At 38.6% G+C, this 109,816-nt stretch overlaps 7 protein-coding genes and 1 long non-coding RNA gene across 10 annotated transcripts; 2 read left to right on the forward strand and 6 right to left on the reverse strand.

Moving 5' to 3' along the window:
• Positions 1-8,584: 8,584 nt before the first annotated feature.
• LOC127378471 (lymphocyte antigen 6D-like) lies at positions 8,585-11,497 on the reverse strand. The gene is made up of 4 exons (XM_051427324.1): positions 11,348-11,497; positions 10,675-10,732; positions 10,151-10,273; positions 8,585-8,842 (listed from the first exon to the last, which is right to left on the reverse strand). The coding sequence occupies exons 1-4, from the start codon at positions 11,351-11,353 to the stop codon at positions 8,742-8,744; spliced, it is 288 nt and encodes a 95-aa protein (XP_051283284.1). The 5' UTR covers positions 11,354-11,497; the 3' UTR covers positions 8,585-8,741.
• A 7,876-nt stretch (positions 11,498-19,373) lies between these two features.
• Positions 19,374-23,506, reverse strand: LOC127378472 (uncharacterized). The gene is made up of 4 exons (XR_007888053.1): positions 23,430-23,506; positions 23,240-23,308; positions 22,802-22,927; positions 19,374-19,546 (listed from the first exon to the last, which is right to left on the reverse strand). It is a non-coding gene; the product is annotated as an uncharacterized LOC127378472 (long non-coding RNA).
• A 2,116-nt stretch (positions 23,507-25,622) lies between these two features.
• On the reverse strand, positions 25,623-46,898 carry arhgap1 (Rho GTPase activating protein 1). The gene is made up of 13 exons (XM_051427290.1): positions 46,766-46,898; positions 40,224-40,449; positions 39,857-39,955; positions 39,526-39,613; positions 37,323-37,454; positions 37,143-37,229; positions 35,788-35,886; positions 34,878-34,985; positions 34,483-34,559; positions 34,288-34,365; positions 32,898-33,026; positions 32,382-32,485; positions 25,623-32,285 (listed from the first exon to the last, which is right to left on the reverse strand). The coding sequence occupies exons 2-13, from the start codon at positions 40,345-40,347 to the stop codon at positions 32,118-32,120; spliced, it is 1,293 nt and encodes a 430-aa protein (XP_051283250.1). The 5' UTR covers positions 40,348-40,449; positions 46,766-46,898; the 3' UTR covers positions 25,623-32,117.
• Positions 46,899-49,565: 2,667 nt separating this feature from the next.
• Positions 49,566-53,831, forward strand: arl6ip6 (ADP-ribosylation factor-like 6 interacting protein 6). 2 transcript variants are annotated; one of them, XM_051427321.1, is made up of 5 exons: positions 49,566-49,994; positions 51,030-51,083; positions 52,603-52,726; positions 52,834-52,958; positions 53,135-53,831. In XM_051427321.1, exons 1-4 carry the CDS (start codon positions 49,745-49,747, stop codon positions 52,913-52,915), a joined length of 510 nt encoding a protein of 169 aa, XP_051283281.1. In that variant the 5' UTR covers positions 49,566-49,744; the 3' UTR covers positions 52,916-52,958; positions 53,135-53,831. The 2 variants fall into 2 exon arrangements, with proteins under 2 accessions (XP_051283281.1, XP_051283282.1); XM_051427322.1 differs by having other exon boundaries at positions 52,834-53,831.
• A 965-nt stretch (positions 53,832-54,796) lies between these two features.
• On the reverse strand, positions 54,797-64,407 carry slc19a2 (solute carrier family 19 member 2). The gene is made up of 6 exons (XM_051427289.1): positions 64,221-64,407; positions 60,766-61,326; positions 60,399-60,645; positions 60,022-60,214; positions 58,902-59,043; positions 54,797-58,805 (listed from the first exon to the last, which is right to left on the reverse strand). Exons 1-6 carry the CDS (start codon positions 64,359-64,361, stop codon positions 58,644-58,646), a joined length of 1,446 nt encoding a protein of 481 aa, XP_051283249.1. The 5' UTR covers positions 64,362-64,407; the 3' UTR covers positions 54,797-58,643.
• Positions 64,408-65,380: 973 nt separating this feature from the next.
• Positions 65,381-76,207, reverse strand: atg3 (autophagy related 3). Of its 2 annotated transcripts, none has more exons than XM_051427302.1 (12): positions 76,016-76,207; positions 75,701-75,742; positions 75,533-75,582; positions 74,170-74,240; positions 72,716-72,823; positions 71,928-71,980; positions 70,715-70,802; positions 70,591-70,625; positions 70,338-70,490; positions 69,566-69,693; positions 68,638-68,706; positions 65,381-67,574 (listed from the first exon to the last, which is right to left on the reverse strand). In XM_051427302.1, exons 1-12 carry the CDS (start codon positions 76,085-76,087, stop codon positions 67,493-67,495), a joined length of 951 nt encoding a protein of 316 aa, XP_051283262.1. In that variant the 5' UTR covers positions 76,088-76,207; the 3' UTR covers positions 65,381-67,492. The 2 variants fall into 2 exon arrangements, with proteins under 2 accessions (XP_051283262.1, XP_051283261.1); XM_051427301.1 differs by having other exon boundaries at positions 71,928-71,983.
• Positions 76,208-76,220: 13 nt separating this feature from the next.
• On the forward strand, positions 76,221-84,561 carry cars2 (cysteinyl-tRNA synthetase 2, mitochondrial). The gene is made up of 15 exons (XM_051427283.1): positions 76,221-76,661; positions 76,748-76,798; positions 76,876-76,993; positions 77,659-77,730; positions 77,860-77,965; positions 78,065-78,145; positions 79,110-79,239; positions 79,909-80,042; positions 81,470-81,537; positions 81,637-81,703; positions 81,977-82,115; positions 83,170-83,293; positions 83,493-83,591; positions 83,707-83,922; positions 84,041-84,561. The coding sequence occupies exons 1-15, from the start codon at positions 76,441-76,443 to the stop codon at positions 84,119-84,121; spliced, it is 1,707 nt and encodes a 568-aa protein (XP_051283243.1). The 5' UTR covers positions 76,221-76,440; the 3' UTR covers positions 84,122-84,561.
• Positions 84,562-85,275: 714 nt separating this feature from the next.
• Positions 85,276-90,690, reverse strand: LOC127378461 (DDRGK domain-containing protein 1). The gene is made up of 8 exons (XM_051427305.1): positions 90,491-90,690; positions 89,189-89,332; positions 88,841-88,959; positions 86,997-87,098; positions 86,732-86,854; positions 86,599-86,637; positions 86,411-86,516; positions 85,276-85,689 (listed from the first exon to the last, which is right to left on the reverse strand). Exons 1-8 carry the CDS (start codon positions 90,576-90,578, stop codon positions 85,529-85,531), a joined length of 882 nt encoding a protein of 293 aa, XP_051283265.1. The 5' UTR covers positions 90,579-90,690; the 3' UTR covers positions 85,276-85,528.
• Between the last annotated feature and the right edge of the window lie 19,126 nt (positions 90,691-109,816).

Below are 109,816 nucleotides of genomic sequence, written 5' to 3' on the forward strand. Positions count from 1 at the left end.
CGAGATTGCATTTTGTCCACCTCTTGCTCTCCATCTGCGGGTAACTAAAGCCCGCTTAAATGTGCCTGGCTCATCTCGAACAAGCCTGATCTCATCATTATTGCAATACGTTTCGTTTTGTACAAGCGTTTCCTCACCAAAGACCATGCTTAAAATCAAGACGGAAGTTCCAATATTTCCTCACATGTGACCACTGAAGTTCCACAATTAGATCATGTGATGATACCTGAATCAGCTACTGTACATTCACTGATGAAGACCATGAGATGTGATTGAAAGCTCCATGTATGGTTGGACCATGTATGGGCAACAGTAGTGTCTATAATGTAAATACCTGCATATTGAATGTTCATTTACAGTTTTTTGTAGTGGTCCCAGTAATATTTTTCCTAAGGTGTACTGAAGGAGCATATAACATAAAATAGTTAATAAATGTTACAAATGCAGTTGCAAGAACATTATGGTAAATGGTAAATGGACCTGTCTAGTCTTCCGACCACTCAAAGCGCTTTTACACTACATGCCACATTCGCCCTTTCACACACATTCACTGAGTGATGGTAAACAGCAGAAACTAACTCATTCATACACATTCACACACCGATGCACAGCATCAGGAGCAATTCGGGGTTCAGTATCTTGCTCAGGGAAACTTCGACAAGTCGACAATGCTTTCCGCTTTTCCAAATGTTTGATTTGAAAGAGAACAATCTTATTATAATTAGTCTAATTATCTATTAACTCCCTCTGCTGCTCTTTCATTTGTTTTTATCAGCGGGATGTTTCTGTTTTTCTATGACTCACCCTGTATTGAGTGTTTCGTCAGACTGATTAGTATTTGCAGTGCTTTAACTGTGTGCTCTCCCTCATGCCTCTGGGTGCACGGAGAGCTGTTTTCTCTCCTACTCTATTCTCTGCTGGACTGTTACAGTGCGTAACCATAGTGACAGCAGTAACTTTACTGTCTGTGCCATATGTGCACAAATGATGTACTGGGATGCACTATTGCACTGTGACAAATTGGCGGGATATGGATTAGTTATTTATTTGTCTTGAAGTGGGTGTGTTTGAGCTTGATGGTAGCGATATGTCTACTATAGAGATAGCCTCAGTAGGTAGAGTAGAGTAACTCCAGGTTCAATGAGTATAACTTAATCCATCTAAGCTGTAGGATCCACTGGTTCCTTTAGGTCTATTGGTAGAATTTGAATATAATATTATTATTATTTTTGGGGATTGTGCCAACCTTAATTGACCTCATGGCCGTTTAAAAAAAAAAATGCAATTTACGCTAATCTGGAGTTAGGGTACATAACTGATGTTCACCCCTATTCATTTTGAAAGAGCAACAGCCAATGGTGAACGCCAACACTCAACTGACTAATGTCGTAACTTCATCAGTTATTTACTGACTTTTGTGTCTATAGGGCTGGGATCTCAAACCTCCTTTTGGTCTGTGACATGTTATCAATAGGATTTTTTTGTAGTTGTTTCACATCAAATGAAACTATCTTCTCATATACAATTGAAATATTGGTAATATAATAGTAATATAATATTGGCTTTCCCCCACTTTGCTTCTAGCCAACAATAAATGTCTGTGCTCACAAGTGTGGAAATTGGATATTACCATAGATCTGATAAATTGTTAAACTACAACGCCAACTGCAGTGTATGAATATATATGTAATAGTGCTTCCACAATATTAGCAGTACTTGTTATGTTATAATTTTTCATAAGCTTTATAGCATCTTTCCAGTGGTTTTGTCTAAGGCCAGATGTGAGCGCACAAAGGCAAATCTTCTCACACCTTTTACTGTTCAATTATTGCAGAGGAAACAGTTTTGTTGGTGAATCTGTGATTTTAAACACACAGGTGGAACTTTTTCCTGGAGAGTGAGAGTGTTTTCCCTTCAGTGCAACCAATTTCAGGAGGACAAAGGCAATGTATTTTCCAGGGAATCCTAGCTGTAATCTTCACTGGTAGCTGCAAAACAACAACATTTTTATGGACTCCTCTATTAAAGTAACCACAAACATATCTCTCATAAGCAGGCTGGGCACTGCTGGTTTCCTTGCCCAGGGAAAGGAGAAAACATGACGTGTCGGAAACTCTGAAGAGATCCTCCTTGGGTTGTCGGTTCTATCATGCCTGGCACAAGGGGCCCCACTTGCGCTGTTGGAGCATCCTGCAGTGTTAACGAGATTCCTATTTTTCCCGGCCGCATTGCATTTACAAACACACACTCATACTGTGGTGCTCTCTCTCAGGTTTTATAGTACTATGTCTTTGGCCTAATGAGCCTTCACAGCTGAGAGTTTTTACCTCTCTGATTCAGAGACAGTCAGGTTCATTACACCTCTACATGTACAATCTCATAGACTTGAAGGCAATGAGGTGTTCTCATAAGTCAATCAAATTTCATGTCTTTGACCCAACTGACTGAATCTTTCTCAGTATACCCACTGGGGAAATTGACATGTAGCCCACAACCAAATCTCTGTCTCTTTCTGTTTAGTTTTGCATCTGTTAGGGGTATTCCTAAAATAGGGTGTTAATGAAGTCAGTGTCTCCAGATCTATGTGGAGCTGATGCTCTGGTGGTCCACCCACAACAGGAAGGAGAAAATCCCTGCGAGCGCCCTGCTGAGGGCTTGACTTACTGTTTCACAAATAAAAGCAACACACTAAGACAGTGTAATTGACTCATTGTGTGTGCAGCTGTATGTGCCAGTTAACTGAGGTTAATATTGGCCTTTTTTTCAAAATGTCAAATACAGTTGAATCAGGAAAGACACGTGGATTACATAGATCTGAAGGGATAGAGCCCTATAACAGCCAATCGGATATGAACGGGCCCTTGACACTGATGGTGATGGAGGGGCAAAGTAGCTGGGACTGTAATGATAGCAGAGAGAGACAAAACAGGTGAGGTGGTTAAAATATTCTTCCCCTGTGATGATCATTGGATGACAGGAAAGCCTGTGAACAGATCCAAGTGACATCATTGGTTATAAGTTGAGAGTTGCACCTTAGTGTGATCATGAAATGGGATGATGAACTTGCGCTCAAACCTAATTATAATCAGAGCTCCCTTCTCTTCACTGTAGTAACTAATTCAAGTTAAAGGGAAAACCTTGAATATAAGTGTAGAAACACAACAAATATAGATTCCCTCATCTTAATCCTTTTTGAAGACCTTTGACCCCTTCCAGTTGATGCTGCGAGCCCTCGTGACTGCTTACTGAACAGTTTGATGTGTATGAACATTGATGAATAACAACAAGAAATCACGTGAGAATCCATCTTGCCAGGCTTCAAACTATGCAACTGTGTCCAACCACAGTGATTGGACAAATCAGCATCCTGTGAGGAACTACTGGCAGCTACGGCATGAGCTGCAGGTCTGGTTTAATGCTAAGTGTGTGTGATAACGTGTGAACCAGTTTCTGTTTGCTCTAAAGCCACGGCAGCCCCTTAGGAGATTAGCGTAGATGCTGCTAGCATCAGAACTGGAGAGTATTTCTTCATTGAAAGAAGAGCAAAGAAAATAATAATATTATTATCTAGTTTCAAAAGTCCAATGTGTAAAATTTAGGCAGATCTATTGGCAGAAATGAAATATAAAATTCGTAGGTATGTTTTAATTAGTGTATAATCACCTGAAAATAAGAATGTTTTCGTTACTTTGGAGTGAGCTGTTTTTATCTACACAGGGAGCGGGTCCACCATGTTCAATCACCATGTTTCTACAGTAGCCAGAACAGACAAACCAAACACTGGCTCTAGATAGGACCTTTAGGTATTTTCATGAGTTTTGCGGCCACCACTTTCTCCTGCACACTTTAAAGGGGAGGGCGAGGCGACAGCCTTACTCATGACAATAAAAAGAAAACCATTATTCATCTCACCCAACTGTCAGAGGAGTCCATATTAAGACCTTTTGTCGTAAGTGTTTGTAAAATACAGAATCCTTACTCTAGATCTACTCTCCTAGGTGGACAGATAACTTTGTCAACGCCAGGAAATTCTAAAACAGGTCTAAATGACCTGTCCGCCATTGTTAAAGTAAACAGCAACAGGATTGTCTGACATATTGCCTGTGGTTCAGGAAGTAGAGCGGGTCGTCCACTTATCAGAAAGTTGGCAGTTCAATCCCCAGCTCCTCCCGCTGCATGTCAAAGTATCCTTGAGCAAGATACTGAACCCCAAATTGTTACAAATGCTATGCATTAGTGAGTGAATGGGTGGGTATGGGTGAATGTGGCATATACAGTAGTGTAAAGAGCTTTGATTAGTCGGAAGGCTAGAGAGGCGCTGTATAACTACAGTCCATATAGACATCCTTTCTTTGAGGTGTGGCAGGATATGCTCACTGATGGTCTAAATGCTTGTGTGAAACCTTTTCAACCAAGACCAAAAGAAAATTAAGACTAACTGTGAAGGATAATTCTGCTTTATTACTTATGTTATATTAAAGTCATGCATATTCCTGGCATCATGACATCATTAGCACTCATAATGTACAAATCAAGTTAATTGCTAAAAACCAAGAACATTGTGACATCTTAAAAAAAAAGTCTTGCATGTCAAGAATAATGAACTGTTATCAGGTTATTGAAGAGGTGAACAATAAATAAGGAATTATCTGCAACATTTCAGGTGTGCTCACATTTGTTTTTCCCTCTGAATAAAGTGATTTAGACAAACTGTTGGTCTGTTTACAACCTGTCTGAACATCAGTCTTCATTGTGGCAGTGTCACAATGTTCCTACATCTCAGCAATTCACTTGAGTGAGTGAGTGCAACGTTATCATAACTAACAGAAATGATGGACAAAGCTATTAAAATACGGTCCCTTGTTATAAATTTACCTTTAATGATACATGAATGTCAGAAGGTTTCAATCCACTGAAATATCTGTGTTGGTATCTGCCCAAAAAACCCTCCGGGATCCAACTGTGTTGCAGATTTCCCATCATGTGTTTTCCATTGCTTCAGTCAGTGCTTGAGTGTGTGCGCGTGTCTTCCACTCTGCATGTGTGCTGGTGGAATCCCAGTATTCGTTGTGGGGTCCTTCAGGCTCCACATGGACAGCTGAATGGTATTTCCACACTGCTCCCAGGCACTTGTTACAGAAGGGAACCCCACTTAATGGGGTACACCTCATAAAGGAAGAGGTTGGTCATTTCCCTGTGGTTTACTGAGTGTGTGGTGGGGAGGAGGGAGTCCACTTTCTGGGGTTTCTCACCAGCAACAGTCCTGATGGAAGTTTGTTTGTGTACTGAACAATTACATGATTATCTGCTCAGATAGTTGCACTTGAAGAAATAGCTTCAGGTTATTGTTTAATATTAAATTATAGGTAAGTTGTCCAAGGTTCTTTGGTTCATTTTCCTGCTTTAACGTCAAGGTGGAGAAAGTGTTCATATCCTTCACTTGAGTAAAGAAGTAATACCCCACTTTAGGAGCCATGTCTAAGTGTATGTAGGACCAAATTGGTCAGTAGGTGTCACCTTCGTGCTTCAGATCACTTTCAGTTTAGGCAGGAACCTTCACTTAAGGAACAGTGTTGTTGGATGGAGGAGCACAAATAGCTTTTTGACCGCTACACTAGACCATGCTGCAGGGTAACACTGGGTCGTTGGTGAAAAGTGTGAATGTATGGAGATTTATGGAAAATGGTTATGGATTGTTGACACATGGAAGACCTTTAATTGTGATATGCAAAATAAATATTCCATAAACTCAAAAGCATAAGTTGGACTATTCACTTTAAGGCTTTAAGTTTAGGCTTAGCCGCTACAACCCTCTGTAAAATTACTCTGAAATCATATTGTTACCATAGGAATGTGAAAGTGCTGCCAGTATTTGATCCAGACCTTGCTGAAGGAAAGAAAGTGTGTAAGCGTTTGCACACATAGTCGTGAGCACATATGTATACCCCTCAGCAAAAATATATTCCAGCACGCATTACCATGACCAACCCCATCTTTTTAAAGTGTGTAACATATAGGAGGGTCTATGATAGAAATGGAATATAATATGTTATCAGTGTATAATGACCTGAAAATAAGAATTGTGTTTTTGTTACCTTAGAATGAGTTGCCTTTATTAACAGAAGCCGTGAAATTTTTCATGGAGTCCTCCATGTTGAACTGCCATGTTTCTACAGTAGCCCAGAAGGGACAAACCAAACATTAGTGGTTGTGAAACATACAATAGTGTCTGCAGTGTATTCACAGTGTCACATTGTCATTATGTAGTAGATAATGGAAGGACGCTCCAGGTTACATCAAAAAACTGTACTCTAACATCTTTGCTGTCAAACCTTTCACTATGCTAGTGCTATCTCTCACTCCTTGAATTGAAAAGTTTGCTCTGTGCAAGAGGTTTTAGATTTTTTTGTCGTCTGCATTTCCTAGATAGCAGTTTCCCAAATCTGGCTTGCCTGGGCTGTGTTTGAATCTCAGATTTTGTTTTGTGTACCATAGGGGAATGTGAAAACACCTATCAAGTGACAAACACAGATACAAGTCAGTAAATTCAAGGTCTGACATTTTATTACCCAGTTAGCACCAACCAGGAATTCAACGTTGATTTCTAGCTGAAAACTAGGAGATATTTGGTCTGAACATCCAAGACCTCTTTCCACCCTCTTTTCAATCAGATAAAATCCAGTTAAAACATCAGCAACAGTTGTAGGTTGACAGAGACACAATATTGATTAGTATGAAGGTATTTCTCCAAAGTCATATTGCACCGGTAGGTGAAATGTGGTCTACATGAAGATATAATTTCATTCATTTCATAATGTTTCATTTAAAATTTCATAAATATGTAATTATATAGGCTGTGTATATAGAAAAGAAGCTTCCAGGATATTTTAATAGGAGAAGTTCTGTACATTTATGTAAAATAAGAAAGCATGTGGAGGTACTACTTATTGGTTACAGCTTCGACCAGTACTAGGTATATATATCAGGACCAAGACTTGTGGCATGGCAAGTACATAGCCCTCAGCCTTTTGGCTTTAGGAAGCAAAAGTATAGATTATCGGGCGCCTGGTTAGCTCAGTTGGTAGAGCTGGCAACCCATGTACAGAGTTTCTGCAGCGGCCCAGGGTTCGAACCGGACCTGCAACCCAACCTGCGGCCCTTTGCTGCGTGCCATCCCCCCTCTCTCTGCCCCCTTTCCTGCCTGTCTGTCTTCGGCTGTAACTATCCAATAAAGTCAATAAAGGGCCCCCAAATTTTTATTAGTATATATTATAGATGTATAGAAGAAAGCAACCAAGTCCCTTTTAGCAGCAAGATGCTGTGGTTGAGTGGGTTAAGTAAAGGTCTCATACACTGGAGGCTGTGGTTTAACTCCTGTATGTGAAATTTATATTTATAGTGTCTTTCAATTGACAAATTTGGATGCGGTTTCAGACTCCAAAGTCATAACAGCACTTTGTTTGGATGTAAAATGTCACTATTTTAAATCCTGGTGAAATATGGTCAAAATGTAAGTGTCAATCAATGTCTTCAGATAGTCTGTGAAAAAACATTCACTTTCGAACCAACTTGAACCGGTTACTATAGATGTTGTTTGAACTTCTTTTCAACTGCAAAATGTTCACTGGGTTCACATAAACATAAGTAAAACATATTTTTGAGTGGAGGAGATATTTAAACATATCAGTGAGGTATTTTGTTAATGGCTGGTATGTGCCAGAACGGACAAAACTGCTGCCAAAGTGAGCCCTCCTCCATTTCAAAGTCAAACATCTGTAGCCAGACGAAGTAATGTGAAGAGTAGATTGCGTATACCCTTTAAATATATATTTTTTAACTTTTATATTATGCCTAATTATAAAGTGCTTTCCCCATTTACACTGAGAGTGTGTAGTTGTTTATCATATTATATCTAATTAGTCTGTTCATTGTTAGTCTAAGACCTTATATACTTAAACATTTCTGTTTCCATTCATGTGTTGATAAAAAGTTAATTATTGCTTAAATTCACAGTATGACTCTTTCATTGATTTTGTAGAACTTTTTGCAGCACAAAGCCTTTTTCCCACATTAACTCTGTCTGGCACTGTATCTGCTTTACAGACTGATTAATGTACAATGGTTCTGAATCTTAAATTACTCTTACAAGTGACAAGCCGAGCCATCAGCTCATAAGGCGTGCAGGCTGAGAGCTGCAGCCCACACAAAGGAGAACGCATCTGTCTCTATTTCCGCTGATCTTTGCCTGTGTGAAAAATGTATTGAATTTGCGTGTGTTCTGCTCTATAGATAATCTATTATTAAACTGTAGGTTAGGTGAAATGACTTGGCTTTAATAAATGATAAGCCTCACCACTTGTCATTCAAATTAATCATATGAAGAAGAAAGATATCAAAACTCAGATATCAAAATGTCAGTTTCATTATTTGTCTTTCAGTGATTCTCTTTAAAAAACACACACACAGTGGTGTTAATGCTCATTGTTCTGCATGGTGCTCTACTGCCGCCTAGTGTCATTAAGCAGTACTGATCCTAACAGGTCTAAATTTGACCTCACACAATATGATTACAGCTGCAAACAAATACCATTCAACCTTTTAATTTTATTGAAACAATTCAGACAGACTTAGATTTGTGTGCAGCAGAATAACAGCAATATGAAGCCAACAGAGTGCAGTCTGAACAGGAGAAATCTATGATCAAAGACCATGCATGTGGTCACAGGCTAAGGAGAAGAGACTCAGTTGCAGAGGTCAGTGCTGCAGCAGCTGGCGATCACACCGGGTGTTGTGATGTAGCCCTGACACACTGCCATGTTAATGCACTGACGGAACGAAGAGTCTGGAATCATAAAACAAAAGGGATCCAATTAAACCATCTATTACATACAAACACATCCATAGTGGGTGGGTTGGATATAAAGATAGGTTGAAATTTTTCTCTATTAAAACAACAATAAGTTGCAAATATGTATTATTAAGATTGTGAAATGGTCGCAGTTTGGTTTTCGTTAAGGAAAAGATTGCAAGTTAGGTTACGTACATGATGTAACTTAAAGGGCCAGTATGTAACATATAGGAGGATCTATTGGCAGAAATGGAATATAAAATGCATAACTGTGTTTTTATTAGTGTATAATCACCTGAATATAGGAAACCTTAGAGTGAGCCCTTTACATCAAAAGACACCACAGGTCGCTGTCCATGAAGTCCGCCCTGTTGAACTTCCATGTTTCTACAGTGGCCCAGAAGGGACGAACCAACCCTGGGTCTAGAGGGCGCAACTACACTGCTAGATACCACTAAATCCTACATACTGGAACTTTAACCTGCTTGTGTGCCCTAGTGCAAAAAATTACTGTAAGCCCTTACTGATGAACAAGAGAATAGAATAAATATGCAATGTCCGGTTAGACTTTCAAAATAAAGCATGTGTTAACATTTCAGTTTGGTTAGGTTTAGGCAAAGATCGTAAGTATGTAATGCACCTGAAGCATGTTAACTTATGTAACTTAAGTAAATTAACTAACATACATTACTTCAAAGATATTGTTAACTTTTGGTTTAATGTGCACTTTGGCCCAGCTGTTGCTCAGGAGGTTGTCCATGAATCAAAAGTTGGTGAGTTTGATCCCCAGCTTCTCCCTCTGCATGTCAAAGTGTCTTTGGGCAAAAATACTGAAACCAAAATTGCTACCAATGCCATGCTAACTGGTGTGCGGTTAGCACTTTGCATGGCAGCCTCTGCTATAAGTGTGTAAATGTGTGTGAATGGGTGAATGTGACATGTTGTGTAGAGAACTTTCAGTGTTTGGAAGACTAGAAAGATGCTATATAAGTGCAGTCCATGTACAATTTTCTTTCTAGCTCTTTATACTATGTCACCTGACTCGGATGTTGGCATATCCAGAAATAACACTAGAGGGACACCTAAAGCATCATGTTTTGAAGAAGCGACCGCTGGCCAAGCTGCAGTATTTGATGACTTGGGAGAGTTGTTGCATGATGTATTTTGCCTTCCATCTTTTTAATGTTAAGTTTTTATTTAGTTAATGTTAATAAATTAAGACAGCACTGGAAAGCTAATTAATACCAGAAAGGAGTAATTAACATTCTAGTGGCACATTGCAGCCTCCACTGAAGGACTTACTCAGTGGGTCTTGGAATATGACAGCACCACAAGCATTAGCTGATCCTGAACAGGTCTGGATGCTGGTCGGGGTGCAGAGACTACCCCCCTTTGAGAAACAGTAGTTACACTTTAGTGCCTCGCCTGCATAACACACACAAATAACAAATAAATGACAAATGAAGATATACAACTGTGGAACATATTGAATCAAACAAGGAAATTAAGAAAAATAAATATAGAAAGGAAGAGGTTGTCTGTACACTCACATTTGCAAGCCTTCAAAACTTTTTGTTTATGCAACATTTCAACCTACCAGGTCTTTGTCTGACTAATGTAATAGATTTAAATATGATATATGCGGCTAAAAACATTAAGAGATACAAATTTTCAAACTAAAGCTCCAGTGTGCAGTGGCACAATTGTGGTGAAACAGTTTAGGATTAGCACCCTACAGGGAACTTTGTCATGTTTTGTCCACTCATGTTTATCTACCATAGGGTCATTGAGCAACAGCTAAACAACAAGAATAAAAACACACATACCTTGATATAGGCTCAGCAAGAGAAAGATGGTACACACTGCAGTTCTCATTTTTTCAGTCTAGAATTTTAAAGAAAACATACTTTTAAGGAAAAAATGTTTTTGGTTGCAACAGTTGTGATCTCATCTGTTAAATGATAAAGACAAAGACTCCTCCTTGTGGTCTGTAAGATCATCAATCAATCAGTCAGTCAGTTTTTTGTAGAGTGGTAAAAGCTCATTTCACTGTTAATCACTGTCAATGACCATTTATATTATTGAGCATTCATTGTTTCTCAATATAGGATATTAAGTAAGGCACCTAACAGCAAGGACACAATTATATTTCCGGTTTTAGGTTTAGGGAAGCAGGTAACGCTTGGCTTACATTGGCCATTCATTTTTCAAGAGCACATAAGCATTGATGAAAGAAAGCAATGTATATATTGATATATTGATATCCAGCATACACCATAATGCTACCAGTAATACTCATTAGAGCACCAAATGTGGTTTAATCTGCCACTGAAAGTAGTCCCTGACAAATGCATCATTGACTACTGAAAGGAGTCATTAACTTCAGCATTCAATATAAGCACACAAAGTCCCTTTTTACATGAAATACACGTCAGACATTTGTACAGACTATTAAGATAGCATTTACAAAACATATATAACATAACAAAGCCTCCTTACCACCATAAAGTCTGCAGCCAAAGAACTAATCTACCTGTAAAGTACAGAGATGGGCTGTTACCTTGTGCTCAGTTCTCAGTGAACTGTGTTTCTGTGTTCACGGGAGAAGTACTAACTTTACACTCGGCTCTGTCTTTTAACACAGTTGTGTATTGTGTAATCAACCACAAGAACTTGATTCTCTGCTGACTGGCTGTGAGTTGTTAGGACTGACTGCAACATAACTGACTTTCCAGTGTTGCAAAAGAGGAATATACAAGGAATGTACCAACTGACTAGCTGATCACCTGATCACATCAGCTGAAAATCTGTTGATTTCAATGTATTTATTGAAGTGATTTATGATTATGATATAATAAAAGAGACAAAGTGCAGCTTAAATACTTATTGTGTATAAATACCAACAGACAGGCTACTTAATATTAAGATTCAATTAAATCAGAGGGTCAAATCTAAGTAGTTTTTTCTACACGCTTGGAATGGGAGGTTAAGGCCAGAGGGATGCAATCTGCAGCTACACAGTTATGCCAAATCCTACACACTGGTCCTTTAAGAAAAAAAAATGCTGACACAAACAAAGTGTCTCCCATTTATAACCAAAGCAATGAAATATTCATTCAACCTTCTACACACAAGAGACACAGGTCATCTGCTTATATTGTCTCTGTCTCTTATATTGTGTTTGGTCGAGCATTTCAGTGCTGAAACCATAAAATCGCAGTTAATCATGTTCCTGTTTGGGTCTTATTTTTTCCATAGAAACTTGCAGCTATTGTTCTGCCTTGGTTGAGTTTAGCAGAAGAGATGTAAGATGCCTTCAGAAGTGTACAAATATCTAAACCACTTTAATGTTATTTTATGGTGTGGGATTGCAGCATTGCAACAGGAGCTGTCTCAGCAGTAACAGCAGTGTAATGCACCAACATGACATGAGAATAATTTTCTATACAGTAACTCACTGTGCTTTATACAAAGACCCACATCTTGCCTAAAGTTAAAAACTGTAAAAGTCTATTTTTATGGCAGAAAATCCAAAAGCAAGCATAGCTTCAATTCACAGTGATATCATTATTTCTTTATGGATATTGGCACACAGAGCTCTCTTCATCCTGAGTCACAGCACTGTGAAAAGAACCTAGTTAAACGGATTAATACACTTCAGAAAAGGTTTGCTTTCCCCAGTGGATGTCAGGAGGTCTGCTAATTTTCCCTGGTTTCATATAAATACATATAAACACTGTTCATTCATTTCTTAATTAAAACTGGGGCAGTCTGTTTTAGGGTGTGGGATTTAGTGGCAGCAGTGTAGTTACAGATTGCAACTCCTTTGTTTCACCCTCCCGTTTCAAGCGCAAAGGAGAAACTACAGTAGATGCAAAATGGTGACACCCCTATCTAGAGCCAGTGTTTGGTTTTTCCCTTCTGGGCTACTGTAGAAACATAGCTAATTAACATGGCAGACTCCAGGGAAGGTGACCCACAGTGTCTGTAGATTAAAAACAGCTCATTAAAGTAACAAAAACATAACGATTCTTATTTTCAGGTGATTGAATGAAAACATACCTATATTCTGTATCTGTATAGATTCACCTAAATGTTTGACACTGGACCTTTAAGTGCCTGTTGTAATATTGTAAACAAAGCCCACAAGGTAACACTGTGGTTCACCGGGTATGTGAAGTACTTTGTTAGACAAATACTAAGTGATTTTTATTAAAATGTGGACAACCTTCAGAAAAGGCATGCTGTAATGCTTCTTTTATAATCATCACTGTGAAAGCCCCTTGTTGATCTTCCTTTTTTCCATCTGTGGGCAGTAAATAGTTAGGGCTCATTACTAGTAATAATATTACAGTATTATTATTACTTTCCCCAGTAACTAGTAGTGTAACTAATTACTAATACATTTCAGTAATAATATTACAGTTACACCCACAGTTGGGATCTGCCGCGGGCATGGGCCCTGGACCAGCTGCTAATTCTATATCTGCATTTGTAAAGATTACTGTCTTTACAAATGCACTTGTACTTGTGCTGTAAGCCATATTTTTATGTTAAAATGTTTAATAGCTCTACATTCCAAGAGCCATCACTGATGCTGTCCTTCAAATGAAACTTGGTGCAGTGTTTTTTTCAATGAATCTCTAAAGACTGTCTGAATTATCTTTTGCATTAATTAGTTTATTTGTTTATTTATTTTGCAGCCAATTCGCATAACTTGATTAATGTCCTTAATTGTGTAGGATTTAGTTGCATCTAGCAGTAAAGTTGCAGAACCAACTCGCCACACCCTCCTCTTCCAAGTGTTAGAGGCCCTATTTAGAGCCAGCGTTAGGTTTGTCCTTTTTGGGTGACTGTAAAACATGGCAGACTCCGCAGGACCCACACCCTCTGTAGATAAAAATGTTTCATTCTGAGGTACTGAAAACACAAAAGTTCTTATTTTCAAGTGATTATACACTTATGTAAACACACCTTTGATTATTATATTCCATTTCTCCCAATAGATCCTCCTAAACATTACACACTGGCCCTTTAAAATACTCTCTATCAGTTTCCCAACAAGCAATATCAAACAAAGAACACAGCCACAAACAATTTTAAACATTTAATTATTTCCCAACAAATGGACAGAAATAGTGACCATGACTGCACACACTGTCAAGAACAACTGCTGTATACAGAACAATATATTTCTATGTCCACTGTAACTGGGTAAAATGTGTCAGTTGTCACACATGCAAATACATGTTTCTCTATGGACTAATAATAATAAAATAAAAATGATGGTTAGTGTTAACTGTCCTGTCTTTCAGGCATGAAAATCATCACATTGGGAAGTTTGGGACCATCATCTCAGTTGCACTGGTCAGTGGTACATGTGAAGACTGTACAGTGGGGGTCGGCTTGTAAAATAAAGGTGTCCGACATCTTCATGCACCTCTTGAAATGTAAGGTCCCTGCAGTGAACAGAAGGACAATATGTGCTGTAAAACTACAAAAGATGTACAAAATGTCCCACTGACTTGGAATATTTAAAAATTCCTGTAAAGAATAGTAAATTATTACAAACACATTCAATTAGCCTGATTTAACAAGGAGGGACACTTTATTAATGCCTCTAGGGTAAGTAAAAAAATATTTCTGTGCTGTTATTTTACACACATAGGCCCAAAATTCACAGCATTAATGTATGGAGAGAGATGTCAGAGCCAAGTACACAGATTTTTTAAACGAGCCACCCTCTGGTCCCCACTGATTCAAGCACCTAGTTTTGAACTAATCAGGTGCATTTTACATTATATTCTATAAAGTGAATTGTTTAATGCTCTCGCCTGTGAGATGTATTTGATGAAAAACTTGTAGACCTACCGATTTTTTCATTATTATTACTCTGTTTCATTGTCCAATGATGTAGCCTATAAAACTTCGTCAGTGTAAATGTGTCATTTACCCTCAGTCTCTCTGAGAAAAAGTTATATTACTGGGGAAACACTGCCATCTATTACAGTATTATACCATGGAGCAGGTTTGTCAGCTAAACATTAATTCTAAAGCCCGACCGATATGGGACTTTTGAGACCATACTGATATTAGAGGAAAATAATTACCATAATTAATTACCAATATTGAGGCCAGATAATTTTTTAGCTGAATTGTGCAGTGATATGACTCTGCATAAGTGCATAAGGCTGCTTTCTTAAGCAAATAGCTTTATTACAGAATATCTAAGATAAATATTCTTATTCTTATTCTTAACATATTAAACAATTTAACACAGACATTATCAAGAAGCTGACATTTCTGAGCTGCTTCTTCTCTCTTACTCTGTGCTGCTTGCCACAGTATTGTAAATCGTCATGCACTCTGCTGGATAAAAAGACCATATCGGTTCCTGTTACAATACCAATGTGTCTGTGATATGCCAGTATTGGCCGATAATATAAGCTGACGATCAGTCGGGCTCTAATTAATTCTGTAAACTCTACTCCAACATAGTTTTATTATTTTATTATGATGCTGGTTATGATACCAAATTCCTACCCTATGTTATGTAAGTTAACAATATTTTTTAGGGGGCAACAGTGGAAATTAGTATAATTCAACATATGTTGTGTTCTGGTTTGAAACTGATAAAGACAGTTAGAACAATTGGATACTAAATCAGATGTAGGCTCCTCAGGATGATTTTTGTGTGGGTCTGAATATTTACAACGTCCTGCTCTACCCAGGTTGCAAAAACAACTATGTCACTTACGGATGCTATATGCGCAGGTGACAGATGCACAGACATCCTCTTGTCTCTGGCAGGTTTCCACTGTGGTGGTGCATGGTGCACTAGACCGTGGGACACAGCGTTTGCATTTCAGAGCCAATGCTGCAGAACAAATGTATATTTACATGAATATATATTAATATACATATTCATTCATACAACTGTTAAGTAGTTAGGCATTTACCATTATGAAAAACTAAGGACCAGATTTCCTGGCAAACAAATTAAATACCATCTGTATTTATAATATATAATAATATATTTATAATTCCTGATGAAGGACACCTACTAAACAGTTCCAGTGAAACTGTCTGTTCACAGTTCTTGATATTATAATTGTGGAAATGTGGAGGACTTGTTGAGACTGGTTTATGTTGTAGCAAAGTAAATGAATGTCACCTTTGACCTATGTCGTTGTATCTCTTGTGGCTTTAACCTCATAAGACTTTAAGCAATTAAAAAATTAGAAAGTAGATTTACCACTGCTGATGCAGACGATCAAGAGGACAACAGCAAGCTGGACTGCTTTCATTTTTGACTCTTCCTGGCGAGTTGATCGTTGTTTAAGGGACTGTAAATATTTAAAAATGTAATTTAGTTCAAGTGCTGTTTGTAGAATGTTATAGTGAACATGAATCCAAACTGTTACACCCAGGATACACCTTTACACTGTGTTGTAGATCAGTGCAGATGTGAGTTAAGATCTGAGGGTGAATCTAACGAGAGATTTAATAAATATCAAATGCTAAACATTTTAAAGCTTATTAGGAATAATAGCTAATTTTTTATCAAATTTCTTTCCTTTGTTAATTTTTCCTTCTTCCTCCCTTTTACATTGTTCCCTTGTTCCCTTTCTACTGCCTGGTCAGTTTTTGTAAACAAATCTATAAACAAACCATTTTACTAACCCAGAAAAGTAATATAACACATATTTCTTTTTTATATTTATAGTGGATGGATTTGTTGTCATAGCAGCAAAAGACAGATATAGTTAATAATATGGATGGCTCCATTCATTTGGATGTCATAACAACAGAGTCCTGGAACTGATGCACCTAAATGGAATCCATTTGTCATTACTGTGAATCTTCACGTCTTTCCTCCTTTCTTCTTCCTCTTCTGTTCTTGCTCCTCTCACATTTCTTTCAACATATTTTAAATACTCTTTCTCAGCTTCCTACCCCCCTACTGTTACAGCTTAACCACCAATAAACCTGGGACCTCATACACATTTTCTCAACAAATGACCTTTGTAGATAAAGACTTCTTCAATAAAAAATAAAGCAGTATAAAATAATTACCTGCTTGTGTTTCCTGCAGGATGAAACTCCTCTAGCAGTGAGGGTTCTTGCAGACCAATTTATAGCCTGGTGAGTCCGAATGTTGAACAAACAGTGGAAATCCCATTCTTACTACACACAGCTAAAGTAGCTTGGAACATGTTGTTAATGTACTACCACTGGTTGTGCAAGAGGTTGCCCAAAAGCAGCTACAATGACACATCTGATCCAGACAAACTTTCCCTGTTAATTCCCTGGGGGATTTTGGACCTCTTATGTCATATAGTGCATTTAAAAGCCATGCACACCAATTTCGCTAGCTGGTCAAACTTTACTCTTGAATGACATATACAATCAGGGGGAACCTTTGTTTTACCCCTGCCCTTCAGACAGCCTGAGTCTGCCGCTGGTTCAGCATGTGACTGGGTATAGGACCCTACTGTGACACTATTTAGAGAACACTTTTTAATACTTGCTGCAGGGGTTGCTGGTTTCAGGTGCCAACCATCTAACCTTCTGCCTAGGAAAGAAAATGTGCCCCAGGGTGGTTTGTTTATGTCCCACAAGCACATCTGTGTGCCTCTCTCTCTCTCTCTCTGGTTTTCCTCCTCCTTATCCTCTTTTTACTCAACCACAACTCCTTCTGTTCCCCCACAGGACCCAGGTAAAATGACTCAAAAGATTTATTACAAAAGTAAATGTTAAGCAGGCTTACAGGAATGATGAGGCAGGCAAAGGTCAATATTGGGAAATCAGTCCAACCAAAGTAAACAAATCCAAGCAAAAAGAATCCAAAGTCTATAAAACAGGCGATATCCAAGAATACAAAATTAGTCCATACAACACTGGGAAACACTATGAAATGGCTTTCTTGAGACACGCCTCCTGAAATATGACTAGGCTGCAGAGAAGAACAATAAAATATATTGTAAAACACATAAATATAAAATCTCACAGTATATTAAATGAAAGACATGTAACACAACAGTGTAACATACACATGTATGTTACACATGTATGTTACACATGTGTTCAAATGTGTAACAAAAATTCAGTTTTCACTTGATGAATGTTGAACCTCCAACCTGAAAACTACAAATATTTTTTTATTTGTAGTTTTCAGGTTGGTGGTTCAACATTTTTACAGAGCAAGGCACAAAGACATTTAAGATATCAGATTTCTTTCACATTTCAATTTATTTTGCGTCACATTCATGCATACTTGTGTTATATCCATCTAGTAAAAAACATGTTACATGAAGTTTTTCATATCATGTTTGACTTTCTGATACTGTCTATGTTGCAGCAAGTACATCTCACATTTTACTCTTTTTAAGGCATTTTTAGATTTCAGCTCTAGATCATTTTTGCGGTATTAACAAAACCATGGATGTATACCATTGCTGATGTAGACTATCAGAAGGACCAGCTGTGCTGTCTTCATTTCTTGGTCATTACTGAGACACTTTTAAGATGAAAAAATATGTTTGCAAAATGATCAGTTTTATAAAAAATATTCACATTGGCATTTTCCAGAGGTTTGGAGTCACATGACTTGGGCTTGAGTCACAGATTTGATAACAGAAGATTCGACTTGACAAAATCAGAAAAGACTTGCAACTTGACTTGGACTTTAACACCAATGACTGATGACTTTACTTGGACATTCCCCCAAGCCCAAAGATTAAAAATGCTTAATTCCTGAGATAACCTATGTAACTACATCTCAGTCTCATTGTTGAGTAGCAAACAACTGAAAGCCTATTTTAACTACAACCAATAGGCTGCAACTACCTTAAGTGGAGCCTATTGGCTGTTTGGCAAACAGTTAGGGTTTAAGTTTGTGCATTTTTGGCTGCAAATAAAGGCAGCTTAGACTTAGAAACTAAAACTCTTTCCTGGTGCTGGTCTGGACAGTCAGGCTGATACAGTATATAACTTATAAATAATTTAAAGTCCGGTTGCTGTAACTCTATCTCAGTTTGATTGTTGAGTAGCCTATCAAACACCTCAGCAAGATATAGATTGCAAACAATGGCTTTGAACTTAAACACTGAATTGCATCAAAACAAACTGTCTTGGTGCACATCTAGACAATCATGCTGGATCAAATATATTATAAGGATGAAGTAATCCTGAATTATAAGGATAACTTGATTGTTGTTGAGTTCCCGCTGTTGTTCTGGCTGTACAAATGATTCTATAAAAATATGCTTTCTTTAATAGCCACATAGTGTAGCCCTGTGATAGACCATATACAGTAAATGGCACATTCAGGCACTCCCATTGTGGCTCCCATATGAACTTATTTGAACTATGCTTAAATCTTGGTGCATGTATAACTTTTAAAAACTAATGGACCAAACCTTAAAAAAGTATCACCAGTTTCTAGCTTCATCTCTGGTATAGGAAGTTATTTATATTCTATTTTTATTAGTTTTTCTTGGAAGAATACAGCTGAACAAAGATGCACGCTTTAAGTTTTTATTGTGCTTTTAACTGGGTACATGAAGTATTTCATAGTCCAGCTGGAGTCTTATTCATTGCAGCCGTCCCAGTTGCAGCAGCTGACCTTCAGTCCCTGAGTGAATGCCAGCTTCAGACACTCGGCCATCTTGAAGCAGGACTTGTGGAAAGTGTTCTCTGTGGAGAGAAATTAGAAAATCTATAATTAATTGCACTTTACTCCTCCTTTTGCTTTTTATCTGTTCAAATGAATTACAATGAATTAAACTAAAATGCTTTTAATAGAAAGTATTTCACCAAAACCTTTCTTGGTTTGATTTATATTTAAAGGGATTAATAACATAAAGTCTGGTTTTTACTAAATTCAATTCAATTCAATTCAATTCAATTTTATTTGTATAGCGCCAATTCATAACAGAAGTTATCTCAGGACACTTTTCAAATAGAGCAGGTCTAGACCGAACTCTTTAACATTAATTACAGAGACCCAACAGTACCACCATGAGCAAGCACTTGGCGACAAGGGCAAGGAAAAACTGCCTGTTAAAAGGCAGAAACCTAGGACAGATCCTCCGGCTCTAGGTGGGTGGTCGTCTGTCTCGACCAGTTGGGGTGAGAGAGAGAGAGAGAGAGAGAGAGAGAGAGAGAGAGAGAGAGAGAGAGAGAGAGCGACAGACAGACAGACAGGTGCACAGCAACAACAGTATTGGCAATGGCAGTCAAGCAGGACCATGGCAGGAGGCTCCACCAGGATCCATGAGAACCTGCGAGACGAAAGCACAAGAACTCCGGGGAAGAAGTGGAGTTAGTAACATGCATTAAAGGGACATGAATGAGTGCAGCAAGAGAGAGGAAGAGAGTAGCTCAGTGCACCATGGGAAATCCCCGATAGTCTAGGCCTATAGCAGCATAACTAAGGGATGGTTCAGGACTCACCTGATCCAGCCCTAACTATAAACTTTATCAAAGAGGAATGTCTTAAGCCTACTCTTGAATGTGGTGAGGGTGTCTGCCTCCCGAACCACAACTGGAAGCTGGTTCCACAGGAGAGGAGCTTGGTAACTGAAGGCTCTGGCTCCTGTTCTACTTTTAGAGACTATAGGAACCACAAGTAGCCCAGCATTCAGAGAACGTAGTGTTCTAGTGGGGTAATAGGGTACTATGAGCTCTTTAAGATATGAAGGGGCCTGACCATGAAGAGCTTTATAGGTGAGGAGGAGGATTTTAAATTCAATTCTACATTTTATAGGGAGCCAATGCAGAGTAGCTAGTACAGGAGAGATGTGATCTCTTTTTCTAGTTCCTGTCAGTACTCGTGCTGCAGCGTTCTGAATAAATTGGAGCGTTTTAATGGACTTATTGGGGCAACCTGATAATAAAGAGTTGCAGTAATCCAGCCTTGAAGTAACAAATGCATGGATTAGTTTTTCTGCATCTGTCTGTGATAGTATGTGTCTAATTTTTCTAATATTACGTAAATGAAAGAAGGCAGTCCTAGAGGTCTGCTTTATGTGGGAGTTAAATGACAAATCCTGATCAAAGATAACTCCAAGATTCCTGACAGTGGTGCTAGAGGCCAAGTTAATGCCATCTAGAGTGACTATATCTTTAGACAATGAGTCTCTAAGGTTTTTGGGGCCAAGAACAAGAATTTCGTTTTTTCTGAGTTTAACATCAGAAAATTGCAGGTCATCCAGGATTTTATGTCCTTAAGACATGTTTGTAATTTAGATAATTGATTAATTTCATTGGGTTTGATTGATAGATATAACTGCGTATCATCTGCATAACAGTGAAAGTTAATGGAGTGATTCCTAATAATGTTGCCTAAAGGGAGCATATATAAAGTAAATAGTATTGGTCCAAGTACAGAACCTTGTGGAACTCCATGACTAACTTTAGTATTTATGGAGGATTCATCGTTAACATGTACAAACTGAGAACGATCTGATAAGTATGACTTAAACCAGGTTAGGGCAGTTCCTTTAATGCCAATTTGATGCTCAAGTCTCAGTAAAAGAATATCATGGTCAATGGTGTCAAATGCAGCACTAAGATCTAATAATACAAGTACAGAGACAAGTCCATTGTCAGAAGCAATCAGAAGGTCATTATTAACTTTAACCAGAGCTGTCTCTGTGCTATGATGAACTCTAAATCCTGACTGAAAATCCTCAAATAAACTATTGTTATGTAGAAAGTCACACAACTCTTTGGCGACTACTTTCTCCAGAATCTTAGAGAGGAAGGGGAGGTTAGAAATCGGTCTATAGTTGGCTAAAACCCTGGGTCAAGAGTGGACTTTTAAGAAGGGGTTTAATTACAGCTACTTTAAAGGACTGTGGTACATATCCTGATAATAAAGAAAGATTAATCATATCCAGTAAAGAAGTGCCAATTAAGGGAACAACTTCTTTAAGCAGCCTAGTTGGGATCGGGTCTAACAGACAGGTTGATGGCTTCGATGAAGAAATGATTGAAGTTAACTGATGAAGATCGATAGCAGAAAAACAGTCTAAATATACATCTAAGTTTACATTGACAGAAGTCCCTGAACTTGGAGAGCCACTGATAACTGTTGATGGCAGTTGGTGATTAATTTTTCTCTAATAGTAATAATTTTATTATAGAAGAAGCTCATGAAGTCATTGCTACTTAAGTTTATGGGGATATGTGGCTCGATAGAGCTGTGACTCTCTGTCAGCCTGGCTACAGTGCTGAAGAGGAACCTAGGGTTGTTCTTATTTTCTTCTATTAGTGCTGAGTAAAAGGCTCCTCTGGCATTACGGAGGGCCTTTCTATAAATCTTAAGATCATCTTGCCAATTTGAGCGATATTCTGATAATTTGGAAGAGCGCCATTTCCTTTCAGATTTCCTAGCTATTTGTTTTAACTGGCGGGTTTGGTGGTTATACCAATGTGCTAGTCTCCTATGTTTTAATAATTTCCTTTTTATAGGAGCGATAGAGTCTAATGTTGATCGTAGTGAGCCTGTAGCACTATCGACAAGATTATCAATTTCAGAGGGACTAAAGTTGTTATAGGACTCTGTTAAATTCAGACATGGCATTGAATTAAACACTGAAGGAATCTCCTCCTTAAATTTAGCTACAGCACTGTCAGATAGACATCTGCTGTAGGAAGTTTTGCCTAATGGCTTATAATCTAATAGTATGAATTCAAAAGTTACTAAATAATAATTGAAACAGGAATCCCCCAAGGAACTGTCCTGGGTCCTATCTTTTTTACTTTGTATAACAACTTTCCATATATATGCCCAGGTATAGGTCAAATGTATGCTGACGACACAGTCGTCCATGTATCTGGCAAAACCTGTGGCGCTGTTTGCAGAAAAGCTAACCAAAGTCCATCTGCTTCTCCATTACAAACCTGTCCAAGGAGAATGACAGTAGGACGTCTCATAGTACTCACCATGAGGGGCAGGGTAGGTAATTTTGGCGCAGGCATCCATTTCTGGAGGACAGGTGTCCACAGTCTCCACACAGTTTCCAGAGTCAGGGGCCTCACGGACACAGTTGTTACACTGCAGGGCATCACCTAGCATGCATAAAGACAGGCTAAGGCATCACCCTGAGAAACACCAATTTTTTTTTAAATTTTACATATTTATTATGCCATAATTGGTAGGCAAAGTTGATTTTCTTTTAAAAATGCAAAAACACAAGTTTAATTTGATTTGACATGTTAAATATTAATTTTCACATTTATTGAAACTGAAGTTGGTCTTGTGCAATGGTAGCCTTATGTAGGCTTTAAGCTACAGCTAGTACTTCAAATGTAAATTCCACTGTGGACATTCATGTGTTAAGATGATCATCTGCAGGATTCCTTCAGTAAGTCAGTATTTACCGTAGGTGACGGCCACCAGGAGCAAGAGAGCGAAAGCAAAGACCTTCATTTTCTATTTTTCTGCTGCGTCTGCAGGGAAAATTAAATAAATCAAGTTAAAGGAAGTTACAGTTACCACTTTGTGATTTTATTTTAAAATAATTATTACTTCATGTAGAAAGTCCTGGTCAATTGTGGAAGTGACACTTACCGTCTGGACCTGTGCAGGTTGCTGTGTACCTCTCCTCTGCCTCCTCTCTCCTTTTATACCACTTCATTTAACTGGCACATCACTGATAATGCTCACTGCCGTGGGAAAGAGTCCATATAGCTGGAAACGGTTCAAGTTTTTCCTCCCAAATGTTTTTTTTGAAAGCAGTCTCAAGTGAAAGCAACTTATACTTACTTACTACCAGTATTACAATATATTAATACAACTGTAGAATACGTAGCATGCGTTTTTGTGTATTTTACAGCCACCATAGTTTCTCTTTCGTGCTTGGAAGGGGAGGGTGAAGTGAGGGAGTTACAATCTGCAACTACACCTCTAAAAGTCTGAAATCCTACACACTGGACCTTTAATAGATAGAACTATTTATTGAGTTAATGTTTCAGTACATTTGTGCCACAGGTTCTTTAAGGTATCACACAGTACTGAAGGGGGGGTTCTGCGAGTCATTCTTAAGGAGACACACAGATTTCCTCTCATGCTCTGTCTATTTTAGTCTTTTTTTTTTAGTTGTCCTTGTATGTTAAATATGTTGGTAGGATGAGGGTTAAACAAGGTAATAGATAAATGTGGTGTGAATATTAACTCCAGCTGGCAATTTGCTGTGTGCAGCAACTCGACATTTGGATTAGAAAAGTGTGTCAGGAGTCTTTTTTCCCATGGATCAGTCTGTGAAAGAGAGTGGCTGAGCTCAGCACATGAACTGAGTATTTCCTTCTTTTTTTTCTACATTTTTTTGCCTTGTCCCACAGATTGCTCATTTATGCGCTACTTTCTGTATTTTCTGTATTGATTGACTGTTTTGTCTCTATATATTCCCAGGAATTACAAAAGCTAACTGATGCCACTATACTTGTAATATTAATTACTAGCACTACCACAAACTAAAAGACTGAGAAGAATGACATTTTGCATATATTACACTCACATGTGGCCAAGATCATTCCCTCAGTATTTTTTCTGGGAATTTGAGAATTTTTTAATCTGATTTTAGTATGTTCAGACCATTAACATATAAAAATTGGACCAACTCAATCACTAACAGAGCTCAGCTATCATATTATGACATGAAATACCCTTTTTATAGTTTCAAATAACTAATTAAAGCCAAACTGATTTTATAACATTGTTTTTGAAAGGCATTATATAAATAAAGTTATTATTAATTCAGTTCCCTGATGTTATGTTCTGAAGCAGATTTCTTGGAAAATCCCATGATATTTTACAATTATATGTAGCTTGTTCATTCGACACCATGAAGAAGCAGCTAATGAGCCCTGGGTTGTCATCACCTCACACGAACAATACTGGATCAAACGGGGACACAGCAGAACACTGCTGAGTCAACAGCTCCTACTAAGGCTGTGAATGCAGCAGGTGCACTTCAGGTCAGTAGGTACATTGATAACTCGTTAAATATTACCTGAGGTGAATATTTATGTACAGTTGCTTAGGAGACTAAGGTAAAAATATGAGATTGTTGGTGTGTCAGGTTAAATTCCTAACATCAGTCCAAAGACACTTCTCACACAGGTGAATCAGAAGGTGTTAGCGAGGCTCTGATTGGTTGACTGTCTGAAAGTTCAATGCTGATGATGAAGAGGCAGACCAAGCTGGGATTCTTTAAGTGCATCATTTCAGCCAGCAGATGCTCTCTATGAAACAAACTGAACAAATACAGAGAATTGTACCTGTATGATTATCAGTGTGAGGCAGTTCCACATTACTAGTAATAATATTACAGTAATAATATTACTTTTCCCAATAACTACTAGTATAACTAATTACTAATAGATTAATAGAGGGAAAGGAGACATAAAAAGATAACTGTAATGGACATACTCATTAGGCTCTCTAATGTGGCTTAAAAGGTCCAGTGTATATTTAAGAGGTTGTATTGGCTGAAATGGAATATTCATAGGTATGTTGTCATTAATGTACATCACCTGAATAAAGGAATATGTTTTTATTCAAATTACCCTTTTATATCTATGATCCGATGGCGCTACAATCTTCAATTACATCGCTAGATTGATTTAATCTAGATTTATGATTCATGCTCGTGTGGGACTGAAGTGTGTAAAGTTGTATGCATGTGTCACGTGGACAGAAATGCTTTTCTTTTTGTGTGTATGTATGTATGTGCACAGTCATCATGTTAACAATAGTAAATCATTCATTCACTATTTGTTTATTTTTTGCACACATTGATATTACAGTATATCACCATTATATCATATACATATATAAGACTAAGATCCACAACATATCAAAAGTAAAGGATGAAAAAGAAGAGTTAAGAAAATAAGATCACTGAGTATCAATAAATCAGCATGAAAAACCAAATAATTTCTCCCACAGAGAAATATTGTTCACTGTCACCACAGTTACAGTACACATATCCATAGATTAGACAGGGCTGTAATTGATCAGCAGAGTTGAGGAGAAACAGTGTTACAGAAATTAAATAAATTGTACTTGGTCGAAATTACTGTGAAAATTAAACATACAGTGAAATAAATGGCTGACATCTAGTCATATTATAAAGTGGAGAGAGAATTTGGTTGTGCAACATTTTTATATATCTGAAACAACAACTGATCGTAGGATGGTAATAATCTGAACACATTTGTAAATTATAAATGATTATTTGGTTGACTCGATATTAGAGAAATTCTGAACAAATGTAACCTTAAAATAAAAACCAAACACAAATATTAGTTATTAGTCATGGAGTTTTCTCATCGGTAAATTATAATGCATTGATTTGAGAATCCTGAGAGATGTGTGATTTTAAAAAGTCAAGGCTCAAAGTAGATATTCTGACTTTAATACTCATTTAAATCTTTTGTACTTAATTTCAGAATTCAGATTTTAATCTTTGAGATTTTATTTAATCTCAGTTTATTAAAATTAATTACAGAACTAATGTTTTAATTAAGCTTTAATCCTCTTCGGCAGGCTAATTATGGATTTATGAGGTTACATTTCTCAAGCCTGTGATCATCCATTACAGCTGAGCTGTGTTCAACAAGCCCAGTTTGGACAGGAGCTCTGTTCTCTGCTTTGTGTTTTCTGTTCAAGACATTTTCTGTTTCTTAACATACAAACGCCAAAGCTTTGTTGAACGCACCTCACGTCATTTTTAATCTATGGCAGAACGGGCACACTGGCACTTTGATGGCTAATCACATGATCACTTAGGGAAAACAAATAAGGCACGAGCATGCACCCATACGCGCGCACACATACACTAACATACATATTACTGTTGTCAAAGGAAGATTTCATGACCTAAGAAAAACTGTATTGGATCTTATTTTTGTTTTTTTGTTAAGAGGTTTTGAATGCCTTTTCAGAGAATGGTTGTACAGCTTTGTCAATCTAAAGAGATCATTTTTCTCATTAAATAAAGGTCATGAAAAATAACCAAAACTGAAGTTACCATGTTTTCACCTGACAACAATAATAAACACACACACACACACACACACACACACACCACACACAGACAAATCTCAACTGACAGGAGCCCTAGTTTTAAATTTTCAACTATATATTTAAACCCCAACAGACATATTTTGTCTGTGCTGGGTCCAGCTGAGTTAGCACTTACACTCAAACACACTTACACACACCCATATATACACTTATAGCATGCCAATTACCGTGGTATTGGCATGACTGGGAGTTACAACAGGTAAACAGATAAAGATTTTTTTTCTTTCAGCTTCAGTCAAACTAAATCTCTGATCTTCTGGTGCTTTTCAGTCACATATTAAGAATCATAGCAACATTACAACACTAATAATTACCTACTGATAATATTTTGGCCATTAACAAATTAAAAGACAACTGATTAAGTAGCACAGTTTGGCCAGGAGTCTTTAAAAAGAGACTACAGAAAAGAGACACATCCAATCAGGGTCACAAAGGGCAAACAAGTATCTCTGCTTTGTTCTTGTGACTTCCAGCCAAACATTTCATACCTGTTAACAACTATTGGTCAAAAGTATACTGAGCTGCTTAATTTTTTTAAAGAACGGAATGCTTTAGATGAGCTGAATTTGCAGACAGGTGCCAAAAAATGAGAAATTTAGAAACTTTAAATCTAGGCTTTGGGAACTGAGTGGAATTGAAAGTTCAAAATAAAACCTGAGGATGCACCACAGACAATGATTCAGAAATACTACTTGGCCTGGGAATTACAAGTGAAATCCAACATGTTGGCTGAGTCTATTTACCATTAGGATGCTATTAGTGTGGACAGATGCAGTTCAGCTACACTTGGTCTAAATTAAGATTTGACAACGGCGACACAAAACCTTCTACCAGAAACGGCCTACTTGCTGCCCAGAAAACTGTCCTGTGTATCAACTTTCACCATATCCTGACAGTAGTACATGATACAGAAAATCTGTGAAAAAAATCAGGTTCCTCCTCCTAGTGCTCCGGACCGCATTTCCAAGAATTCACCGTACCTAAATTAAAACAACCAATCAGAGGCAAGAATATAGATAGTTGAGTTTAATTCCCAGGTTGTCAAAAAACTGACGCTTGAAATGAGACTCAACAATCATCTGTCTTCAAGTCTTCAACCCAAAGCATCTTTCTGTCTTTCTCGGCTCTGACTGGTTGTTTTTAGTCAGGCCTGGTGGATTCCTGCAAATGCTAATAGGAGCAATAGGAGGAGCCAGAGGAACCTGATTTTTTCACAGATTATTTGTCTCAGATACTGCCTGTCAGGATATAGTGAAAGTTTCAGCTAGTGATTTTCATAAAAGTTACCTACTGCAGCTTAAAGCTACATTTACACAGAGGCATGCAGTAAATATACTGAGTTAAGTCAAAACCAACAAGTCATGTCAAGTCTTGAATTTTGTGTTTTGAGTCTTAAACACACATTGTCTGCCTGCTGATCTGCAATGACATATTTTCTCTCCTGTTCAAGCAACCTGATAGGCTGCTCTCTTACTGATTATGTGTGCATCAGTTGGCAGGAAATTAAGAGTTGATTGGATGGCACTATTTCATCACATAATGTTTAATCTTTGGCCTTAGGGAGGATGACAATTCATTCCAAGCCAAAAGGCTACATCCCAAGTCACAAGTCAAAGGGCTGTAGTGCCCTTCAGTTGAGACTGTTTTTCTTCACCAGTAATTATGGCAGATTAAAAGACCTGATTCTAATCCTGTAACTTTTTGAGAACTGCACAGCTTGTTGCAGATTATCCTTCACTAACAGACCACAAAGACAGGGCAGACACCCAGAAACCACAATACAACTTGGACAAACTCCATTAGTGATGTAAGTCAACTAAAGATATGAATAACACTCATGTCACACTAGTATCAATACTTGTTCATCAAAGGGATATTGTGTGCTTTATGTGGGATGAATCTAAATAAATAAATTGGCATAGTGGCAGAGGGAGAACAGTTCAGGTTGGTTTTGGTGAGGAAGTCAAAAAAGCTATATACAAAAGTAAAAAAAAGAACTTAGAAAAACATAAGGAAATCCGTCAACATAAAATATACCAAAGGCTAGAACAGAACCAATTTACAACTCCAACATCTCTCCCTTGAGGAGCCTCTACTTCTTGCTTTTAAACATGTAAGAACAATAAAAATAACTTCAAATCAATATTTGAACTGTCCTGACAAAATGTATTAACAATATAGGTTGTTTAGGGTACTTTAAAAGGACAATGAAAACCCTTTTCCATACTTAACATGGTACAGTCTGTATCCCTTCTACGATAAAGCCTATTGGATGCTCTTGTTTCCTGTTTGGCAGGCAACACTGGTTCACTGAAGTTGAATATAACCAATAAATGAATTTGTACTGAATATATTAATAAATTATTGAATTGTTATTTCAATAATGACAGTATACATACTGAAATTACCCAAAATTACTTTTGTTAGTGGGTTAGCGTGCTATACCCACATGATCCATATGCCAACTTAACTGAGCTATACAACTAGGACCACAGCTCTATTGTGCTGGCAGGAGAAAATAAATATAAAACTGCCAGAAGTCGAATGTGTTTTACAGGGCAGGGATTAGCACTGTGACACAAACTGACTGATCCAGAATTCACACCGAGGTGATGCCACGTAGGTAAATGAATGGCAACAAATTGTAAGTACCAAACACAAAGACTACAACAGACCACAACCCGAAGTGCTAATGCTGCAGTGGGAAACATTGGTTGTGTGGCAGCTTATAGGGTCATGATTATAAAATGCTTTACTTCAAAACCCAGAAAGCCATAGGACTAGCAGCCAGTAACATGTACAATGAATACTAACCAGGCCAAAGATCTACTGTTGAGGCAATCCATTTTGTCATGTACACCAATTGACCCTTCCTATGTCCCGCCCGTTTTTGCTATGTGCTAGGTTTCTCTATGTTGAGAAAACCCATTTTGAAGATGGTTAAAAGACAAAAGTGACATATACAGACATAGTCACATCTTAAGTTAGCTAGCTAATGTCAGCAAAACACTAGTTAACTAGCTAGTTAATTTACATATAATTTATTAGCTAGTTAGCTAATGTTTTGCTTATGTTAGCTAACTTAAGTTGTGACTGTGACTTAACCATCTTAATAATTTGGTTGTTTAGCCTAGCCCACAGCATATCTAAGTATAGGGTTTCGCTGGCTACCAAGCTTTCTTAACTGTAATTGTAGCACACAGCGAAAGGAACTTTGGAAGAGTCAATTAGAGAGTCAAATTTTTACATTAAAATCCTGCCAATGTCACTAAACACAATGACCTTACAGACATGATATACTCACCACTTTACTGCTCTAACACCAAACTACTTTCATGCACCAATGAAGTCCAATCTTTCCACTTTGCTGTTTTGTATTTAACGCCCACCAATATTGGAAACACTGGACAACTTTTACTGTAAAGATTTTGCAAAAACGTTTCATTAATAGAAAAGGAGGCAAAGGGGAAGGACTGGAATACATTAGTGATAAAACCATATGACTGAGCGGTGAGTATGACATGTCTATTATTGGTCGATACACTTGAGTATCGCAATATTTTGTTTTGTGATATTGTATCTATTCTCAAAGATACCGTATCAATTAATTAATAGTTTACATGCAAACATTTGTGGCAGGAGCATATATAGTACAATGTTTTTGTATTACTGATTATTAGACTTAAATGTATGGAGTTGTGTCAGCTGTTTATCCCGTACCATTAAAATCCATCTATTCTGATGAGCTACAATGCCAAAATCACACTTACTAAAATGACAACAGAGTTTAGTCAAATATAATGTTGTGACAGGGGAAAACGTCTGGAAGTCCTGAGGTATTATTAATACATTAAAGTCAAATATAGTAAGGAGTAAGCTATAAAGAATCATACATAAGCTATCAGGATATAGCACAATGTATTACAGAGCTGTGAGTCCTAAACCAGGTCCAGGTCCAGCACTCGTTTCATCCGCATGCACAGCTGTGTTTGGGTTCTAACACTGAATGATCTGCTAGTAGAACCACACAGCTCCGTTTCTACTGCTTACTTTAATTACAGCATGTCATAGATTGTCAACATTTGGTACCAAGTTAACCGTTTAGAAATGAACCTGAGACTTTCACTGAGATGCAAATTCACACCTCCATTCTCTTCATCTCGCCTCTTTTTCGTTTGGGATCATAATTCTAGGGGGGGCATTTGGTAACTGTACTGCTTCCTTTTCTGTACTTATTATTCATAATCACCCTTCTCTTTGTGTGTCTTCCTGTCAAAGCTGGAGGCCAGTTTCTTTTCTTTGTTTTTTGGCACTATATAGAGACAGACTGACAACAGCACAATACAGATATACAGAGAAAAACTGTGGACGTCTAAGTCCAACTGCTATTAATCTCCCTATAGAGATAAAAGATGATAGCCAAACTGTGTTCAGGCAGGGCCTGAGACACACTTATTTCAGGTATAAACACATGCAGTTAGGACTTTTTGCTGGGTTTGGTTGGGTGTAATGGGGTGGAGGAAGAGTCAGAAATGTACTGCAGTTTGCCTGTATTGCAGTGGTTGTGTGAGACTAACCCTGCATTCACACTGGGACTAACTTAATCAATAAATATTTCACTTGAGTGCATTTATGTCCTGAATGATACACTCCCTGGTTATAATAGAGCGCTTTATAGAGCAAAAAAGGCAGCACCAAAGCCGAAGAAGTACATGACTTGCTGGACTGACTTTGCCACTACAGGGGTTAAATGGGTCTCCACAGTCCTACCAAAGGGACCCAGGGTGAATGGATGGTAAGTCACATACTTGTTGTACTTACTCTTTTGTGCTGTAAGTTGTTTATAGAGGGGCTGTATGTATGATGTATGTACCATTTCCACTTTACACATGGAAATGGAAACTCAGCAGCTGTCTAGGCTGTCTTGTTGTTAGGACATAACAACAAGACACAGGCCAATCAGAATGTAAAGACTGGTGGGAGGCAACATGAAATGTAATTGGTCCACAGGATCTTTTAAACTCTATGGTGTTTTAATGGAAAAGCAGATGAAGCTGGTGGAGTACCCTGATGAAGCTCCTGACTGTCAGGAGCACGGATCAGCTAAAGACTAAGTGCTGTGGGTAAAGGGAGGGGGCTTAGTGGTGTTTCTGGGTGAAGGGGTGGGATTTAGGTAAAGACCAGATGCTGCTGGTCCAACAGGGTTCTGGCAAAGTTGTTGATTGGCCCAATGGCGCTGAGTGACATGGCGTTGTCCCGCCCCCAGAGCAGGTTAGGACCAAACACCACAGCCAGGTTACTGTTGGTCATCTTATTCACTTCACTGTTGGCTGATACCTAAACACATTCACACACACAGACACACACAGAGGTTATTGATGGTACCAGACAGACTGTATGAAGGTTCTGGGAGGTAACTGGTGGGAAGTGTACCTGAGCCAAGAATGTGATGAGGTATCGCAGTGATGCATAGTTCTCCTCTGGCAGCGACTCTACCAAAGTCTTCATAACGGTCACCTGACTTTCACTGGACACAGCTGGAAATCACCAAACACAAAAACCATCATGAATTAGAACTTAGTTAGGATATAGATGCTGTGGGTGTAGTAGTCAACCAGTACATTTACATGTGCACAACAACCAACGTTACTAGGAGAGATCAGGTTACACAGGAATTCAGACAGGTTTACATGGATATTTCAATTCAGATCAGATTTTAAGTGCATTTAAGTGATATACAACTTCTTGATTTTCTTTTCCCGTCTGTGTGTGTGTGTGTGTGTGTGTGTGTGTGTGTGTAAATTCAGTAATCACATTACAGTTACCAGTCAAACAATGACGGCGTTAGTAAGTTCTTCAATTATCTGCATAATGGGCCGATAGAAATGAATTAAACAGTTCTTCTCGTAAAAAAAAAATAAAAATAAAAATAACACTGTTTGAACATACAGGTGAAGTTGACAATTTCATTGTAGAGCTGGTAGGTCAGCAGAGGCTCAGGTAGTTCCCTCAAGAACGTCTTCAGAATCACGGCAGCCAAGTGGACATCTTCCATCTCTCTAAAATTCACTGTCGTGCCTACAAAACACACAAACACACGCAATAAGAAAAAAAACTCCATCTACATGTTAAACACCACATACTAAATCTAACACAGTGTTGCTGTTAGTTATTAACATTATTTGCATTCTTCACAAATAATTAGGGGAACTGGAATTCAGTAGTGAAATAGTGAGATGGTAGTAAGTTAGTGTAAAAAAATATCGATACACTTGAGTATTGCAATATTTTGTTTTGTGATATTGTATCTATTCTCAAAGACACTTTAGATAGTTTACATGCAAACAATCGTGGCTGGAGCATTTATATAAATCTAACATATAGAATATATAGTACAATGTTTTTGTACTACAGTATATTAGACTTCAGCATATGGAGCCGTTTATCCTGTGCCATTAAAATCCATCTATTCTGATGAGCTACAATGCCAAAATCACATTTACTCTAATAACAACAGAGTTTAGTCAATTATAATGTTGTGACAGAGGAAAACGTCTGGAAGTCCCAAGGTATTATTAATACAATATTTAAGTAAATATAGTAAGGAGTAAGCTATAAAAAAAATCATACATAAGCTATCAGGATATAGCACAATATATTACATAGCTGTGAGTCCTAAACCAGGTCCAGGTCCAGCACTTGTTTCATCTGCATGGATAGCTGTGTTTGGGTTCTAACACTGAATGATCTGCTAGTAGAACCACACAGCTCCTATTTACAGCATGTCAACATCTGGTACCAAGATCACCTTTAAAAGTTAAACTGAAATTTCCATGGAGATGCAAAATCACACCTCTCTTTCATTTTGGATCATAATTCTAGAGAGGACATTTGTTAACTGCTCTGCTTCTTTATCTGTAGTTGTTATTCATGATCAGCCTTCTCTCTCTGTGTCTTTCTGTCAGACACACTGATAACAGCACAATACAGATATACAGAGAAAGACTGCTGACGTCTAAGTCCAACTACTATTAATCTCCCTATAGAGATAAAATATAACAGACAAACTGTGTTCAGGCAGGGCCTGAGACACACTTAATACAGGTAAACACATGCAGTTGTTTTTCATGAGTTAGATGTAAGATCAGCAAGATGAGCAGCTGATCTCAAAAATATCTTTTTATCCATGGGTGTGATTGAATGGAATAAACCTCCCCTATCTCTGAAAATCACTGCAGCAGAGAGAAACTTCAAGCAGGCTATGAAGAAATGTCTAGCAAATAATGTTGCTAAAACTCAAAAGGTCAATAGAGTGGTTAAACAGGCCTTTGGATCCTACCTGAATTGTATCTGAGCTGGACTTCCTTCACCAGAGTCACATTGGCAGACCGTCTAAAGATCCCCTCGATTTCCAAGCCTGACACACAGACAAAAGAACAAAATGGCAGTTTTTACTGAAAGAAATTAGAGTGAACTAGTCAATTAGTGCATTATGTCTATGGTTGCGTTTGTACCACCACAAGAAAAGACTTACCTTGGTCTGAAAGGAAACCAATGGTGTCTCTCATCACCACAGGAACACAGTCCCCATCTGGACTCCTCTGTCTGAGCCTGACACACACACACACACACACACACACACACACACACACACACACACACACACACACACACACACACACACACACACACACACACACACACACACACACACACACACACACACACACACACACACACACACACACACACACACACAGTGGTTAGGATAACAAGGTTTCCAATACAGCAAGCATTAATATAAGCTGAGTAGAGCTTTAATGACTCTAACCTTCATCCCTTTAACATTTAGAGCAAATGTTTCTGCTGAAGGCACAATCTGCCAAAGCATAGCATAGCGGACAGCCCAGCATTGATTTAGGGACTTACAATGCAAGTGGCACCCCAAAGACTTGGTTGGGGAGGGGAGGGCTGCGAGGAGGAGACATGGGAGGCTGAGCAGTCGGTTTCAGAGATGCCCTCAACTTGTTGTCGTACCTGCCACAGAAACAATGTTAGATTATCAAATGCTATAGATTATAAAACATGTCAAAGTTTAAGTTAAGTCCCACCCCTTTTTGCTCTGTGCTCCAATAACAGTTAAGCAAGTCCACTTTCTCCTTTCCTGTATTTTAGATATGCTATGTGCTAGGCTAATCTATGTTGAGAAAACTACCAAATTTTGAAGATAGTTAAAAGATTAAAGCCACATCTTAAATTGGTTAGCTAAAGTTAGCAAAAACTTACTAGCCAGGTTATCTACATCCAGTCTTAGATAGTTAGCTAACTTACATCAATTAGCTAGCTAGTTACATCTGAGGGCTAATATTAGCAACAGCTAGCTAATTTAAATCAATTATTAGTAAGCTAGTTAGCTAATGTTTTCCTAACTTAAGCCCTTTTTTAATCATTCAATCATTTCTCATCATCAAAATTTGATTCTCTTTTTAACATAGACGAGCCTCACACATAGCATATCTAAGTCAGGAAAGGATAAAGATTATACAAAATAACTTCATGATTATAAAGGCTTCTTTTTGCTCTGTGCACCAATAACAACTGTTATTGGAACACAGAAATAAGAGCAGGACTTAGGAAGGGTCAATTGTGCATGAAGAAGACTAAATATGTTTAGGTTCAGATGACTTCCTTGTGGAAATTATAAAAATACTATTATAACAGTATACCAGAGAAGATGATGACAGTAGAATGCAGTAAGGAAATCAAACGCAAATATCCACTGTGTCTAATTTCAATGTGGATTTTGAGAACAAAACTGCAGTGTGACACCAGCTCTTACTCTTTGACACGGGCAGGAATGATCAGCTGATCACACTTTACCACATCCTCCAGCTCACTCAGATAGCTCACATAGTTGATCTTCCTGCCAAACTTAAAACTTCAAAGAGAGAGAGAGAGAGAGAGAGAGAGAAAAAATCAGCTTCAAATGACTATGATAAATGATCCATCATTTACACTCTGCAAGCAGTTGCCGTAAACTAGTTAGTTTTAAATGGAGAATGATGATAATATTGCCAAATGCTGGGTCGAAAATGGGTTGAATTTTCCTTCTCTCAATAGTGCTGGTTAAACCTCATCAGATCTGTTTTAATGTTTTGACATAAAACATGGCAAATGTTCTCTGTAATACTACTGGGTGGATATTTAGATTTGTTTAAAAAAGAGACACATCTACCTGTGTTGTTGTAGTTTTCTACAACTGCCACTAGATGTTACTAGAGCCACGTCTTCACCACTTGTGTGACCCCAAATCCATACAGAATAAATGTGTTCCTTAATTAAAGCATTGCTTTAAGGCTTACTTAGATAGATGGTACATTTTTCTTGGAAACCACAGGAACTCATGTAAAAGTAAAAATATTCACACCACTGTGCTATTTTAAGGTTTTGTTGGTTTAGTTTTTTATCACTGAAACAGTCACTCTCTCTGAGACAGTGAAACCATACCAGTGATTGTTAAACAGCAGGATTTCACCACAGTAGAAGCACATGAGGACTAATCTGACCACAGTAATACTGTACTGTACGTCTCTAACTGTGACTAGCAATCTGACAAACATGTTTTTAATATAGTTGTAGTCAGATAGCATCCAAATATTTAAAATCATCTAAGTGTCCTGCCTATTAAGGAGATTTTATTATAATAAGGTGTTATGTTAAAAGATAAGGGGCTTGAAGAGGTACCAAGTATTACCAGGGCCAGACGCAAACAGTATCCATATTTTTATTAATAAAAGCAGCTGGTGTACTTCAATTTTTTTTGTTTTATGAGTTCAATCCATCATTTAGGCTTCTTTGCCAAGATTTTTATTTCTACTACTCTCTGTTATTTACTGAATCACAGGTAATCAGTTTTTAATGGTTAAATGTGTCCAGGATGTGATCTAACGTTAGACCATCCATTCACTTTGTGTATCGATCTTATCAAAATCTTATCTTAGCCAAGTTGGACTTTTGCATTGTGTGAATAAAGATGAAAGAATTTACATTAAATGGTGGAAGATGTGTGTTGAATGTTTGAAAGATCAACAAAAATCTGAGTTTAGCAAAACTAGACTTAAAATGAGATCATTAAATTGTAGCTAAATGAGGTGTAGCATGACCCTACATGTACAGTAATTTCTAAACAAGAACCTGATGATTGGTTTGAAGAGGATCAGCAGGGTCTTGATAAACATGGTGGGATGGACGATATACAGAGCCTTGATGTTCTTCTTATACCTGAAATCACAAACACATGAAAATAAAAAAAACCATAAAACTGTACTGTACAGATGACATGGATAAGATCTCTAGAGATGTTACTGTGCTTACTTTCTGTCAAACTCCCTGTATGCGTCACGTAGCCAGCTGAGAGATGGTTTGTTTTCACTGGTCAGCCCATGATGGAAGTAGATCAGAGTGTAGTCACTTTCAACATACTGATCCAGTGTTCCTTTAAGATACCTGCAGAAAATAAAACACATTCATTGTTACTACTTACTTACTAAGGAACCACATCTTTACCAACCATCCTAGTGTTTCAGCATGTTACAGAAGCGGTCAGGTCATATCATGCAATAAACACCATTATGGGGAGAGAAAATGTGAAGTAGCATTTGTTTCCCTTCACAGAAGTTATTGAGACACTTCCCCTTTAAAAACTTCATGTTTTTTAAAACATGTCCTGGTTCATAATGGGTCATATGGATGTGTTCGATGAGCCAGCAGCTACTATGTGCCCACAATATCCCTGGTGTGATTTCAACCAAGGACCTTTACTGCAAATGATCTCCCTCCCTCTACTCAAGTTTCCTGCCACCCTCTATAGTCAGACAGCTGATAAATGCAGAAATGCCTTTGTAGAGAAGCAGAATTGGGGACGACTCATGGCCAAAATGTCAAACAGCTGTAAAAGATATATTCAGATACAGAATTTTGACTTCCCGGTTGCTCCTGCAATGATGCTAGTGCTGGGGAATCACAAACATTTTTAGCTCTTTCTTTGGCCTTAAACTGGTTGTGCAGTTGCCTTTAAACACCACTGAATTTCCCACTGGATGACTTTTTACTAGCCACAGGGCCATCAACACACAAGCAGGGACATTTATACATCACACAATAGATGCACAAGACAGTATAGTGTATAGTGTTATAGCATGTAATAGAAATGTCATTCCAGTGTCCTGCTGTACAGGACAGGTAATGAAATGCGATCTATCTGGACACGTTATCCAGATAAGGAAAAATACATGTGTAAATGCATCATGACAGAAATGTGATCGGAGCTGCTTGACCACATCCGCAGCTGATCTGATAACCAATACAAATATTTGTGGATTTTTGTGTACCCTTATTTATTTCAATACTCTTAATAACATTGTATATCAAGTATTACAATTAAGAGATAAGAAAGTATCGTGATTTGACAACTGTGGCAGATAGCAAAATATTCACACTCTCTCTTAGACACACAACTTAAACCATACGAGCCTATGCTGGTTACTGGGAGCAGCTTAGAGTTTAACAATTCCAACAGAATGTGGAATATTTCTATTTCTACAAGTCATTTCTTATTTCACCATTTTAATTATGCTAAATTCTCCACTTTATTTTCGTTTTTTAGTTTACTCCACTGTCACTACTTTAATCTATATATTCTAATTATCTATTATATACTGTATAACATAACTTTCCTGTGGAATAAATGTAATTCAATTAAACTGGTCAACTCTTCTGATCGCCGTTTATAGAAACCGCCAATCAAACTATTTAGAGTGAATATGGGCCGATAATGATCTATGGCCGATCAATCGGAGCACCCTTAAAAGAAATCCTCAACAGACCATGAACCAAATGTTTTATCCAATTTAGTCAGCAGTTGTAATAACTACCAGCTCACCGCTTGTGAGACAAAAGGAATTGCAACGGCTCTGTAGTCTATCCAACCAAAGTGGACACTTCTGTAGCAATAGAAAATTAGTGAACTTTGTGAGGTGAGGTGGCCAACAACAGCAACAACAACATGAAGACTTATTCTACCCAAATCCTTGATCTTCCCTTTGGTAGTCACCAAGCATTGTTCTGTACAGAAATAATCCTGGGCTCAAGCAGTACCTCAGCATAACTAAAATATAGAAATGTAAATATGCCACAGGTGGGGCGGCTATGGCTCAGGGGCAGAGCGGGTCGTTCCTTAATCGGACCGGCTCCTGGTGCCACATGACGAAGTATCCTTGAGCAAGATACTGAACCCCAAATTGCTCCCGATGCCATGTGAGTGTGTATGAATGTTAGTTTCTGTTCGATGGCCATCACTGAGTGAATGTGTGTGAAAGGGTGAATGTGGCACGTAGTGTAAAAGCACTTTGAGTGGTCAGAAGGCTAGAAAGGCGCTATACAAGTACAGGTCCATTTACCATTTACCATTTGAATGAGGAACCGCTCTATGTAGTGTTATTCTATTCTAAATAAAGGAGAAAAAGTTGCCGTCTCATTAATCTCACTTCCCACTACTCCTTAAATCACCAGTACTTACATCAGCAGCTTGTGATGGTCCAGTTGGTGCTGTGGAGGCATCCTGCAGGCATTAAACACTATCACCTTCCTGCCAAAGTTATCATCACCTACAGACAGACAGACAGACAGACAGACAGACACACAGGGATTTAACATTAATGATCAATAATAAAACAGATTACTTTCGCTGTATCAAACTGTTCCTAGTCGTAAAATCTCCTAATTAAACTGGAAATGTCACTCTAAAGAAATATTGGTAAAAGATAAGAGCAATACATTCATTGCTAAATTTAACTATTAATGTGACAGTCAAGATGGGAGAAACAGACGTCTGTGATTGGAGGACTGACCTGCTACTTCAATGATCTGATGCCTGGCAATGTCATAGAAGGGATGGTCCCAGGGCAGGTGGGGAGAGTCAGCATCGAAGCGCTGGGAGATGTCTGTCTCTGAAACACACACACAATACATAAATACCTGAAACAGAAACTAGAATGACTGCCCTGTGGTTAAAATTCACCCTTGACTCCTCATGTCTGCCAGCTCTGTCTCTGACAGATATATTGGCTAAACAGGTACAAGTGCTTGATTAGTATGTAAAGATGGAGTCATATAGAGTACATCTATTCTAATTGTGGTCCCTTGTTTTCTGAGTCAAGAGCGCATAGGTTTTTTTTGCTTGTTTGCAGTTGTAATAAAAAATTAAAAAAAACTCACCTGATTTGCTGAGAGTAGACTCATCAGCGGGCCACTGCTGGTCCTCTATCGTGGCCAGCTTCAGCTGCCCTAACTGTGCAGTCGCAGGGTCATCACCCAAGTCTACCAGCAGCTCTGACGACATCACACACACACTGCACAATGGCGCTATACGCACCCACTGATACACATACACACAAACGCAAACACACAAAGCTGAAACTTCCACAGAGTAGCAGTCAGAGTCCTGCAAGAGAGAGACAGCTCAGGTCAGCTGGGTTTGAAAACATTTCAACTCAACAATCATTGAACAATAATATTTATTTATAATTAATGAGAGAAAACCTTGACCTAGCATGTTGCATCATATAATAATGCATTGACGATTATTCATTTATTGATATTGCTCTACTTATTGACAAGACAGCACACTGAGGAACCTCTGGATCCTCCAGTTGAGCCACTACAAGAAGAGCTAAGAACAGTACTATGGATATAGTAAAATAGAAGAGTATAAAGGAATGCAAAAACCCCCTCAGTCTCCAGGTGAACACTTCCCACAGCAAAATGTAAGCTGCTCAGTTTGTTACATAAACACAAAGCTTGTTCAAATTTGTCAGTCAGACAAAGCTGAAACGAGAGAGCAAAAGGGAGTGAGGCACACCAGGAAATAACCTGAATGTCATTGGGAATTTATAAAACTAATTAGCTTAATTGTTTACAGCAAAGAAAAAAGCAGTGCAAATGACACAGGGGGGTCAGGGCATGCTCAAACAGAGAGGGTTTGCATGAAACAGCCACACTCAAAGGTGAAAAGCTGCAGCACTGAGAGGAAGAAAATATATGGAGATAATGAGGATACGGTCACATTTTTACGCTACGCGTTCTACAAGGGTGCCTCTAGAATGAGATTTCTAAGATCTACCTTGGGTCACTTGTCAACCTGTAAGTTGCAATGTTACAATTTCACCTTTTAGGTAAGAAAGTGTGATACTGGATTAGCCTGGTTCCACACCTCTGGATCACTCCAACAGCAAAAATGTGTGTAAATGTCAGCAGGCGTGGATGATGACACAGCTGTTATGAGTCAGCTAATAGAAATAACAACGCCTAACCTAGCTCTGGTTTGACTGATGTGACAAACTCCCAAAGTGACAGCTACCACAGCTTCTGTGTCGACTGAAGACAGTGGCAGCGGGACGAATACATCAGTTGCTACTGATGCAGTAGAGCACAACAAACAGTAGGAGTACAATGTATATAGTGCTGTAGTGAGGGATGATAATACAGCTCTCCTCTGCTGCTGAGATGACTAGTTTACATTCAAATACTGCCTCCAGCAGCTCCAACAACAAACTCTGTGAGCTTGAGCCAGTAGCATAATATAACTGCTTCAAATTAATGAGTGCTTGTCTCTTCCTCTTCTCGCACATTAACTCCCTCCCTGTTTTCTATACTCTCCCAACCCCCACTTATGTATTTACCCAGCTTTCTCTCTCTCACTCTCTCACACACACAAACACACACGCCTCTGTTCTCTCTCTACTATGTGATGTTATGCTGGCTGACAGCATGTTGCTTTAAATAAATATTGCTACTAACCAACAGACGCAGCCAGGCTATTGCTGCTGACCAACCACACACACACACACACACACACACACACACACACACACACACACACACACACACACACACACACACACACACAGATAGTGACAAACTGTGTTAGCACACAGTCGGCCTGATTTTTAGTAAGCAAGAAGCAGCCAGGGAGGACACTGGGTTGGACTTTGGATGATGTGAACAGCGACAGGTTCCTCTTTTCTTGCTGTGTGTGTTCCTAAACACAATGCCATTGTGCTCACACAGCAGGTCAGCCAGTATAGGTCACACCAGAAGGCCGAGGAGACACCACCTGACTGTGGTCACTGAGGTCATCTGTAGACATGATTTACTGTTCAAAACTGAAACCAGGAAGAACCAGTAGCACACTTAAAACACATTCCATTTTAAACAAATTATGCTGGACGAGACTGTATAACTGGTGTGTATGTTTGTATGAAGGACAACAAGTTTTTTCATTAACAATAACACTGACTTTATTAGATGATTAAAAACGCAACAAACTAGGTTTTCATTTCACTCACATGTTACGGTCTTCATCTTTGAATGAAGCTGGCTGAGGTCATTATGTGACCTAGGGGGTAAGCTGTCTGTGAACATCAGACCAAAACACAGCATCCACTGGGAAGAAGTCATTAAAATGATGATGTGACATTTCCCTGGGTCTGTACCAAACAGGCATGTTTTCTTACATCTAGAGAACAAGGCATCTCTTCAGTACTTCATTATATTGTTCTGCCACACATTTTACTATTTTTTTTTTTTTTAAATGCAGGTTCTGCTATTTGGATACTGCACTTGGCTAAATTGCAATTTCGATAATATTTCAATAATGCTGCAGCCCTAAAATCCAGGTTTATGACCACAGCTGTGCAGTATCATCAGCTACATAAACATCTAAAGCTATAACATGTCATAATTAAAATGTGTATAGAACACTAGACCTATGTTCTATATTTTGTTGTGTTGTGTACTTACATTATGCTCATAGGCCAACTTAACTACTGAAATCATAAGGCTCACCTTTCCTATTTTTCATCGTGGCATAAAACTGAGACTGGTTTAGCTCAGTTTTGGTGATTGTTTTAAAATCAATAGAAAGATCTTTCTTGGCACACCAGGTCTGAAAACAGTGACTGGACCACATCTGTTTTTAACAGTGTCGGCTTCATTTCGTGACTCATCCAACTCTTCAGTTTCTGTGCCATTATTTTCACTGTGTATCATTTACTTTTTATCTTCCTCCTCCATCCTGTCCATCTCTTTCAGCCACTCATCAATGCTCTGCCCACCCAGTAAAACAAAATCTGAAATTTTGCAACAGTTTGTTTTGTGCAGTAATACTGATGTGATGTAATGCAATCACAGGTGTGTGTTTACAGAGGATTTTACAATAGCTTCAAACATCCTAACACGTCATAATTAAGGAACTGAATTATGCTTTTTATAACTCCAATTTAACATTCACAGTAGACAATGAAGCAGGCAGTCAGCTCATCAGTAAGACAGTAAAGCAGTCTATTTGCTGCCTGGTTTACAGCAGTGGAGCAGTGCAGCATCTGGTGTTCTGTCCCTGTCCAGCTCCGCCCAGCCACAACACCTGTCTGCAGGTGTCAATGTTGGGGGTCATCCAGCAATACAGTTCTGCGCACACACACGCACACACACACAGTGTGTACATATAAGCAGTTTACAGAAGGATCCAGCAGCACCCTGCCCCAGTCATTTCTCCTCTCTATGACAGCACTGCAGAGCAGCAGCGGAAAGCAGCTTAATCAAATTGTCCTCCAGGGTGTTGGGAAGTGGTTCCCCAGGAAAAAAAAAAAAAGGCATGAAAACTACACTGCTGACAAAAACCCTCAGATTTATTCTGTTCCTGTTACCACAGATAAAAAAAAACAAGCAAGAGAAATGCACTTTCTAGACATCTTTACAGCACTGCTGCTTCAATAGCCAAGGATAGAAGCTGCGGTTCCCACAAACAGTGAGAGAAGTGCAGGCCAAATAAAGCACGTTATAACCCGGCACACAAAAAGGTGAAGGGGCAAGCTTCCTCTCACCAGGAGATGGAGTCTTTAAGAGTTGAAATAGTGCAGCTTAAAGCATTGATGCAGGCGCCATCTTACCCACCCAGCCCAGTAGTAGGTTCCGGGGAAGGATGGGGATGATGCAATTCCTTTGCGCTGCTTTTAATGGCCAAGCATATCAGTTTGCCATCCTTTCATTCGGTCTGTCCCCGTCTTGGGGGGGGGGTGAAGATTCTCCAATACCATGACAACTGGATCCACATCGTTAGCTATGCAGCGGAGTTAGATTAACAGACTCAGCCAAGGGATGCCAAGACAACTACCTTGGTACGGTTCAGTCCCAATCTGGTTTCAATAGAACTCCCAGTCTGAGAACTGTCAGCAAACATGACCGTTATTCAGTCAGTGGGAGTGCTTTTGCATTGCAGACATTTCTTCGATACTGCCTAAAATGCTGCAATTAGGTATTGGCAATAATGCATGTCTGCAATGTCTCCAATAATATGTAATTTACTATCCCCAAAATGGGACCCTGCTTCTTCCCAGCAGCCTCCTGTTTGCAATTTTGTTCCCGAGGATAGCAAAGTCATGACGTGCCCTACTATGACTGTCACAAAAGGTTTACCCTGAGCCAGGCCATACAACAAGGATAACAATCGTACAGACTGAGTAGTACACACTTGTTCAATATACATATAGTATATTTTATGTGACAAAAACACCAGAGAAGGACCAGGGCTGCATCTAGCTACCATTAAGGACACTGAGTGTGAATAAGATGGATGCAGCTGTAAAGCTTGTTTAAATAAATTGACATACAGAAATAACAACTTTGTCGATCTTCACAACAAAATGTTCAGTAAACTGCCCCTTGCAACCACTACCACACTGCATCCGTTTCTATGGAAAATTAGGGTTTATCACCTGCATCTTTTAGTGGATGTTTTTCTAGGCTGCTTTCAGCATATTTTAGAATCAAAATGTTTAAACTTTACTACTTTAAAGCTACGCATACACTGCATGATTTTAGAAATGTTGTTTAACAACAACACCTACTGTACAAGTAAATCATTTGCAATGTAAACCAAAAGCTAATTATCTGTCCAATCGTCAAGCAGTGACCAGACGACAATCAACCAACAACAGCCCCTGCAGACTGTTCTGACAACCGACAATTGTCCATTTGAAATCTCTGAGGCAGGTAGAATTGGTTTGCAAACAAGGTAGAAACATGCTGCTTTGATCATCTGTGCCATCCTATGTGCCGATAGTCTAATCTTCTAAATAAAGAGGCACCAGCATATATGGACGTTCACATCAGTCGTGATAGAAGGAGGAGGAAACATCAAACAGACTTCAACAGCCTCATCTGTCCACATGACACGTCATGTCGCCATGGCACTTTCAGACTGAACGCGACTTGGCACAGTGAGAAAATTGTACTGTGTATGCTCAGCTTAAGGCCCATTAATAAATTCCCCACCAGATCTTTATTTCTGGTGTGTACATGGGTGTGAAGCTGCTTTTAAAACATTTTATTTATAATATAATTAGTTCAATGAAAAATCAAAACACAAAATTGGTTTGGTGTATAGTCAAATTTTTAGGGAAGAGGGTACTTTAACTGCTGACTCGTCTACAGCTCTGAGAGGAACCAATCGAAAGATTTAAACACAGGGATGGTTTTATATGATGGAAAGGGAATGGATTTATCTTTTAATCCTTTATCTAAGCACAGTAGTTTTAAAATCAGTGTTCCCTATTCACAATCGCATCTGGAAGCTGCCCAGTACAACCTCAGTCTGATTTGTTGGCCAGTGAGCACATTGGGGTTAAGGGCTGTCTGAGGGACTTGCTCAAGGACACCATTCTATCACGAGCCTGCTTCACTAATCTTTAGGTCACTACAGCCTTCCTGTTATGATTTACGGTCACAATTTTCATGCATTTCTGCATTTTATGTATATGTTTCATTGTGACTTTGATGGCACCAGAGGAAAATGAATGAAATGAAAGCAGACTGACATGTGTCTGGAGCCCAAGTTAGCTCACTAAGATACTGTGTTTTTGTTTTTTTTATTCTAAACTAAATCATTATCTACATCCCTCTTATATTGTCCAGTGCTACACAGAGTCAAACGTGAAGTAACTAAAGACCACTGCCAGTAAAATTATTAAGGTGTATATCAGAAAATATGTACAGGCTTTAATGTATGCAGAAATTTCAAGTGGAACCTTATAAGGGGAAATTCGAGCAATTATGATTTTGTTCGGTTTTTTTAATGAAAAGACCAAGACACATTAAACTGACAGATATTTAAGTAGAGTTTGGCACATCGCTCTCTCCGTACAGGAGGGGCAGTACTGGAGCTAACAATCTAACGTAGCTATTGATAAGTCCGCTGATAAAAGCAACAAGTGAGCCGTCAGGTATCTGGGCTACTTTACTTTAACCCACAAAGTCAGCTTAAGAAACACATTTAAGTCATCTTAGCTGTTTCTTTAAAAAAAGCTAAACGGGCTAACTTAGCAACATTAACGTAACGTTAGCTGACAAATATTACAAAGCTAAAACACATTAGCAAACTGCCTTAGCAAGCTAGAGTATATATGTGATGTATATATGCTTAGTATGAATCATTTAGCAGTATATCTGTCGGAGACACAGACATTTTATACAAACGCTTCCTGCGCTGTGTGGAAATTCATTCATGTAGATAAATACTAAAATCAAGCCTAGCTAAACCATATCACCGCAGTAAAACAAAGCAATGTTACCACAACAAATTAGCCCATGGTACTGTACGACTACACGAGCACAAAAGCCTCACGCCATTGTTGTCCGTTTGCCTTAATAGTTGAGTTTTATATAAATTCACAAAAGTCAGCACAGTGAAACGTTTTATTTACCGTAATTGTATAGTTGCTTTATAATCACCCGATGGGTTGTGTGGCGTCTGTAGTCGCCGTAGACTTGATCAGTGCTGTTGACAGCAGCAATCTGCGGCAACACCTCTTCCGGTTAATTATTTTCAAAATAAAAGTTGCATTCCTGTTTATAACGTACTGAAGATATCAAAATAAAACTACACCTAATCTGTGCGCATTCTCGTGACCATGTAGTTAAATTACAATCGCACAATGGGAACGGGAACAGGAACAGACTACAGCCGACAGTCAGGACTGCAGAGAGGATCTTTGGTGCCAACCCGCTCTCCATTCAGGACCTATACTTCTCCAGAGTCAGGAAACGGGCAGGAAATATCACCGCAGAACCATCTCACTGTGGACCCAACCTGTGGTAGCGATACAGACCACTGTACACCAAAACAAACTCAGGAACAGTTTCTACCCACATGCCATCACTCTGACTACCAGTTAACTGCCCTGTGCAATAACGATATGACTCTTAATAGCCACTGAACCTGGAAACCATTCACTTATTTTTCCATTGTTGAAATTTAGTTTCTTTTTTAAAACATTAAACATAAATACTATCATTCTAATAGATCTACATATGCTGTGCATACTGTATATACTGTCATATCCACCTATCTCATCTACATTAAGAAACCTGCACATAAAATATTTATTTCAGCATCCTTTGTACTATGCACCATTGCAATATTGTCTACTGTCTACAAATGTTGTTTTTTGTTTGTTTAGATAGATAGATAGATAGATAGATAGATAGATAGATAGATAGATAGATAGACTTTATTAATCCCCAGAGGGAAATTGGGTCGTCATAGCAGCCAGGTACATTAAAATACAATAAAATACAATAGAATAAAAAACAACAATAGAAAAAAATACTTAGATAGAAAAGATAAAAAAAAAGATAAATAGGTAGGTAAGGTGCAAAGAGTTGTAGTTGCAAGATGGTGGTAATAGTACTGATGACATGATGGTAGTGTTATTGTTAATAACAGTATATAATAATAACAGTATATAATGATAATATTAATAATATTCATAATATATAATAATAATATGTATATATGACTGAATAGATATACATGTATACACATAGATATTATACATTAATAGTGATATAATGTAAACATGTGTCATATATTCAGCCTGTGCAAAGTGTGCATACATACATACTGTAATATATATACACAATATATATATAATGTGTACACATATATACACAAGATATGATATGATATATAGCATATGTATAATAGATACTTGACTTTACAAGAAGATATACATACAATAGATAATATCTTATTGTTATATTGTTAATAATAATAGTTGTAATATATAATAATAATAATATTATATTATGAATATAATAATAATATATTGTATAAATATGATATATAATATCAACATGGTATATATTAACACATATCACATATGATAGTATATGTTCCACAGGTAGATTTAGTCCAGTTCTGTGATTGTGGATCTGACAGAGGCAGATGAGTTATACAGTCTTATAACAGAGGGGAGGAACGATTTTCTGTATCGTCTTCCTTAGGAAGTAAAGCCGACTCAGGCCCTTCTTGTAGATGGCCTCTGTATTTGTGGACCAGTTCAGTTTATTGTCTAGTGTGACACCCAAGTACTTATACGCCAACACCATATCCACATCGGTCCCGCCGATGCTGACAGGAGAGGACAGGGGCTTGTTCCTCCTATTTTCCACCACCATCTCCTTTGTTTTTGCCACGTTCAGCTGCAGGTGGTTCTCCCCACACCACTTCACAAAGCGGTCAACCAGGTCCCCGTACTCAGCCTCCCTCCCACCCTCAACACACCCCACAATAGACGTGTCATCAAAGTCTGCAGTGTAGGTGGTAAACATGGGGCTGATTTGCGAACTGCAGGGGGTCTTGCGATGCGCACACTAGTGGTCTGAGGTGTGCCAGGACCAGTCTCTATATATGTATAATTGTACATATTAGTCTGTCTATTTTGTTAAGCCTGTTGTTCTGTTTATTTATGCTTATGTTGTGTTTGTACATTGAGAGCAAGATAAACCCAGAGTCACATTCCTTGTATGTGTGCACATACCTGGCCAATAATGCATTCATTGGGTCCATCTGAAACTGAAAATCTCAATCCCTAACCCCACCTCTTAAGTTTAAAGTAGCCCAACCAATAGTGTATTTTTTAGGCTGATATATTGATATTTTGTTGTTTACAATCACACAGCAATATATGGGATGTTAGTATTTCTTTTATTTTCAATTCAATTCAATTCAATTTTATTTGTATAGCGCCAATTCATAACAGAAGTTATCTCAGGACACTTTTCAAATAGAGCAGGTCTAGACCGAACTCTTTAACATTTAACATGCACATAACATAAACAAACATAGTTTAAGTGTATTTTTATATGGCTTACTGTGTAAAAATAGACCTGTCCATGTTCTCTGTTGGACAAAGTATGTAATGATGACCCTTTCTTTCTTTTTTTAAGTGATTCTTTATTTACATTATAATATAATTATATTGGAATATTGATTGGAGTTTAGACTTTAAGATCCTGAAGACACCCTGCAGGCTAAAGCAAACCTGGACTTTTTTTTTCTTTGTGCACGTCATCAATATTTGACAGTAAATCAAGACTCCTTTGTAAAATTACAGACCTTGTCCTGGTTAAACTGAGGCAGTGAATGTTTGACACAGGCTTTAATACAAATGTAAAAAATAAAAATTAAAATAAAAAATAGTTACAACTGCACTGACGGAACAGCCTGAGGGACAATTCTGTGTGCGGAAGTGCGAGTGGAAAAAGAAACCTGCTGCAGCAGTTCCTGATACAACTGAAACGGCCACGATGCAGTTTAACACGCGCTCTGAGTTAAGTGTGTAAATACTCAAGTTGTCCCATGTTCCCTAAAAGAAAGTTCACAATTTAAGTCCACCAGAATGCCGAGGAGTGCGACAGACACGGACGTTTGGAGAGAAAGTTTCGGTCGCTCATATTCGCCAGAGGATATGGAACATACAGAATCTCATTCTGTGTCAGGAGAGGGACACGGTGCCAGAGCGGGACGGACATTCACCGCCCGGAGAGGCCCCAAACTGTGGTCCGTCGTCGTGATGTCAGTGTTGAGTTCGGCCGTGGCAGTGGCCGCTGTTGGTTGTTTGTGCGCCCTCATCTACCCCATACTCAAAGGTAGGTGGTAAGCGTGTATGCGCATGTGTGGGGGGCGTTTTGTTTCCTCGCGCACGTGTGTCACACAAGGGTGTGTGCGTCTCGCGCAGAGGATGGTGTTGAAATTGCTACGTATACTTTGAAGTGATTGGTTAAAAGTAGCTCAGATGTGTTGACACTTCCTGCTCATTTTGGGGAGTGTTCAAATCAATACAGGAAGATAACATCAATAACATAAAACGTTTCACTTACAAATCAAGATATCAACCATTTTACCGTCTTACAGTATGATAGCCAGTGTTGAAAATAATTTACATTGCAGTAAATGAAACATGGGCACTCACTGGCTCAATGTCATTACATCATAACACCAACAAACTAATGCTGTGCAGTGCCAGTTCCATTGAAGCCTGTGGGAGATGCATGGAGAAGCCCACTAAAACCCAACAGACCTGGTAAAGAGATGTCTCTACCAAATTAAAGAACACACTAGAGAATACATTTTTCCAAATGAGCGCATTGGTTTTTTGTCTGTTGGTCTCCAAATAGTATCCAAAGATGGTTAAAGGTAGACTTAGACAATGGCGAGTCAAATAAATGACCACTATGGAAAATCAGAAAAAGTTGCAAGTGAAGTGTCCTTTGAAAATATTGAGTTTAGGATAAATATTAGAAACTAAATCTGTATTCTTCATTCCTTCTCTCTTCCTGCTTTACGATGATTGACAGGGCTAATAATAAATAATGCCATGGGAATATTATTAGTTAGTGCTTTTAGCTTTTTTACCAGCATCTGAGTTTTGTTTAGGAGGTATACTCCACGTATTTGCATCGTGATTTAACTGTCTCACAATATATTGGTCCATTCCTAATTTATTTGTAAATATCATTTGACAAGATCCCTTGAGCTGTTCTCATGTCTGTCTGACATTTAAAGAGATTGTTGAGCCAAAAGTGAGTCAGTGACATTCCGTTTTACCACATTGTTTTGACTACTATGGCACAGTCAAACAGTTGGGGAAATAATGAGACACAACTTTTAACACAACGTTTCAGAGCTGCGGGCAGAGAGAGTGAGAGGACAGGATGGGACTGAAGAGAGGATGTTGGGTGAGTATCAGTATCTGCTGATTTTGTCCATCAGGACTAGGGGTGTAAGAAAACATCAATACACTTGATTTTCAATTAATACTTTAGTGTAAAGATGATGTGTTTAAACCCCCGACCGCTAGATGGCAGTGTTGTTCGGTCATTTAACTCCACTCCAATGCTCATATTGCACAAAAAGTAGTGCAGGACGTTAGTGGGATTGTGGTAGATACAAATCCTGCTGTTCTTATTGCATAAGTAAACTTCTTTTACTCAGATTTTATACATATAGTGTTGTGTTTTTTATACTATGACAGTTTCCTAAAATTAGACATTTAAAAATCGCAATATATTGAATCATAACCCTTGTATTGTGATACGTATAGTATCGGCAGATTTTTGCCGATACCCAGCCCTACTTTGGAAGAAATGAAAGCAGTTCTATAATTTGAAAAGGAAAAGTCTTATTTTAGTCATAATTTGTCTTTATTTTCTCATTTTGTTAAAAACATAGTAAGAAAAACATAATTGTAAAACCCAGAATTGTATCAAATCATAAGCTGAACATATCATTACATGCCATTCAATATAACATCAAGTACATTACAATAAGACAAAAAACGTATTTTCATTGTCAATTGATCTGCAAATTATTGTCTCTAAAATATAAAAAAAATAATCTAAAGGTCTAAAACCTAAAGATATTTAATTTACTAACATGAATATGACGGAGAAAAGCAGCAAACCCTCACATTTGAGAAGCTGCATACGATGTTTAGCACTTTTCAAAGTTCAAAGTCATCATTAGACTATTACACAAGTCTGCCAGCTGTTTCCTCATGCTCCATCAATCAACCGGACAGAGAGAGAGAGACAGACAGACACACACACACACACTCCAGCCTCCACTGAAAAAATCTACAGTTTGAAAAATTCTTTCATTTTAAGTGATGTTAACACCGCTTATGTAACATCCAGTAATAAGATGTTGGTGTTTATATGTTTTACGCTCAATTCAGCCTTCTGATGATTTCAGGTAATTGTAAGTGTTGCTATCACCACAGCGTTGCATATTTGATGCTGGCCGAATCAAAGGATTGAAATATTATTAAGGTTATTCCTTCAGTTGGTAATGCTTACTGCTGAGCCTGGAAACATTAAACTGCAGGAGTTGTGCGACTGGCATTATACTGCTAACAGAACATACTCTTAGGCTATTCCCACATTTCAGTATTGTAAATAATGTATAATGGACCATTTATAATGTATAACAATAATTACTAGGTTCTGTAGCACTAGTTAATCTGCAATTATAGAGGCTACCTAATTTCTCATGCTCAGATTAAGGTGGAATTATAATGGAATCAGTAACTTTAAACAGCTGAATTTGATATAATTTGATATGTATTCATTAAATGAATAAAATCAAGCTCTTAATGTTGCTTCTGCTCTCACAATCACAATGATCAGTTTGAATTTTTTATTATTTAAGTTGTAACTAAGTTTTAATTAAGGTGTGTGTGTGTCTGTGTGCGTGTAGGTTTCTGGAGTATCCTGGTGCTGTCAGTATTAGCAGGATGTATCTGCTGTGTCTTTTCATGGACTCTCACCTACCTTGACTCACAGCAGACTGGCATCCCAACACTGACACTCACCCACTTCAGGTAACACACCAGCTTACACCAGTATATCCAGTATGTCTAACACAACCTTACTGCTGGTGATGTCGTCAACATGTTAAAAACAGGAATCTGTGTGTGCTTTCTTCCAGAGATGGTTTCCACATGGGTTATGGCGTTGCTGTCCTTAATGGCATAATGGCCGTGCTCACTGTCATCTGGAGCCTCACCTGACTCACACACACACACACACACATAGAAATGCTTAGGCTCACAGGTATCTAATACTGGACAGTGACCAGCTTTAAACACTGTACAGAGATTTCTTTCACTGTCAACCATACAAAAGTTAGCCTAGTCTAACTTTAACAAAGCTGTAAGTGAACGTCTGAGTTATTTTTACCAGTTTTGTTGGATCCTTCCTTTAATCCGTGATCTGTCTTTTTTGGCCAGATAAGACAAGCTGTTGTTGTTTTTTTCACTTTTGGATGGACCTTGTCATCAGGTATCTCAATCAACAGTCTCTATGGAAACTTTGGAAATCACTTTCAATGCAGTGAATGCCTTCATATTTTTCCTTTCCTTGGGGCCTTTTAAGGGATTCTGTGCAACACCCTTAAGTCCCTCAGCTAAGGAGAAATTTAGCCGTTAAATGTCATACTTTAGGAGAAAACTTAAGGCATTTTGTGCAACCAACAGATCCTGTAAATGGACAAACATAGTTAATATTTACATGTTTTGTTTGTTGTGATAAGGGACTGTCCAGTATATCTATGTACACTCCTACTGCAGTCAAGGCTGAACATTAGATCTGTCATGAAAAGGGAACAATTTAAATTATTTGTTTTTAATGTGGAAAGAAAGTGATACTGCCACCAGAAAAGTTTGGATTGTCTGTATTTATTTTGTATAGGGTTGCAACTAACTATACTATAAATACATTATTCCTCTTCTCCATTCCCCCACAGACACTCATGCCCATACTGTTATGCCCCCCAATGCTATTGTTTACAATGTTGTAATTGTTTGTAAATGTTTTGTCTTGCTGTATGTTGCTTGTATGTGTGCTCAGTTTAATGTTGCAAAGTAATCACTTGTCACCAATGTGTTATGTATATCACCAATAAAAAAAATCAAAATTAAAAAAAAAGTTTTGTGACTAACGATTATTTCTTTGGCCAATAAAAGGTCAGAAAATGGTGAAAATGTTGATCACTGTTTCCCAAAGACAAGGGAACATCCTCAAATGCCTTGTTTTGTTCACAACCCAAAGTTATTCAGTTTACTGACATAGAGGAATATATTTTTAATTCTGCATTTTACTAAAGCACCATTGCAAGGTTTTAAATAATAATCTCTCAATAATAGTATGTCAACTTTAACTAGACACAGAGACTTTAAAGATATAATATGTAACATTCCCACATTAAAATGTCTAGAAACCACTCCCATGATCTCATAGTACTTGTTTGAAACCCTGTTGCTGACAGTTTAAATAGAGAAACCTTCAGTTGACTGTTCATGCCAGTAGATGGCAGTGTTCTGGCTCATCAGCCTACCATCACTGCAGCAGACTGAAACAGGAGATACATCATAAAATGATTATTATAATCTACTTAAGCACTTCACTAAAATGTTATTAAATTAGTTTTATCTAGTATGAATTTAGTACTTAACCTACAAAATCCCATCAGTCATTACATCCAAGTCTAATTTAGCAAACAAAATAAATACACTCCACCTTTCTAAAAAATAAAAATGTGGTTCTGTGGAACATCTTCATATTTAACTAATGTGATTTAGGACTAATTAATTTTTTGAACCACCGTTAGTGAACCTTTGAACTATTCCATCCTCCTAGAAAAACTGCTAATCCCTCCTCAGGACTGTGGGGGTGTACAGATTGATATATTTCTCACTCCTGTCCTTTTTATTAACTTTATTTAAACAAAATACAACTGAAAAGACATGATTAAAAAGCAAAAATATAGACTTTTAAATCTTAATTCCCATGTAGCATGCTTTTTTTTTAGCTGAAAGCACCACACAGACTCAAAGCTAGCATAGCTGTAGACTCCTTGTTTTCTGAAGAAAGAAAATGAAAACAATGGATAGTAAACTTACTTCTGTTTATTAGTATGCTTATAAAACAAGACTACAAAAAGTTGCTATCTCTATGCAATAACAGTCACAAAGAAATATTTTTTTTGTGTTATGTATTGGATGTGTATTTTTAAGTTTATTGGGGAGCCCCTAACACACACGCCTTTACTCAGTCCATTTGTTTATAGTACCATGACAACACACCTTTACAGTTTTGTACTCCACACACAAGATTCCATGTATGACCAAGTAGAAAAACAGTGCAAAGAATTTAACGGAAATCTGGAATGAACACTTTTACACAAAAAAAATCTCGTACAATAGATAATATGGCTCAAGTGAGACGTCAAAGGAGGCGGCCCAGCATCTGGTAAATTGGTGACTGCCTCTACTGACGTAAAAAATAATGAATACACTTAGTACATACAGGAAAAAGAGGAGAGGCACCATTACATACAGCAAAGGCCAAATGTTTAAAATCCATTCACTTATCAACTCTGTACAGAGAGAAATTAGTCTTAATGACAAATGTGTCTTTCATACAACAACTTAACAAATAAACACTTGAATAATTCACTACTATTCCGATCAAATTCAGTTTTTTACATATGCATTTCCAAAAATACTGTAAAACTTAATTTCATTCAGGGTCCCATTAGAGGTAGGTCTCCTTTATTAGCCTAGTGTGGCTACATGTTTTGGCAAATAAAATCAGGTCTTAATTAGAAGCCTAGTCTGGATTTTTATAGACATTCTTGTTCACAGTTTTCACATTAAATGCACACAAGACATGTACTACCATCCCACCCCAACTTGTAACACTTGTAACAAGTAAAAAAAAGAATAATAATAACAGTAATACATATCTAGTATGTATTAGTAAATATGTAAATGCAATATACATGTACTTTAACAATGGGAAATATATTATAGAATATTTTAAATAAAAAGAAAGAGAAGCTTACAAAACATTAAGAAAAAAATTTAAAAAGTGTAAACAATTTGATTATCACATCTTTGCTAAGCAAGAGTTTTGTGCAAAAGGAATTGAAAGCTTGTTCCATACAGAGGCTTAATGTAGGCTGAGTTGATTGAAGCAAATAAAAGCCCAGACTATCAACTGAAGTTTTACAGTATTGGTGAAATTTGTTGCACTTACTGACAGATATACTGACAAACTGTGCATGGATGTCCTGGCTTTTAAAGGGATAGTTCAGGTTTTTTGTGTATGAGGTACTTATCCTATATCCCTTTGCAGAAGCAGACAGGAGTCCCAGCACAGAAGCTAACCAATGTACTACTAAGGGTGTTCAACATAACATATTTTTGCCACCGAAAAGATCTGTATCAGTGTAAGTGTATGCTACATCTGGAATAATTTCACTGCTTTAACTTGCTGTCAAAAAGCCTTTTTCATCAGGAAAGTGAAGCATTTATATATCTGATTCAGTCTGATGGCCTTGGAGAAAGCATAGGTGCATATATTATGGCTTCAGTTTCCCATCTGAAAGAGATGTGTGATGGCGGTAAGAATATTAAAAATTCAAAATACAGCAGATAAGCAGAGATTGGTTTTTTTAGGTGGGCCTTTTTTTAGGTTACTAAAGTACATTTTGTTCCTGCCCCCATCCACAGCAGTGGACCAACCACGCAAACTAGTAGAGAACATGGAAACTGCACATTTGAAGGCTCTGTCTGAGTCGGGATACGAACCAGGAACCTTTTTGATGTGAGGCAACAGTGACACTAAAAAAAAACACCATTTAAACTTTTACATTTGTTTACATTTGCTTTGTCTGCTTGCTTGTTGATAGAAAAACACATTTGCAAACAACATACTTTATTCACATATAAACATGAACATGAAGCACATATTGTTTCTCTTCTACATCTGCTAACTCTGGGTCATGTGTGCTCAACACTGACACTGGCCTTTATCTTGCAAATCAAAGTGTTTCACAGGCAGACGAATAGTGTCTGCATCTTGTGACTGTACCAAAGTATTATTTATATAAGAGCTACAGTTACAAATGTGATAATCCAACACTATTATCAGTTGTTTGTATTGATATTAAGCAACACATAATCTTGGTTTATAACATTCATAACCGTTTTTTTTGTGAATACATGACGACATTAGTACCAGTAGTACAGAAATAGACATTATAAAAATAAGATAAATGCACTGCATTTATGTAGTTATTTTATCCAAAGTGCTCACACACACACACACTCACCAATGGCAGCAGGCTACCATGCAAGGTTCACTTATATTTGGTCATCACTTTAACACATTAAAGTCTGGTGTCATTTGTCTTTTTGTCAACAAATCTCATGTCCAGAGCCGTAACCAACAGAGAATTCAATTCAATTCAATTTTATTTGTATAGCGCCAATTCATAACAGAAGTTATCTCAGGACACTTTTCAAGAATGTATCTACTAACAAGCATTGTGTGTGTGTGTGTGGGTGTATCAAAACCTGATGTGCCATAGAGCTCCACTGTTGTCCAAAACCTATTAAAAAACATCAATGAGCCACTCCGTTCCTTCATCACCATGAACACACAACACTAATTTATTTTGACTCAATCCCACATACACCATCCTGCTGCCCAAATACTCAATAAAGCACCAAATGTGGATTCATCCGCCGCTGGAAATAGTCCCCAACAAACACACTATTTTCTGCTGCCTTTAAAAACTACAGTGAGCAGCTGTTTTAGGATCACATCTTCAAAAGAAATCAATGGGCTGAGAGCCTCAGACAGGGCAGGGAAATCACAAAGCATTGAGAGACGGACAAACACATTGTTGGTTTTGGTCTTTTCATTAGATTTGGTGAAAATAAAAAAACGTATCCTCCAACTCCCTGAAAATGTTTAGGAATTTATTTTTAAAAAAGTTAGAAGCTCCAGATATTTCTTTTAACTTTTTTTGGCACTTTGTCTAAATCCAGTAACAGAACATTTAACAGTAATTAACATTTTGTGCGATATAAGCAGCCTAACAATATTAAACATGTGCTCTAGGTGAACAGTGTAACATTTCAAGCTTCAACAGCATTGTGTTCATTAAAGACAAATATTGATAATCCTTCTCAGTACTAATACTTATCAATGATTAATTAATCAATTACAGTAGTAAATAATAAATATAAAAAATATATATCTTTTAGGCTGGTCTACTATAGTAGTGGTGCGAAGGTAACATTCCTAGTGTTTATTGAGCTTTTACATCAAGTCTAAGGCATCAGTTTCAAACAGCTGGGAAATGGACAGAAATTAATCTGGGTATCGTGTGTTTGGGTTTTCTTTCCATTCCAGAACCATGTTTTAAAACCATACAGGATAAATTAAGTTTTTTGTTTTGATTGTGTAAAAATGTACAGTTTGTGCTGCTCCTTTCTGGGTATCGGCAGGGCGGGTGGGCTGTCCCTCTACGCACCAAGCACTTCTTCGGCTTGTTCTCTGGTGGACTGGACCTAGTCCTTACTCTGGAACTGCCAGTGTCGTTTCTGGCCCCCCAACAGCAAAGAGCAGCTCCGGAGGGCATCCATAGTTTCATTCAACCCAGTTTAGATGAAACACTAACGTATGTGATGCCATTCTGCCACGCAATGACCTTACAGATGAATACAGCTTGAAGCATTTCACTCACAGACTATAAATAAGAATGGACAGGAGCTGCAGTTTTTATTACTTCTGTGTTGGCGTCATTTGCCAGCCACAGAGGTTGACTCTAGGTTTTACTAAGTGTAGTTTTAGCCTCTACTGTTGTGGCTGAAGAGATTACTGAAGCTCACTCACCTCTCCTGCTTAATATGTGAGAAGCTATTCAATATCTATCGTTATGTGCCATCAGGAGACAGCGCCACTGATCGGCGGAGAGTCTGACTCTGTTTCTGCTGGGCTGTCGGCCAGGACCTCCTGCTTGGAGCGCCTCTTGGAAGCCAGTTTGCAAAGCCCAGCGAGGAGGAAGACCATAGAAATGACTGCAAAGTAGCAGCCATAGATAAGGAACTGAGGGAAGAAAACAAGACAATAAAATTTACATTGTGGGAGGTGGATAAAGAGCACAGGTGACAACATGTATGTTGTCATGAGCAACTTTTTTACCTGTGTAAAGACATCAAGGCCCAGTCCAGCTGAGTCCACCACCACTATAGTGAGCAGAGTCTGTAGCAGCAGAGCCACGAAGGTGTTCACTCCAAACACCAAGGCGTAGCGCTGCATGTTGAGATTGGCTGCGATCTGATATCTGATGGGTCAGAGGGCAAATGACAGAAAAACATCATGAAATACTGTACATGAGGAAGGTCAGTGTCTCTCCTCGATTTATACAGCAGTTTGGCAATGAAATAACAAAACTTGGAATGAAACCTGGAGTATAGTATTTTAGAAAGTTAACATTTAAATCCAATCACAACCTACTGCCTCAACTAAAGAACTGCGATCGAGAAACATAATCCCTCGTTACCCAGCAGCCCTGCTAGTTGTTTAAGCTCATATTTAGTTTCTTTTGGGGTGGTGATTCAGGGAAAAAGACAAACATATGCTAATACAGACTTACACAGCTCCAACTCATCATACTCTTAATAAAAACAGGGCATGCTCAACTCATATTTATAAAAAAAAAAAATGTATAAACTAATGAACTGCAAAACTAGCATGTCAATGTTAACAATCTAACCACATTTTAAATATATGTTGACCTTATTCTACAGGTGTTTATAGGCTAATTATCAGCGCGCTGTAGTGTTTTAAAATTGTGACCAGGCTAATATTTTAATTTTAAAAGTACATTACCTATATTTCATCCCAATATTATGTATATATATATATATATATATATATAAATAAAACACACACACACACACACACACACACACACACACACACACACACACACACACACACACACACACACACACACACACACACACACACACACACTAGGGCTGTCCCTTTTTATTTGAATTTTGGAAATTAAGTTCTGAGGTGTAATGACCTGTTTTGAATTCAAAATGTATAATCTATAAGTGCAACAGCTTGAAGAAGATCCAAAATGAGGGTGCTCCCCAATAAGCTTGACCTATGGTAACCTTTTTCTTTAAATTACATCTTTTCTATCATTTAGTAAACTGACATCCCCTGACTTTCGGATACTCAAGATGAACTTAAAAGCTCTCTGTTTATCTGTTCAACTTGCAGTCTAAATGAACTGCAAGCGACTTACGTTGCCACAGTGATGAGCAGCATGTAGGTGGCTCTGAAGACGATGTATGAGCTGTAACACAGCCAGATGTTCCTGAGTGTGTCCATGACAAACACACACACAGCCATCAGCAGGGAGAGGACACATAGAACCAGCTCCCCCCACAGAGCCCAGCACACAGGCAGGTAGCCCACCAGCAAAGCTGCCAAGGCCCCTATGGACCAGCACAACACAAAAAAAACAGTTCTTACACACATCACTTCAGAAACATCTGTACCTGCTGCCCAGTCTGAAGCCTGGGGTTTACTGGGTAAAAGTATTTTCCAGTAAATTTCATCCAAGAAAGCACAGCTTGAAATTCAAAACTGTCTTTAAATCTGATAACGTTGCACCCTCACCCAGCAGTGTGGACAGTGTCTCTACGTAGCCATTGTAGATTTCATAGTCGTGGGATGGACGAATATTCTCCCACAGTGGTTGAACATAGTTGATGACCTGGAAGTAGCCGCAGGTGGCCAGAGCCCACCACAGCGACCACGCCAGCAGGGGGCGACACCTGTAGCAGTGCAGGAAGTCCTCAAACAAGAGCCGCAAGACATGCACAAGACCTCTTTTGTGATTTCCTGCCTCAGAGGACCTGGGTATCTGCATGGAGAAAGGGAGAGGTCAAACATGTCTCTTCATAAAAAATACAATTACAGTATTCACATTTGAAGATCCTATCATGACCCTCCTGTGACCTGAACGTAGCAGCCTGTCACTCACCGTGAAGGCGTCCTGGGTGTTCAGAGGCACTTTGCTCTCTGAATCCTCAGCCTTCCTCAGCAGGGCTGTGTTGCTTCCCTGTGACCTCTCCTCCACTGCTTCTGAACTCTTGTGGAAGAACAAGCTCCTCTTGGGCATAGGTAAAAACCAGGGAGCAACGAAGGCCACGGCAGCCGCCGTCAGGGTGACGATGACAAGGTGGAGCAGCTGAACTTTGGCCACAGAGAGCAGCAGCTGACCGATCAGAGATCCGGCAGCTGATCCAAACAGAGTGATGCTGCGGCAGTAACCAGTCACTCTCTGGTAGTGTGCCGGCTCCACCACACTGTAGATATAGGAGTAGTAGGCCACATCCGAGGCTGTGGCCAGACCGAAGAAAAACTCCAGCAGCTGCATGGCCCGTATGCCGTTCACCTTCAGCAGCATAACATAGGTAACTACTAGGCTGGTGGCCTGCAGCACCAATACAGGCTTATAACAGAGGTAGTCAGTGGCCAGGAAGATGGGAAACAGTAGCACCAGGTAGGAATACGTCCATGCTGGATAGATTTCGTTGACGACCTGCAGACAAAAGAAGATTTACAGTAAAAAGATTTTAATTCTATTCATCCATCTATCAATGAATTATCATTTGCTGATTCAGGGTTGGGTCATGGTAGCAGGAGGTCAAGCAGGGCACATCAGCAACACCTTCCAGTTCCTCCTGTGGGTTCCCGAGATGTTCCCAGGCTAGATGGGATATACAATCCCTCCAGTAATCTCTGGGTCGTCCCGGGGGTCTTCTTTCAGTTGGGCATACTCGGAAAACGCCCAGGAGGCATCCTATTCAATGTCCATACCACCTCAACTGACCACTTTTGACACAAAGGACCAGCGGCTCTACTACGATTTCCTCACCCTCTCTAAGGTCGAGCCCAGCCACCCTAGGCACTGGAGGAAACTCATTTCGGCCACTTTTATCTGCGATCCCATTCTTTTGGGCACTACCAATGCTCATGACAATACATAGGTGAGTGTTGGAACATAGATTGACCAGTAAATCTCAGCTCTGTCTTCACCACAACAGTCCGGTAAAATGCCCTGCGGATGCTGCAATAATCTGCCTGTTCATCTCACGCTTCCATTTAATCTACTATATTTCAATTATTTTGATCCTCCAAGGAACAATGCTACTTTCTACTGAGTCCTAGGTACAACCTATAGTATTAGTGTGCAGATTTGAGTTTTCATTTGAAAGTTCTGGATTATATTGTTGCTTTACAGACCTGCATAACCGATTCCACACAATGGTACTATAATACTGCTGGCTGCTCTTCAATGCATTTTTGGCTGCTGGGGACACCACAAGATGTAGATCCCACCTCTCCAAGGCCTTGTGCCAACATTAACAATTCTTATTAAGTATTAACGGCACAGATTTAAAAGACCACTGTCAGTGACATTAATATTGTTACATTGCAAGCCATCTGTGAAGTTTTCTACAGTCTACAGTTTTTGCAGTCTTAATGTAATCCTTCAAAGTCTTTAGAGTCTGACCTGCACGAGGCTTGCAGTTCTGTCAATCACTGGTTGACTCTGAACCTAACATATATGCAGCTTTCACTGTAGAGCGAGCTGCTCATAGATATTAACCTGGCCATTTATTATTATGAGGGTGTTACTGGTGTATCTGAGTCCTTTCAACACAGATTGAGGGTTTATTGTCTCTAAATTGAAAGACAGCGAGTCAACTATAATGACATAAGTACACTTCCTTATGGCCCACATAAATGCATGGGGAAATGAACATACAGACTCCTTTCTTGTAAATAGGATTCAAATAATTTCACTGTAAAAGCATCAAAGCCAGGCTTTTATAGTTTGTGTAGATCAATATCAAAAGCTGTATTTAAGACAAGGAATAATGCAGCACTGACTTCTTGTCTATTTGTGAATGATTTTCAGCCACTTTCCACTTTTCTGTAACTGTTTTGACAGTCGGACTTGTGGAGAGCGGCTTCTGACACGTGATAGTAATTTCTTATCTTAGTATGGTCTACCAGTTGTAATTCATTCAGGGCAAAAACAGATTCATCACTGCTCCTCTTTTTGAAACATTTTTCTAGGCAAATTTACAACGTGATGGAGGTAATTATTTTAGGATTAACCACAAATTCCACAGGATTCAACCAGTTTGCAAGAGGGATTATTCTGTCTGAGGTGAGAATGTATGGGGCTGTTGTTGGTGCTAGACAAAACAGGCAAAACAAAAAAAAAACTGAGCCATTACAAGATGTCCAGTTCTATTATTATGAGGCAAGGTGGCTGCTTTAATGGTAGAAATATGGAGCTTAATATGGATTTGGGTATGTTGTGTGTTCAAGTGTAAAATAGATTTAAATCGTCACAACACATTAAGTGTGCCTGTGAGCCTCAGCACAAAACGCAGCATGTAAACCAGTGAACTTCGGCTTCCCTATTCTGCTAAAGCAAATGTTCGTCTGCATGTTAAGAGAAGGTGGAGGGGTGAAAAAATGAAGACAGACAGCAGTACAGCATGAATGCTCCAGCTCTGACACAAGCAGCTTTAGTGGTGGTGTAACGAGAAAAATGCAATCATCACTTCTTTAGTCTCTGTACGAAAGTTAAGAAATGTCTGTGGTGGAAGGACACCACGTATGTGTACAGACATGTTGAGGACTATCCACATTGTTTGAAGAGATGGCTTTGAAGGGTCCTTTCATATAAATTAATCACAGTACCTCTAAAGCATCTGGCCATGCAGATCATTTGTTCTGAGGTATCAGCTTCTAAGAATTTTGTCTGCACCCCAATACAAGGTAGAAATTTTGAATATTTTCTTATATATTTTCCAGACAGTATCCCTATTACTCTGGTTATGAGGCACCTATGGACTCTAGAGAGTTTAATGGACCAACTGTAAATGCTGAATATGCAATAGGGCTGTACGATATGGCAAAAAACATCATATTGCAAATATTTATACTACTGCAGCTTTAATATAGCTACTGAAAACTGAAAAATAAAAAAACTCCAATACTCATATTATGTAGAATCCAGTAAAGGGTGCTGCAGCGCCCCACTTACAGTGAATACAGGCTGTCTATGACAGGTGATCTGTTACATCAGTCATATCGCAACGACAGGAAACCTTTTATTTCTCAGTGTATACAATGTCGGGTTTGAAGTCGAACTTCAGTTTATTTTGATCAACAAAAACTGCCGTTTTACAAATATATTCATCAGTATAAAAAAAAAAGTAATATCAAACTATTGTTAAATAAGACGCATAAACTGTTTATAATGCTGCTGCAAAGGGAACTTATACATGAGTGCAGAAGAAACTAATTAATAATTCCGTTTAAATGTTTATTAACGCTAAAGTAAAAAGTTCAAATGTGACGCAAGCTTAGTGCTAACCGCTCAGTAGCATTTTGCCCGGCCAGCTAGCTCACCTGAGTCTCCGTCAGGTTCTTGTCTGGTCCCATCAGGTAGGCGGTGAAGAAAGGCTCCGAGGGCCGCAGGTTCGAGAAGAAGCCATATACACAGAGCAGCAGAGTCGGGTACACCACAGACATGTTGGACTCACACAGCATGACCTCCACTCCGCACTGACAGCGTTCTGCTTCTTCTTCTTTGTGCTGGTTAGTGTTACATGGCCAGCCTTTAGGTACACTACCGCCACCACCTGGTCTGAACGTGGAGCAACCCCAAAAAGAAAGAAAGGGAAGCTTCGGAGAGCGGGGGGAATTTTCCCCATTTACAGCAGTTTATTTCAAACCAGTTAAGATAATAGAACGCCTGTCTGTACATCATCTGAGCGTAGAGCAGTTATCCTGTGACCCTCCCTCAACCTGAGATCATTTCCAGGCGTCGCCAAATGGTTGTGGAGAGTAAAATAAAATATTAAAAAAAATAGACTTTATTGATTCCACACTGGAAAAGTACTCGTTACAGCAGCTCCAGATACAGCACAACAGATAAAAAATACACCTTAAATAAAAATGACATATGAAAAAAGTTATTTTAAAACCTAAGCGGCTTTTAAAAAACATTCTTAGAAGCCCCAACATTTTCAGTTTTCTTTCAATGTTCTATTAGTTCTTCTGTTTTGTTTTTTTTTTTTTTTTATAGTGTAGTACAAGACCGGTAAGGCTTACATAAGGCTCTGTGAATATAACAATAAATAATAAACTTAAAAAAAATTTTTTTTTACAGCACTTAAATAATGATCTAAACTTTAAAAATAAAATTTTTATTTAGTTTGCTTCAGAGAAATGAAATTTTACTGTATATATTTATACATTTTTCTCACACCTCTTAAAATCACCCCCCCCCAATCATTAAGCTCTGATGACCCATGGGGGTCTGGACCCTCAGGTTGGGAACCACTATTTTAGATGGCTTCTTTTACCACATACTAGCCCTCCCCAATAAATAACTACACAAATAGAATTCTGTTTGCAGTATTTGGGAAACTCTTTATTGATAAATGTACATTACTTTAAAATGTTCAAATGTTACCACTGAGCAGGTTATCAGAGACTGAACCAACAGGAAGTACAGAGTGAATATTTTATCCAACCAATAGACAACAGGGAAAGAAGAGCAAGGATTACTGAAGCAGGTATTTTATTTAGTTGTGTAAGTACTGTCAGAAACATGTTACTGTAATGAGCCAAATATAGTTTATAATTCACAATCTTATAAACAAAATAGACCAGAAATGCATCGCAGGATTTATTGAAGTACACAGAGACGCTTGTGGCAATAAAATCACTCTCTATTTGTTTTCGCAAAAATGCTGCACAACAGAGGCCACAGCCAACCTTCACACAGCTCTTAGACATAACAGGAAATACATCACGCTTGTAGAAGCAACACAAACTGGAAAAAAAAATGTCCCACAGTTCTGAAACAAGCTGCAGGGGAGAGAAAACGGTCCAAAGTTGAAGTGAAACACAAAAACTATAGAAGCCTGGCCATCAACACATTCAGAGAGTGAAGTTTTAAGACAAACTGGCATAAAGAGCTGATTTACAATAATGAGCTTCAGCCATGACTCCTGCAAAGTGCACTAGAATGCAAGCAATAACAGCCACTACAGTGAGGCATGATGGGAACAATATTATTAATAGTCAAGAAGCTTTTGTCAATGCTGCTGTCAACTACAGAGATGTTTTAGAAAGTACATTTCCTTCCAGTAGCTGTCCAAGTCCAAATCCACTATTTGTAGTTGTAAAATAAATGGATGTGCTAAAGGCAGTGGCGGGCACCAGTGTAGGAAAGGGCATGCTCGTTGTTTCGGTTTTACAACCCACCACTTTATTGTTTTGGTTCAGTCTCACCCAGTCTCATCCAGCAGGCAGCTGTTTCCAGGGAAAAAGCTCTGATAAAGTCACTGAGGCAGATATTTTTCTCAGGATTGGTGGTCTCCAAAAACAGAGCAAAAAGAAGGAGTTTGGACTTACATTCATCGAGTAACAAAACAAAAAAATAATTTAATGACTAACCTGGGTTTTTTTCAACCTGGAACATTTTCCCATGTTTTTTGTGTCAAAGTGACTAATGGAGACAACAGCCTTTGAATTCGGTCCAGTATTGAGAGAGCACTGCAACCTGCAGCCGGGAAACGGTTTACAACTTAATCCTTGTGGGGTTATGTGAACCAGCATTACGTCCAATATAAGCACCAGTAATTTGATCCCCGCTGGGATATTTGTTGTAGCTCTGACACTCGGTTAGACACATAGCAGATCAAGTGAAAGGAACAGAAATTCTCTTAATTCCTCGGTACATTTGTGTTGTCAGATACTTATAATTAAAATCGGAGCCTGTCAGTAACAAATACAAGCACTTTTAATGGATGTACACTGATGGTATGCAATTTCCCCCCCAAGGATTCTGTTTTGCAGCTGCAGGCTCAATACTGGACCAAACACAAAACTTGTTATCCTCATTAGTCACTTTAACAAAAAAATCATGGGAAAACAACATCCAGGCTGAAACCCACCTAAGTCACCCTTTACTTCTGTGTGGCCGATACTGAAGGCAGGATTTTTAAATCCAGGCCTGTTTTCCAAACACTTTGCACGAGGAGGGTTACATTTAATGCAGCGTGGAATGGGGTTAGTTTTAGTGGCAGCATCAGAAATCTTCTGAACAAGAACTGTTTGAGAGACACCAGAGGAACCGTCCAACTTTTGGGAAGAAGCCAGAGTCAGAGGAAACGATAGATATCAGTTTCACTTCCGTGTGTCTAGTACGGAAGTAGCTTAACACAATCACTGGAAGTAGGGGGAAACTACTAGCCAGCTTAGTCACAAATGAAAAATTCCACAATTTAAACAGTTGTTAGCCAGGATGCTATGAAGTGTGTTGTTTTTACATTTCTATTTTCCACAAGTGATATAAAAAGATACAACACGACCTTGATGAAAAGTGTATTTTTCATGCAGTTTTAAACTGATATTGATCTTCTTATCTGACTCTCGGTTTCAAGAAAAACAAGCCTGTTTCCCAAAACAACAGACTGTTCCTTCAACAGACTGTTTTGTCACATACCTCCAACATTCCTGCACACACAGAAAGTGTCTCAGCGTAAAACAAATACTCCACAAACCAATTGTTTTAAGACCAGACCAGATATAATCTCAACATAGAGGCAGGAGAGCTGATCCTTCCCACATGCACATGTTGCATTATTAGCAGAGGCAGATTCATGAAGCTACATGGTGAAGTGTCTTGTGTAGTCGTATTCTATTGTGGGAATGACAGCCTGGACAAACTTGAGAAAAATCAGAAGATACCTGAAAGTCTCAGTTAAGGAAAACACGGAGGAGCCTGGAGGGAAATTACAATACAGTAACACAGTGATGATGCTGTTACCATGACAATGTAGCATTAGAAGAAATGAATCACGCAAGCTAATGGGAGAATCCAGGGTTCAACCTAGAAATAAGGATATATTGAAATATATTGTGGTATAATACAAATTCTGGAAAATCTATTGAGAAGCTCCCCTTTACTGGACAGTCCATATGAAAGAGGCAGACAAGAAACAAGGGGGGTAGGGTTAGCTCATGCGACAGGCATGGTTATGTGGCATGTGCTGTAACCATCTCTTTTTATTTGAAATTCAAACTACAGTCTGAATGGTGGAATTATTCAGTGTTCCATGTCTGTAATGAAAAGTCACAGTGTAGATCAGTTATGTGTTACTTACAGTATAAGGAGGTCAGCACTGTGCACCGTCTACTGTATGGAAACACATTGACTAAGTACCCCATACACAGATCAGCCATAACATTATGACCACTGACAGGTGAAGTAAAAAAACACTTATCTGGTTATCATGGCACTTGTCAGTGGGTGGGCTATATAAGGCCGCAAGTGAACATTTTATCCTCAAAGTTGATGTGTTAGAAGCAGGAAAAATGAACAAGGGCCGAATTGTGATGGCTAGACGACTGGTTCAGAGCATCTCCAAAACTGCAACTCTTGTGGGGTGTTCCCTGGTCTGCAATGGTCGGTACTTATCAAACGTGCTCCAAGGAAAAGTGGTGAACCGGCAACAGTGTCATGGGTGGCTAGGGTGGGGAGTGAAGGCTGGCCCGTGTGGTCCAATCAAACAGATAAGCTAGTACTCAAATTGCTGAAAAAAATGAATGCTGTTTCTAATAAAAGGGTGTCACACAGTACATTGCAGTTTGTTAAGTATTGGGCTGCATAACATTAACAAACACAATTTGGCTGTTTAGCACCTCACAGGCCACAAATCCTTAGAAAAGATTTACTGTCGACAGTACCTTAATAACAATCAGCCAGAACTGCTGTGTTAACATGTAACATGTTATTACCACGAAAGGATACATGTGTACTCCCAGCTCTCCACCTCCTTCTGCCACAGTCTCAATGATCTTTTTCATCACTTCAGCATGTCTGAAAGTAAAGGTTACATTAGCCAAAACTTCTTGTCAAAGTGTAATTTTTAACAGTCATGATCAAACACCCATAAACGAATCCTTTAAGACTATCACTACACAAAAAAAACATTTAGATATTTTTTCTGTATGTTCATCATTTATTGTAGTATCTCAGTATTGTAAAGATACAGATACAGATGAGTAGGGCTTTAATATTACTGTTTATAGACTAGAGGCATTTAGTTTGCAGTCTCATGTGGTTTTAAAGAGCCAGTTGACATTAAATTGACCATTGCTATCCTCTGCCCCATTTTGGGACCTGTCAGTTTTCTCCTTTCCTGTATTTAGATATGTGCTGTAGCGTATTGAGCTAGGCTTGTCTATGTTGAAAAGATAACCACTTTTGAAAATGGTTAAAAGATAAAAGTGACATATACAGTATAGCTAGAGTCACATCTTAAGTTAGCTAATGCTAGCTAACCAGCAAGCTAATCTACATCAATTGCTAACTAATTAGCTTCCACTTTGCTAACATTATCACTCAGATGTAACTAGCTAGCTAATGATTATTGTAGATTAGCTAGCAAAACACTTGCTAACTAGCTAAGTAACCAGCTAACTAGCCAGCTAACAACTGATGTAGATCAGCTAGCTTGTTAGCTAGCATTTTGCTAACATTACCTGACTTAAAATGTCAGCTAAAGGATTAGCTCTGCATGATCAGGCAACCAAAGATCATTGAACCGGCTGGTTGGAAGCTATTATAATTTATAACTCACAGACAATGACGGGTAGTGAACAAAATGTCCACAATAAAACATCTATACATAAGTTACAATAATGATGGTGAAATTGTTCTTCAAGTTCTGTCTGACCTGCAGGGGTGGACGGAGCACATGGCAGGTGGAGGAAGGTGTGGGTGGTTCTCAATAGTGACTGTCTTCTTCACGTGGTCCTGGCTGATGTCCTCGTACATCTGTTCTACAGTCAGTGGTTGCCTGTCCTGGGAAACACCACATCAGCTTGATGAACTCCGGAGTCTTTCCCTAGCATAGCTGACAAAAATCATGTACTGCAGCTTTAAGAAAAAGAATACTAACTCCACATTATTGGCTTCCATGTTTATCAAAACTCTGTCCTAAAAATTAATGTTATTTGAATGCTACAAAGATGTATAGTGAACTGTGTAAAATCTGAGATTCTCTAAATGTGATTTAAATATTTTACTATATGACAAATGCCTCCTGTCTCCTATAGAATGCTGAAGGAATGAGTCCCAAACATTGACAGCATATATAGGTCCCAAAACCCAGAAATGACGACTCTAAGTCAGTGGATATTTGACTCGGTTTAAGCTTAAGAGATTTTCACGCTTTGTTTGGCAACATTAAATATGTCAAAAATCATAAAAGTGGTGTTAATTTGTGAAGATTATCTTGCTTAACAGAACATAAAAGTATCATAAAAATTTGTTTGCAACAGAGCTTATTTCTGCAAAATTCAAGCCAATGAGAAATCCCATTGGCTTTTTGTCATAGGAATCAGAACGAAGCTATCTTCTGGGTTGTTCTAATATGTCATCCTTGCAGCACTCTATAGAATAGAAAAACGCTTCCATTCTTATACTGTACTTTTTCAGGTACATACTTCATCATATCCAAACAGCCAGAGTCGAGGGGTCTGGTAGTATTTATCATACGTGATGTACAGGTCATATGTTCTAGTCTGAAGGATGGCATCTTCACTCCCAGGCTCTGCTTTGGTTTTAGTTTCCACCATTTTACTGGTGTCCAGGGTTGCCTAGACCGAGGACAGAAGTTTAAGGTGGAAGTTAGGTTGATGATAACAGATATTAAATCACACAATAAATAACATGTTGCAACCCTTTCGAGCTGTCTACCTCATCTGTTTCCAACAAGCCACTTTCCTCGTATTCTGAAATGACAGCATTAAAGACAACATGAGCAAGTGAAAGAAACAAAGTAACTGCTCATTACTGGAGGGTATGAGTAAGATATGAATACCTTCCATATCTGCTGCTTCTCCATCTTCATCATCATCTTCATCATCATCCTCACAACATGCTGCAGATGTGGCATTCATATTCTTGTCCTAGAGGAATTCAAAGTAAAAAGGATCCATTTGGAACTTGCACTACAGTTGAAACAAAGTGGTAATGCTCGATTCTCATAAACATCAGAAGACTAAACACAATTTCAAAAGGTCTTTATATGAACCTCAGGACCAAAATGAAAAGCATCTGAACTAGCTAAGTAAGTGGACATTTTTAAAGAACGCACACACTATATGCGTTCCCTGAAGTCAAGAATGAACCTACACGCTAAACTGAACTGAACCTCTGAGTGTGAGACCATTATTCTCTTCTCAACAATATGGCAGATAGTAATGGCAAATCTTTGAATGTAATTTTTTAATGCCTTGAGCAGCAAAAACAATATTCTGAAAGCTGAACCTGGGCACATAAGCCTGACTTTATCATCATGGCTACATACTATTAGTGGCAAGTGTAAAAAAACTGGTTTATTCTAATTTGGGTCAACAGAACCATTTACAACAATAATATGTTGGGTGATATTTGCTATCTGTTGTACGTGAACACATGACATATTATCATCTTTTAAGCTGAACTTGTTAGCAAACAGTTGCTTATTTCAAGATTCAGCAGAGCATCATGATCATGCATTTGGAGACATGTTTGTGTCCATGATAAATGTCCGATATTCACTCTCTTTTAGCTCTGTTTTTGGTCTCTACCATGTCCTGAGGGAAAGTTCTGGCTCTTCAGATGCTAAATGATCCACTGATAATTCTCTGTAGATTCATAAGAGACACCTTTCACATTGTCTTTTGACGCATTATTATTAGAAAAATATTGATTATAACCGCTTTTAGTTTACTAAACTATAATTTACGTTTGAAATTTTTGGATTTCACATAGTATTTAGAATCTACGGAAGTATACTGCATTCACTTGAGAAAAAAATGTTTTCTTTGTTTTCTCTCATGGGGGTTAAGAGCCCCTGGGCATGGAGGGCCTACTGGAGGTATGTTGTTAATTCAGAAAAACAGAGAACTTTTTTTTTCATAAAAAAGTATTTCAGAATTTTTAGATATAACTCATTCATTCAGAAAAACAGAGCAGATTTGTATTTTTCAAAGTGAATGGAATAAACTTCTGTAAGAATCAACAGAATACCAAAAAATATACAAGTGTACCTTATTATTGTCCAGTGAAATTTCTCGTACAGCATCTGTGACTCCTAACACACCTGCTGAAAAACAGTCAGAAACTATTCAGACCATCTTTAAAAACTCTATATACGATGACACTTACTAAGGTCTCACTATAGTTGTCTTCATTTTTACATAAAAAACTGACAACATGACATATTCTTTTTAAGCAAAGTTGGTTATACTGATCTTGTTCTAGTCTTTACAGTCACTTAATTAAGGATTAAGCTTCAAAAGTTTCCAGAACATCTAGGCAACAGACATGATATTTTAAGTCTAGCCTCAGTTCTCAGATACTGTGATTTCCTTGTCATCACACTGAATGCACCATTAACTATTCACCTAAACAGTTTAGGGTGATAAATATGGTTATCTTTGACCATTAAAACATATGGGCAGCCGTCACCTATTCTGTGTTACCATGTTTGGTTCAGGAGATATGATGCAAAATACATCATTCTGTTACGGCAGAAAGTAAAAATGCCACAAGGCATTTTTGCAATGTCTCCTTTGAAAATGCTCTAAATAAATGCTCCAAACTGCACATGTATACCCAGTTTCAAGCTTTTATTAAAAAGTGAACATTTCCCCTCACATTTGGCACATATAATCTGGATCAGATGCAAATAGTCTGCAGCAAATAGGAAAGTAAATATATTAATCGTACACGTTTGCACATCAGTCCATCCTACATGTGTTTCTGACATGGAAAAACGGAACTAGATGCAGCCATACTCAGGATGAAATGTAGATGATGAGAAATGATGTCCAACCTGAGTTGTGGTAAGTGTCCACCCAGCCCCCATCTCCATCATCCTCTTCTATGATGGCTTCCAGCTCATCTGAATACTCCATCTGTTTACAACGCTTATAACAGGGAACTGCAAATACAGAGTCAACACAGAGAGGTAGGGTTAAACAAAACCAGATCTGGTGATGTTAGGGATAAAAATCTTCTTTTGCTGGCTGCCAAAACAAATGTATGGGATAGTTCAGATGAAGAAATGAGTCTGTGTTACAGCTCGACAATGTAGCTGCAACCAGTAGTAGTAGTTTGCAAAACTGAAAATGAAGAGCTATTGCACAGCTGCAAAGTATTAAGGGAATTTCAAGAGTTTAGTTAAAATCAATAAGCAATTAAATTGAAAACATTTGAGAACATTTAGTAGATTATTGATTTGTTATTGAAGATTATATATATGTATGTTATATATATATATATATATATATAAGATTTAAATAAAATTAAAAATGTAACATAACAGCTAATAACTATTTGATACGTAAAGACTCAAAACACAGCTGGTGATTGTTGGAACAGTGGAAAGACTAACACAGATGTTTTTGGTGAGTTTTATTTTGTTTCTGTCCACTTAGAATTAAGTTATGATGTTACAGTGATATGCTAGTTAAAATGGCCATTTTTGTCTATGGAATCCTATGCAAGTGATAGCGATATTACTGCTGTTTCTGGTCAAACAAAAGGTCTATCTCTGTAGGGGTCCTTTCCTTCCCATAATGTTGTCAGACACTAAGAATAAAGATCTGAGCCTGAGTCAGTGGCAAAAACAGGCACTTTTAGTAGACATACTGACGTGCGCATTTGTCCCCAAGGATTAACATTGGCTTAGACTGTAGCAATTGCAGCCCTTTTCACAGATATTTATATCATTATATATTATATTCTGTGAATTAAGTGTTTATTTTGACCAAACCAGTGTTGGTGATTGTTGGAAAGAGTGTGGAAAGTCTAAAAAGAAAGTTTTGGTGAGTTTCATTTTGCTTTTTGTTTTTTTAAGAAGCCATTGCTCCACTGCAACATCCAGTGTAAAGTGAATTTAGTATATATAAATGTCAATTAATAAATAAATTCTTAAAAATTGAATAAAATGATTTAAGGGCTATTCAATTTCACTTTCATGACTCATATTTTATTATGTGTCATGCCATTACATTCCCACTCAAAATTATTTTACAGTTCTTTTTTTATCCGCATTGTAATTTAAAGATGCATCTCTTTAATGCAGAGACACTTAGCCAGTTTGCACACTGCAAATCACATTAGGTCAAACCCATGGAAATTTTAGAGTTACTTCACTGGGGAACTTTTATCTATGGGGAACTGGAGAGTTGTTTATGTAACAAATACAAATTGTTGATGTGAAAGTGAGTAGCTTATAGGTGTGGAGGAAAAATTAGAGGTCCATGCTTTAAATCCATTTCTTACCATTGCGTGTCAAGAGAAACTGTTTATCCTGAGGCAAATATGGCTTCACCTTGACCTCTTCCCCACTGGCCCTTGGGAGACAGAATCACAGAGATAAAAACATTATTCCAGGCCATGTATTTTGTGCTCATGATACTGTCACTAAAAAACACTGGTCGCACATTCCCTTACTTTAAACTTGACTTAATTCACATTAATTTCAAGTTTTATAAACCACTGTTTTAGGTTTGCTTTCATATGCCTTTTTAAAGGAGGAACATACGCTTAATGACTGAAGTGTAATGTGTTTGGGCAACACAAATCAATGAGTGGAAGAGGTTTAGACAATCACATGCCAACAGGGATGTGTATCATTTAGATTTTTACAATAAAAATGCCAACACAGTATCAGACTTCTGGTGCCAAAGAAAAAACTTTAGACATAAAAGACACAAAATAACTCAACAATAGGGAAAATTCTCTCTTTAATTCCATTTTCAGTTGTTGATAATGTGCTACGTGGTGACAATAAATGGTGTGATGCAACTAGGGTTTCTTCAAGTGGAATATTGCGCTATACTGTGAAATTCAACAAGAGGAACAGAGAAGTGAGCATTCAAGAGCCACAACAGGTCAGGTATTGTTACTGTGAAGCCTTACAAGTTACACAGAATCAGAACTGATTGCGTAAAGAATCATTACCACAGTACTAACATTACTATCAGCAGTAACCACAGTACTAACATTACTATCAGTAGTAACCACAGTACTAACATTACTATCAGCAGTAACCACAGTACTGACATTACTACCAACAGTAACTATAGTACTGACATTACTACTACCAGAAATCACACTGACTACTTTGACATAACAGTAGCATTTTCTACCAACATACTACCATCTGTCCTACATTGTATGAGTACCTTGGTGGTACTACACACGTGGACTAAATTCAACTTGAAACTGACAAAAGTAATAATCATAATTTTTGTCCATGCCAGTTTCATTAGTTTCTTTTTTTAAATGATTCTGTTGAACCACAATTCAAAAACAATGCCTGATTTTCATTAGTTAATTTTCAGTACATTTTTATTTATTTCAAGTTATTTCAGCGACCACTGTGGGTTTTCCTTACTTTACTGAAAGGGTACCAACAATTTTGTCCACGTGTGTATATACACATACCACATATACCACAGAGACAAACAAACAATACAAGATAATAAAATAACGACCTATTTGAAAGTTGATCTGTGAGCTCCTTCTTCATGTGACTACTCTCCCAAACATCAACAACACATCCAAGAGCTAATAATCATTGTAGACACACTTACTATGACGGATTCATTTATGTGTGATTCAGCTCCGAGTATACACTCACCATTTCCATGTGGGACAGTGGTGAACCAAGTGATCTCCAGCTGCTACAAACTAAAATACAAAGGAAGAAGATTAAGCATGAACCTTTAACAGACAAGTTGTATGATTTAGAGAAAGGTAAAATAATAATCAAAAATGATAGATGGGCCTTTAACAAGCATGTTCTCACCTCCTCTGGTGTAATGACTCCAGTCTCTTTGAATTTCGATTCCTAAGATTAATAATAAAAAGTCATTAACATCCAGCTGTAAGTGGACGTGGTGCGCATAAAGCAGAATTGTGCAAAAGATTATATGAAGGGTCGATATTCCTTTAGGTCTGTTAGCTTGTATCTAATCACTGCTTTAGTGAACACTCGCTAAATGAATACTGTTACTGTGTTACTGTGAGCTACTGGCTAGCACTGATCATCTGTTCATGTGTTTATGACACCACATAGTAGCCACCACCTATCAACAAGCTAGCTCATGTAATGTAAGTTTACCTTCAACACTGGGGTGAGAAACTCAGCCACTCCGAGAGCCGTGCCTTTCACTGTGTTTATCACGTTCTGCATCTTGTAGAGTCCCTTTTTGATAAAAAGCGTTCGTTTTCTAAACCCGTCCTGTCAAAATTATTTTGACATAGCTCCTCAAGCAGGGTGCCAGCAAGAACAAATCACATGATACGTCTGAACGCTTCCGGTTATGAGACTCTCGCGAGGAGTGAGGAGGTGACATGAATGCGCGTGAAACTATAGCGTTAGAGAGCGTGTAGTCTGATTATTATTATTATTATTATTATTAAAGGGGATGTGTCTGTTGCTACATTTGCTAACATTTCAGACTGTTTGCTATGTTTAGGTGTGAGTCAAGTTGCTAGGCTAAGCTAGCAGTGCGTATGCTGCTTCATACCTAGCAAGCTGTCAGTATGTGGAGGTTCTCAGCGAGGTCAGTGATACGGAAAGCAAAGGTCCTCCGCGGGCTTCCCGCAGTCAACGCTTTCAAATTCAGGTCGAATGGATCGTGTGGCAGTGTTTCAGGGACGAAGTGGGTGATACCCAGTGGGTTTGACACGGGTTTGAAGGCTTTTAACAGCCTGACTAAACAGAAAGAGCCTCTCGTTCTGGCAAGAGAGGGAGTAGCTACCTGGTACGGAATATGTGATAAATATAGACCGCATTGCCCATATTCACAGCCGCATAATAACACGGAACTTCATATGTGTTGTGTCTCAGGTACAGCTGTGGACCCACTGTGTACGACCAGGCCCACCTGGGTCATGCATGGTACTGGTATAAACACCTTGTGTACAAACTAAAGTGTAAAATGTGCCTGAGTTAAATAACTTTATGTCTTGTCACAGCTCTTATGTCAGGTTTGATATCGTGCAGAGGATTTTGTCCAGGTTGTTTGGAATCACTGTCATCCATGCTATGGTCATCACTGACATTGATGACAAAATCATCAAGAGAAGTTTGGAGGTAAGATCACATGAGCTTTTCTTTCTTATACACATTTTCCTTTTTATTGGAAGTCTGAACAATAGAACAAATACAGGGAATACTTTGATTGGTATGCAATCTAAAAGAGATGAACACCCATATACGTGTACATCCCAAGACAAACTAGGGGAAATGAAGGAGATGAGCTTGTTAAATTGTAACATTAGCAGCCAATTGCACAATTATTGTTGTCCATTCTTCATAGGGGGGTGGGTGCTATACTGATGTATAGCTGTTGGGAAAGCCCATATATAATCCATCTCAACTCAAATGAGGAATTTGTAAGATTTGCTGGAATTTTCACTATATTCTGACACTAGTACATGAGACTGATGATCTGCAAGAATCCACTGGGCCTGAAGGAAAACAACGAGCTGAGAAAGATAGTTGATTGTTGCGGTTGTCAAATACAGATGCTGTGGGATTTTCTATCTCATGCACTACTGTCAGGATATAGTAAAAGTATATGTTGGGCAGAAGCACCATTCTGTTCACATCTCCAGCAAGAGTCTTCCACTCACATAGTTGTTGTGGTGTCTGATCCATCTGTGTATTATTTTTGGTGAATTAACCTATTGGCCATTGACTGCTGTCTTTATTAGCTTTGTTGAAAACATGTTTCATTTGTTTCCCTTGTTTTATAGGAAAATGTTTCCACAACCATCATATCCACAATGTATGAGGATGAATTCAAGAGGGATATGTTGTCATTAAAGGTGTGTGGTTAGGTCACAATGTCTTGTTACATTAAAATGACATTTAATTTACAGACCACCTTCAAGCCTGATATAAATGGTAATCACTGTATCTATAAACATGTATTTGTATTCTGTTATTGTTTTGAGGTGATTCCTCCTGTAGTGTATTTAAGAGTCACTGAGAACGTGCACCATATTGTTGCATTCATTGAGAGGATCATCCAGAATGGACACGCTTATGCAACAAAAGAAGGTAATTTTTTATGAATTTGTTAATATTATTTCTCTTATGAAATAATGGCTGTATTCCCATGGTACTTGAGTCAACATTTGGGAAATGCCGTGATTGCAGGTGACGTGTATTTTGACATCCAGTCCATTGGTGATCGATATGGCAAGTTTGGGAGAGCTGTGGAATATCAGGGAGAACATGGTAAGTGTCTGTGTCGGCTTCAGCAGTGTCATTGATTTTGTTAAATTAGAGGACAGGTGTATATCACTGAAGCCAGTTCTTTTGAATAGATCGAGCAAAATGTCGTTATTCTTGTTTAAAGGAAATCTCAGATTTCTTCCAGCTGAAATGCTCAAACTGTAAAGGAGAACAAGGAATACAATGCCTAGTCCCTCTCAGAACTATTTTCATAGTTTTAGCTTCAGCTATAAAATATAGATAGAATGAAATTGTTTCTTCAGGGCCGATGCATATAAGGATTATTAGTAATCAAGGAAACTAATAATAAAGATTAGTGTCAAAGTTTAGAATAACTAGTGGTGGAGTGCAAAATTTATTTATACCTCCACTACATTTTGGAAGCAAATATTGTACTTTACTCCACTATATTTATTTGATAAATGTCGTTGCTAGTTACTTTGCAGATTGACATTATTAATACAAAATGTTAATCAAGTAATAAATTATGATTAAGCAACCAAGCAGTATAAAGTAAGTAAAGTGCTCAACACATGAATGCATCAATCATTATAATCCAATATAGATATTTACAATATGTTTAATATTAAATATTAAATTATTACTCTACTATTACTTGTGAAGATCTAAGCAATCAGATAGTGTTGTGGGCGGGAAAGAGGACGAGAGGCAGCTGCATCAGAGCCGAAGTAGCGCTTAGTATTTTTTCAGCAATCACATTTTAAAAATAACAATACCGTTATTAGAAAAATTTAAAAAAAGAGTTATGACATTTATTTTCTGTAGTTGTTCTTTCTGTTTTCATTTCTCAAATTGTCTTTGTTACCAATCAGAATTCTTCCCAAGAAACGATTAAAAGTTCTCAAATTTGGCTTTTTAAGAGCCACACACACTGTGATTACTGGCACTTCTGGCTCTCTATTAGGCAGACTATATGTCACCTTTAACAAACTACACATTTCTTCAGGCAGCGCAACTAAGCGAGACCCACGAGATTTTGCTCTTTGGAAGCACGCAAATCCTCAGGAACCATACTGGGACTCTCCGTGGGGCAGAGGAAGACCAGGCTGGCATATCGAATGCTCTACCATCGCTAGGTTTGGATTTACAATAACCTGTCTGCTTCATTTAGTCTCTTACTATATGTTAGTGATTCAGTCCAGTGATTCCCAACCTGCTGTACTTATACGATATGACTACATGATAAGTGGACGACCTGCTCGACCTCTGAGCCACAGTCCAAAACTAGCACTGGTTTTAGACGTACTTCTAACACTAACAGGAATGATAGGAAAGGATTTTGGTACAATTCATACTCAACTAAATTTTATTTATGATTGACTAATACTTTGAAGCCCAGTTTAATGCAGTATCTATCTAGTTGAAAGTAATGCAATCTAATCTAACAGCTCTACAATAATTATTTTATGGAGGTTCTAATCTTCAGAGGACTGTGTACGATCATTCGAGAGGATATGTTTGGCTTGTATAATCTTATGTTTCTAATATCTAATCTACCCTCAGTGGTATAAATGATTTGCATTGGTTTAAGCAAGGTGTACTCAAAAGGTTGTAAAGACGAAATGTGAATGCAGTATTTTTGTCCAGTGGGCAAACTCCTTCCTCTACTCAGGTAAATCGGTTTGGCTCTGTAGCAAAACATTCATTTGCATTTTCCCTTTTCATATCAATAAGATTTATTAGTAATTAGTAATAGTAATTATATTGCGTGCTTTCAGAATCAGTTGTCTCTGTGGTGGTTTCAGCTCAGTGTTTGGGAGTCAGCTGGATATCCACTCTGGAGGTATCGACCTGGCCTTTCCTCACCATGAGAATGAGATCGCTCAGAGTGAAGCCTATCACCAGTGTGGACAGTGGGCAAACTACTTCCTCCACTCAGGTAAATCCTCAACCTCAATCCTCTTGACTAAAAAATCACATTGGAACCATTGTGTCCCGAAAGTACGGGTGCTTGGGGGGGGAAAAATTCAAATACTTAAAAGTGGATTTACTGAAGAATAAAGAGTGCTTGAATATAGCCTGTGATTCCAGAATTTTATACATTAGTGCTAGACCAAGGTTGATACACTTTCATAACCATAAAGTAATAAATAAGTATGGTTGATATGTTTTGTATTTGTAACTATTGATGAAAAAAGAAGGGGTGCACTGAGGCCAGACATGAACATTCAGTATCAATATCTGAATATTCAATTTTTTCAAATTGAGATTTTGCTTACACTCAAAACCAAAAATCTCCAAATTCGTAATCAGTACAGCTACCAAATCTGCATCTCAGCATTTCATCCATTTCTGTGAAGAAAACTAAATGACATTGTTATTTTTAATGTTCAGATAAATATTTAGGATCTCAACTTGGTTGCTGATAAACAGCCGTGTTCTGCATTAGAAAAGTCAAAACCTCCACAGAACTAATAGAACAGTGGCCAAGCATCAGGAAGAACAAAACACTGAATTTGTCAAAAAAAGAAGCCTATTAAGTATGTATGATTGTGAAAAAAAACTAAATACACACATAGAATTGTGTAAAACATTATAAACAATATCAGTAAAACTCATCTCTAATGCAATATTCACATAATCTGCTCAAAATCTATCAGAATTGCTAATTTTATACAAACTTCCTGCAGTTATTGTGTTCAGTATTTCATCAATATACAACCAATATACAGTTGTTCTGTAATGTTATTGTTATGCATTGAAGATAATATGAAATGTCCATAAAATGTGTCAGTTTAGTCAAAAGATAGAAAAGGGGTCCCTTAAGACAGACGACCACCCACCTAGAGCCGAAGGATCTGTCCTAGGTTTCTGCCTTTTAACAGGTAGTTTTTCCTTGCCCTTGTCGCCTAGTGCTTGCTCATGGTGGTACTGTTGGGTCTCTGTAAATAATGTTTTAAAGAGTTCGGTCTAGACCTGCTCTATTTGAAAAGTGTCCTGAGATAACTTCTGTTATGAATTGGCGCTATACAAATAAAATTGAATTGAATTGAATTAAGGAAAAAGGTTAGGAACCACTCACCAAGGACCAAATAAACCAGAAGATATTCACAATTGAAAAGCTGAAATCAGAGATTTTTTCAAAAGCCACTTAAAACAATTAATTGATCATCAAAAAGTTGCAGATTAATTCAATAGTTGACAAATAATCTGCTAATCCTTGCCGCTGTAGTCCTCTGTGAGAACTCTGGGCACTGCTGCACAACTCTGCATATGTCAAGTCAAGAGGCTTCCCCTCAAAAGACTGCCACACTTAGTGTTTCTGTTTGTAAATATGTGCACCTGATTGGTTGTTATTGTTTTTAGGACACTTGCACCTAAAAGGCAGCCCAGAGAAAATGTCTAAATCTTTAAAGAACTATGTCACCATCCAGGTAAAGTCATCATGAATTATTCATCACCTATTGAGTAAATCAATCAATTTCTGTATCTTCCATGTTGTATATTGACGTTCTGTTTTTGTCTTCCATCAGGATTTCCTGCAGTCTTACTCTGCCAATGAGTTCCGTATGTTTTGTCTTTTGAGTAAATACCGGTCAGGTAGGAAAACAATTAATTTTTTTTTTTACTGTTTCTTTTCCCCAGTGCTATGTGATATGAAGACATTTTGAATCCATATGTTTATCATTTAAAGGCAGAAATAATTTTTAATTATTGGTACATTTATACATAACTATATTAGTTTTAAACAGTGTTTCTTAATGCATGATGATGATGATGAAAGAAGTGGCAAATTATTCCAGTGGCAGAGTAATGAAGCAGGTTGTAGACTGTGTTCGTTGCAGTAACATGATTTATGTGCTGTCTCCACAGGTATTAACTACAGTGACAGCAGCATTTCGGAGGCTCGGACCTCTCTGGGAACCATCTCCACCTTTATCCATGATGCTCAGGCCTACATGAAGGGTCAGCTGCAGTGTTCACCTGTACAGGAAGCTTTGCTCTGGGAGAGGTAGTTACTTCCTCCACAGTTTGAATGATTCATTCATGGTTTGATTCTTCATCATATTTGTTTCACTTTCTGTTAGACTGACTTTCTGTTGAGTTCTCAACCCATATTATCTCTGTGTGAGAGTAAACCTCATTAAAATAGTATTTCATGTGAAATGTCCAAATTGGCGATTGACACTTTAACCATGGGAAAGTAAGTATAGTGTACAATATTTGAAAAACAGCTAAAAAGTGTGTGCAGGTTTGATGTGTGGGAACATATGGAAAGTGCATCATTTGGAGGGTAAGGTTTTTTATGTGTTGGCTTGAACTGTGCATCACTTGCCTGTTGTGGCATACATGATGATATTTTCGGATTGTCCATCAGTCTTTCTGCCATCTGGCATAAATGGCCCACTAGGACAAGGATGAACTGATTAAATTTTGGTGGTCAAAGATCACTGTGACATCACAAATGAATTGGTGACACTTGACTTTAAGCTCAAAGTTCATTGTGACCTCAAAATGACCTTGACAGACATGTCTTTGGTCAGAGAAGAATTGACGTAGTAATTACAACAACATTTTATACAGTTGTTTACTTGGATCCAATGAAGTGATGATATTTTTTCATTCAAAAAGTCCAATGTCAACTTTATTGTGGCATCATAATATCCGGGAAAAACACTTTTTTGACGCTTATTCAACACCATAACTTAGGGACAGGTTGGGAGATTGTCAAAATAGTTCACAGTTGATTTGACACTGAATTGACTCTTTTAGTCAAAAGAGTCATTCACAATGACCTTTGAGTCCAAAGGTCATTGTGAATGAGTATGAGTCTGGACAGATCTGGGCAGAGAAACTGCAACTTGACTTGTAACTTGGTTGGAGGAAGCATCCATCCAGTTCTTGTTTGTTTAAAGGTTTGCCTCTAAAAGACATTCCCATTGTTACAAGGTTCTTTGAAGTCTATATTTGTTTGTCCCCCTAAAAAACAGAACAGGTAAGAAAGTATTATTTATTTCTTCTTCTAGTTATGTTTGAGCTGACTGGGAGAACTTGTGTTTCTTCAGGTTGACTGAGACTAAATCCAGCGTGATGAAAGCACTGGCAGACGACTTTGATACCCCGAGAGCCATGAGTGCTTTGATGAATTTGATTTATCATGCAAACTGCCAACTCCATCCTGTTTCTGAGGTAACTTGCTGTGCCTAACTGCACACCTCTCTTGGAAATACATAAACACACTGAACAACAACATTTTACATTGCTAAGTCTTCAGCCACCCCAGAAGGGGAACAAGAATGTAATTGCGAAGGGGAAAGTTGGATAGATCGCTGACTGTATGACCCCAGCTAGCAGAGAAATAATATCTGTGTATATTGTACCCATTTAGTGTGATGGAGCAGCTCGGAGCCCTGCCGTGTTTGCAGCGATGGTCAGCTACATCAGAGATGTCTTGGATGTGTTTGGGATAAATCTGATGCACAGTAAGGTCAGTACACCTTTTGTCATTTTTTTTGATTCTCAACTGGTGGCAGGGCAGCATTTGTGTTAATGAGTAGTCATCTTACATTCCCTCCCCTCTGCTGTCCCGCCTTCACATGCAGGAGTCTGATGCTGTGAGTCCTCAGGGAAGTCTGGAGGGCGTCGTGGAGCAGCTGACCCGTTTCAGAACTGAAGTTCGAGCATTCGCACTTGCTCGTCAAGATTGCCTGACCGCTGGATCTCTCAACAAACCTGGACTTAACCCAGAGAGAATCCCGCTCCTCAAAGCTTGTGACACCCTCAGAAACAACCTGGCACCCTTGGGTGTGCTGATAAAGGTAAGCTGGGTCAGCTCACATCAAACTGAAAACTGAACTGTGGCAACATGCAGCGTTTATTCTGATATCAGATATTTCAAGTATAGTTTACAGGGATATTTATTTTTCTTGTTTTCAGGATAGAGGAGCCAACTCGACGTGGGAGATCACTCAGAGAGGACAGGGAGTCCAGGATAAAGACCAAGAGACATCCAGCTGAAATCCACCTCAGCCTCTGAGACTCACTTTTTATTTCAGGCTTGTGGACTGAAAGACCTTTGAAAAGAAGAGACCAAACAATCCTGATTCCATGAGAACAGAAACAAACTTTAGGTTATAAACGCCTGATGTGCCTGTCATCAGTGTATGGACTCATATTCCTTCAGAAGTCAGAAGATATATTATGTAATAAAATCTGTCTATTTAAGCACAGTCATAGATTTTATGTTCATTAGTTGTGTGTTTCTGTGGTGCAGATTTGTTTTGGATGATAAAACTTGTGTTGAAGATCTGCCTCAGAAAACCCACTAATCTCTTATCACAGTGATGACAGAGCCACTCAGTATTAAATACTGGCCCTAGATCAGGTCCTGTGCTGATCGTACAGGACTATAATGCTGAGTGTTGAAACAAATGCATATTAAAGGAACAGTTCTGACATTTCAAGAATATCATTGGAGTAAGAGGAGTAAATGGATACAAAGAGAGTGATTCAAGTTGTATGCAGTAGAGACTCGTGATAACAAGGGCTTACGTCTAGCTGGTGTTAACAGTAGGTGAAGGGGTAAATACAGGCGGCCTCTGCTTTTGAGAGACAAAGTGTAGGAGACGTTTCAAAAATGGCCAGCAGGGGGCATGATTAACTTAGTTACAAGGAAATTAATGAAAAGATTGTAAGACAGAATATTTTTACTTTGCTGTATGACCAGAACATAAACATAAGTAGCTAGGGTTCCCAAACCTCATCCCTTGGAGGGCCAGAGCTCAGTGATGTCAATGATCAAAGATCGTCTTTGGTTGATGGTCTGTCACATGACCTTCCTGTCTGCCGCTTTTTATCAATGACTACAGGTGGACTACAGGTGGACAATGTAAATTACATCACCTGCAGAAAAACCTCTGTTGCAGTTTAAGTAACTAATGAAGTAGTTGGTTGTTTCAACAAAGCCAGTTATATTTGTGTATAAATTCAAACTTCAAATTTGAAACCCAAATTCACTCCTTGTGAATGGGAAACTTTATTGTGCTTAAAATGAAAGGGTGAGGACATAGGCATTGGACATCTCCATGTTAGGTGTTAATTTCATGATCTGTATGACACAACCACCATGAAGGTCACAGTAAAAAAGTCCAACAAACGCTTTGACAAAAATATGAATCTCAAACTGGACTTTTGATTTTTATTTTTTCCCCACAACAAAGCAAAGTCACTGTATCATATTGTTGGGCTTAATTTCATGTCATACACAGTTACTGTGTCTTCATTTCAACTTTTAAATGTCTTTTTGAAGCCAATAGCAGTCCTCGATGTGCTTTTCACCAGCAGCTTAGAGAAAACTTCAGACGTTACTCTTCAGCAGTCTCATAAAGACTGTGGTCCAGGTGTCCTGCATCAGTGAGGGATCTGTCAGGCAGTGCTGCGGCTCTCAGGCGTCAGGTTGATGAGAGAGTTACTGGCCTGAGCCAGCTCTGTAATGGAAACTCTGCCTCTCTGTCTGATGAACTGAGCCACTGAATCCAGCTCCTCTGGAGTGATGGAGATAAACTTCCCTCTGTCATCAATCACTCCTGCAGGACACATACATCGCATTATATATATAAAAAAATTTTAAAAAGTATCTCTCAAACTTTTTACACCATATTAGTACCACTGTTATGACTGACATTAAAATACAGTATTGTAGGCCAACACTGTTCAGCTATAGGCAGTTCACAAAGGAGGCTGGTTTATTCCTTTATTTGTTTATTTAAATATTGTAGACTTTGCTCAGCCACAGACATGGTGTACAAAGAAGTACCACTACAACTGATACTTGGTGTCAGCATGGTGTAATGAATCATGGATGTATGCACACCCTATGGTGCATGAAAACTCTGTAGCAGGCTGATGCTGGAAAAAAAATACTACAGGAGAAGCAAAACTTGTTTTGAATTACATTTCAAGAATATCATAGTTTAGTATTTTCATTCGACTGGATGTCATTTGATAAAGTGTTTTTTTCCCAAAAAACTTCATGGATTCCTCCATAGACCACTAGAGGGAGATCACATACCACAGGTAGTTGTGTATTGTGTGTGTATGTATACTGTATACGCATTTGGAGGAAAAAGCTCAAAGGGATGTCTTCGAATCCCGTGTTTTGTCCAACCAACAGTTTAACAACAACAACTAATTTTGTTTTCTATTATATATGACGAAGAAAAGCAGAAAATGCTAGATAGTCGGTAATGTTGGCAAAGAGTAATTAATCTGAGGAGCATCATCCATATCAGCCCTGGTCACACTGACCTGTGAGGGAACCTTCAGCTAACAGGTCCTGCAATCTGCTAATAGCATCCTGTGTCCTCATCCCAAATTGAGAAGCCAAGTCCTCCAGGAGGACCACCTTAGAACTCTGTAGGACAGAGGGGACACTGTTCAATACAGTGCATTCACATCAGTACAGGGTGGAGGGTGTGGAATGTATTAGCTCTCACCTCGATGTACTGGATGAATTCTTGCAGCAGGTTGCGTGACTGAGTAAAGAACACAAACAAGTTGTTATATTTAAAAGTCAAAGGACAGAGAGAGTGGAACGTTATAATGATACAAGCTCAGCAGAGATGTGACCTGGTCCTCAGTGAGCTGCTCCTCCTCTCCCTGGTCTTCTATGACGAAGGAGGCTTTGAGTCTTAAGTACTCCTCCTCCTCTCGTCTCTCCTGCTCCTCTTTAGCCCGGCGCTCATCCTCCTCCTGAATAAACACCAGCACAGAGTCTCAGCATCTCCTTGTATGAACAAGAGTGAACAGCTGGTGAAGTGTGTGTGTGTGTGTGTGTGTGTGTGTGTGTGTGTGTGTGTGTGTGTGTGTGTGTGTGTGTGTGTGTGTGTGTGACCTCTTTCTGTTCCTGCAGTCGTTCTCGCTCCTCTTCCTGACGTCTCTCCTGCTCTCTGAGCTCCTGCATCCTCTTCCGCTCCTCCCTCTCCTCCATCTCCACCTGTGTTGGGAGTTTTAAAACCTTAACAGTGAGCTAAAGACATCTGAGAATGGTCATTTAACACCTTTGAAAACTTTGAACAGATATAGAATAGTAAGCCATTTAGAAACATTAAGTGATCTTCCACTCTGACATCCCTTAATCCCAGCTGGAGTTGTGTCCCTATTCTAAACTACATATTAATTCTATACAGTATATACTACATATTACAGTAAAAGAGTAAGTCTGCTGTTTGACCATTTCTTAAAAGGTTACAATACATGCGCTTTGGACAAACTGCTACTTTACAATGTCTCTGCCAATTGACCCTTCCAAAGTCCTGCCCCTTTTTGCTCTGTGCTCCAATAACAGTTCAGCAATCCTTCCTGTACTACAGTATGTGCTGGGCTCGTCTGTATTGGAAAGACAACCACATTCTGAAGATGGTTAAAAGATCAAACAGACAAATGTTGTCACATCTTAAGTTAGCTAATGTTAGCAAAACGCTACCTGACTAGCTAGCAAATTAATTTTTTTAAAGTTATTTTTTGGCATTTTGCCTTTATTGATAGTGACAGCTGAAGACAGACAGGAAAGGGGGGCAGAGAGAGGGGATGACACGCAGCAAAGGGCCGCAGGTCGGATTCGAACCCGGGCCACTGCAGCAACTCCGTACATGGGTTGCCAGCTCTACTGACTGAACTAACCGGGCGCCCTAGCTAGCTAATTTAAATCAATTTGTAATTAGTTAGCAGATGTAACTAGCTAACTGTTGATGTAAATTATCTTGCTAGTTAGCTAGCATTTTGCTACGCGGCCCCATACACAACAAATTGCAATGCGTGTGTGTTCTGACACCTTTCTATCAGAACTAGCATTAACTTTTTCACACACGGGGCAATCCTTCGCTCCCCACCGGCATCAAAAAGCCCATCTCTGCTTTTCCTTCCTTGGACCACTTTTGATAGGTACTGACCACCGCAGACTGGGAACACCCCACGAGAGCTGAATTTTCATGGAAACAGTATTCCCGTATAGGAGTGGCCTCTTTCAGCAGCCATGCCAAAAATCAGAAATGTTCAGGAATGGTTTGAGGAACAAGGTGTTGACTTGGCCACAAAATTCCCAGAGCATCTGTGGGAACTGCTGGACAAACAAGTCAGATCCATGGAGGCCCCACCTCACAACTTACAGGACTTAAAGGATCTGCTGTTAACGCGTTGGTGCCAGATACCACAGCACACCTTCAGAGGTCTAGTGGAGTCCATGCTTCGTAATATCATTTTAGGCAATATCAGGTAGGTGGTCATAATGTCATGGCTGAGCCTAGCACATCGCATAACCAAGTACAGGAAAGGAGATACAGTAGTTGACCAAGGTTCTGACTAAGGCTTGCTCAAATGTTATTGGAGCATAAAGTAAAAAAGGGGCAGTACTTAGGAAGGGACAATTAAAGGTGGGGTCAGTCATTCTGGAGAAAGATCGCTGACTCAAAAGTCAACTATCTTTCTCCAGAATGACTGACCCCACCTTTAAACTTTGACAAAGAGACATCAAAATGTTTTTGCCAATATTTGAGATTTCATTTTCTGATGTGAGCATTTTCTCCGTTTCTATTCTGCACTTTGGGAGAATAGTGTCCATCAACAAAATCAAACATATTTAGTCAATCGTCTGCTTTGAGTCTACTCCAATTTGTCACTTTTCCAGTGTGACTACACACTCAGTGCCAGCTTAGAATGAGTGGACAGCATGGACCTCACCTCTCTCTGGGCTTTCTTGGCCTGTTTCTCCTCCAGCTTCTTCTGCTTCTTGGCTCCAACTTTTGCTGTCGGCTGGAAGTTCTGCTGCTCCACCTCTTCTTCCTCCTCGTGCTCCTCCTCTGAAATCAACAGCACACTTGTCACATGATCTTTTACATAACACATTATACATATCAAAATGGGAGCATTTGGCTAATTATTTTACTATTTAAGTGATTAACTTTTAAAAGCGCAATCATGTAGTCTACATGGTTGAAGTGACAGTTTTAGGACTAACAAGAGATTCTTGCTCATCAAAAAATCCATTACATTATGGTGTACTTTATAAACAAAGTTAGAACTGTTTACCGGGTTCCACAGCTTCTCTCTGTCTGTTTGCCATCACTGCAGCGAAGTTCCTCCTCCTGCGAGGCATACCAGCTCCTCGCTCCTCTGCTGCCCGCTGAGGGGGCCCCGCTGCCCGGACAACATCCCTCCGCTGCTCCTCATCAGCTGAGAATGGAGAAGGCACAGAACATATCATATTAGTGTCTATGCAATGCATGTTACATATGTAACGACTGCAAAGATTTCAATGGTATCAGATCAGTACACGCTATTAGTCAAAACACTGAGGTTGGGCCCTGGAACTGGTGGGAGACAGGTGCGTCCCTGTTCTTATAATAAGATTTCCTTCTATCGATTTATAGAGATAGGTTAAAAAACTTCTGATACTTCAATCAAAAACACAGTAATATCTCCTTCCTGAAATAGGCTTCAGCTAAAGATATCCTGATCAGGTGTTCTGGTCCTCCAGTCTTGATCTGAAGTTATTTCTTACTGAGCATTTGATCATTCTGAGTCCTAACCACTCTTAGGACTCAGGGGCCTACAAGCATGATTTGTGACATCATAAATAGTTTGAAGGTAAATCCCAGTCCAGTATGCAATTTATACAAGTGTGATGTAGAAACTTGAAGCCACAAGTGCACATACACTGTGAACAGACTTTACAGTGAAGAAGGAGACATCTTGTGTCCAGCAGGAAAACTTGAATGTACAACATTTACATATTTGTAGATTCTGGAATTTTTATTAAAGTAGTAGATGCCTTTTTTTGTGGAGAAAACACATCAAACACACATTATTGTTCCATGCATTCTGTCTTAATATAGTCTGGAGGGGATCTTTAAGTGTATGCATCTATGCATTCAAAATAACTTTACATAATAGAATATAGCCAATTCGTTACTTTTCATGGCAGACTTTTAAGACAAAGCAAACAATGTTTCAAAACTGCATAACAGCTTTTACGAATATACAGCAACTACAACATAAACAGAAAAAAAGATACAATTACTTTTGTGTCTTCAGTAAAGGCGTTTTTAGTGTGCTAAGTAACGCTTAAACATTACTACAAGTTCATATGGCCCACTGCAGCCTCCGTAGTTTAAGACGGACTGACAGCTGCTGACGTTTCTTCAAACCAACACAAAAGCAACTTCAGCAGGAAGGCTTCCAGGGTGACTTGCCGCTGTTTCCTCACACCACATAGGTTTACTACAATGTCAACAATGTGACACCGTGTCGAAAGGTAAACGTGTTAAAGCAACAGCTGGGTAAACACGATGCTAACATTAGCTCACCGACGTTAGCTCTAAGGCTCCTTACCTTCCTGTGTTTTCTTTCGCACCTTCAACGCAAACCCAATGAGAACAATGAGGACAGCAGCAGCTACCAGATACAGCGCTACATCCATATCGCTTCTGACAATATACTTCCACTAAATATAAATTACTGTCCACGTCTATTTCAGTCTCCAGCTGTGGACTGCGGAAGCCCGTTCTCGGATCGGGTACAGTGGTAAAGGCTGCATACCGCCACCTACTGCATTGGAGTTAACGGTGATTGTTCAAAACAAATAAAAGAACACGTAGTCTCTTACTTAGTCTAAAATATGGTCATAACAGATCATTAAATTAATTTCTGTTTTTTTTTAACACATTATTAATCTAAATTAATTTATTCAATTTAACAGCAGCCAACATCAAACTGGGCCGGCACTTTTCCCTCTTTAGATTTAGCCCTGATAAATATATACAGTAGCTTGAGGTATTTTGGTGCTACGTCAGCATAATTAACTGGGGGGGGGGGTTTAAATGACCCAAAAAAATGGCAGATCTGAGATCTAATTCAGCAAGCAAAGCAGTTTGCCCTGCTTCCATGTAACACGCAGTGCAGTTTGACACTCACTAGGTGGCAGACATGCTGCCTCTGCAGGGATCACCTTAACTGCTGACACACTAAATAACATCCTCCCTCTCTCTCTCTCTCTCTCTCTCTCTCTCTCTCTCTCTCTCACACACACACACACACACACCTCATCCATCAAGTAAGAAGGAAGGTCACATTCACAGCTGCGCTCTTCGTAATGAATCATACCTGAAAGCATCATCTACTACTACATAAAATCTAAATACTGAAACCATTGTCATAATGCAAATACTACAAAATTACAAACATATAAAACAAAAAGTCAGTAAAAAGCAAGCATAAAAATAGCAAGCAAAGTACAATCAAACTTTGTGTACAGAATGAATATAGAGACGGGTATAAAACTTTAGAATCAAGTGGACAGCAAAGTGAAGGCATAGATCAACCTGGTGCTGGGTCCTTTGAATCCCTCTATCATCTTGCTGTCTGTGTTTACAGTCTGTCTGTGCACACTACCTGGCCACCGATTTATTTTGGAGTCATTTGAACATATTCATTAAGGAATATGCAACATTTAAACTGAAATAATGAAGATCTTGAACAACATTTTTACACAGAGGCCCTCCAAAGAGGCTTAAGAGCAGGTAGCCTAATATGATAGGTACAATATCACTAAAGCAATGTAAATATAAATAATTAAGCAAAACTCCTGCATTTACAATCCTGTTTAAGTAAAAGTATTTGTTCTGCTGTAAAAATGGTCCTTGTGACTGATATATTCCATGTGAAAACATTAGAATTAGAGTTAATACTGATCAAAGCAACATTTTATTTTTGTAGCTGCTCTAGGTTGAGCTAGTTTTAACTACTTGAAATCAATTAGCTAGTGTAGTCCAATGCTTCCCAACCTAAGGGTAGGGGCCCTCCAAGGGGCCACAAGAAGAGAGAGAAGGTCCTCTCTGTTTTTTTCAAGAAAAGCCACTAACTAAACTCTGCTCTGGTGATAAACACATTTAACTATATATTAACTATAAATTCTTAAAAGTAAAAATAACAGTTATTTTGTTATTTAAACACTTTCATTATGAAGCAGCAAAATCAGTACTAACAACACTAACAACTCCTACACAGCTGAAAGCGAACACAAAACAGTAAAATAAAGTATAAACTTGGACACAGAAGAGAAACTTCAAACCACAGAGATTCAGTAAGAAACCACAAAAGTACTGAGAGCCGAACACACTTTTAAAAATGTCTGTCTGTCTGCTCTACTGCACAGACATGAGTTGAGCCTCGGAACAGGCATGTTTTTTGAGGGGGATAAGGTAGGTTTTCACGGGTTGACTGCAGTTGGTGAGATGTCACCACAGTCTGCTTGGAGCCGACTCTGGAGAAGGTCCAAAGGCACAAATGCAAATTTCATGGCATAGTTTGGCTCGCTGTGGCCAAAAGCAGTAATGGAAAAGCTCTAAAGATACATCTTGTGGGTCATGTCATGATAAATGTGGCAGAAACAACAAACACATTTGTGTTCATTTTTGTTTTTTATTTAAAATCTTTCTAGTTCAGCCGACAGAAGTCTCTGGTGACAATAGTAATGTCATTTCTTTAAGTTTAAAAATGTGAAAAGCCTTATCTACTGCGAGTGTTTGGTTTGCTCGTTCTGGGCTACTGTAGAAACATGCCAGACTCACGCTGTGTCTCTGTAGATAGAAACGGCTCATTCTAAGGTAACAAAAACACACTACTATATTCTGGTGATTGTACACTAATGACAACATACATATGAATATTATAGTTCATTTCTGCCAATAGATCTTCCTAAATGTTACACACTGGACCTTTAAGATGCAACTACAAGTGATTTGGTTGTCTTTTCAACATAGATTAAGTACAGGAAAGGAGAAAGATGACTGAAGTTCTGACTGAGGCTTACTCAACTGTCATTGGGGCACAGAGAGAAAAGAGGCGGAACTTAGGATGGGTTGCTACTGAATTACTAAATAATTATGAACTAGACCCCTTTTAATGACCTTTTATACAAAAACATGGAGACAGTTGAGTTTATTAAGAGATGTGAAAAAATTATGAACCACATGTGAAGTTTGAATGAGAAGAGACAAATAGTTCTGAGAAGGGTCCTTTAGTTGCCAGTGTAACTGAACGAGTGAGTTCATCATGGCACATTGTGTCTGAATGTGGGATAGTAAAGTGCAGTGAACTCATTCTCTGCTCGTGCAGCAGGAGCTGAAAGAATTTCCCAGTCAGCAGTTTTCTTAGTCAGAGAACAGCAGCAGGAACAGGAGAGAAGAGCGCAAATGAAAGTGAGGACGAGCTAATCATTTAATCCCCTCTCCCACAGAAGGATGTGAAGCTTCACTGGGTGTGACGGTACTTTTCCGTCACCGATGACATCTGGAGGACACAGCCTCCTTCTGGAGCACCCACTGCAATCTGATACTCTCTCTCCCCCTCTTTTTCTGTGTACCTGTGTGTGTATGTTCTGTCTTGTACATGGAAATGTTTTGTTGCTATTAATAACATTTTTCATGCTGGCAAAAAGATCAGTGTGTCTGCTTGTCTGTGCAGGATCTTTACTCTGGTGATTACAATGACACTGCAGCATGTCCTCAGATTTACTGCCTGAGCAGACATGTGTCAGTGATGAGAAACTGTGCAGGGATGTGATTAAGATGAATTTAACTGTATCCCAACAGCAGACCACTGCTGTGTATTTATTTTTACTGTAAGGTGTAAATGTGTCTCTGCTTACAGATAAGCATAATTATATTTGGCAAATTAACTGTTTCTCTTATAATATATCATACCTTTCAGATGCGACCATATGGTATCTAAAGAATGTATGCATGGCTGAGACAGTCTAAAGTTGAAGGTGAGCAAGGACACTACACTTGCCGCAGTCCTTATTTCCTGGTTCAGTGCTCAGGTGATCAACAGGGGGCGGAGATTACTGCAGCTACTTTCATGGGACGGCCTTGCAGAGGAAAACTGCAATATACAGAGAAGTAGTTGTGGGAACATGACTGATGTCCCCCTGTTTCTATGTCAAACCTCCAGAGGTCAGTGTGGCCCCAGTCCCATGTAAAGGGAGAAGAGCCAGGCTCACAGTTTAGCCAGTCAGCAGACTGTGCAGGTGTAGTAGTGTGAATGTAGTCATGCAGATACTTGGAGGACGTAGTAGTAAGGAGGGGGCTGGACAGTGAGGCAGGAAGAGGAAGACAGGAAGAGCTGCAATGTTCTCTGCAGAGACAAGGTGACTTCTCTGCAGGACGGATCTGTTCATGAGTGAAACCTGAACAAAGTCCACACACACCTGCGCAGTCACAGGGAATGTATCACACATTAAACACAGTTCTTAAGATGAACAGCTCGCCAGATTATTCAGCATTTTCCTTGTAACACAAAATGGTCAGATGATACACTAAGTACACTAGTAATACTTTGTTACATATTTTTACCACTACAATTTCATACCTCATGATGTGAGTGTCAGGCATTCTAATGAGTGAAAGTAACTTAAGATACTGTATACTGCGTCTCTTTACAGCCCTTTTCTCACTGGACAACCCCTGATTCCTGGTATCAGTAGTACGGGTATTTACTGGCTTTGCACTTGAATGCGACTAACTGAACACAGCTCACATTTGTATCTGACCACCTGGGAATGAGAACGGGGTGAGGAGTACGGTAGAGTCTGTAGATAAGAACCGCTCATTCAAAGGACACAAAAACACAACAATTATTATATTCAGGTGATTATGAAAATTTAATATTCTATATTTATACATACTTGATCATTTTATTCTTTTTCGGCACAATGCTGTGACACACTTGTTGTACATTATTTATTGTTTTATACAGTCTAAGGGTATTGTGTGTGTATCAAAGCCTGATGTATCTTCTTCCTCTGTGCCAGAAGAAGAAGAAGAAGAAGAAGGAGAAGAAGAAATATTTATTAATCCCCAATGGGGAAACACAATACAATACACAAAATACAATCCTGCATATGCAGGGCTTATAGACATGCAAATGTGGAAAGATGGGCTGCCACAAAGGGGCGCTCCGTGAGCAGTTAGGGGTTGCCTTGCTCAAGGGTGCCAGCTGCCAGTCCACACTCCATACAGTGCTGGACTTAAACCAGTGAACCTCCAGTTCCTAAGCCAAGTCCCTACAGACTGTGCTACTACCACCATAAAGCACCATTATTGTCCAAAAACAATTTGCACAGTGACATGTTCCTTCATTACCCAATGCCTCAGTCCCATTTACACCATCTTCCTGCACCATGTACTCATCAAATGTTGAATAATCTGCCCCTGAAAATAGTCCCAACACAGCACAACCATGCAATGCAAAAGATAAGATAGAAAAAAAACATCCCATTTGACCATTTGAGAGCTGTTTTTTGTTTATTAAGCTGTTTTTTAAATAATATTTGATCATATTCGCTATTACTTTGCCTTTATTTGTGAGATAACAGGAAATACAGGGAGAGAGAGCACCAAGGTTCCAGCCACACTTGAAAGGAGATCTTTGTGATCACAGTCCCTCGGCCATTAGAAATAAAATATAGAAACAGAGAAATAAAAACTAGATAGGCAAAGATGTAAGTGCAGTGTAGCTCATGTTGAATGTGTTCACTTTTCCTTCTTTGCTTTTCTTTGCTGTATCCCTTTCTGTCACACAGGAACTCCCCAGACTCCATGTTTTCAGGGGATTACTTTATGAGATGCTTAGGAAACACTCCTATTGTCTGCCTCTCTGTGGTCTGCTTAGATGACGTTCAAAGACCACATGCCCTCAGTAAAGATAAAGCTGAAGGTTTACTGCAGTGTGATGGAGAAATATTATGAGTTTGGTTTCAAAGCCTCACCACAAACATCCAGTCAATTCAGAACATGCTGGAACATTTCTCTTCCTTCTCTGCATACATGAAACACTGATGGATCATAGTATGCTTGATGTGCGTTTGGTCCTGAAGAAGGAGGTCTGCGAACATATGTATGTAGTATATGTACTGTATACACTACCAGCCACTTAGAATTGTGTCCCCCAGCCAGCTGCCAGACGGATATGTCAATTTATTCCATTAAGATCAATAAGGGATTGTCATGGACTGGATTCTACAAGTATGTCACACACCAGAGTTTGTATGACATCCACAGATATACAGTGCATCTCTTTAGGGCTGCCCCCTCATAGTGGACTAAACTGTTAATCAATGAGAAGTTGAGTCTTAGTTGACAAAAGGTGCGCCTTGTCACCTGGACGAAAGTATCAGGGTATTGTTATGTATGTATATTGTAAGACAGGAAGTCACTTACCAGTGCAATTCAATTCAATTCAATTCAATTTTATTTAAATAGCGCCAATTCATAACAGAACATTATTTACAGAGACCCAACAGTACCACCATGAGCAAGCACTTGGCGACAAGGGCAAGGAAAAACTGCCTGTTAAAAGGCAGAAACCTAGGACAGATCCTCCGGCTCTAGGTGGGTGGTCGTCTGTCTCGACCAGTTGGGGTGAGAGAGAGAGAGAGAGAGAGAGAGACAGACAGACAGACAGACAGACAGACAGACAGACAGACAGAGAGAGAGACAAACAGACAGACAGCTGCGTGTGCCCAATTGTACTAGCTCCTAATAGCTGGCGAGGGGGGGTTGTTTTCACTAGTGATGGGCAAATGAAGCTTTTGTGAAGCACTGAACAACTTGAGCCAATTGTTTTGAAAATGGGTTCATTACTCGAAGCTTCACTCCCACACACACACTCACACACCTTAATGAGCAGTGTTGGAGAAACTGTTTGTAGAAAACACTTTTTGTTCTGAAGCATCTTTGCTTTGATAACCCATGGATTTAAAGTATCTTTGCTTTGAAAATTATTATCTATATCATGTTCTATTTACAAATAAAGATGATGAATGTGTGTATTGTGTTATTGAGGAGAGAATGCTTGGAAACATGGCATAGGTTGGGTGTGCTTGTGTAACTATGGCAGGGGGGGATGGGGAACACTCAAAGGTTTTTATTATGGTAGCCTACATTTTACATTATTATTAACAGTTTTTGGGTTGAGCTGGTTTCTTTTTTTGCTCACAATTTCTCCACATTTGTGGTTGTATATTGTTAAAGGCGCTCAAATTCAAGACTGTCTCAACCTGTCACCTGTTAGAATCGAGACGAGGCAGTGCCAGTGAATCGCCTGATTGGACCACGAACCAGTCAGGTGATTCATTCAGTCAATGAAGCAGTTGCTGCTTGGTACGTCATATGTCACGTGATTTTTTTCGCACCAAAGCAAGCTTTGAAGCAGTGGTTCTATGGAGTTGTAGTTCAGGGTTTGAAGCACGTATCGAAGCTTCAGTGTCGCACTGCCATCACTGGTTTACACTACTAGCATATGAGCTTCGGACTGCATAGCTAGCCCATTGGTGATAGACATTGGTACTTAGTTTACAAAAAATTAAGGTACTCAGGTACCCCATTTCGTACTGATTCAATTAGTACAAAAAAAAGTCAAAATATTATTGCTTCCGCTGCTTCGATTGTGACCATTCTTTATAAATTCTGTCTTCTGTGAGTCCATCAACTTTTTGGAGATTAAATACCAAATCATTGGATTGCCCTTTACCTGCACATACTTGATGTCTGATCCAACCACATTCTGACATTTTCAACAAGAGACATGTGAGAGTAGACAGGTGAAGGGCAGGCCAGAGGGAGATTGTCCTCCTCTAAAAACAGACTTTGTTGACACTGTGTGCAACTGAGTGGTGATCCGTAACGATGAGTTTGTTGTCGTCACAATAGAAGCTGATGACGTCCACTACTATTCTGATTCATCTACAGCTCTTCTGTTGGTTAAACAGATAGATAGATAGTCCAGTAAGAACCTTAGAAGCTTCCCAGTCCACTGATCTTCTGTGCCAACATGTTCATTCCCAGGTTGAATACCAATGCTATTTTGTCACACCGCATGTCATACGGCACCACCACAACAACAACAACATCTGTATGAGACGCCTTTTAAACATGTAGTTAATGCTGTGAAAATGACGCAGTTTTGTTTGGTAAGGTTTAGGAAAACATATTGTGGGTTAAAATAAGTATGTTACGTGATGCTAAAGGGTACCTTGTGCGTCTGTATGAAGTGACAAAATGTCTCTATTTGGGAATGAGTGTTTTTGGGTAAATATGATTGTCCTCTCCACAAGCATGTTGTGGAGGTAGTGGGAAACATTTAAACTGTAAATGGTAAATGGACCTGTACTTGTATAGCGCCTTTCTAGTCGTCTGACCACTCAAAGTGCTTTTACACTACGTGCCTGCTCTTCCTTTGAGCCACAGCCACCCCTTTAACATGCTAACCAACTTGGACAGCATCCACCTCTAGAAAGTCGAGCTCAACACAATTCAATCACTGAGCCAACCTTTCTAACTCACTTGTTAAGTTAGTTAGAGTTTCTTGTGCTTAGCTTTTTAAAACATACAAAATAATAATATTTCATGAAGTGACATTTGATGCAAGCTATTTCAGGTTTATGCCATGTCAACTTTAGCTGTGCTGCCTTATAAAAAAAACATTTCAGCATGTCTTTCAGTGTAATAAATAGTAGTGAGTACAGGATTTTACCTAAATAAGTGCTGGAGGACTGTGAGGGAGCAGGACTGCTCTCTGATTTACAACATAGTATTCTCTTATCAATCCACCAGAGGGTCTGTTAATGGTTGTGTGTTTTATATGACTATAGGCAGATCGGCTGTGACGGGGTGTGTTGTGTTACTTTCACCTTGTGTTTCAAGGACATCATGGCTTCAGTTAGACTCACAGTGTTTCCTTTGTCTCTCTCATTTCACCCTAATACTCTGTTCTACCTTTCACCAGCTGTTAATATGAGGTCACATGGCACTATGATGGGTCTGCACAGACTGAGAACTGGGATCATTCTGTGTTACTTGTATGAAATAGAGAGGAAACACTCTAATCAATGACAAGGTCGGGACTTTATAAACCACCCATTGTGCCACTCAAACAAAAGCAATGACAAAAAATGATTTGGTGCAGTTTCAACAATCTGCATGCATCCATATCTATTAAAGACATTTCACATTCCTTATATGAGAAAGAGAAATGTGTAAAACCCCAGAAATAACACATTCTGCACATAACAAAAAGTGAAATTAAAAAAGTCCATATAACATACATCATATAATATGCAGTGTAAACACCTCACTTGCTTGTCTACTGCAAACAAGTATTTCCTTAACCCTTCAGCTTGTAGAAGTGTCACCGCCCACCAGTCATTATAGTGAAGTGGTCAACATCTATAACTATTGGGTTAAATTAGTAGCCTACTTAAATTAATCTTAGCACGATGGATTTACTGACTGTGTTGTTGAAAACATACAATACAATAATACAATGAAATAAATAAATTGGACCAAGTTCAAACACTAAAGATTCCTCAACCAAATTGAGAACAACTCATTTTCCAAAAAAATATCACAACTCAAAATATGCTTAGAGAGAAAAGCTTTGATCAGGTAAAGGGAGAGCCTAGACAAGATTTTTGAGATGCTGTACTTGGTCAACAAATAGCTCCAGCGCTAACTGCTGCTAAAACCACAATCATCTGGGTAAGACTGCAAACAAGCAGGAACAGAAGTGTTCCTTAAAAAAAGAGTTTCCTCTTTGAAACACGTTTTACCGAGATTAAGCACTGAGCACTTTATTTCAAAAAGACAAGTTTCATAACCTCTGTAGTGTGACCATGTAGTGCTAAATTACTCCCAGTTCAAAGAGTCTGAGTCTAATTCTGTAGATCAGGTTATCTACCTGGCTCAAATATTAACCATCACATGAATTATTGGAAGGAATGAGTTCTAAACTTTGTACTGGGGTAAGCAGCAGCTAAATATGAGTGTGATGTGGATTAATTTGTAACTAGTGCAAAGTTTCGCAAGAGCATATGTTTCACCACAGCATCAGGAGTGGCCAGTCAGGACGTGTGATCTGCATTGAACAGGTTTGGAGTATTAGTGAGAGCTCAGACAAGAGGGAAAAACAATGAAAGTTTAATAGGGAGGGTGTTTATTACACAGTGGTCACCAGCAGCTGGTTGAATGCACCTTCTGCTTTAGACTTTATTACACAAGCACAAGCTGTCAGCAGATTACTACAAGCTAAAAATGTACAAGACAATAGGTTATTTATAATATAGAAAAACTTACTTCCAGATTCCACTTCACACACACTTTACTTCTATGTCCCTCAGTGAGATTATTCCTCCATATCCCATTTATTTTCAAATATGCATATTGATGAGAGTGAAGGAGCTGATGAAATATAAGCAGCCATATCTAGTTCCCACCTTCACCTTGTCATGACATCATGTCCTGCCTTCAGGGGATAGGGTAACAGAGTCCTACAAAGAAAAACATTACTTTCGGCGACAGACCAACACTAATGCAGGCAAATCAGGTATACAGAAAGAAATCACACTTAAAATTGCTCATATGTGCTTTTTGGCATCAGAGTCAGTTCTGTGTATGGTATATAATAATCCTATGGTAAAAGAGTGGAAAATTTATTAATTCATCTATTCTGTACAGTCATGTTTAGTAGGCTACATGATAAAGGTTTTGCTATTCAGCTATATTACTGAATAACCAGTAACTGATCCTTCTTAAAATCCCACCAAAACAAACACTGGCTGTAGATAGGGACTTTAGCATTTTTCATGGCCATATCCTCCTTCACTAAAAGTATTTTATAGTAGAGCAATTAATTGTTTGTTTGGCTCTGCACATCAGATTTATTGAAATTAAGAAATATGGAATGTCACCTGACTTTTCCTGATAAACATTTCAGTTTCAGGATTTACATAGTTATCAAAAGTTTTTAATAGGCATTAAGGTTTTGCTGTCTTTTCTTGTTGCACCTCTGGCAGCAGGTGATGTCAGTCAGTTTGTCCAACACTTCTCAGCAAGCGTACATTTGGTATTATTACTCATGGTTCCCACAGAATGACTTCTAATGGTTTTGGTTAACTTCATCTCTTAAACATCAGTAGTCAGTCAATGATCTTTTCCACTGCAATCCAATCCAGCGTTGCTGTAATACAGGAAGCTGCAGTTTTGGACTTTAACCTCACTTATGAGTATTGTTCTAACTGAAATAATCCATTGTGTTTCATTGTTCAAAAGAGGACAAATGCTTGCTTTCTTTTTGTTAGCTATGTATGTAAGAATTTTGAGGTTCAAGTTAAATGTAACTACAGATTATTTTCCCAAATCTTACACATTAACCAGTGCCTTTGAGAGAGGACATTTAAACTTTCCATAATGATCTCTGTCAATTATTGACCTCTGGGGCATTATGGCGTGGCCTTGGGTTGTGACTGACAAAAGGACTTCAGACATTACATTTGGCAAAGTTAAAGGGAAGCACAGAGGCTTTACTATCGACTTGTTCCTGTGTCTTAAACGAGGTGTAGCAGGGGAAATAATACTATTGTTTCAGAACTCATGTGTGCCCTTTACCCTCAGTCTGAACTAACACAGCAAAAGAAGAAACAAACATAGGCCTAGTAATCTTAAGGTTCTTCTGTTAAAAGCTTCACAATCTAGTCTGTGTTGGTTTTGGTGATGACAGTTGTCAGATAAAATCATACAGTGTGTTATGCGTATGTGATGTGTAGCAATTCTAATCTGAAATCTTTCAGATCCCAAGTCTACCAGTTGTTCTCACAAAAATCTTTTCAAGCATGTTTGATCTTTCCAATTTACATCGGCGACAGATTTTTTCATCCTTTTTTTGAGTGTTCCTTTTCTGTTGTTTTGGCAGGGTCATCTAGCACAGAACTCCAGTGGTTACTGTTGTACTGAGAGGAGGAATAACACATTATAGAAAAACATATTATTATAGAATAATATCAGACTAATGCTGGAAATGATTTTTTTTTAAAAGATGTTCTGTGATTTACAAGAGTATACTTTATAATTAGCCGCTTAGTATTTAATATCATCTTGTTCACCTTATGTTTGCTGAAAACAATCTCATGCCATTGAATCCAGATCCACCTTCTGCTCTGCACTCCTTCTGAAATGCAATGCACCAATATCCTGCAACAAAACCTACGGTGCTATGGCTTTTCTGTCAGTGTTTCACCTGTAAACAGTCACAGTACACTTCGCCATCAAAGTGCACGATATGGTCAAGGTCAGGAGCTTTGTCTGGACTCAGATACAGGCGGAAATGAGCCTGAAACATGATCTTGTATTCTGTCTACATTCTAAACTATGACTATCTACTACTGTATTAAAAGTTAATGATATAAGTTATAAAGATGTAAGCAGGATTTTATTACCACTTGTAACTTGATTTAGTGAAGCAAAATATGCAGCCCTATCCCCATGTCGTAGTTTATGCTAAACTAATCATAGAAACTTCAGCTCTGTACTTAGCTGTACAATGATTATGATGAGTGATTATAAACTGGTAATTAATATAACACTAATATAACATAAAATAGGAGAGACTTGTTAAACTCCTGGACTGGGAGATGGGGATGTAATCTTAAGAGGTTAAAACTGCACTTTTTGTCTAGTCTTTAAGACACAGACATGAAATTAATATTATCATCTCACTCTCAGGAAGAAAGAGAATATGTTTTTCCCCAAAAAAGATTTAACTATTCCATCAATAATGAAATAAATCACAATATGATACAAACAAGCAATTAATATAAAAGTAATGTAGAGACACTCTGGCATACTAGTTCATACTGAAACTACATCAATAATATGTTGTGGAAGCAACTGTAATCCAGGTCAACTCTTTCATTTGCTTGTGAAACTGAGAAAAAGCCAACAGGAAATAGAATGTTATAATCCACAGCTCTTGAGTTAATTAGTAATTAACCTCTTTGACCCTGCCCAACATAGCAGTAGGTCCGTTTTTACAACCTCATGTGAAGTGGGCAAGTTGTGTTCAAACCCACCTATTTTACATTCCAGAAGGTGGAAAAGTTTCCAACGTGTCTTGGGGAATAAATGCAAAAAATGATGCACAAGACTGGTAGAATATTTCTACTGGATGTAACTCTGAAGCCAAATAACTGTGTTTTGGGTCTTCTTGTTCCTGCAGTTTGATGTTTCACACTAGAGTATGTTTTCCCATTCATCTGCTGAAAGTGGAAAGTTTCTCTGTGCTTATTGAAAGTCTGAGGGGTGGTGGTCTACGAGCATGATCATCCTGGTCCAATTTGCAACTTATACAAGTGTGATGTAGAAACTTGAAGCCACCAGTGCACATACACTGAGAATGGACTTTACAGTGAAGTAGGAGACAGCTTGTGTCCAGCAGGAAAAAAATGAGGTTGAAGGAGTAGATTTCTTTGTTAAGAATTTTAATGTGGAAATTATACTTTTTAAGACACACATTATTGTTCCAAGCAGACTATTTATATGTGTCTTAATACATGTCTGGAGGGGATCATTAAAATATTTTGCTCAGTTTAAGCATTAGAACAAATAAATACATAATATATAGCATGTGCATTGTGAAGTTGTTGAGAAGTGTGTTGTGTGATGTAGCAGCTTGGAGCACAAGACAAATTTCTAATTTATCTTATCTTTTATTATCCTTAATCATCATACAGTGTGGAAACACAGTTGGTTAACTTAACCACTAGAATCACAGGCCATCACAGAGTATGATGAGTTGGGTCTGCTTATCAGTGCTACAGAAGCTCAGCTCACTTACTTTCAACTCAGCCAGCTTCAAGCTTCCACTTTACATGTTCTGTAGACTCTTTGGTCTTATTTCCCTAATGCCATGGCAATGTTTTTCTTTGTTTAGTTTATTTACTACAGATCATGATTCTGGAGAAAGTAGTCGCCTAAGAGTTGTGTGACTTTCTACATAACAATAGTTTATTTGAGGATTTTCAGTCAGGATTTAGAGTTCATCACAGCACAGAGACAGCTCTGGTTAAAGTTAATAATGACCTTTTGATTGCTTCAGACAATGGACTTGTCTCTGTACTTGTATTATTAGATCTTAGTGCTGCATTTGACACCATTGACCATAATATTCTTTTACAGAGACTTGAGCACTAAGCCGGTTTAAGTCATATTTATCAGATCGTTCGCAGTTTGTACATGTTAACGATGAATCTTCAATAAATACTACAGTTAGTAATGGAGTTCCACAAGGTTCTGTACTTGGACCAATACTATTTACTTTATATATGCTCCCTTTAGGCAACATTATTAGGAATCACTACTTTCACTGTTATGCAGATGATACACAGTTATATCTGTTGATCAAGCCCGATGAAATTAATCAATTATCTAAATTACAAACATGTCTTAAGGACATAAAATCCTGGATGAGCTGCAATTTTCTGATGTGAAACTCAGAAAAAAATGAAATTCTTGTACTTGGCCCCAAAAACCTTAGAGACTCAGTGTCTAAAGATTTAGTTACTCTAGACAAAATTAGACACATCCTATCACAGACATATGCAGAGAAACTAATCCATGCATTTGATACTTCTAGGCTGGATTACTGCAACTCTTTATTATCAGGTTGTCCTAATAAGTCCATTAAAACGCTCCAATTAATTCAAAACGCTGCAGCACACGTACTGACAGGAACTAGAAAAAGAGATCACATCTCTCCTGTACTAGCTTCTCTGCACTGGCTCCCTGTAAAATTTAGAATAGAATTTAAAATCCTCCTCCTCACCTATAAAGCTCTTCATGGTCAGGCCACTTCATATCTTAAAGAGCTTAAAGTACCCTATTTCCCCACTAGAACACTACGTTCTCTAAATGCTGGGTTACTTGTGGTTCCTATAGTCTCTAAAAGTAGAACAGGAGCCAGAGCCTTCAGTTACCAAGCTCCTCTCCTGTGGAACCAGCTTCCAGTTTTGGTTCGGGAGACAGACACCCTCACCACATTTAAGAGTAGGCTTAAGACGTTCCTCTTATATAAAGCTTATAGTGAGGGTTGGCTCAGGTGAATCCTAAACCATCCCTTAGTTATGCTGCCATAGGCCTAGACTATCGGGGGATTTCCCATGGTGCACTGAGCTGCTCTCTTCCTCTCTCTTTCTGCACTCATTCATCTCCCATTAATGCATGTTACTCCTGCCGTGGTCCTGCTTGACTGCCATTGCCAATATCACTGATATTAGTGTTATTATTATTATAAGTATTATTATTGCTACGGTTACTGTTGTTGCTGTTGTCACTGCTCATTGTCCCGGGGGGTTAAATATATTTTTTAATTTTAAATGAGTTTTCCTACCTTCAAAACACAGAGACTTGAATCTTCTTATGTCTGCTTTTATTTTTGACAGGTGGTTTTCATTTAAACTATATTAATGTGTTACGGTTTTGGAAAAAACTGCAGCAACAAAAAAAAACTGCAGCCCCTTCAGTTCGGATATCAGAAAGCTGTGGGGGTTGTGGGTTTCAGACAAGCAAATACTTTTGTAGGATTTTAATGTGCTTACAGTGTCTTTTAAATTATTCTGACATTTTGATGGTTTGTAGGAGAATCAGTCAGTCCTGGTGTGAATTGGTGAATGTTTATCAGGGAACCAGTTTCATTAGTGTCACACACTCATGTCAATTATACCCCAAGACAAGAGCTGGTGAAAATTGTGGAGCTGATCAGATCAGACTATAGAAACTTTGTTCATGCAACCTGGGCAGGCCTCAAACAGGAAGACTCACTTTCACCTTGAGTTCACCCTCCCCCACAAACCCTTACATATGTTTATTGTGTACACAAGCTGACAAAAGGCAGCAGTTGTCTAGGCGTGGTCGCTGTCAGACACCAGGCTGTATCATTAGCAAAATGGTAGGCTCATCTCACCGGCTGCTCCACAAACCCTCCGTATGTGATTCCAGCCCGATGGTTACTTTCACATTAGCTCCATCATATAAACACAGGAAATGAGTATTGTAGCTGTGCAAATTATGACCAATTTTGGGTCAGGACAAATATACAATAACAGCATGGTTCCCAGCAATTATTAGAACTTGTCTCGTCATGTTTGGAGCAGCAGACAGGTAGGATTCACCATTATGAGTATGACTGTTAGAGTTAAAACAGTGCACAGCAGAAGCACATTTGACCACAGACAGACGGAATCCCCTCTGAGTAGAGGTTGTAGATAACAAACCCTTCATAGTCAATCAATGATCAAACTAGGATCACTATAAACTGCAATCAAACAAAAAGGCCAACGCTATTTTTACCTTTGTTGCTCCAACTTCCCAAAAATTTTATAAAAATTTAAATATTCCTATGCTCCTTTTGCTGGGGACCCCCTACAACTGACAATAACCCCTGTTGATCCCTTAACCCAGTTTTAAAACCACTGAACTATTGAGTATTTGAGGCAGCAGGGCGGTGTATGACGGATTGAGTCAACAACTACTGTGTGTGTTCATGGTAATAAAAGAACATGTCACCTAGTACAATAGTGATCATCAGTGAACACTGATGTGTTTTTCATAGTTTTTGGACAACTATGGAGCACTATGGCACACAGGAAGAAGATATATCAGGCTTTGATACACAAACAAAACTTGTTGGTAGGATACATTCATGATGGTTCGGGAGCAGGGCCATGCCTCAACCACACATCTAATCACCTGTCAAGTCTACTTATACCTGGTCAACCCAGCCTATACTGTTTGCTTCCAACCCCCATCCTCTACATATTTGCATCCATCTACTCTTTCTTCCATCATTTCATCCTTTCTTATTCAATTCTGTGCATACCTCTTTCATCTCTCTCTCTTTTTTCCTGGTATCGTCTGGGGTCCATAACAGGCTCGGGTGACTCTACTACCGAATCAGATCTTCATTACTGAGTCTCTTCCTCCCTGGCCATAAATACATCTATCCCAGACTGGCGCGAACGGACAACTTCCTCCCCCACTCTGGTGTTCCCCATTGATTTGGCAGTGTCTTTTTAAAATAATTTGATATTGTTAGTGGTGGTTAGAGTTCATATTAAGCTACTGGTCACTGGTGTGAGTGGCTTTCCCGTACACTGTGGTCTTAACACAAATGTCTCGACACACCATCCTCTTCCTGTTCACATGTTCTACACTGGAGCAGTGCAATTTGGTCACCCCTAAACCAGTACCAAATTGCTCAAAATATTACACTTAGCTACCGTCAAACAACTGATTGTGAGCAGGAGGTCAGGTGAATTTTTTCCTTTATGATGGAGTTACATAGAGCTGGACAAACATCAGCGATTTGACTCCTCTTGTCCTTGTGGTGATATTTAAAGGTTAAACCCCCATGTGCGTAATCCTGACCAATCACACCTACACATACATGTTTACATTCAAACAAATGTACACAGCTCAAGACACCCAGATGGCAGCACATTGCTGAGCGATTTCACACATGCATGCATGAACACACACATTACACACAGCTCACATAGCCAGGCAAGAATGTGAAGTTGAAGCCTGTACGGTCAGCGTGTGTGTGTACTGCGTAGGTAGGGGGCAGGTTGGTTATGTGCGGTTTTTGTAATTTTTTTTTTCAAACTTTTTTTCAAAATTAATTTAGACGATCGGTAAAAGGTTCACAAAAATATTGTTAAGAGTGACATCGGTGGTCATTAAGTGAACTGCAGTCAGCATCCTGTTGACTGGCACTCCATACACAGTCAGTAGACGTGAGCATCATCTGACTGAATGGAAAATACATTTAGAATAACAACTATCTGCAGTGTTCCTATATTTTATTTGGAACATTGGCTCCATGCTACTAATTAGCTCACCATTTGCAGATCACTCCATCAGCCAACCCTCACTGCCCAGTCAAACCACAGCCAGCCAGCCAGCCAACCCCAGATTACCTAGGCTACTTTGCTGATTAGAATGCCCCTGCCTTGCATTGCTCTTGCCTAGTAGGAAGCAACTGCTTTGTACCGTTACATCATTTATTTTCAAATTTTTTGAAAAAAGTGGATTCGCAATTCGAGCCGCATCACTACATAGAAACACATATAAATCAGTCCACAGGCAACTGAGAAAGTCGGGGAAGTTCTAAATTTTTACATTATATTACAACAACAAAACAATATTTCAGAATCTTACATATGGAATCTTTAAGAGGTACAGCCATTTAGTATATACTATAGTATTATGCAGTATAAATAAAAAGGCCTCTTATTTCAAGCTCAGGTAGAAAATTGGGACATTGTGTGGCCCCTGGCACTGGCACCGGCAGCAAGATGCCCTTGGAAAAGGCTTTAGAGAGGGGTTATGGGATGTAGAAAGCAGGATATATATACAGGTTTCAACTATGTATATACTTGGCAATGCTGTGTAACTAGAGCTTATTATCCCTGTGGTGTCAGGGGGTGGCTGTGAGGAGGGGTCCACTGCACACAACAACACAGGACACCCACCAAGTTAAACTGGGAGCGATACAAGTGTGAACCACACAAGCTAAATGAACTCTATTCTGTTAGTGAAGGGGATAAAATGATTGCATTGTTTGTGCCATAATGAGTGTTTTAGAGCAACCAACTTCATTTAGAATTGCAGGTTGGTGCACTGTAATCTGGCATTCTGCTGTGCCTCATTGTAATTGTTGGCATGAAGTGACTTACACTGAACAGTCATGCTAAATTACAAGTCTTTTAGCTACAAGGGAACATCCATTAGACCTTTTAATTAATTTATAGTTGCTTTCCCCTGTTCTGTCAAGTCAAAAAAGAGTATGTTAGGCCTTTGTTTTACCAACAGTGGCATAGGCAAGTGGTAAAGTAGTCTCTCCCACACCCTACTCTATGCTAAAGTTTGTAAGATAAGGACTAATCTAGACTGAAGTTCAAAACTCAACATCCAGCTTCTACTGGTATGGCAGTCCACTTGTTTTTTGAGTTGTTAAAAACAATTCACTTCTGGGGGACTCTTACACCGACAGACACCAGTATCACAGGAAGAATCTTATACAGAGCTTATAGTCTGTGGCACTTTACAAACCCATTAGATTGAAATGTTTCCTGGAATATCTCAGGCTGGTGTCATTGTACTTATCTGTACTCACTTTTAGTGAAAAGAGGCTGATGGATCATTTGAATAGGGGTGCTGTTGGGAGAGAGGTGATGAGGGTAGGGGTGGGGCTTGAGCGATTCTGGGAGCCCAAAACTGGATAAATATTTACTGTGTGAGAGCTGTTGGGCTTCAGGGCCCAAAATTTCAAGCATCAGGTCGCAGACCCGTATTTGATAAGATGTGGTCTCAGGGGTCTCCATCTGATAAGATATAGGTATTCCATAACTGTATACACTGTAGATTGGTATACTTACAGTAGAGAGTGTGAAAACTATAAAATAGAATAGTCAATAGTCATTCTTACACATTCTCTCACTAGGTTAACTTTTAGCCAATGTGAAATTTATGTCCCATTTTTCCCCAGGTTGAGAACCACTATCTTTCGTATGCACATAAGTGTGTATATCTTGATGTGAGGGCGTACATACACAGTGTTCAAAGAACAGAAGAACCAGGGGGAAAAGAGCCATTTACATCAGACGTTGCAGGAATAAAGCTGGCTTTCTGGTATTTTTCTTGAAATTGTAGGAGCAATGGAATGGAATGGAAATACGTTTCACTATTTTTATGTGTATGATTAGGCCTATATGTGACAATTAAAGGACCAGTGTGAACGATTTTGTGGCATCTAGCGGTGTAGTTGCAC

Source organism: Dicentrarchus labrax, unplaced genomic scaffold (assembly GCF_905237075.1).
Source record: "Dicentrarchus labrax unplaced genomic scaffold, dlabrax2021, whole genome shotgun sequence".
NCBI classification, from domain to species: domain Eukaryota; kingdom Metazoa; phylum Chordata; class Actinopteri; family Moronidae; genus Dicentrarchus; species Dicentrarchus labrax.

Coding starts and splice junctions, on each gene's coding strand:
- atg3 (XM_051427301.1), bottom strand. CDS start 76,087: ATGCAGAACGTGATAAACACAGTGAAAGGCACGGCTCTCGGAGTGGCT. Junction 74,241..75,532: donor CACTGTCCCACATGGAAATG/GTGAGTGTATAC, acceptor CTGTCTCCCAAG/GGCCAGTGGGGAAGAGGTCA. Junction 67,575..68,637: donor GGAGAGCTGGGAGTACACAT/GTATCCTTTCGT, acceptor TGAGACTTTCAG/GTATCTTCTGATTTTTCTCA.
- LOC127378461 (XM_051427305.1), bottom strand. CDS start 90,578: ATGGATGTAGCGCTGTATCTGGTAGCTGCTGCTGTCCTCATTGTTCTC. Junction 89,333..90,490: donor GCGAAAGAAAACACAGGAAG/GTAAGGAGCCTT, acceptor CTCCATTCTCAG/CTGATGAGGAGCAGCGGAGG. Junction 86,638..86,731: donor AGCAGCTCACTGAGGACCAG/GTCACATCTCTG, acceptor TTCTTTACTCAG/TCACGCAACCTGCTGCAAGA.
- arhgap1 (XM_051427290.1), bottom strand. CDS start 40,347: ATGTCGTCAGAGCTGCTGGTAGACTTGGGTGATGACCCTGCGACTGCA. Junction 34,560..34,877: donor TTTGGGGTGCCACTTGCATT/GTAAGTCCCTAA, acceptor TGTGTGTGTCAG/GCTCAGACAGAGGAGTCCAG. Junction 34,366..34,482: donor TGGTTTCCTTTCAGACCAAG/GTAAGTCTTTTC, acceptor TCTGTGTGTCAG/GCTTGGAAATCGAGGGGATC.
- cars2 (XM_051427283.1), top strand. CDS start 76,441: ATGTGGAGGTTCTCAGCGAGGTCAGTGATACGGAAAGCAAAGGTCCTC. Junction 81,704..81,976: donor TTTGAGTAAATACCGGTCAG/GTAGGAAAACAA, acceptor CTGTCTCCACAG/GTATTAACTACAGTGACAGC. Junction 83,592..83,706: donor TAAATCTGATGCACAGTAAG/GTCAGTACACCT, acceptor CTTCACATGCAG/GAGTCTGATGCTGTGAGTCC.
- arl6ip6 (XM_051427322.1), top strand. CDS start 49,745: ATGCCGAGGAGTGCGACAGACACGGACGTTTGGAGAGAAAGTTTCGGT. Junction 51,084..52,602: donor GACTGAAGAGAGGATGTTGG/GTGAGTATCAGT, acceptor GTGTGCGTGTAG/GTTTCTGGAGTATCCTGGTG. Junction 52,727..52,833: donor CTGACACTCACCCACTTCAG/GTAACACACCAG, acceptor GCTTTCTTCCAG/AGATGGTTTCCACATGGGTT.
- slc19a2 (XM_051427289.1), bottom strand. CDS start 64,361: ATGCTGTGTGAGTCCAACATGTCTGTGGTGTACCCGACTCTGCTGCTC. Junction 61,327..64,220: donor AGAACCTGACGGAGACTCAG/GTGAGCTAGCTG, acceptor TTTTGTCTGCAG/GTCGTCAACGAAATCTATCC. Junction 59,044..60,021: donor CTGCTCATCACTGTGGCAAC/GTAAGTCGCTTG, acceptor CTGACCCATCAG/ATATCAGATCGCAGCCAATC.
- LOC127378471 (XM_051427324.1), bottom strand. Junction 10,274..10,674: donor CTTGCTGAGCCTATATCAAG/GTATGTGTGTTT, acceptor TGTGTTATGCAG/GCGAGGCACTAAAGTGTAAC. Junction 8,843..10,150: donor CATATTCCAAGACCCACTGA/GTAAGTCCTTCA, acceptor TTATGATTCCAG/ACTCTTCGTTCCGTCAGTGC.